General features: G+C 41.1%; 2 protein-coding genes across 3 annotated transcripts; one reads left to right on the top strand and one right to left on the bottom strand.

Annotated features, from left to right (window-relative positions):
- The first annotated feature begins 23,270 nt into the window (after positions 1-23,270).
- Positions 23,271-82,486, top strand: LOC137261133 (leucine-rich repeat-containing G-protein coupled receptor 5-like). The gene is made up of 20 exons (XM_067798827.1): positions 23,271-23,754; positions 61,070-61,141; positions 63,452-63,523; positions 64,758-64,829; positions 65,405-65,548; positions 65,684-65,755; positions 66,025-66,096; positions 66,259-66,327; positions 66,662-66,805; positions 67,460-67,600; positions 67,995-68,060; positions 69,523-69,666; positions 70,032-70,103; positions 71,399-71,576; positions 72,529-72,643; positions 73,485-73,664; positions 74,535-74,762; positions 76,084-76,263; positions 76,762-76,887; positions 79,483-82,486. The coding sequence occupies exons 1-20, from the start codon at positions 23,519-23,521 to the stop codon at positions 81,336-81,338; spliced, it is 4,239 nt and encodes a 1,412-aa protein (XP_067654928.1). The 5' UTR covers positions 23,271-23,518; the 3' UTR covers positions 81,339-82,486.
- Positions 82,487-94,730: 12,244 nt separating this feature from the next.
- On the bottom strand, positions 94,731-110,684 carry LOC137261319 (E3 ubiquitin-protein ligase TRIM33-like). Of its 2 annotated transcripts, none has more exons than XM_067799053.1 (10): positions 110,203-110,684; positions 106,269-107,771; positions 105,289-105,448; positions 104,767-104,869; positions 103,401-103,499; positions 101,737-102,062; positions 100,096-100,222; positions 99,119-99,193; positions 98,130-98,282; positions 94,731-97,743 (listed from the first exon to the last, which is right to left on the bottom strand). In XM_067799053.1, exons 1-10 carry the CDS (start codon positions 110,507-110,509, stop codon positions 97,546-97,548), a joined length of 3,051 nt encoding a protein of 1,016 aa, XP_067655154.1. In that variant the 5' UTR covers positions 110,510-110,684; the 3' UTR covers positions 94,731-97,545. The 2 variants fall into 2 exon arrangements, with proteins under 2 accessions (XP_067655154.1, XP_067655153.1); XM_067799052.1 differs by having other exon boundaries at positions 94,736-97,743; positions 103,359-103,499; positions 110,203-110,595.
- Positions 110,685-144,179: the final 33,495 nt, after the last annotated feature.

Raw genomic sequence — 144,179 nt, forward strand, 5'->3', positions numbered from 1 at the left:
GTTTGCGTACAACTGGGCTCTGTCTACATGGCTTAATATGAAACTCACACGTTTCATTAACGCTCTTTCCGGTCAGAACTAGGAATATGTCACGGTTGAACAAACGAATACACCCATCCTCTTCCCAAAGGTGGGTTACCCCCATGCTCTTCTTTCATGAGAGGTCCCGGGGTAGAATAGGCCTTCAGCAACCCATGCTTGCCATAAAAGGTGACTATGCTTGTCGTAAGAGGCGACTAACGGGATCGGGTGGTCAGACTAGCTGACTTGGTTGACACATGTCATCGGTTCCCAATTGCGCAGATCGATGCTCATGTTGTTGATCACTGGATTGTCTGGTCCAGACTCGATTATTTACAGACCGTCGCCATATAGCTGGGATATTGCTAAGTGCGACGTAAAACTAAACTCGCTCGCGCTCTTTCATGAGTGTGCAATGCACGTTCACCACTGCACCCCCTAGTGAATGATAACTATAATAGATCAAAGCCCCCTCACCGCTACAAAAGTTAGTGCCCATGTATAATGTGCCTGATATGGCTAGCATCACAGAGAAAATGATCGGAACTGATTTCAAAAACATTCGCTGTAATTTGCTCAAATGTCTGTCCGGGTTTACAGCGTCATAAAACAGTGTTATGGACCAGAAGACGAGAAGGCGTACAAAGAAGTCTCTAATTCTGCTGTGTAATGTTATATCGCTATAATAAACCCTCCATGGTATTTAATTAAACAACAGACAGTGACGCAACAGTCTCTTTGTTCCCTTACGTGTATTCGAAGATGTTTTTGAAACCTGAGCATCGTCGTTTCTTCAACGGAATGTGAAACCCGGCCTTTGTACATGTGTTGAGCTGCAATGTCAGCTTGAAGACGAATTTGACATGACGCTGTGGAGTCCTTAAAGGCTGCTGAGCACACCAAGCCAAAACGGCCAATGGGCGGCGAAAAGCAGTGCTCATCCTATTCTTTGTCGTGTAAAGAAATGTGTACACATAATCAACTATTGCGCTTCGGAATAAATAATTAGAATGGTGTTAACACACCGAGCAGACTATAAACAATGGAGTTACCATGTAGACATCAGGCTCCAGATTTTCGAAGCTCTCTTAGCGCTAAGATAGTCGTAAGTTAATGTTAATGCATGGCACTTACGACTATCTTAGCACTAAGAGAGCTTCGAAAATCTGGGCCCAGGGCTTAAATTTTCGAAGGTCTCATAGCGCTAGGATAGTCGTATGTGTCACACATTAACAGTAACTTACGACTATCTTAGTGCTAAGAGAGCTTCGAAATCTTGACGTAGGAGAGTCACTGGGTATAACACTCGTCTCAGGAGGTCACGGGCGTGGGGTTTGTCTCACCCACTATATTGATTCCGCCGTATTTTGTACCAACTGTCAGCGATAATAGTTCCTTCTGGGATTCGTCAGTTGGCTCTTGCTTCTGTACTTAATATGTATCGTGTTGAGGGAAGTTCGATGTATCAACATGGGATCCCATGCCGCGTACTAAATGACTTTCACAATGTCTGCCTTTTGTCTCAGTCATACAGCCGTCGTGACCAATTCAAGAGAACTCTACGTGACGTTACCCCAAACGCATATGGGCGGTAGTGAATCCTTGTGGTTAAAGCGTCCGCTCGTCACACCGAAGGCCCGGGTTCGATTCCCACATGGGTACAATAAGTGAAGCACATTTTTTTGCCCGCACCGTATTATGCGTTGAATGCCAGTGGAAAGCCGAACTCACACATTCCAAACACGCCTGACATGTGTCAGTTTCTTCAAAATCATACTTGCAATTTGTAGAAAGGCCAATACGGGATAGGACTGACAGAAAAGTGTATTTTCGCTCGGCGGTTTCGGATTATGGGTAGTTTAAGTGATATTTGGATAACGATTTCAAGGTCAGTCGATTTCTACACCAGTAGTGATATAAAACCTAACGGTAACCAATATCGATAGTTTGAGTATTTGAGCGTGTTAGAACGCCGGTGCAAAGAAGACGCAGTCTTGACTGTCATCCGAAACAAAATGTGTTTCCTGTTCCATGTACAGGGAAATGGAGCTGTGAAAATGATCACCAGCAGCATCCTCTATCCTCACAAAATCATCGAGTGAGTGAGTATAGTTTTACGCCGCTGTTAGCAGCATTCCAGCAAAACCACGGCAGGGGACACCAAATATAGGCGTCACGCATTTTACCCATGGGGGAACCGAACCAGGGTTTTCGGCGTCACGAGCACACGTGACGCCACACAGTACACAGTCTGTAAACAAACCAGGCAATGAAGTGGTCGATTTACCGAAAAAAGGGCACTGAGATCATTTTGAATTACGACTGCTGCTTATAAGTACAACATGCTTGTGGTCGCTTTTAACGTTATGAAAACCATAATTAACGACAAAAACTTGTTTGATTTCGTTTTCTTGAAAAATTATGGACAGAACCTGTCATAGTACGTTGAAAATATGTCAGTTCTAGCTTTATATAGGATTCCAAAGACCCACAAGAATCCGTTTAAGAGGAACATATAGCGGGGTAAAGCAAATGTACCACCTACTCCATGTCAAAACTTCCAATAATTTCTGCCAACAATCAAGAAAGGGCCATTGAGAATGTTTTCACAGAATATATAAGACAACACGGTTAATCACATGTGCATTCTGAAGAGCTGCAAAAGATTAACTGGAATTCATGAGACAAAATAGGACAAAATATTCAACTTTCCTACGTGGTATATGGAAAGATATACTAGTACATTGCATTTTCTAACAAAAAGGGCCCAAAGAAAGGATTTTCGGAACTAATGTTTCCAGACTTTAATGGATGTGGTCAATTTGTATAATCAAAAAGTAACTTTTTTTAAATATGTATCATTACCAGTGTGTCAAACTTGGACGCCTTATTAAGTCTCAATTACGTCTTGTGTCGAACCCGGGATAACTCGACATAATTCCGTTGATCTCTAAATCTTGGACACAGCAGTGTTTGTACATATTTGTCGAGAGGTAGGATTTGACAATTAGACAAGTATTGTTTTACGCCGCAGTAGTAATCCTATTATGTGACGACGGTTTGAAAATGACCTGTAAAGATCCGGGTCAGAATTGGCCTTCAGCAACCCATGTCTGTCGAAAGAGTTGACTAACGGGACCAGGTGGTCAAGGCCGCTGACTTGGTGGACACATGTCGTCGCATCCCAAATACGTACATGTCCATGCTGTTGATTACTGGATTGCGGCGTTAAACAACAACCCAAGAACCAACAGTTTAAACACATTCGAGACAGAATAAGGTCACACGGACATGATGAGCATCGATCTAAACAAGTGGGACATATGGACAAACAATCAACCAAGTTAGCGAGTCGAACCACCCGATCCTCTAACTCTCATCTCATTTTTTATATTTCCCAAACATCTCATGTACATGTATACACATCACCCAAAATTACGCATCATGCATCAGTTGCTTTACGCCGACATCAGAGTCCATGTGGAAACGTCGCCTAAACAGAATAAAGAAGTTCTATATCCATAAAAATAGTTCTCATTTGTCATCAATGATATGAGCTATTGCCCTGCCTTATCTGATATACGGGATCGAGTGGTGTGACTCGCTGATTTGGTTAGCACATGTCATCGTATCTGAACTGCGTATATCGATTGACACGTTGTCGATCACTGGATTGGCTGGTCGATCATTACAGACCGCCGCCATACAGCTGGAATATTGCCTGAGTACGGCGTAAAACTAAACTCACTCACTCACACATCCGATCGAATCGATTTCCGCGTTCAGTAATTTTAATCCCCACCCCCACCCCACCCCTGTTTTAAAGACAGGTATATATAGGTGACCCCGTGTCTCTCAGTCCTAAGTCAGAGACGCACCTGCACCACAAGGAAGAGCTGATATTCCAAAACTCCAAGACACCGCTGTGAAACCATATTCATTGTTCTACCTGCGTCTATGCACAGACATTCAAAATCCTGACAACCTCTTAAGAAAACTGTTTGACAAGAGGGATGATTTTCGATTTTCCTGTCGCGGCTTTCCTCCTCGTCTCGGCCAGTAGTATACCATCAACTGTAGGTTATGCCGTCTACATGTCCCAGACGCCTTGGTACTTACGTATATGTACATATTATGCAGATTTAACGGCACGACTGATTTCGTTTGATGCTAAACACGTCAGTCAAGCTTACGTGAACAAAGGTCTGGTCAGAACAAGGTAGAATAATTGTCAGTGGTGGAGGAACTGGTCTAACATGACGTCGTTTGTGCGCATATGCATCAGTGATTGGTGCCAGCCACTAGTAGGGTAGGCTCAGTGAATAATAAGCGTCTTGTCGTCACTGGTCATTGTTGGAATCGTTGACTTATTGTACTATTCCCCACGTTTTTTCCCCGAGAAATAGTGTGTGTGTGTGTGTGTGTGTGTGTGTGTGTATGTGTGTGTGTGTGTCTGTGTGTGTGTGTCTGTCTGTGTGTGTGTCTGTGTGTGTTTTGGAGGGGAAGGTGTCTTATTTACAAATTGTCTCATTTGCCTGTCCGTCCGTCCGTCCGTTCGTAGTCCTTTCGTTTCCGGACATCTCGACACTCCTTCAGCAGCAAAACTTGTTGAAATGTCAACAGATGACGAAGTGGTGCCTTTAGCTATTTAAAGATTTAGAGTATTTGTATTTTCTCGATATCCATGGAGGGGGGTTAGGGAGACGGGTCTTTTTTTTCCGGTACATAACTCAAAATCCACAAAAATTGGACACGTTTCAATCAAACAGTGACTGAAGCAGTGTTTATAGCCTTTTCAAAGTAAAAAGTTTGACTTTGACTCTGTTCATAGTCGTGTGGTTGTTTTTGGACCATAGCTCTGAAACTTACAGTCATTTCTTCATGAAACTCATGAAAAGACCAAATTGTCAAATGGTGCCTTGTGCAATTGTTAGTTTTTTAAAGAAAGAATTAATGTTATAACTTTTGTCCTTTTCCTTTGGCAACAGGTTTGATTTTGATTCTGTTCATACTGGTATGTTTGTCGGGACCATACCTCGAAAGTGTAGTACGTATTCTTTCATGAAACTGTGCACACTACTACTGACTTTTATATTTATGTCTACGGGAGTACAAAATTACGAATCCCAATTCCACAATATTGTTTTGATACCCCAGTGGCTTATCTTGCATACGGACGGACTGATTGGACAGAAACTCTCTCATCAAGTTAGACTTTAAGTAACTGCCAGATTATTTGCTCGTCAAATTTGTGAGGGCCGGGTGGATTAGTCATCCTAGGATGACCCTTGTCATACCCCGTTAATAACTGGTTCTTCCTGTAGTGGAGAGAATGGTCATTATTGGTGAGTAAGTTAACAGTGTGAATCCTTGCTCATAATATTAATAAGAGGATTGTCCAGTCCTCAGTCTTTCGTCTCCAGGCCTACTGGCTAAAGAACTGGCTCCTCACGACGAAGACTTATGTTCTATTCCCTACATTGGTGCAACGTGTTGCGAAAGCGGCGTAAAACTAAACTCACTCACTCTTTAAGCAGCCGTTATGTGTGAGGAGTATTTATGAGCCAAAACGTTCTAAAGTAAGATAACTTGGCAAGCAACGGTCCTTTCACGTAATGTAATAAGAACCGCAGTTGGTTTGTTTTTTAGTTTTTTTGTAATATGGCGCCTTCCAGGCCCTTACCGTAAATAAGGATTCCTTTTCTTTTGTCCATCATAGAAACAAGTTGTGACTCTGTTGTTATATTGTTAAGACAATCATCGAGCAGATATGATCTTAGCTGTCGGATGATCTCGCACTAATGTCTTAATTGTCCCCAAAGTGGCCAAACTGAAAACGAATTGCTAAAAATAGACGGTTATTAGAAATATTCAAGCGTGTCAAACTGTCGTTGTTTATATAAACATATTCCCTCTTTCCCCAAAGGAATCAAAATCAATATTTGAAAAAGGACAGCGAGGTTAAAGAGTTAGCCAAGACCCAGGTACGATTCTAAACGTGAGTATATTGCCCATTTTCGGCTTCCCTGTCTCGGATGCTGACGAAAGCAACGTTAAATTACAGTGAGTCAAGAAACATTCAGTCGAGCTTCAGCGCCAAGTCACTATGCCTACGCTTTCGTACACACCAAATAAAGTATTTGACAGGCTACGTATGTCTCCCGGGGCCACAAGGGTTCGTTACGGTTATTCTGTTTTCTTTCTGTTGTGACAGTCGCTTCCGTTTTGTTGGCACCAAGTTCTGAAAGCGTCGAAAACATATACGTCCCATAGTCATTGGCGTTTAACTTCACTTTAAAAAGTGTCTGATTTGGAAATATTAGACGTTGCATGTACGTTTTTAAACTAAAAGCTCATTTTCCTAAGGTAGAAAGTATTTGCCAGTGTATTTCAACAAGTTACCGCAGAGAAAGATCACAAACACTACGGAAGCTAAGCAAAGGAAATCGGTCATGTTTCTAATTCCTGCTGGCTCAAGGAAACGGCAAGCACTTTCAAAATGCAATGGCCCATCATCAATATCATGGTTCATCAATAATCTTTTTCAAATGGTCATTCATGTTGATGGAATAATAACCATGACCAAATTAACACAAATGGGATATTTCACTTCCTTAACTAAGAAACTGCTTAATGCGTTCACTTACGTTCAGAGCTCTGCTGATGACATCAAAGCCGACCTATCAAATCCTTTGTGAAGTCAGGATCATGCCCCGTAGTGCTTCGTTTGTTTCCAAAATTGATTTTTTAGAAATATCTATTTAGGTAATATGTTGATGCCATTGATATTTTCAAAGCCGATAGTTTGAAAGAAAGCATTTTCGATATGAATGTTTGAACAAATCCTAACCCACCTTCATCCTTTCCTTGAGGCTATGTCCCAAAATCTTACAACGTCACGGTTGCTAGGATATAGTTCCGCTTTGTTTGGTTCTCAGCTCTGTCCCCAATGGTTTTTCTGTGGAACAGACACAAAATGGTGCTTTGTTACGTCACAAAGAAGACGTTCGGAATTTGATAGGTTGCAGAGCCAGACAGTTGATGTATTGAAAGGTTGTTGCAGTGTACCATGAAGGCAAACGGCAGCTCCTACAGCAGGGGATTTCATGGTGTGGTTTTGTTCAAAGGATGTACACTCAAGTTGCAAGACGTCACGAACTGCATCTTCAAAATAACCCAATTATTGTTTCACGTTAATAGCGGCAGGCGATGTGTGCACGACTGTGTTAGTCTTCAAAGCAGACAAAATCCGTTTTTTTCATCATTGTTGTCGTTAGATTAGATATGTTTTTTCGGTTCAGCTCTGTTGTGTGATCGTTATTTGAAATCTTGTTTTCTGTTCTTCAGGGAACTGTAATACTTTTACCGGAAGGAAACATCAAATATTTCGGTGATCTGATAAAATTACGGAGGATGTGTAATTGAAATTATATAAAGGTCAGAAAGACCTGTGGGGAACATTTCCACATTTGACGCACCGGTGACCAAAACTATCCCTGGCGCTGTTACCTAATTCAATTTGTATGATATTTTCTCTTTGTTGGTTTGAAATAAAAACTTCTCTGAACATGAGTTTGCGACTTGTGACACTGATGGCGCATGGTGCTCGCACCACTGGCCGAACACCTGGAATTAAGAACTTAAAATATTGTTTTTAAAAAATATTACGACTGTGATACATAATGATGTCGTAAAATACTAATAACGCAGTAATTCTGCAAGTTTTAACGCAGTTGTCATTTTGATGAGCCTGCTGACAGAAAACGGAACCTGAAACAATGGCCCCGGCTTTGGTGTCTCGGTGATGTTTGTCTTGCCTTTGCACGTGTTATTGATGTCGCGTTACGACTGACTTCTTATTCGTAACCAGAATCTACAGCGTGCAAGAGTAATCAGTTCCAAAGGACAACGTTGTTAAATTAAAACAAACTGACGGGCAAAAGAAACTATACCAATAAACATTTGTCTATGGGAAAATATAACAAGAAGTAATGCCAAAAGTTATTTAATTCATTGTTCAACCACTCATTTGTCAATAGATATTCATAAAACTTACAGCATTTGGGATTGACTGTAGAAATGTACTGAAGTTTAAATGAAGGTGTGATCTGAAAATTTGCAGTTTGTTAAGAGACTTGTTGGAATTTGTTGAAATGATCATATCAGATCAGAGAAGTCATTATCAGACACAATTCAATGTCAGTAACGGGTATGTCCTCCATATGCATTTATGCATACTTGAACACGACGTCTATCAGAGTTAATCAATCGTCGAATAACGTAGTGTCCAATGGCCTGCCACTCCACTGTCAATGCATTTACCAAGTCTTGATGATTTGCAGGTGGTGGATTACATAAACGAATTTGTCTGTCTAGGTGATCCCACATGTATTCAATCAGCGAGAGGTCTGGGGATCGAACTGCCCATGGCAGAACATTCACGTTATTATGCTGGAGGAGATCCTATACAATCCTGGCAGTATGGGGCCTGGCGTTATCTTGCTGAGACATGACACGACGAGGTTGCTGTAAGAATGGCAACACAACAGGACACAAAACTTGATCAATGTAACGCTGGGCTTTTACATTTGCAACGAAAACTACCAGTTATGTCATCAAATCTCTCCATATGCCGCCCCAGACCCCAACACTCCCTCCACCAAAAGGAATCGACTCTTGAATGCAGCAGGGTGCTGTTCTCTCTCCTTTACGACGGCAGACTCGAACCCGACCATCTGCACGGAAGAACTGAAAACGACTTTCATCAGTAAACAGAATCCGTTGCCAGTTCCGCTTCTGCCAATGCTGCACAGTGCGGGCCCACCTCAGTCTGTCACGTCGATAAGCGCGAATAATGTCTCAGTCGTCTGGTACTTGTTTTTCGACTGACCGCGATTCAACGATGTTGCTGCTGATGACGTCACAGTGGTGAAGCGAGTACGAAGATGCAATAAACGCAGGTACCTGTCTTCATTGTCGGTAGTGACTCGAGGTCTGCCGCTTCTTGGCCTGTCAGTCAGTGCTACCTGTTTGCCTCTTTGTCTTGTCTGCAGCTTTGTTATTGTTGTTCGCTAACCCTAACCCTAACCCTAACCCTAACCCTAACCCTGCAACCAAAGTTCTTGTTATATGAGCATGCCTGGCCCCCCAGTTGGGGCATACCAATCGGCCTCTCGCGCTGTTCTGGAGTTGATCTCGTTATGTCAGTTGAAGTAATCTTCTTGTTTATGGTCTTGGAATACTGACCGCAGGTCAGTATACCCATAACCATTTCCATCATGCGATGCTCCTGTATTACATTTCTCATAATTAAAACTGATTTTCACAGGAACCAGTGCATTTTCATATAACTCGTACTCAAATTGTTGTGCTGTTGTGTTTTTGTGATATGTTTATGTAATCTGGAAACAACATTCAGTTAAAATATTGAAAATATTGGAATCCGAAATTTGGTATAGTTTCTTTTGCCTGTCAGTACATAAAATGCTTCCATAATCCATCAAGATGGAAAAAAGTAGGATTCCGACTATTTCCTTCCCACAGACATGAGATGGTGAATAACTATTACACATTTAAGTTATTGCGATTACGTGAATGTATAATATACTCTTGCCCGTGCACTTGTAACTGAAAGAATGGCAGACCAATTATTGATTTCAAGAAACAGAAACCAATTGCAAACGAAAGAGAAATTGCAGCATACATATTTTTTGTGACTGGTGCGTGAAATTTTAAATATCCACCTATGCTGTAGTGTTTTGCTGTGGAGTTGATTGCTGTAACTTTGATCAAACTTTTGAGCAACGGTAGTAAGAGTGAGTGAGTTTAATGCAGTTTTGAGCATTATTCCAGCAATATCACTGTGGGAGAATCAGAAATGGGCTTCAAACTGTACTCATGTGAGAATTCAAACCCTGATCTTCGGCGTGACAAGCGAACGCTTTAACCACTAGGCCACCCCACTGCCCCGAACAGTAGTGTGGTGAACAAAGGATCCAACTCATGACAAATCAGACTATCCAGTGGTTTAACTCATTTATCGGCAACAAATCTTAGGAGACATCGTGGACGGTGTCGCCTACTGTGCGCGATTCGACGATAGGGTCCCGTAGATCTACCATCTTCCTATGGTTGCGGGTTTGAATCTCGGATTACTGCTGATCATAGTCCTCGGTTTGTTGGCGCCATAGGTGTTCATGATTTCACCCATGCTGTCCGCGTACATAGGGCAAGATTCTACGTGATGAAAAACGGGGCTTGAATTTAAAGATCCTGAAAACCCAACTGTCTCTTTCACTGATACGTACTCTGGCAACAATGGTGACGATGACTGGTTGAAATGGTTTCTGTTCCATTTATTTAGGTTTTGGTAGTATGTGTATAATATTCTAGTCACGGCGTAACGAGCAAATTGTCGTTATTAACGTTAGCTGAGAACCTGCGTCCTGGTTGCGGCAGCGAAGCGAATGCTTTGACTATCCAGGCTCACATATGTCAACATGCTTGCGACTTTGATGCGACACACTCGCGTCCATGTCGCGATGGTGGAACATTTCTTGTGAACAACTGTGTATGGCAGTCAAACAGGTGGAATAATTATTTTAACATTCGAAGTGTCCATGAGCGCATTAGGACCTCCTTATCTGTGTCTAAAGAATCTTTATCATGCTGCAATTGCTAACCATTCCTGTAGGATCTTTACATCGACGAATAGCTCTGCTCTCTGTCTGTGAATTAGTCTATTAAAGGGTTAGCTTATCAGAAAATAATGACCTCTCAACGTGCGGCACTCGCCCATTTTGGGTGTTCAGGCGTGTATAGATACACAAAATGTCTGAGGGCAACAAAACAGATGAAATATTACCACTTCGGCCAGCTTCATCACATATCGAACTTTAAACACTGCCGAACTAATCGATCTGGTGGCCTGAGAGGCCGTCAGAAGAATCACCAAACGGATTTTTCAACGCTTACAGGAACGACCTACTGGGAGTACTCTGAGCAGTGTTTAATGCTACCGGCGTCAACGACAGTGACAACAAATCGTCCTGTAACGTCATGCGTATTTTATACGCCATTAGCTGCATCAGGAGATAATGACAGACGCGAACATCCCATGAAACAATTGGCCTTGACGGTAATGAGGACTAGGGGAACGTCACATCCTCGCTAACAAACTGTTGTTTGATGAAACGCTAATGTCACGTGGTTGTGAATAAAGGAGATGCACCGTTTCAATCGGATTGAGTATTTTTGATAACGCGTCTGGATAGAAAATAACTCGTCTAAATTTCTAGAAGGTCAAGGTTATACTCAAGGTCATACTCATTTGTTTACTTCAATGTAAAACTGTCCGTGCTTGTCCATCGTTCAAGACGCCTGGAATGTGTTGACACCACGACTGCTAGATATAGACAGTGTGTGGGTAGGTGATCATTATGAAGATCATTATCCAATTTCCCTCATTGGTACCATATGTGAAGCCACTGACTGGTGACTGGTGTCCACCGCCGTGGTATTGCTGAAATACTGCTAAAAGCGACCCGAAACCTCAAGTCTCTTATGCACTACATAAAAACATTAAAAATAAAAAAAACTAACCCCACCCCCCAAAAAAACCCCAACAAAAAACAAAAAGAAACAAAAAACAAAACAAAAAAAACATAAAACAAACAAACAAACAAAAAAGAAAGAAAACCAAACAAACAAAAAACAACAACAAACGCTTCCGAATCAGATCACCTATCACCACACTATGTACCTTTACTAATATTTTCCCTACACAGCAATGTGAAAATGTCCATGATGACATACCGATGGTACGAGTCCCTCGCTTTTGAATGAATGATCCCAGCTATAAACACTTTCAGGCAATGGTTTCTGATAATATTATAGATTATATACACGTATGGAGGAATTTGGAGGAAAAAGTAATGACCAACCACCATGGTTTGATAATGAGTGCAGCTTTCTGAAATCAGAGAAATATAAATATCTCACTAAACTTAGAAACTATCATTGCGAAAATAACGAAACAAATTATTTGCAAGCTAAAGAAAACTTTAAACGCTGCTGCAAGCTGAGGAAAGCCCAAATACGAGAAAATACTTGCAGATTTGATCTCAGATGCCGCCTCTCAAGGTAATTATAGACTTTTCAGGAGAACGGTGAAACGCTGATTGCTGTCAGATAAAGGAACAAGTAATATCGCACTAGATGTATGGTTTTCCTACTTTTCCGATCTACTGAACCAAAGATAAAAAACCCAAAAGCCAAAAACCCAAATCACCCTTTCGGTGATGAAGTATATAGTTTTGTTAATAACCACACTTATGAATTTGTGATAATCTCCTAACAGACCTTTCTAATGACATACTGACTGGTGTAATCACATAGAAAGAGTTACTTAACAGTATTCGGGATTTAAAACCAGGTAAAGCCTTTGGTGGTGATGGTATACCACCTGGATCTCTAAAGCTGAGTAATTTATTTTTCCTACCCTTTCTACTCTTATTGTACAATAAAGTCTTGAATAGTTGCGTATTTCCCAATAGCTAGGACACCGGCATGATAATCCCGTTATTTAAATCTGGGTCAAGAAATAACCCAAACAACTACAGAGGCACAACTCTCTTCAACGGCTGTGGTAAGATTTTACATCAATTATAGATGAACGTTTAAGAATCTAATTAGATATTAATAACCCAATTGCTGAATCTCAAGCTGGGTTTCGTCCAGAGTATTCAAATATGTACTTTACAGGCCTCATGTACAAAATTTATCAGTAGGCACAAAGGTAGATTTTACAGTGTACTTTTAAAAAGGCCTTTGATCTCGTTGACAGAAGGAAAATAGTTATATCTCCTTCGGAAAACTGGAAGCCATGGTAAACTCTATAATGTCTTAAGAAACAAGCATTCCTTCGTAAATGCAACTGTTAAAGTTGGCAATCATAAGGCAGGACCTTTCGGTACATCAGCTGGAGTTAAACAAGGTTGTATTTTAAGCGCTGTATTATGTATATTATTTATCAATGAACTTGTGCACGAAGTGTATAAAGCCTACAATTATGGTGTATATGTTAACCAGAGTATTGACTACTTAATGTTGTTATTATTTGCTGATGATGTTCTTTCATTTCCTTTGTCCACTGTTGGTCTACAAAGGCAATTACATGTCTTATTTGAGTATTGGTCGAAATGGGGACTAAGTGTAAACATAGATAAATCAAAAATAATTGTCTTCAGAAATGGAGGTATACGTTCCAAGCATAAAAAAAACGGACTTGAAACTTTGACTTATTACAAGTACCTGGGTATTGTGTTTTCCTCAAGATTGATATGGACAAAAACATGTGAAACTTTGGCTATGCGAGCACATAAAGCAGTAGAACCAGTGTTAATTTTGTTCAATAGCAATAGACATGTTGATTTTCAAACTGCCCATAAAATATTTCATTCCCAAATATCTCCTATTCTAACATATGGGTCAGAAATCTGGGGGTGAAATACCGCGAGATTCTAGAAAAAGTACAAATAAACTTCTTCAAAAGAGTTCTAGGGGTGTATAAATATGCAGGCAACAAAGCTATTCTTGGAGAAACCGGACGATACTATTTATTCATAACAAAGATAAAGTTATAAGATATTGGATGAAGTTATTAAGAATGAATGTTTCACGTTACCCTTTACATTGTTATGAAATGCTTAAATTACATGACGAACATGGTAAAATTACCTGGGTTTCTCACGTACGTGAGATACTATTCACAAGTGGCTTTAGCTGTACATGGATTATGCAAGATGTTGGTGAAACCACTATTCTATATCCATATTTAGAGGGCGTTTGATTGATGTGTACATGCTGTCCTGGCAGCAAAATACTGAATCATCCTCATCTTTGTCACATTATTCTAGTATTAAGAACCTATTCCAGTGTGAAACATTTATAGATCAACTTGAACATAGAAACTTAGTTAGATCGATGTGTATCTCTTTGTGATATCTGGGTTAACCAACAACGTTAAAAGAAAGTCAGTGATAAATCCGACATAGAATCAATTTGTTTGCACTGTGATATGAATGTTGTGGGACAGCGAATACCACGTTTTCTCTATCTGTGATAGATATGTTCTGCTCCATAATGAATACCTCTTGTCCAGCAAAAAAATATTGCAAAGCTAGATTAACATTGTAACAAATATTAAACACACCTGATGTAAATGTATTACGTCTAACATCTATATATCCGTTAAAATATTTAGCTTAAGATCTTCTTAATTCAATTTTGGTCATGTGACTATGGTTGTGTACCTTACAAAACAATTGAACAATGGGCCATGTTTCCTGAAATTCGGAATAATCTTGATGATGACTAGGACAAAATGAAGGTATAGGAAAGACTACCTATGTGGATAAAAGTGTTATTGATTATGTATTCGCATCCCCCATGTGTCTACCACTGCTTGTTGATTTAAGTGTTTTGGATTTTTCACTCCTCACCTCCTGACGTTCATTGCCCTATCCAGTTTGCACTGAGTTCAATTAAATGTAACCAAGTCTCAGATGGGCAAGATGAAACTTAACTTAACAGTAAACAACCTCGCGAATGACATCGCGCACGTGCTAGTCAGTGTCGCACGCGTAACATTCGGGGTGCGAACATACAGATCTCATACAACACGTTGTAAGACGCAAATACTTTAATAAGGCTACACGGCTTGTTAGAAAATGTAAACTAGAATTTAATATCTCAATCGGAAACGTATAAAAAGTGCATGAATATGTATATTAAAAGACATAAAAATAACTTGCACAAAACATTCCATGATCAGATCAAAAGAAAACCTAAGGAATTTTGGAATATTCTAAAAGATAACAACCTATAAATTGATAGCATGTGCCAAATATCGACACATTTTATGAACATTTTAATAAGCAAAACGACAATATTGATGATGATGATGATGATGATGATGATGATGATGATGATGATGATGATGAATTGTAAGAATACAGGCGATAAATTTGAGGCCAATAACAATATTAAGCCATATTGGTAATTGTTTTAAACCAATCCTAAATGCTAGACAACGTTTCTTGAAAGCAATGATATCTTGACTCAGTCCCAAGCCGGTTTCAGAGAGCATTTCACAACCTCAGATAATATTTTTGTTCTTCAAATGCTGACTAATATTTTAACTCTTAAGAAAAGAAAATTATATTGCGCCTTTGTAGATTTCACAAAAGCTTTTGACTCAGTTTGGAGAACTGGTTTGTGGATGAAATTACTGAAATCTGACATCTAAACAAAATATCCTATTACTTCTGTTGCAATACAGGTGTAAGACAGAGAGAACGTATCACTCCTTTTCTTTTCAATTTACTTAAATGACCTCGAAAATTATTTATTAGAAAATGGGTGCAAAGATATCAGTGTTGATTCCACAAATGATCAAGATGTATCAAATTACTTATACTAGTTTACGCTGATGATACTGTTCTGTTCGCCGAGACCCCACGTAAGTTACAGAAATCACTATACTACTAAGACTAAAGTGATGATATCTAGTGGAGGCCCAGTAAATAAAACTAAAGCGTTCTTTAATTGTTTGATAATAGTGGATACATATACTTATAAAACTTCATCGAAATAAAAGGATGGTTACATCATGTATTAAGTCAAATGTTGTAAAGCAACAAAGGCTATGTACAGCTTATTTAAAAGGTCGCGTAATATTAACTTACCATTTGACTGTCTCTTACCTGCTTTTGATACGATGATTCTAAAAATGTTAACGTATGGTTCAGAAATCTGGGGATACGAAAATGTGAACCTTGTGGAAAACCTACATTTAAATTTTCTTAAAATGGGGTCTAAACTTCGTAAGTCTACCCCACATTTTTTTATCTATGGTGAACTGGGTAGAACCCCACTTCGTATGAAGCTATTCAAGCGCATGTTATCATTTTCGCATAAATTTACCTACCCCCGTACTGAAAACTTAAAACTGTCTCAAATCGTGTATAACTGTATTTTGACCGAACATTAACAGTGATGAATGGTTTTCCCTGGTTTATCCCAACTATTCTAAATAATATCGGACTAAGTGAAATATTTGTCGATCCGTAGCTTTGTACTACTCCCTGGCTAGTCTCTAGCGTATTACAAATTCTGTCAGACCAGTTCTACCAAAATTGACGAGAAAACATTGCCCTAAAGGCATTCTCTATAAATGTTTTTAAAAGTCAATACAATGTGGACACTACTTACTATACCTAATTCTGTCTTTATCTCCATTCTAAGATTCCGCACTCCAAATCATAACTTACCCACTGAAACTGACCGGTGGCTGGCCACTGCGAGGGAAGATCGCCCATGTAAACTGTGTAACCAACATGTAACAGGGGACGAATTTCATTACATCTTGAGATGTGGAGCTCTTCTCCGAACAAGATTACTGTATATTCCAAAACTATATTATCAATACCCAAATGTATATAACCTTTGAAAAACATTGATGCCTAAATGCACAAAGGAATGCCTGTCTAGATTCATGAACATGCTACAAACATTGTATAGAAATAGTTCCCTAAGACGCATGCGTATCATTATCAGTACAGTAATATTACTGTTTTGTGTTTTACTCTTGTACCACTGTTGGTGGTTTTTGTGGGTGAATAAAGACTGATTGATACATTGACAGTGTCGATGGATAGCAGGCGTTTGATATATCAATTATCACTATTCATAGCACGTGCATGCATATATTAGTGTGTAAAGTACATGAGTACTTGTTTCCTTAACGATCAGCCAACAAAGCCGCACATCCAGATTCAACAAATTGAATTCATCACGGCTGTTTTTCGTAATTATACTGAGGGAGACAAATAAAGCAATACGGGAAAATCAAATGTTCCTTGTATATTTTCCACATAAAGTCTCTCGCTGTTTTAGTCACTAGCGTTATGAGAGGAAATCTAAGAATAAATTAATGAACACTGACATGAAGTGGTGTTCCCTTATTTGTTTTCCTCAGTATATATGTGACAATCCATACATCACTCAAATAATGGTGTAAATAGAGAGTAACATCAGCAGTAGACAACACTGTTTCGCCAACAGTGAACATTTGGCTCTCCTTAAATGGAATGGTGTCTCTTTCTGAGTGTAATGATCAAAGGCGATCGCTTGGTACATTGAAAGCTTCGATAAACGTCAATCAAGCTCCAGACACAGGTATCGCTCCGATGTGATGGATTCTCCCTGAGCACAAAACCTTAACTGGTATTGGCTGAATGGCTTCTAATCTACCACCATTTGCGAAAAACCCATATATTGACATTGTGGTTCAGATTTGTCAGGATTATGGTCCTTTGTTAGGCTCTCCTTACTTTTATTCGTGGGTTTCTAAGTGGCGATCGTCTGGGAGTAGTGTTACTTCCATTATTAGACGTCCGGGAATTATATGACTAGATATTTGCTGAAATGGGTTTAACAGTTAAACTCTGCCCTTAAACTCTTGAGTGCCACTGTTGAGGAGCTATTGTATCTGCATAATAGTGTCAACACGTGTGCGTAGTTGATGACGAGTAACCCGTGTAGATCCGGTTTAGAATTGATCTTCAGCTACCCATACCTGTCGCCTAACGGGTGGTCAGGCTAGCTGATTTGCTTTACACATGTTATCGTATCCCAGAACAATGCTCATATTGTTGATCACGGTATTGTCTGGCCCATACTCGATTATTTACAGGCCACAAAACGTGAGGATCCGGATTAGAACATTGGCCGTCAGGAGCCCATGCTTGTCCTAAGAGTAGACTAACAGGATCGGGTGGTCTTACTTGACTACCACATGCCATCGGTTCAAAATTGCGCAGATCGATGCTTATGCTGTTGATCACTGGACTATCTGGTTCAGACTCGATTTTTTACAGACCGCCGACATAAAACTGGAACTAAACTCACTCACTTCAGGCCACCGCCACATAGTGAGTGAGTGAGTTTAGTTTTGCGCCACTTTTAGTAATAGTCCAACAATATCAAGGTGATGGACACCAGAAGTGGGCTTCACACATTGTACCCATGTGGGGAATCGAACCCGAGCCGACGCTTTAAGCAAAGGACATTGTTAGGGACTATTGTAGAGCACGTTAACATGAAATGGGTATTGTTAAGTGCATTTTGAAAACGAAGTTATACAATAATGTGAGGGACATTGTTATGAACGTCTGTACGGAACGTTGTTATGTACCGCTGTAAACGAAGTTGATATAGACTGCCATAACGAACGTTGTTATGTACCGCTGTAAACGAAGTTGTTATGGACTGACATAAAGAACGTTGTTGTGTACCGCTGTAAACGACGTTGTTTTGGACTGCCATCAAGAACGTTGTTATATACCGCTGTAAACGACGTTGTTATGGACTGCCATAAAGAACGTTGTTATGTACCGCTGTAAACGACGTTGTTTTGGACTGCCATCAAGAACAGTGTTATGTACCGCTGTAAACGACGTTGTTATGGACTGCCATAAAGAACGTTGTTATGTACCGCTGTAAACGAAGTTGTTATGGACTGACATAAAGAACGTTGTTGTGTACCGCTGTAAACGACGTTGCTATGGACTGACATCAAGAACAGTGTTATGTACCGCTGTAAACGACGTTGTTATGGACTGACATAAAGAACGTTGTTATGTACCGCTGTAAACGACGTTGTTATGGACTGCCATAAAGAACGTTGTTGTGTACCGCTGTAAACGACGTTGTTTTGGACTGCCATCAAGAACAGTGTTATGTACCGCTGTAAACGAAGTTGTTATGGACTGACATAAAGAACGTTGTTATGTACCGCTGTAAACGACGTTGTTATGGACTGACATAAAGAACGTTGTTGTGTACCGCTGTAAACGACGTTGTTATGGACTGCCATAAAGAACGTTGTTATGTACCGCTGTAAACGACGTTGTTATGGACTGCCATAAAGAACGTATTTATGTACCGCTGTAAACGACGCTGTTATGAATCTTGCTTTGTAACCGTTGCTAAGGTGTCTCCAGTGACGTCATACAAGAGGATATCACGTATAGATACACAATATTGTGAGACGCATTGTTTGGCCAAACTTGTCTCTTTGGCAGATTAAACTGTGATCTTCGCGATATTAATGTAAAAGTGATACACTAGAAAGTCTTGAAGACGTGATTCATACATCAAAGCTGTAGACCGAACCAGCGGAAGACAGGATCGCATGTCAGGTGTGTATACAAGAACGAACTAGACGCATTCATCAAAACTGACATTCTGATGACAGCAGGTATGACCAGGATGTTGTGGTTTATTCGTTTCCATGACTTCATGTCAAAAAGTCCTTATGTAACCTTCTCCTTCAGCAAGGGCTCGTAAATCAAAATCATCTTGGACAAACTCTAATATGCAGGTTCCTTTGAGAACATTGTCAAGCAAACAAATGGAAAAAGGACCTGTCTTTGTGAGTGACTCAATGAGTGAGTGCAAGTTGATAGTGAATGGAATATTTGGGTAATTTATTCATCATCCATTTCTGACGTTTCACACTGTTTATATCCCCGAACACTGGCGATTACTCGCTTGTTCACTCGCTTGTACTCACTCACTACCCGTGAAGATCCGGGTTAGAATTGGTCTTCAATAACCCATGCTTGTCCTTAGAGGCGAGTAACGGGATTGGGTGGCCAGGCTCGCTGAATTGGTTGACGCATGTCATCATATCCCTGTTGCGTAGATGTATGATCATGCTGTTGTTCATTGGATTGTCTTGGCTAGACTCGATTTTTACAGACCACCGTCAATATAGCTGGAATACACGTTTGTCCGTAGATCTTTGAAAAAAAATCAAATCGGTTTCATCTTCCCTTGTCGTATACGGGTACCGACATTAATCCATGGAATGTGTAGGGATATAAAAATGCTATGCTTGATCGCTCATTTCCTTGCCATAGTGTCATTTGTGTCAGTTCTTAGCGATTTTTCTCAAATGGATGTGCACAATTTTCCTTGCAAAGCGTTTTGTTTTTCAACAGTTTCTTTGAAGAAATACACGGATCATTACGTTTTTCACAAGAATCTTGTCAATATTTCTGTTCATATTCCACCTATGTTGTTTACATAACACATACCTAGAGATCACAAAAATCAAGATTCAAGACCCTCAGCAATTCATATCCCAGTATTTCAGCATTGCCAATGCAATATCACTATGCGTGATGCTGTCCTTGATTGTGAACCACATCTTTTAGCCCACTTGAAGTCGCACATTCGCCAGATAGAGAAAGTGGACTGTTATAGTAATGAGTGTAATATCCAGTTTGTAAATGTGTCCTCCTTTGCTTCCCATTTGTCGAGAAAACAAAAACATTCAAGTTTGCAGGCGCGAATTACGGATGAGCCTGTTCGATGGGATACATGACATTAGTGAGGACAGTACATCAGATGAAATCTGAGACCGTCAACATTATGATAGCAACATTGATGATCATAGTAAAGCTTCTAACTAAACTGTCAGTGAAAGTCTTGGACATGATACTGAAAATCACAGTACTGACACTGCATCAAAATTCCAACGATCACTTGTAGTGTTTTACATGACACTGCAAGGAAAATATTTGTTACCACAGTATGTCATCGAAGATTTTATACCAGGGTTTCAGGATCTTCACAGTCTAGTCAGTGTGTATCAATGGGTAAATGAAGTATATATTAAAGACATACAATGATGACATGAAGGAAGAATTTTACAAATCGGACTTATTTTCTGCCTGTAACCAGGGACCACTCAGGAACAAATACATGAGAGAGGTCTTTTATAGACAAAACTGTGCTTATGTCCCACCTAGAGCTATGTACTTGGGACATGACATTAAAAGTATAAGACATTCGTTTCAATGCCACAACAGAGGAAACTTTAACAATAATGTACAATCATTATCCTTCATTCTTTAACTTTTCTCATGCACAATATCAGGACATCTCAAAGATATGTAGTGATGTTCATCAGGGATATGTCTATTAGTGTGACGTCAGAGACATTTCACAAACGTCAGCTGTGTATGAAACTTGTCAAAGTTTTAGTTCATTTTCTTAACCAGGGTATGTCATTTGAAGATTTTACACCTCTGATTTTTCCCTTTAATGTTTTAAAGGCAATGTTCCTGTTATTTGAATATTTCGAATGTCCCATTATTTTAGTTTTGTAGCTTGCTAACAGATTTCAAGCAAACCGGAAGGCATGTTATGTTGTGTCACAAATATCTATGTCATAAAACAAGAGTCAGTTAAGATGCACCTAGAAAATTATGTGACATTCCAGATAATGTGTTAGGGGCATGATCAGAGAGTTGAAACAATTAGTTTCATAAAAATGTAAATTATTGGATGTTCCAGGAGGACGTCTTGGAGAATATATCGTTAATGGTGAAGTTTAAATTTGGGCTTGTATCTTAAAGGCATTGATGAGAATATCTTAATCGTAATAAAACCTGCGTCCAAAATGTAATATCTGCATAATGTGATATCTGCATTATTGTTTGGGTTCAGTTATTTTTTTTAATATGTTGAAGTTGAAAGTATGTTATACCATATATTCGAAAACAACTTTTAATTTGACCTATGGAATATTTCAGGATTATAGCCTGTTAATGGTTACGTTTAGCCTTGAGATGATCTCTTCAAATCACTGATGAACATATTTCACGCTTGATAGAACACGGTACTTTCAGTGAAATACATGACATGGTGTTGCATGTACTCGTGTTTCAGGTCAGTGTATTAGCTGAAATCAATTCCAAGTGAATGGTTTCATGCTTTTCAGTTCAGTTTCTTGTTAAGATGAAGAATAATTATAACCATACACTAATGAGACAGTGTGATGTGTAGGACATTTATCAATAAAGGATAAAGACATTGACTTTATAATATAATTTGTTGTATGTGTTTTTATCACTGGTGATTTCTCGCATTAGTATTTGAACCCAAGAAGCCCAAGATCATCAGCACATGAATGACAAGAGCCAGTTTCTTACATATACTGGTATATTTTGTATATTGTCCACACCGCCATTTTAACGGTAAGCGGGTCGTGAACTGGATTACCAATCATTTGCCGTTATTTCAACAACTGCCTGTAATCGAAAGATTTTACAGATCTTTTCTGTACGTATAATTACGCTATAAAATCATCGGTAAATGTCTGACAACCCTGCTGCCAGTACTCTATCGTTGTTTCAACAGGGCTTTTTTGCACAGTGAAGGTCTACGGAAACCTTATGAAAAACGAACATTTAAAATACAAATTGGAAAGTCTTTTATTTCTGATATTAGAAAATATATTTGTCGGTTGATTAATATATCCACGCTCTTGGTGATATAATAAAAGCCAGTTATTTCGACTGAATGTCTAAGAAATGTCACCATGATGAGCAAGACCGTTAACATCGGACGTAGTATTTATCCCATTTTAAATGACTATGTGTGAGATTTGAGGATTTATTGTTCACCTCTACGTGAACGCGTTCTGAGAACGTGTGCTAGAGATCTAAAGGGGTATTGCTTATACGCATTCGAGATATGAGCATGTGTACGCGAGCTCTATCGAGGTCTTGTTTTCTTGTACACATTTCTTATATGCATGAATATGTCTTTGTAATGCATGTGAATCCGTCACTTTGTAACTATGTTCTTCTAACTCGCTAAATATCATCCTTATAAATCTTCACGTCACAACCGACTGTTTTCACCCACAAAACCAAAATACTAACCTATAATTGCACTTGGTGACAGCACGGGCATGTGTAAGACTGTTTAGGAACCACATCCTCCCGCAGTGTTTGTCAAGTAGTAAAGACAGGGCTGGTTTACAGTAAGCAAATGTCCGCAAAATTGACATAGACACCTATTTTATATTTCCAGTGTTGAATACGCTGCAAATATTAACATTCTGAAGCCGAGTTCATTCTGAGATTTTGTTAGCTCACTTAAGTGATTAGTTTTAGAAGTAATGCTATTGGCTAGTGACAAATCCCAGCAAACCCAGCCATTCCGTCCCTGATATCTCGGCGATAGCTCGACATCCGTGATGGGAAGCGTCCATTGTGATGGAGCGTTGTGTATTTTCCCATCCTTAATCTGTTCAGGCTCTAATATCAGTAACCTCTTGAATAATATCATCTTCTCATTCACAGGTTATCTTAGTCCCGCCCCCTGGTGGTAGATAAAGGAACCTGCGAAGCCGTCTCCGGCTACTTCAATCACAATGTATTGACCCATACCTGGCCGGGAACGAGATGTCTTCTTGTGCGTTCCCTAGGATTGATAGACGCAGGCCACTTCCCACACCCCTCAAGCAGACGACTCTGTACAAGCAGACGACATCCGGTCTCCTTTCTCGTGATAACACCCCTAACTCGGTTACTCCAGAAGTGTTACTCGTTCCTTCCCCAGCGATATTCTGATCACCATGTGCCTGGTGTGGAAAACTCTTCGTCTGTTGTTGCTATGGATACTTTACCATCCTCCTTCCATTCCATGGGGGTGCAAAGGTCAGATGCCACCCACAGTGGTCAACTCGACCGTTCCATGTCCAAAGAAATGTGTTTGCACGGAGTCGAACCCAGAGTCGAACCTCATGGTGGTGTGCATCGGCCAGAACCTGACTGCTGTGCCACCAAATCTCAGCCGACACACAACCCATTTGTAAGTAACTAGAAATTTCCTGAATTTACCTTTTCTTCACAATGAATCAAAGTGTGCAGACTGCATACTGAATATCATACCGGTTACTGTAATTTGCTTTCGCTTTAGCAACACAAAGAAGTAGTTAAGATCCAGAAAGACTTAAGACAGTTGTTTTATACATTGCCTACCTTCAACCCACAACATACAGAAACATTTTATCCAATATCCTACACTTCACAACAAAGCCAATCGGTTTAATGTAATATGAAGACCTCATTAGGTTTGAACACTCAATACATCGCCTTGAGCACAATATTTAATAGTGCAAGATACTGTTGCGATTTTAATAGTCCTAGTTTAGCAAATTACTTTAAATGTAATCTACACCTCATATTCACCAGCGTCATGACTAATATATCCCAGATGTCTTATCAATATAGAAAAGCGAGAATGTCAAAATCTTGAATGATATAAGAAACGAGTTTCGCTTGATAATGTCTTCCTGTTTGTTATTGGCGATACCTGCCACTCCTTTCGCCTGTTTGCGGAAAGAACATAATGATGCAACTGTGAGATGCGGGGATGGAAATCTGTTTCACCATCTCATGCTGTTTTCCTTCATTTGTCGGCATATCCTGTATGTTTTGTTGTATGTATTTATAGATACTCATTGACAGTCCCGGTCTCTAAATGTAGGAGTCGCGTAGAGGTGGTTCTGTCGCGGAATTATCGTCGGAGAGGTGACTGTGTTGGAAGGCTATTGTCGGTGTGATGATGTGTTTGGAGGCTATTGTCGGAGAGGTGACTGTGTTGGAAGGCTATTGTCGGTGTGATGATGTGTTTGGAGGCTATTGTCGGAGAGGTGATTATGTTGGGCGGCTATTGTCTGAGAAATGGTTGTGCGGGCGGCTATTGTCTGAGAAATGGTTGTGCGGGCGGCTATTGTCGGGAGGTGGTTGTGTTAGGCGGCTATTGTCAGAGTGGTTGATGTTTTGGGAGTCTATTGTCAGAGAGGCGCTTGTGTTGGGTCGCTATTGTCGGTGAGGTGCTTGTTTTGAGAGGCTATTGTCGAACAGGTGGTTGTGGCATGGCTATTAACGGAGAGGTACTTGTGTTGGGAGGCTATCGTCCAACAGATGGTTGTGTTGGGCGGCTACTGTCGTAGAGGTGGCTGTGTTGCGAAGCTTTTGTCAGGGGGTTTGTGTCGGAGAGCGTGTTGTTGCGGGGCTATTGTAGGAGAAGTAGTCCTTTCGCCCTTAATACAATCTAGTACTATTACTATTACTACTATTGCTGCTACTACTGCTGTCACAACGGATACTGTTATTGCTATTGCTAACACAACCACAGCGAATACTACTAGTGATGGCACGACCATAATCGCCCCCTCTACCATCTCACCAGGTCGTACTAAAACGAATGCGTATTTTCCGAGGATATGCTGACCTATTCTCTCTTCCCTTTGCTGCGATCAGTGAGCGTCGATCACTGTTAAAATCTATGTGTAGCTACAGAAGCTTTATTGATACACGGATATAAAACACCACACTGCAGAAAAATAACGGCATTGTTTATCAAATACTAGCTCAGACAGGGAAGGTGTCTGGAATCTGCTTAACTGTGACAGATGCTTCCTCCTCCCTCCAAGGGACGATGGGGTAGTGTAGTGGTTAAGCGTTCGCTAGTCCCGACGAAGGCCTGGGTTCGATTCCCCAAAGTGGGTACTTTGTGTGAAGCTCATTTCTGCCGTTTTATCGCTGGACTATTGATAAAAGCGGCGTAAAACTACACTAAACTCACTCCTTCCCCCGAATCTCATTTGGTTTTCTCTCGCCTCATCGAGCCAATACCTTACGGACAAGCTTACCCTTTTGACGAACACCTGGTGTTCATCACTGATTTGTAGAGATCCATCGAAGAAGACTGACCAGTTTTGCTTTACATGGCCTCTGGAACTTGTTTGGTTGGTAATCGAGAAAAAATGAACTCTGCCATTAACACTTAGCTCGCCTCAATACCTGCGTAGCTACAGGAAGAAAAGGTCAGACAATGTGTATATACTAGTATTGTACAAACCTGACAGTTATCTGTGTATATTATATGTTGAATGTAGGTAACACGGTCTGACTGACGAGGGGTGACACTGCTATAAAGAGGTGTACATCAGACCGTATTTCCCGAGAGTGAAGCATACTATGTGTTTAGCTTACCGCCATGTTAAGTGTACACAAACTATCATTTTATTTTGTTTTGAAAATCACTACCGACTATTTGACATATAAACAAAATGGCGTCTGCCTCTCGACTGGATTGTTTTAATCAGTGAAATATAATCTAATTAGTTTTGGGAATTGGTCGAAGTCTCACAACTGATGATTGTTTCATTACCAACGAAAGATCTTCGAAAGAAATTGGTTAGCGTCATTTTCCGGATTTTCCAGTTCAGTTTGTTATTGCAGATATGTATAACATTGGGCATTGTGCTACTTTAAATTGACGATTAACAATAATAATAATAATAATAATCTATCATGTACGTAAACCTGGAGTCTTCAAGAAATATTCAGTGATGACTATTCAGTTACTGAAGTGAGTTTTCTAAGAATTAAACGAGTTTTCAGTCCCTTACAACTTCCTAAATATGTTCCATTGTCAGGTGTTTCAAACATTAAACCAGTAGTTATAAAATCGTTTGTGTTCGATTAGAGAAAACGTGATCGATTGCTTGGTTGTCTAGTGACTGCGACGAATCTTCGATTGTGTCAGTTAATCGGAACACCACTAATTCTGACAAGCTTAGAACTGCTATAAAAATAGTTAATTATGTTTAAGTTGAGCGTGCAAACGATTCAGTGTATAAAATAGCTGAAATAAAGCAGTTGAAGTCTGTGAAATAAAATTCTACATAATGAACTCAAAACAGCTAATCGAGCGGTTTTCGATCTTCGGAACTGCATGCGTCATGTTATGACGTCATGCGATTGTCAGCGACACAGCTTCTCGTATGTGAGTTTGGTGGTTACCCTGGCAGCGGGGGGTGGGGGTGGGGTGTGGGGTGTGGGGAGGGTGACATGGACTTGTTAAAGTGTCATTGAAGATTGAAATAAAGGTATATACATTGTGATTTACACAAAGGTAAGATAGAGTATCGTGTATTTCTGTTTCTTTTGCCAGCTATTTTATGAAACGATTTGAATTATGCTAAATGTATAATATTATTACAGGAATACCTTATTGAATCATACCTGAGAGTGTGTCCATACTCGCCCGTTACCTGTGAGCCTGTTCTTGCATTTGAGGTCACATCTTACTATTTCAGCGTTCTATTTCATTAAGGGAAGGGGTGCGTGATTATTATTTACATATCAACACACAGACGGCGGTTCTTTATTATTTACATTGATTTAAAGTCAGCTTTCGATTCAGTTGACAGGGATATCGTTTTGTATACGACATGTCAAATCGAATACCTTAAATGTTAAATATGCATTACGATGAAAATGTTAGGTTCTGTTTCAATGAAGTGTGGATAGACACTAATTGTTATTGTTCATTTGGGGTACGTCAAGGGAGTGCCTATTGATAGTCTGATATTTTGCCAACATCAAGTGTTACAGTTTTTTATATGCATAGAACCTTTAAAGATCTGTTGTTTGCAGAAGACCTGTCTTTGACTCTCCAGTTCTCGGGGCGCGGTGGGCGAGCTAAGGCGCCAGGCTAGTAATCCCTGCCTGGAGGTGCCAGGATCGAACCCATATGTGACCTGGTGGAAAAAAAACTGGGAGTCAGCTTTGTGTGCATACTCTTTCGGTGTTGTTACGACCCCCAGTGTGCAGTGCACAACCCTGTGCACTTAAAAGAACCCACAAATGCGTTGGTGCGCCTAGTAGGCTGCAAGATTTGTATGATCCCAGGGAGTTCAGACTGAAAATACGATGTGCCGTTGTGATAGATATCCAGTGATCGGAGGGAAAACAAAACGCCCTTGAGCAGTTGAACTGGCGAACTGGATATGAGAGCTATACAAATGTCTATTATGATATATAACAACTTTATAAGGGTGGACAAATTGGTTAAATATTGTAATACATAAATGGAAATAAAGTAAAGTAACTGTTTTAGAAAAGCTGGTAAACTAAAACAAACATGAAAGTTTGTTTTGAATGGCGAAAGCTTAGAAATTGTTTCATTGAATTAATATTTGAACGTTCACTGTTCATAGTGCACATCGTGATGCATAACAACAAACATTAGGTGGGCGTTCTGAAAAGGTATATGCGATCCTGACATCGCATGTATATTTCATATAGTGCGTAAATGAGTTAAAATGTAAAGTTGCATCGCCAGTATTTTAGCATTCTTGTGACTTATAAAAGCCAACTGAGACGCAATAAATAGCTGTCAATGTTAACATTCTTATTGATAGTTAGCTTCATTTACTTGATAATATGACACTTTGTATTCTCACAGATGTGAAATTTGAGGAATTAACTGTCACTTAATAAACGTGTTCACGATAACTTTAGTAAATCTTCATCGTCTTAGAAGGTGCGAATATTGCAACTAGACGGCTGCCGTTCAACGTTCATCAGTTGTGTAAACCGATTAAATATATGTATTGGATCTGAGTGATATCACAAGTTGAAAATATTATCCTCAAAAATAACCACACACACACGCGCACGCGCGCGCGCGCAGATAGATAGATAGATTGTATGTATATGTATATGTATGTGTGTGTGTGTGTGTATACGTATATACACACGCACACACACACACCAATCTATCTATCTGCTTGTGTATACAGAGAGAGAGAGAGAGGTAGAGAGAGAGAGAGGTAGAGAGAGAGAGGTAGAGAGAGAGAGAGAGGTAGAGAGAGAGAGAGGTAGAGAGAGAGAGAGAGAGGTAGAGAGAGAGAGAGAGAGGTTGAGGATTAGTCATATTAGTCATGGACTTCTGGACTTGACCGATATTATTAATTAGACTGTTTTGGACTTGCTTTCATTGTTCCGTCGATTTTATCGAAAAGGTAAGAGATAATTTTCCAGTTTGCCTGCAAAAAACACAAATCATAATAGGAAATAGATACATTGCCTTGAGCAAACTGCGGTCTCACTAAACCGTTCGTATTTCAGTAACGTGAAATACATCATGAGCCTGTGGCATCTTTAAGGAGTAAAACTTTATCTGTGTAATCTAAATATCCAACCATTCGATTCCCTTCGTATCAAAGAAATAAGAGAAAGAAAAATATTTTAATTTGTGTTGAGAGCAATATCTAACGAACATATATTAAATGCACACAGGCCAAGCTTCAGAACGGAAGCTTTAGTTGTTGTTTTTTTTAACTGTAAGCGAGTCAATCGCATCAGGGCGGTGGGGTAGCCGAGTGGTTAAAGCGTTCGCTCGTCACGTCGAAGACCCGGGTTCGATTCACCACATGGGTGCAATGTGTGAAGCCCATTTTCTGGTGGCCCCTGCCGTGATATTGCTGGAATATTACTAAAAGCGGCATAAAACTAAACTCACTCACTCACTCACTCACTCACTCAATCGCATCAATTTCCCAAATCCTTCGTGTGATACGCCACCATTTCTGAAGACTCATTGGTTTATATTTTGTGATCTCTTTACACGAGTGTCCATTTCGATCCAACACTGTTTAAGAGATATTTTATTTGATTATAGATTAGTCATCTACATAAAATATTAACGGCATCTAGTTTTCAAATTCGTGTATAACTGAGGAAGTTCTATTAACGTAGCACTCAGGGAGACATGGTGTAAAACAAAACATAAATTGTGGCGCTATAAATGCTATTTATGTCATTAAATGTTCTGTGGGTAAGTATATCGGGAAAAGAGAACAAAAAATTAGAAAGAAGAATCAGCCTACATCGATCCCACATAAACAAACCCCGAAATCACGCTGTTCCTCTCAGTGAACGGATAAATGTGGCATTGGCTTCTTCATTACAAGGTTTTTTCATTATTAGTTTTTAAACCGATATTTGCACTTAATTATAGCAATGACAATGTTTTACTCGTGAAAGAATTTATATTTTATTTATAAAAATAAGCTCCAAAATTGAATGGCAAAACATGTTTTGTGTACGTGATAGTATGCTATTGTTGCTATGTGCAATATGACGTCATAGGATCCTGCGTGACGCTATGTTATGTGTCAATTACTACATAAGCGGGACCCATGGGGTTCCGGGTAGAACTGATCTTCAGTAACTCATGCTTGTCGTAAGGGGCGAGTAACGGGATCGCATGGTCACTGTTGCTGACTTGGTTGACACATGTCATCACATCCCAGATGGGTAGATTGATGCTCATGCTGTTGGTTACTGGACTGTCTGCTCAAGACTCGATTATTTACAGACGAACGGCACCATGTAAATCTGGAGTACTGCTTAGTGCCCCGTAAAACTAAACTCATTCAGTTTTAAACGGACTGAATATGCAAGACAGAATGTGCCTGCAGGGAAAACGTTTGCCAAACTTAGATCAATCTCACATTTATTCTTCACTGCTATGTCGCTGCGTTGTTTTGTGCTTTATGTCAATATTGATAAACACGGTATTGGAGTAGGTAGTGATAACATGGATGATGCATATGGGTGTGACGAAAACAGTACTGACGTGGGCAATGGTCGTGACGTACGGCGTATATAGGTCAACACGGCACTCGATTGACAACAAAAGGTTTCGTCTGATGGTCTACACTCTCAGAGAAAGTTTACGGCAGTGCCTCATGTCCGTCGTCTACAAGCTTACTTGGGTTCAGTCTGTTTGTCCAAGGCTTATTACAGGCATCATCCAGTAGCGTCCTAAAGCTCTCACATCTCACGTTATCACGTGGAGTCCTTGCTCATGTCAACTTCTTACTATTTATCTCTTTGATCTTGGCCGTAATGAATAACTACTTCCGGTCCTGATTGGTGGGGCGACTGATGACTTCCGGGATATGACGTGTGTCGCGGTGTGACTGACAGCGCTTATTCTGATTGGTTGGGATAATGATGATCAATAGTCGGAACTATGATCTAGTGAGTCTTTTCTTCAAATGGTTAAATGTGTTCAAATGATCAAATACTCCAAACACCACACTGCTCAGTAATTTTCATTTTATCTCAGCTTCTTCAAGGGCGACCAAGTTGTCTGAGGCCCAGTAACACGCTGTGTTGAGTTGCGTCCCATAGTAACAGGGACAAGTTTTGATCGCTTGTTCGAACCATGTGTTTAATCCTAAATGACATATCTGTCTTTCCACCTCATGAGGCAGAGACCCTGTGATTGTTCTGAATCCATGCTTTCAGATTCCTACATTATTGTCACAAGCCCGTTTCTCTGTAGATAATCGATCAGTCTCAAGGAATAGTTATAAGATCTCAGAAAAGAATGTCTGATTTTGTTTGGACATGTCACCTTTGACCATAAAATTGTTTCTACTTCATAATGGTTGTAGTTTCGGTTCATATGAATTACGTTCTCGTTGTTATTCTTGACTGATTTACCACCCTGTAGAAATTCTGGACTACATTCCTATCCGAGAGCACCATTCATTAAAACAGCCATGACGTGAACACCATTGTAAACGTACTTCCTTTGTAAAGCAACAGTTTCCTTTCTGGAACGGGAACACCTAAAGGTATGGAAGCGCAACCGTCAAGCAGTTGTTTGTGGCAAAATTCAAAATTTATTTCGGGGCGCCGTTGAGTGTATGGGTATGGGTATGTGTGAGAGCTTAGCGTTGTTTTGAAGAGTGTTTGAGTAACATACACAACGTGACAACCAGATAAGTTGGGAAACCTCGCAGCGATGTTAGTACAAAGGAACGCGTGCATGTTGCTAATAAATCCAGGCTTTTAGTCAGGTCGAATCTGGATTATGGACATGTGATACCAGATCTATGTACGGCTTAAGGGACACTTTCGTCATTGTTTCCCTGGTAACTGTTGTAAAATATAGACAGTTTCTTCCCCTATTGACAACTGTTTTACGCACACAGATGGCTAATCCCGCTATTGGCAACTGTTGTACAATACAGATAATGTCTGCCACTATTGGCAACTGTTGTACAATGCAGATATATTCTTCCCTTTGTTGACAAATGTTTTACAATACAGATAATTTCTGCCACTATTGGTAACTGTTGTACAATACAGATGATTTCTGCCACTATTGGTAACTGTTGTACAGTACAGATGATTTCTTCCATTATTGACATCTGCTTTACACCATAATAACTTCCCTTGCCACTGACTACTATTGAACAATACAGATACAATCTTCAACTATTGACACATGCGTTACATGATAATGACATATCTCGACATGGACAACTCTTTACAACATAGATAGTTGCACAGCAAAACAATGTCCGTAACTGCTCTCTGTTTTACGGCATGGATAGTGTCCTCCTCTCTAAATTACATAAAAAGCCATCACCAAAGCATAACCATACTCAGTTTCAGAAAGAAACAATTTCGACTGAGCGTAAAAGGAAAATACAAGCGAAAAACATATGAATGGATCTCTGTCACTGGTGAATGCAGGTTTTCGTGTAAACAGTAAGCATGTTGTATCAGTACCATCCTTCACCAACAGAATTTACATCCAAACGGATGTCTTTTTACTTGAACTGACACCAGTAGTCCTGTCATGCGACGCCAGGTCGTAAACACCCCGGACAATCAACTACTTGCCCAGGAATCCAGTCATACGTTGGCATTTTTACCGATGTTATTGAAACTGAAAACAACACTGTATTTCGAATAACCACTGTGCAAGTGCAGAGTTCCTGTTACTCATAAATATACAGTCAAATATAAACACGCAGTTTCGTAGTTTACTCAGCGTAACTGATAAGTGCTAGTAAGGTTATGGTGGAACGTCAATCCAGTAGGAGTAGCCTAGTGGTTAGCGCGTTCGCTTCTCCTGCCGAAGACCCGGGTTTGATTGCCATCGTGAGTTCAGTGTGTGAAGCCCATTTCTGGTGTCTCTCGCCGTGATGCTGCTGGAATATTGACAAAAGTGGAGTTACATTAAACTCACTCATCCACTCATGTGTCTCCAAAGGACCACAGCAGCAAAAGCGGTACAGAAGCGGTATGTTAATGAAATGCATAAAGGGATATTTATCTCATTCGAGTTTAAATTCAGCTAAGGGCAGGAGATACAGACTGATATTGTACGGTTCGGTTTACCGATATATATTATTCAATATCTTTACTTGTCAGCCAGGAGAGCAGATCTTTAATATGTTTCGCATATGGTACAAGAGAGCTACTATTTTCTTGCAGTCTAAAATGAATCGATCGCATCCATTTAAACACATACAGGCCGGCATAAATTGATAAACAGTTTTGAAATATTTGGCTGTGATAAATTTGCTATAATTCACAAATAACACTTTCACATTTCGGAAGACCCTGTGCCCAGATTTTCGAAGCTCTCTTAGCGCTAAGATTGTCGTAAGGTAATGTCACGGTATGGCACTTACGACTGTCTTAGCGCTAAGAGAGCTTCGAATATCTGGGCTCTGACATATTTACAATGTAACTGGTATCAGCTGAATGCCTCGGTTGGAGAAAGGTGTATGATAGAGACTAAGTGAACCAAATGCATTTAAGAAAATTAGAGTTCGTGCTTAGATTTAGTATTTACAGAACAAATTACATATTGATCCCAGCACTCTTCCTTTTTGGACTGATAATGTCGGTTTGAATGGATGGTAAAACAGGTTAAATGTAGAAAACATGGACTAATCAAGTCCTGAAACGAAATTTGATTTCTAATTTCTCTCGATCAGTGAAACTACAAATTACCTACTGTGTAATTTCATTTATTGTGGCAAATGAGACTTGGGTAAATTGCTCAAGGGTATTAAACGTCTAACGTCGAACAAGATGGGTTGGATTTATGCCTTATGAGGACACGCACAAGCCATAAGTAGCAGCACTGAAGATGAACGATAGCTGAAGATATAATATACATACACGAAGACCGCAGTTTGGCTCGAAGTAATGCTACTTACTTTCATTCGTACGTTGAGTAAATCGATGTTTTTGATTTATACTTACGCTCCCTAACGATACTAATGTTGAATTACCTCTTTATTTGGGTAGACAAGAACGACGGGGAACCTTGATGAGATGGATGGTTCACTGTGAGCATTAGTTCCCCCACTTCCTCGGTATAGTGTGACGTAGCGTTATTCGGGTGATTAGATTTATGGGTATTGACTATGAAAAAAGTCACTTCTGGAACAGGTATGGTTCATTTAGATCAGTTCAAGGACTACGCATAAGACTCGTTGTGTTACTGTCATCGAGTACAGACAGCTGTGCAGCACAAATCAGCCGCCGAATGTTTTTAACGAAGCATCTGAACTTAAAGTGGGCTATTAGTTTAAATTGAGGGGAGTGGGGAAAATACATTCTCTCTGGTTATAAGTGGTAGGTCGTGCACTGTAAAATAAATATATTTTTGTATTTCCTTCGCTCTTGACCTTCTGTGGGACACCTGTTCTCTGTGTGTCTTATCTTGACCTTCACAAGGCCACTGAAGGACAACAGTGTGTGCCCTGTGTGCCCTGTGTGCCCTGTGTGCGAAATAATCACCCGCCCGGTAGCCCGTGGCAAATAAAAATGAAGCCGGAACTGTAAATCTTCACAGTCACTGGCCCGATTGGCTAGAGAAGTTCCATGGGCTCTATGACTTGCTATGTTATAATGCACTTTGAAATAATGCAGGATTATGGCCTGATAGAAATCTTGATCATATTTGCAGCTTAATGACGAAACACATCTCATGCCGGCACTCTCTTATTCTCATCCATGTTTATAAATCGTTTGCTTAGTTCTTACATTCAAATTTCGGGCTAGAAAATAGTTTTTGTGAGCATGTAACTATCAGGTACATCTAAATATTTAAGTTTTAAACTTTTTCGCACATCATTGCCTCTGTCTGACCTTGCCCTTCTCTTTCACCTTTATTTGTCTCTGCCTGCTCAAGGCCCTCTCGAGGAGTCCTTAGTATCTTTCTATCTGATCTTCCCTTTTCTGGCGCAATTTATTTGTCCATTTTGCACCTATGCAAAACGCTAGTCATCTCTGTCTTGTCAGTCGGCTCTAGGACATCCTTTTTATCTCTGTCTCCTCTTGGCCTTTTTGTGCCGCTTTCCATATCTCTGTCTTTTCACGGGATTATCTGTGCCTCACCATGAAACATCCTCATCTCTCTTTTTGTCTCATCTTCACTTCTTCTGTTGTTCTCTGTGACTGTGACCATCTCCACTGGCCCTTGGGATTCTCTGAGTCTCTCCACCACCTCTCTCAGTCTGTGCTTCCATCTCCCAGTCCTTTCCAGGACACTTGAATTCAGTTCCTGGCTTTTACTTGGTCGCTCAAGGACACCTTTATAGTGTCATGCTCTCCTCTCATTCGAGGATATCCAAATGTATCTACGTTTGATATTATTTCAAATCCTGTCTCTGTGACCCATACAGTTCCCTGTCTGATCTGCTGTTTTGTCGGTCATGCTGTCAACCAATAGTTCGGGTAACCAAGGTTCTGGTATTTACAGACCACCATAAGACTATTTATAGATATACAACAGGGTGGGAATGACAGAACCTTTGTGAATACAAATGATATTTCGACAATCAGAAAACATCTCAGATAAAAGCAGGCACCTTTTAACGATTTCTACTGCATTTTAAATCTGTGTTATTGAATTACTATCGATCAGTGAACTGATGATACCCGTAAATAAATGGACTCTATAATCTACTGACTCTCATGAGTATGTTTTTAGCACTATTCCAGCAAAGCACGGCTGGGACACCAGAAATGGGTTTAACACATTGTGGGGAACGTGTAACCATATGGGGAATCAACGTGGTAAGCGAACGCTTTAACCACTCGGCTACCCTACCATTAAGACCGGAACAGGTCTTGTGTGAGGGATGAATTTCCACGTGTGTATGGTTATAACATAATGTCCTTGTATTTTAATTGAATTCGTCGCACAATTGGCATTAAATATTAAATCTGAAACCTCATTCCTCAAACAACGTTTCAGAATGACGTCATGTTCATCGCTATTGTTCCTGATGAATCTTTTCTGCATCGCGTATTTTATAAAATCAGCAAATCTTAAAGTACCTATATTTGTTTATATCTACTATCTACCAGAGTCGTAAGTTATTTCCGTCACAGTTAACTGTCTTGACATGCCCACAGAATCCTCGGATGTCAAACGTGACTCCGCGTCATTTGTCTCCTTTGGTAGCGTACAATCACTAAGACATGCGCAGACATTCTCTTATGTTCTTGCAACCAGAATTACCTCAGCTAAATGACCCACAGAAGACTTACATCGCCAGTTAACGTAACTGTCGTCTGCCAAACACAATTATCGTTTGCGTCTGTCATTTACTCCTCTGCTTCACTATCGTCTCCTTCTTGATGTCTATCAGATGAATGGCATTTGAGGCGCTTCAGCTCCACGTTCCATCAGCTAATATAAGATATCAACATCGGTTTCATTTCATATATGTTAACGTTACACCACGAACAATTGGCTATTAAATGGGTGAGTGAGTGAATTTAGTTGTACGCCACATTTAGCAATATTCCAGCAACATCACGGCGAGGGACACCAGAAATGGGCTTCACGTATTCTTCCCTAGTCTGCCTCACATTGTGCTCATGTGGGGAAGCGAACTCGGATCTTCTGCGTGATGAGCTAAAAACTTAAGCACCAGACTACCCCACCTACACGGTATTTGGGTATAGGGTTTACCACTGAAATGTGACATTATTTAAATTGTCGAATTAGGATTAATTCCATTCCCACCATCCCTCCGACTAGATCTATTTGCAGTAGTACGCATCAACACTGCATCTTTCGCCCAAGTGAGCAAAGCGACACACGGGCACCAGTAAGCGGATCCTTGTTTTAGATGACGTCAAGGTCCTGATTCTAACTTTCAAAAGACATTAAGGGGATGTAAGTAAGAATGATTGGCTCGGAGTTGACACTGGAAAAAAGTGTTAATGTTGTAAATGTCTCCTCGGAAAGACTAGGTTTTACAAAAGAATACAACTTTTGAAATGTCTGCAAGGGGAGGTAACTTGTGACTGCTGGTAAATGATTTATTCCTTTGTACGTCCCAAGAACTCATCACTTGTTATCTGGTGAGTGAGTCAAGTCAGGGAATATTGTGTCCAAACCACCCTTTTCCGTTTATGCCGGGTGCATCCTCCTATCCTTCTTAGGGCGGAGACACTGTCAACTACACCACAGAAGCGATCCATCCTTGAAGTATTCACTTTCAACAGAAAATGCATAGGTCTACTTTCATGAATAAGATAGCAAAACGTACTCATGAATTTTCACCATGAAGCCACGAGACCAAGCTGTCTCGTTGAAAATGATGGTGATGAAGATGACGATTTTGTCTCATTGTCTAGTCTGGTAGCACAAAAAAACAGCTTACCATTGAATCACAAAAATGATGGTGATGATGATGACGATTTTGCCTCTTTGTCGTGTCTGGTAGCAGAAAGAAACATCTTTCCAATAAATCACAAAAGAAATCTTTGTTAGCGTCAATGTCCACGTTGTCGGTTACACTGACAGATTCAAACTGATGGCGCTTTTTACAAAGGGTCTTCGTAAAGACGTGGCGCCAAAGCTAATTCCTCAGGGCCAAACTGGACACTGGGATAGATTGAAATTAAGAATCTCTCATTCATGGGGACCGCTATTTTCAAATTATACCATTTCGCCTCAACAGTGAACCGAACCTTCTGATTAACGCTCAGGAAAGTTTTCTAGCTTAGGTACTTTGACAGATCGATGGAGTTAAAGGACAAATTCCAAAGCTGAGTGAGATAAGAAATGTGATTGCTATTGTAACTCCACAGTTAATAGGTGGCGTAAACGGCGCCATAAACATGAACTATCGCCTTCCTAACTAAATTATCAAGCGAATGGCAAATCCTGCGGCGTATTTGTGTCTGAGCTTGGATGTATAAGTTGTGCCTGGCACGGTGTCTTCATAAATCACGTTTCGTTTTAGAAGGTTTACTGGATCCTCGTCTAAGTACTTCCTGTGACATCACGGGTCATCTTTAACTTCATGCATGAGTTTCCTGGCTTTTGATGTAAGACATGATAGTTATGGAATGATAAGGACTAGCATTTCGTGCAAATCTCTAAATCATGGAAATGAAATTGTTCTCCTGTCGGTTCCCCTTAGTTATCTCCCTTGTCGTCTGTGCGCGTCTGATCAGCGCACAGGATTATGGTATTGATGGCATCGACTAGGATGGAAGTCGTTTCTCCCGTGCCACCATTACATTGTTTTATGTCCTCCAGGATTCTCCTTTTTCTTGGTTGTCCTTCAAATATATCATCTACTTGCCCTTGAACAACCATAGCAGGAGGTGTTAGTTGGGGATTTGAAACATCAGTGAACACACATGTTGGGTTCATTACTTGTAAATGGTTGGGCCTACGATCTAATGTGTGTAGCTTAAAAGCACTTCAGTTTCTGTAATGTATGGTCATACTGCGACAGCTAACAGATTAGAAAGGTTTGATGTTTGGGTTACTTTGATTGGTACCGCGTGTTTCTTAGTATTAACATGTAACGATGACAAAAACCTTGATTTATTGTATTCAGAGAATACATCTGCTAACTAGTCGATTCAAGGCTCTATCATTTGCTGATTGGTCTGTTGTCTATCGCTGGCTCGGGAGTATTCAAACTACACGGACTCGGTGTGTAAATAAGAGTCTGCACCAGACAATCCAGTGATCAAACATTAAAAGCATCGATATACGAAACTGAGGTACGATGATATGTGTCAATCAAGTCAGCGAGTCTGACCCGTCGACCACGTTTGTCGTCTCTTACTTGCATGGCTTGCTGAAGACCCATTCAAATCCGAATGTTCACATGTGTAAAAGATGCCTTCATGAATCAGTATCGGTTCGTGTTATTCACCAAGAGGTTAGCCTTTTTTCGGCGTACCAGTGACACCTTACACAAACTCATGCGGAGGCAAGTCAATTGTTCATCTCAAAGATCCGTATCAGGGAATCAAATCTGACATTATTTTGGTCCCCCACATGGGGACAATGTGTAAGCCTATTTCTAGTGTCCCCCGCCGTAATGTTGCTGGAATATTGCTAAAAGCTGAGTAAAAACATACTCAGTCAGTCAGTCAGTCATTTTCGTGACCGATGTGTCAGTTGAGGAAATGTCTGCCCAAAACGTTTTTTAAGTGATCAAACAAAGTATGAGAGTGAGTGGACAGAGTAATGCAAGATTGTTCCGGGCCTAGAAGTAACGAACTGTGATAACCTAAATCAGAGATAATACTCTCCAAAGGAAAGGTGGCTTTTTGAAAAAAAAAGCCTTTTCTTTTGTCATATAGTCTTGTGGCGGTATTTTTGAAACTTAAGATACAGATAAGAAACAGACGGGATGGTCTCAGTGATCTCTTTTACTTTCAGCTCAGGTGGAAATGAGTGGAAGGGAACTGCATTTTCACACTCTTCGAAATGTGCACTAGAGATTTCTGCTTGTCATAAAATGGACTTGCTCCTCCTGGATTGTAGTAGGCTAGTAGGCTCTTTGTGATGGATAGTTTTAGCTTTCATGATAAAGTCCTTTTAGGTTGTGATTCGTGGTTCCTCGTAAGGCTATTCAAATAAGTTAAACTTTGTTGCATCGTGTCTCCTCATAAAGGTCTTTGTTGAGATGTTTGGTACTGTGAGTTTCGTCATCCTGCTGTTTGAGATCTTTTTCCTCAATTGGCTACGTTAAAATTTCGTTCTCAGCATTCTTCGAGACTTAGCATGAGTGTCTTTGAGATGTTTTCTATTGTGGGCCTCATCATACTGCTCGCGTGGTGCCATCACTGGCTTTCTGTGATCCATTTGTGTCAGTTTGGTGGACCTTTAACATTCATCGTGAGTGAGTTACGTTTTGCGCCACCTTTAGCAATTTTCAAGCAATATCACGGTGGGGGACACCAGAAATGGGCTTCATACCCTTGTACCCATGTGAGGAATCGAACCCGGGTCTTCGGCGTGACGTGCGAACACCTTAATCACTAGGCTACCCCACCACCCCTTAATGCCCAACGGAATCTGATGATTCAACACATAAACGATACCGATTATTCTCTCTCGACCTTTTACCAGCTTTTTGTACGTTTTACGTAAAATATAGAATTTTGAGACATTTAGTGGCTTTAAAAAACGTTTCGGCCACGATTAAGGTTTATACCTTGTTATTTCATCTCCAACTTTGATTTACATTTAATAGCTTTCCTGTAAATTTTGAGAGGGCTATCTAAGTTGTAATAGCCTTTCATTAGAACATTACATGTTTAAGTAGAACGAATGTACTCGTTGTCCTGCAGAACGATCCTTCAACAAGATGAGATCGTCAAACTTCCATGCCCCTTTCTCCTTCGGCGCTCGTTTAAAAAATCGTATGTGTGCATGAGGGATCCCTTTTTAGTCGGTCTGTTCATTGTGGAAATAGTTTGCTTTCAGCTCCATCTTGAAGAAAAGATTATAAATTGGATTCAATATTTAAACAGTCGTTACAAAGTAGTCTCAGCGTCCGTAAGTGCCTCCGAAAGTTCAGAGTTTTCAGACTCAGTCATCTCGCAGAGGTAGGATAAATATTTATAGGCTGTATTAGTGACATGTCAAATGCCCAAGGAGAAATCGCATTTCAGATTAACACCGTATTCCCCGAAAACTAGTGTCTTATTGACACTATTTTCCATGCAACTACTCCTGCCTTCCGTTGTCCCACTGGGACTCCTAACGCAAGACTCGCCATAATGTTCAACAGAGTTAATCTGTGCTATCGGTTTGACACATCGTGCAAGTCATAAAACTCCTGGCCCTGGAATGTCGCAATTACCCTGATGTTGTCGCAATGGACAACGTCCGGCAGATTTCAGACTCATTTACGGCATCAAAACGCCATAGCGTCGAAAACGTGTCCTCGTTAATGTTACCCGAAATGAGGCCCATCACCCAGGCTGGGATATTAGGGAGACTATGTCTGATACGAGTTTGTTATCAACTTGCTGGACTGTAATGTTGAAATCGATAAAACAAGGAACTCGGCGTGCACATTTATATCACTTTTGAGAGATCCGTCTGGTTCAACTCATTTACTTGTTGCTTTCTGGCTTGAATATGATCGAATCTATGATATATGCGTGGTTTTAGTGCACAACTTACCTCTTCTACGAGGGGTGTTCCAAAAGTGGTCGGCCTCACTATATTCTCGATGTCCAATGTTAGAAGAGCTCCCATTTTATTTTGAAGGAATCATTAGCCGAGGCATATCCAGAATTTCACATATGTGGTTAATGTGGTTAACGATATATTTGTCATCACAACACATTGGGGTGTAATATTTCTTTTAACACTGCAGAAAGTGAAAAACAAGCTCTCTTTGTGTACCTCTTGGATGATGGCAGGCGCTCAGATTATATGATCTAAAATATATTCAGTATCGTCTGGATGACTTCACGTCATAATCAACAGACAAAGATTTGGATTGCTTGATTTATATTTTGACGAGGCTTTTATAATATGTTGGGAGCTGACACGTGTTTGACCATTCTGTATTTAGTTTGAACCATTGGCATCATGCATGAATAGCCAAATCATTAGAATCGGTTATGTCTATATGATTACGTCATTTGGAAGGGGGTGGGGTGGGGGATAGTGTCTCCCAAACAAGGTCTTTCAATAAACGTGAAGAGGGGAGAGTCACAAGTGGTTTCAAATGGCTTTGTGATGCACTCTAATATCTAAGTTTGGTTCCAGTGGACTGCTACTTCTCTCAAACACATAAAATTGTTCTTGCGTATTTTGTTTTCTGAAAGTTATGATGCATTTATTGCAGCTTTTTCGTGTTTTGTGTGTACCAAGATAAAAAGTCAAACAAACCGGGTATCGTGAGGCTGGAACATGGCAAAAACAATTTGCTTGAGCTTGACAGATAATATGTAGAAAAATAAAACATAAAAACAGTTGCATTTTCATAATAACTGTCCAGATGAGTCTAACCACTTTTCGGACACCCCTCATAAGCTATTGACAAAGCTAGCAGCTTGGAATTTGGTGTGCTTTGTGTGAACCCTATTGTAGAGACTGATGTCTCTCTCTCTCTCTCTCTCTCTCTCTCTCTCTCTCTCTCTCTCTCTCTCTCTCTCTCTCTCTCTCTCTCTCTCTCTCTCTCTCTCTCTCTCTCTCTCTCTCTCTCTCTCTCTCTCTGTAGTATTATTTAGAGGAACATCGAATATTTAATTGTGTTGGTGTTTGCTTTTCGCTTTACAGTAGTTTGACAAGCAAAGAAACAATGCCTTATGTACTTGAACTTGCTACTATATATATCGTGACATCCCCCCCGACTAAGTTATAAAACAGTTATTGCGTTCATAACTTTATCGTTATATTTTTTTATATGCTAGTTACAGTGAAGAATTTTCATTTCCTGTCCCATGTTGTTGTCAAATACCAAGGGGGAAAATACCGAAATTGTAATTGACCAGAACTGCTCACATGTGATGCCTCGCTCTTGGCGATAGCTGTTCTCCAGCAAGTAGCTTTTCCCTTGAACCCCTGATGCTGTAGTAAGGATTGCATCCGAGTGCACATTATGTATCGATTACATTACATTTAACAGAACCACGTACATTTTTATTGCTATCGGAAAGTTCGTTTCGTTTTTAAGAAAGGATTAAATCAAATAAAGTGTCACAACATAACAAATGGTTTAGTCTTTTATGTAGTTTCACTTTCATAAAAAAATAACCTTAAGTATTTCATAAAAAATAACCCTAAGTAGAATATAGAGAGGAACATCAACATACTGAGTGTCAGTTTATCAAACAACTGAAAAAGAATATAGTTAGAGAGGTTTGTTATCAAAACATTAAAGACGAATGGCCTGCAGGCAGGTTATCATTCACTTTGAAGAGACAAAAAGGAAGTTTGTTTGGAGAGCCCAAGACGTGCTCGAGCGAGTGTATCTGGTATTTATGTTTCCAAGTGATATTCAGGTCACTGTTTGTTGCAGATGTCTTTTTTTAAATCTGTGACAAAACCTAAAGTTCCCTGCTCTGGAAATAGGCTTTAATGTCTTATTGTATGCTTGGACATACAATAACAACTCTCGGGGCAGCACATATTGTTCAATACCCAGAGTGGCCACCCCTGGCAGTGATGCAGGCCCGAAACCCGGCGTCGAACTGAGTAGGTGAGTCTGCTGACGTTGTGATTAGGGATCCGACGCCATTCCTTCTGCAGGGCAGCTGCTAAAGCGTCCCTCGTCAATGGCTGATTTTGGCGGTTCCGAATATGACGCCTCAGTTATTCCCCAATGTGCTCGATTGGGGACAGATCTTGAAGACCTGGAACATGCGTTCGTCAACAAAGTTAACTCTTGGCCACTTTAGCTGCTGCCAGTGTCGCGCAGTCTTGGTTCATCTCAATCTGGCACGTCGGCGTTGGCGTTGGCGTTGGCGTTGGCGTTGGCGTTGAAAGGTCGATTGATGACGTAAAAGTGACGTATCGGTTCATCGAGTGAAACAGACCTGAATACCTGTCGTCTTTTTGCATAGTGACGTTTAGTATACCTCTCTTTGGCCTGTCTACAGTACTGCCAGTCTCTCGTAGACGTGTTACAAATCTTCCGACGGTGGATTTGCAGTATCCCATGGTCCTAGCCACTTGGTCTTGTGTGTGTTCCATCTGTAACTTACCGATTCCTCTCTCCCTCTGCTCTGGTGATAAACGAGGCGTCTTCCTTATTGTCATTCGATTAAAATGAGAATAGCCTTCATGCCCTAATTTCATACAGGTAACTGTGCACAGTTTCCGGGGTTTTTTTTCGTGTAAATTTGGGGGTATTTTTTAACAAAATACGAAATACAATGCAAGTGCACGTGTTCTCTCGATATGTTCTGTTGAGATATGTGTTTTTCGCTATTTTCAGAGCGACGATTATTTTGACAATTTACAGTCGTTTTTATTTTGGAGGTGTTCCTTTTGGCCGCAATTTTCTTTATCCATTTTTATCCATTTCAAATTATTTATCTACGGTTAAGGAAAGTTGTGAATTTTATAAGTAGTATACGGTCAACAGCCTAGAATATCCAGTTTCGATTAATCCATCATCTTTAAAAGGCAAAATAGCTGTGGATGGATCTTTGAAAATAGGTAAATACATTTTAAGCATAAATATAAAAACATTTGATATAACCTGAATTTTTTATTTTACTGACAGTAAAATAGTATACGGCAGGATCTTTATCAGTATGTAGGCATTGATCACCAAGTGTTTGCGAATGACGCGTTCCCCGCTTTAACGGTAATACCCTTCGATCGCAAAACATTCTGAAAAATGAAGTGTTTGTAGCCTGGCGCCGCCGCCTTCGCCACATGTCGGTCGCGAACAAATCAGACAATCACGTGATAGACCAGATAATCCACTGTCAGAAAATAGCGTTTCCTGGTATTTATTAAACAAAAATGTCAAGTTTGAGGTACCCCATATGTGTGTAAGTGCAGAAATTGTGAGGCTTATAATTTTAAAAAGTGTTCAAAAATATATATTCGTTTTCGGACCGTCTTCATGTCTCCACCTCGACCTTAACAGCTGTCTTAGCCTTAAAGCGTGACAGAGAAGTACTCTTGGGCGTATGATGAAAATGGGGGTGTTTCAGTTTCAAGTTAAATTCAAAACGTCATCGCCAAAATTTGTCATGCGTTATATAGAATTTGTTATGTGTTGAACTTATATGCAACATTAAGGTGGAACAAGATGATATCAATGAAGGCAGTGCTGTAAATTTGTGTGTCAGTAAAACATATTGATTCGGGTTATGTAACATATTTTTATATTCAGGCATAGTTTTAGTTTTTTGGAATTTAGTTAGAAAGGGTTGGGTTGGGCATGCAAAACAGGCACAGCGATACATTGACAACATTACCCACCAATGTATGGAACACCAGTGCACCACATAACAGTGTAGGGAGATCCATAACAGTGTGGGTGAGTGAGTGAGTTTAGTTTTATGTCGCTTTTTAGTAACATATCAGTTTCACGGCGAGGGACACGGGAAGTGGACTTGACACATCGTATCCTCCTAGTGAACCCGCGTGACGAGCAAGCGCTTTAACCACTGGGCTACCCCACCGCCTATATCGATAAAAGCATGGGGTGTGCATACAAACTGTGCACAAACAGCGCTAATTGGTTCAAACGTTGTATACAAAACTTCAGAGCGTGCTGTTGTTGGAAGTATGTTGTCGATATCCCCCAAGGACATTGGTAATGTTTAGCGGAATTCAAATAAATTCTGCGATTTCAAAGCCGCCTCATTCTCCGTTAAACAACACAACAAACACATCTCTGTTTGGAGAATCAAATTCAGCAATGTTCGACAATGGATTTCAAAAATGTAGGTCTTGATATCATCTTCTTGGACGAAAGTGTACTGGCAAAGTTAATGCTATCATGACAGTACACACATACATGGGTTTTAGTCAAACAAGTTAATGTATAGGCACTGTCAAACAGCGTATGATATTCATTTGAAGAATAACATGCCTTACCTCCTGGATAGTGGTCAGATTAAATACCAAAACATACAGTATATACATGTTGACATTTGCATAGCGCCGATATCCAGTTCCGCTGCTCAAAGGCGCAGTGTTTCCCTCAATCACTGGATGTGAGAGAACGTGAGTTTAGTTTTACGCCGCTCTCAAAAACATTCCAGCTGTAAGACGGGCGATCAGCAACATCCGATCCGATGAGGTGTCAACCAAGCCTGACTACCCGATCCCGTCAGTTGCATCTTACGACAAGCACGGGTTACTGAAGATCAGTTCTAACTCCCATCTTGAGGTGGAAATTCTATTTCAGAAAGGTGCATTGAGATGCTGACGTCAGCTCCGAAGCTTATCGACTTTATCCAATAAATATTTTTCGAAATTGAATGTAAATGCACTTAAGGCAAGCCTTGATGATCAAGAGTGTTCACCACAAACTATCCGACTGTAGAGCAGTTTCTGTACGTTTATCGGTGTGAAACGTTTATTCGTTTAGATCCTGAAACGCCCCACTCATGTGCTTTGTTATCACTTGACGTGGATCGTTAATATTTCACGATATACACTTATACATTCAAACTGTGGGGCCGTTGGCTCGTCACGACGAGGACCCGGGTATAATGTGTTGAGCCCATTTCGGGTGTTATTGCTGGAGTATTTTTGCGAAAATGTCATATCTATGCCTCTGTCCCTCCTTCGACCCTCCCTCTTAGAGGGAGGTGGATTAGCCTAGTGGTTAAAGCGTTCGCTCGTCACGCCGAAGACCCGGTTCGATTCCCCACATGGCTACAATTGTTAAGCCCAGCTCTGGCGTTCCCCGTGGTGTTTTTGCTGGAATATTTCTGAACGCGGCGTAAAAAAAACCTCACTCACTCCTTCATTTTAGCAATACTGACCCCGGTAAGCAGTCACATATCGCTATGAAGAGTAACAGAGTATTAAAGGTTATCGACTAGTGACCACTGTCACAGTATGCGTTTTATTCAAACAATGAACCTGCACATTAGCTCCCATACGAACAAAACTGCAGCCTAGCAGTCAATCGATACAGCAACATGTCGGATCCGCTCTTGATTAACCTCGTTATTTTCATAGCCTCGCATTACCGCAACATGCTGTGCGTGATCCCTCACTGTTAATTGTTCGAACTCCATTGAAATATACGGCAAACATCCATTAGGTTAATAACTTCATCTTCGGCAAGGAAAAATGTTTCCGGACGAAGATGGTACGACGCATTAGACTGTTACACTGAAAGCAAAAGTGATTGTAAATCTGCATTTGTTTTGCTGTCTTTTGCTCAAAAACGACTCTGAAAAGTCATTTTTACAATCTGAAGATTCAAGGTGAACAGGTGTATACTTGGTTTTGTGTGTGCTGCATGGGGTTTCTATTTGTGTTCCACAGATTTGTTTTTGAAAGTGGATATACAAGTAAGATTCTGCCAAGGAACAGTTTGTTTAATTATCCTGAGTTTGCATGACAGGTTTTAGGAGAACACAACATGGAAGAATGACCAAACCGTATCGAAGTACATAGTCTCAATTGATGACAGAGGTATACTTCGTTAACGTGTTATATTCACCGAGTACCTTGTCCATGACCTTGTAGGTAGTTAGTCATTTAAAGTCATTCGTTTTCACGGGATAATTACAAGGTTTAAGGGCTTGCTATTGTTCGAGAACAGCCAAAACTTCCTTTGGATAATGTTACCACTTTGCATTTTGTGCGATATCCCACTTTCCAGGTCTCGCCAGATGGCGTTCGCTTTTTTAAATTCCCAGAAATTGATGAACGAGGGTGACTGCATTCTCTTCACACAGTGGTTTCTTGTCATATCTTCCTGCGAACCTCTGTTCTAATACGGCCATACTTCCCGGTTCTCAAAAAATGTCCTAGCGGCCCCAAATCGCAACACTAATTATCTCCCTTCCGTCTATCCAATCAGAACATGTGCCACATCGACTTGGATCCTAGAAGGTCATCCAAGGTCTGGAATATTTTAGATTGGCACCACAAAGGAAACTGGGTCATGATAATGTATATGAAATGTAGTGAGTGATCGAAACTCGACATGTATGCATTGTAGAAAGAAAGTCAAAAGGCTGAAAATGGAAAACATTCCTGAGGAATGACTGTGAGTGAGTTTAGTTTTACGCCGCCTTTAGCCATCAATATCCCATCAATATCAAGGGTGGGGATTTAATTTCTATGTTCAATCGAGACCGGTTCTTCGGCGTGACGTGAAAACGCGTTAACCACAAGGCTACCCAACCGCCCTTCTTAGAAATCAAGAGAACTAGATAAGGCAAGCTCCAGGGCTCCAAACTCTTGATCAGAAACTCTCCACGTTCATCACGTTCAGATTGTTTGTTGTTTAACGTCACACTCAGCTATATTCCGGTTAAATGGCGGCGGCCTGAAACTAGCCAAGTCTGAACCACACGATCCAGTGATCGACAGCATGAACATAGATCTATTCAACTGGGATACGAAGACATGTGTCACCCAAAATCAGTGAGTCTGACCACTTAGTTCCTTCGCCTCTTATGACAACCTAATTATTGACTGACTCACTAAAGGCTAGAATATTACTGTGAAGTCGCTAAGGGTGTGAGAGTGATGTGCATCCATAGCAAGGCATGACTGTGGCTTCGAACCCGATACACATCCTGGGTTAGTCATCAGATTCCGCACGGTCAGACCTTTTACCTACTCCCACTTGAAAATATATAACGTACAATGTTCCTCGTTTGGGTGACTGATTTATTGGTGAACGCCACAGTATTCCAGCAAATATGGCGACGGTCTGTAAATAATCGACTCACGACCAGACAAACCAGTGATCGACAGCACTAATCCGAATGTTCACGAGTAACCATACATATTCTATTGTGAGGATCGATATTATTTTACTGTTACATCTTGTGGTTTTCTCCCAAGTAGGCATCTCTCAGCTATGCACTGTGGTTTAGACTGTCCATTTATATATCTGTACTATGGGCCTGTGGCCTCCAGTTCTGAATCAGGATTGATAGAGAGACTTTCCATCTGATAAACGTATCTGTTCCCTTGGTGAGGGAAGGACGCCCTCATAGTTGCGGGTCCTAGACGTTCAGCTCTCAGGTGGATCGACCGAGTTGTGATACAGTTAAACCTACGAATATATCAATAAAATATATCAATAACTGACAGGATCTGAACCCATCAACATAGTTTTCTGGTATGCCTGTGGGATGCCACCACGACAGTGCTAACGCCAAATTCGTCCGCTATCTTCTGGCTGTAAGGCTTATCACCATTAGTTCACAAGACGCTTCTCCATAAGGCATAGCCTGTGCGTTAGCTGAAGAACGATTCCCCGTGATAGTTATTATCCTCTCGCAGTTCTTCACAACATAGTCTGAAATTGGATTTGTTTGCCCAGCCCCCACCCACCCCATGTTTGGGCTATTAGCATCACATGCGGTGATTTATCCTGATTACTGTTTAGGTCCGGATGAACCAAACTGCACTGAGCTACACTCACTCACTATAAAATAACAATCACGTCTACCACTCAAAGATACACCATTCCCTGTCTGAACAAAGCTCTATTTAACTCACTAAAATATATTCCTTGATGTGAGTACGTTAACTTAAGTTTCCTTAAAGTTACTGTGTAACCTCCATCTTTCTCATGATTCAGTTACACTCTTCACAATAAACCCGAAGATCAATTTTACGTTATTATTTTGGAATTTCTCACCTATATAATTGTATTTGTATGCTCTGCGGAAACCCTATTAGGATGGCGGTAGTATTACCAAGAGCTCAACTCACCGCCGACTTGCCGAACTTCTTTTTGTATGATCACTGCGCGGGTAAAGTCGAAAAATCGTCACGCACATAATCAAAAACGGACATGGATTTTAAGTACATCAACTGCTTTGAAGTACTCAAGTAGCGATAACATGCGCACATTACAGAAATAGTTTTATCTGATTGTTATAAACCAGATTAAGCCACAAAGCCGTGATATATCGTCACGTCGCCACGCCGATATAACACAATAACGATGAACGAAACTCATCCGTGTGTGAGGCACTATCTATTAATGTCTGCTTACACCTTCCATCGATTTCATTTCTGGCTTAGAAGAGCTGAGCCTAATTAAATTTGCCGACTTAAGTTAACGAGTGCCATTCTTGCGTGTTGGGGTTTACGGCTGAAGGGGTCACATGTTTTACGTCATTTCCGGCAGAGCGCTCTGTGGGTTTGTAAAAAAGCTGATCAACTGAGAGATGTTTCCGAATACGGATAATTTTTTTTTTTATGAAATGAGTTTCAGTCTAATTGGGACAAAATCCTATTTGCTATATAACGTGCAATCTGGGCGTTTTGGTATAAAGTTAATAATAGCTTTGTGAAGAACGCAGATCCTTCCCCTTTTAAGAAAAGTGTTTGGAACAGTTGACATAAAATCTATTTACAACGTTTCGTTGAGCTCTTTCCGTGATTTATATCAGTGTTTCTTATCAAAACAAACCCTCTTATTAGATTTGATCACTGTTCTGCGGTAGATTTGCAGAAAATATTGATTGAGGTTGGTCAAGACAGGTTCGGTAACATTGGACGTGTCACATCGCTATGAAGAGTTGCGTCTGTATTTGGAATTGGCGGGAGTTCCGGATCCTCGGTTCGAATCTCAGATTCCACCCGAGAGTGATCTTTGATCTTTCAGCGCCATATCCAGAGCTATTTGTTCCAGCTCTGCCACGTGAGTGTCTCAGTACCTTTATTTTTTTACCCGGCATCGGTCGATAATTGATCGCAATGCCCATTGGAGTTTTTACTCTTCAACCCATACCAACCTCCTGTCACGGGAGCGTAGTTTCACGAAAGGTGTGAAAGTTCCATCACACTCACTTGTTCACATATGACTATGCTAAATCTAACAATTACACAATATCACTTCAGAGCTCCAGACACTTGCGTTTTGTTACGCAGTATCATTTGCGTATTTTACTCAATAAAAATAACACTTACACCCCAATAGGTCTATAATACCTTGCGTAATTTACCCAGTTAATTAAATTGGCATGCGTATGATACTTAGTGGGCGTCTTAGAAGTTGGTGAGTCAAAAGTGAGACATACAGCTTTATGGATTGCAACTTCTTGTTTATTACGTTGAGCGACGTTTCGGTGTACATTCTGACACTGTTATCAAGCTAAATGTGAATACAGCCAAGCTGGTTTGAAGCTTTTTATACATGGTATGCTGTGACAAACAGCGGATTAACAATAACAACAGCATGTAATAAAATAAGCAAGTTGGACATAACTGGAAGAGCCCAGTAGGGATCTAAAACAACAAATTGCACTAATGATGAAGCCAATGACGAGGGAGATTAAGTAGGAACAACAAATAGGCACAATGCTTAGATGGTCTATGGTTTGATTAGATCTCCATAGGCTGTAGTATGTATGATGTAGTATCCTTGGTCTCGATTGATCAAAGGTTTGTGGCGGCGGATTTCGATGGCTTCCAAGAGTTTCTTTTTTGTGAAGTCCTGGTTTTTGAATTCGTCGAACTTGATTCCATGAGTGGAAATTTTTGTTGATGGTCTGAGAGGCCTGATTTTACAGTCTGCTTTGGCTGTAGAAGTTTTGTCTTCTTTCATGCGGGTGTCAACGGGGCGGGAATTTTCACCTATATATGAATCACCACATTCACACTTGACCTTGTAAATCACTCCTTTTGGGGGGTTGCATGCCTGAGGGTCCGTTACGGCCATTGGCTGGGGGGATAGTCCTGAGGGTTGGAGAGACAGAGAAGACGGTGTCGATGCTTGCTTGGTGCTGATTTGATGGGAGGTCTTGAGAATATAAGGAAGAATAATCCTAATGGGGTGGCTTATTGCTTGGTCAGTTTGGGTTTGTCCAGGAGCGTGGTGGAGATGGTCCTCTTGACTAGGTTAGACGGATACTGGTTGAAGTTGGTGAAGACGTGTTGTAAGTGGCTGAGTTCCTGTTCTAGGTCATCGCTGCTGGAACAAATATTATTGGCGCGTCTTTTCAGAGCTGAGATGCATCCAGACTTGGTTTTAGGAGGGGTGGTTCGAGTTGAAGTGGATGTACTGGTCAGAGTGGTTCGGTTTCCTGTAGACTGCAGTTTTGATCTTGCTGTTGCAGGGGTCTCTAAATACAGGGACATCTAGGAAGGGGGCTTTGTTGTCTTTTTTCTCTTTTTTTGTCCCCTGACAAAAAAACCTGATTCGGGATGTTTAGGTGCTGAAGTAATGAATTTGGATCTTGGTCTTTCCCGAGGATAACAATGGTATCACCCACCTTCCTATCACCAGCAGACAGGATGGATGGGAGAGTAGACCAGGGTGGTTTCTTCAAAATAGATCATGTAGGTTTCACTTAGAATTGGGGAAAGAGGCCATGGAGACTTGGGGAGACCATGGATCTGTTCGAAAATGTTGTCTCCCCCAGGCGAAGTAGGGGAGTTTGTAGAGAGGTTGGTATCAAGGGGTTGATCCAGCTTGGAGATAGGCTGACGGAGGATTTGTGTATGATAATTCGTCGTGTCGCCCTAACTCTACAACAGCATTAGCAAATGTTAAGCGATGCCTATATATACATATATTATTATAGCCACAGCCGCTGCCTGGAGTCTACCGAAGTAGTCACGTGACTTCCTTGTTGCGTATTTAAAACTGACTGCCAACTATTTGACAAAATAAGAATGGCTAAAATATTAGGTCTATTAAAAAGCATTAATTATATTTTTTATATTTAGAAGTGTTAATTACCAATAAGGATAAGAAACTATGTAACACTACACAATTCTTTAAACTAGTCAGAGTATATAAAATGCTAGTTGCTCCTCAAATAATTACTAATACATAAACAGACATGGGAGTAAATACCCAATTGCTTGAAAAAATATCCAGAGCTCTGATCACTCTCATATCTACAGAATATCACTCTGCTTGCCACTCATAACTCCCGTTGTAACAAATCGTCACCGCCTCATTCTTACACAATGCTAACATCTCTTCCTCGAACACTGTCGGTCATTCCCACAAAAGGCCTGTCTCCTTTTCGCACGGCTTTACTCTCTAATCTCCTGCTCTTACACAAGGCTACTCGCTCATTCTCTCCATGGCCAGTCTCACATTCTGACCAAGACAAGCCCTGATTCTGACAACACTAGCTTCTTGTCAATTGGGGCAGTGGGTAGCCTTGTGGTTCTAGCGTTCGCTCATTTCGCCGCAGACCCGAGTTCGTTTCCCCACGTGGGTACAATACCCGAGTCTGTTTCTGGTGTGCCGTGCTGTGATATTGCTGGAATATTGCTAAAAGCGGGGTAAAACCATACTCACTCACTCTTGTGAAGCGCGTGCTTACAGCTGAGAGTATGCCTACTGGGCCCGTGACGAACCTCTATCACGTGTTCATTTGATTAGATCGTTTATAGTTTTACAGCGGGGCGCATCCTGGGCAGCTGTCTCAATTAGTCCATATCAATTCCTAATGACAGTGTGCTCCTTCTGAGTGTAATGGCCGTGGAGATGATTGAAAAGCAGCTCAGGAGCGTTGTAAATGGATACTTATAAAAAGGAGCAATTAACAGAGCATCATAAAGACGGAGTGGATGTGCAGTGTTTCGAACCATGGTTTCAGACCATGGCGAATCTCTGAGGTCACACGTGCTTGACCCTTCTGATGACCCCCGGTTCAGTACACATGCATTACTGTCATCCCGTCTCTGAAGTCATTTTCAACTCTGCGATACCGATACCTCCGCTCGTGAGTTCCATTGGGTAACTGAAAACCAGTTCCAAACGGGATCTTCAGGGGTAGTGAGTGAATACAAGTGAACAAGGGAGTTCATTGTTCGAGGATATAAATAGTGCGAAACACCAGGAATGATTGATGATACTTTGCCGAAATATTCCATTCAATATCAAACTGCACTCACTCATTCACTCACAAAGACAGGTCCTGTCTCCAGTTGTTTGCCCGATATACACATCAGTCCATTTAAAGCACCGTTCTCAAAGGAACCTGCAGATTAGAACTTATGCAAGGTGATTTTGATTTACGAGCCCCCGCTGAAGGAGAAGGTTACATAAAGACTTTTTGACCTGAAGTCACGGAAACGAATAAACCAGAACATCCTGGCCATACCTGCTGTCATCAGAATGTCAGTTTTGATGAATGCGTCTAGTTCGTTCTTGTATACACACCTGACATGCGATCCTGACTTCCGCTGGCGCCGTCTACATCTTTGATATATGGACCATGTCTTCAATACATTCTAGTGTATCACCTTTAATTGAGTCATATCAAGATATTCAGTACACATGCATTACTGTCACACCGTCCCTGAAGACACGCGCCACTCTGTGATACTTCCTCTCGACAAACTGAGACCCAGGCTGACCAACAGACAGCATGATTATCCTATATTTTACTTCAGTACCTATAAGCCACACCACGTTATCGCGTTTGATTGGATGAGTGACTGAGTTTCGTTTTACGCCGCACTCAGATATATGGAATTCTATCTGTATTTCATCGTGTTTTCACCAGACAATAAAATTATTAACAGCACTAGCTTCGATATACAAAACTGAGATACGATGACAGTTCAACCAAGTCAGCGAGCCTTTTGACCCGATCCCGTTGGTCGCCAACGACAAGCACGGGTTATTGAAGATCAAGGGCTCCTTTCACAAAGCAACCTTAACTCCCATTCTTTAACACTGCACTAAGGTTACCTAAGTCTAAGGTATTTTAGTGCAATGTTAAAGAATGGGGGTTAAGGTTAACCTTAGTAAAGGTAGCCTTGTGAAAGGAGCCCCTGGTCTAACACGATTCTCCACGGGCCCGCTCCATTTGTAAATACCAACATGAACAATGGGAAATATAACATATGTGTTTGTTCGACTTCATTGATTATAATGCATCCTCCTTTATGTTTCTTCATCACCTGTTCAATAAGGAGCTAATGGTTATGGATTGTAGAGGTCGCACGTGCTTGACCATTCTAAAGATCCCTTGGTCAGTACACTCGCACTGGTGTGGAACAGTAAACATGCACTAGCGTCATCAATCACTAATCCCAGGATGCAAAATGGAACCGTGTTAATCCGAACTCCAAGTGAACTACAGACAGGACCCCTTAGCTAAAAAACATTTTATCTTTTCCTAATCGATTATCTCAAAGTACATTTACTTTATTTTCTGGAGAGTGATCTCTGATTACATTTTCATGATCGAGAATGAAAACTTTCTCTCAAGAATCTTTACTCAAAGTTAACATTCGATGTAGTTTCAGGAACGTGTTGAAAGAAGGATGGTTCAAAGCAGATAGAGGGATAGGACGTTGATCACAGAAACGATATATCGCTTTCATTCCAGTTTCGTTCATATGTCAGGAGCTCTGTAGTACGAAAGCAGTACTCAATGTGTTGGTTTGTCGTGAAGAGACCCAGGTTCGATTTCCGGCACACTGCACAGAGTCTCTTTCTCGTGGTACCCTCTAAGGCATTGCTGATATATTGCAATCTGCGACTTAAAATCTAGATTTCTTATGGCTGACAAGTTTATTTTCAAATGTGATACACAACGCTCCCAAGTGTTCTTCCACTTCTGTTTTCTGTTTGACTCAGTCTATGGATGACCTTTAATTAAAATCTCATATGCAGAACAGCCTTCTCGAGCGCTATCTGTTGTGTAAATATTCATCGACATCACCTCACAACTAAATCTGATGTCTGCAAAGAGGTGAGACGGGAAAGTCACAAGTCAGCCCCAGTGATGATTAACGTGTATCGTTCTCGAATAAACTGTTTTGAAATGAAGGTGAAAATACTCTGAGTATATAGCGGTGTCCATATGTTTACGGAAGTGACGTCACAAACCACGCTCACTCATACATGGGTAGGCAGAAAGCCGCAATGGCTGATGATAACGATGGCAACCGGTGTAGCGTGAAAGGCAAAGAATGGTCGGATTATATACTTATGATTTTATTTCTATCTGATAGACACCCCAGGTCAGCTCACCCTCGAATCTATGAAAGCCTTCAAGTCACTGAAAGCATATGAATATGTGGAAAGTGGACACCTTTTTCCGATACAGTACCACAATGTCGATGGTAAATCACCTCTGTGTTTGCTGGATGTCTGCTAAGAGAAAATTATGTTTGTGAGATGACTGTTCAAGTTACATACTGGATTGTTAGGAATAAAGAATATATTGCTGATGTCTACCACAAGTGTGTCTGGAAAGTTTTAAAACCACCCTGTTGATGAGATTAGCATAGATCAAGGCTGCTTTTGTATGTGTTATTTGTAAGTAGGAATTAATGTGATGACATGATAACTCAATGCCATTTAAAGACTTAGCTTAGATCAAAGCTACTTCTTTATCTGTTTTCGTAAGAAGGCAAAGCTGTGATGAAATGGTCACTCAATGCCATTTAAAGACTTTTGAACTGTAGATGCATGTGTTGTTATAGTTGACAAGGAAGGTTTGGAGTGGTGTTAATGTAACATGTATGACTGGCAGGTGCGGCAGATTAGTCACCTTTCCTGATTATATCATTGACTCTGTGACAACACGTAAGCAAGGAAACAGGATGTGAGGGATTGTTTGTTTAAAATTTGCATTGTTTGCGAGACAAGCACTTGGGAGTTTTTGCATCACATTTTTGCTTAAAAAACGAAGACTTGCAGTATTGGGCCAGAGTACTGAAGTATGAAATCTGGATATTGTGAATATGATACTTTGCACAAATGTTTTAGAAAGATAAAGGTTGTGTAGTTGTCTAATTACACAACACACCAAAAGAAAAAGAAATACAGACCGGGAAGAGTTGTTACGTATGAAAAGTCAACGATCAAATGTATGCAGTTTGTGTGGTTCTCTCGTGTTTATGTTTAACTTCTGCCTACCGGAAGTACTCGGGCGCACCACGTGATCAAAACACTGACGTCACCGTGGTCTGTCCTATAGGAAGCAGGCCCAGCATAACCTAACTTAAGCCGGAAGTGGCGTTTCAGAGTGGCCTCCCTTAGAAGTACCAGAAACCAACAACATGAAACTCAGATTCGTCCTAATGATTTTCGTCCATTTGTAAGCACCATGCACGTTTTAGTTTTCACTTTAGTGAGTGTGGTTTTACGCTTCTAGCAATATGCCAGCAATATCAAGGCAGGTCGCAACAGCCAAGTTAGCAACATGCTAGCAATATGATGGGGCGACAGCAGAAAGTTTCTTCACGTATTGTATCTACGGGGTGAATCGAACCCGGGCTTTCATCCTTGACGGGTGGACGCGTTAACCACTTGGCTACCCCGCCATTGCCTTCTCTTGTGTTGTAAACATTTATCACAAAGGACTTTCCTGCAAACCCCAAATGGACACTGAATGGACAAAGTCAGAATAATAAAGCTTTCGGGGATAGATATCGTAAGAGATTTTGATGTAATGCCTTGAGCCATGGACTTGAGAAACTGTCTACATATCATTATGCGTACCGTATTGACCCTTTCCCGCTATGATGAAAATAGTCTTTGTTTGTTTGTCATCGATAGTTTAGTCGATAAATCGATAAGAACATCACCGTCGTTATGACGTCATTTGTGTATTTATACCAGTTTGCTGGCGTTCACACAAAGATAGATCGGATAGGAGCACTAAAAGGGTAATATGAGTGCGTACTAGTAAGTAAGGGATTCAGTGGTTTCAGTGTTAGACATGCAACCCGAATACGGTGCAACTGAGACAGCAGGTGAGAGGAATATCGAGGGCTTCGTCAGTAAGTGAGAGAAATGGACAGAGGGAGATGGATGGCAAATGTGAGAGAGGACGTGATTGGTGGATCAGAGTAAGAGACGGGGGGGGGGGGGGGGGGGGTGGAGAGGGAGAGAAAAACAAACAAGGCGACACCAAGACAAGAATCGTGTGGAGAAAGAAGAAAGTGCACAGCAGATGTAAAAGACGATGTGGTGGATGGCTGAGAGGGAGGGAGGGAGAGAGAGAGAGAGAAACAGACAAGGAGACACCAAGACAAGAATCGTGTGCAGAAAGAAGAAAGTGCACAGCAAATGTAAAAGACGGTGTGGCGGATGGCAGAGAGAGAGAGAGAGAGAGAGAGAGAGTGTGTGTGTGACTCACAGAGAGACAGATAAAGACAGACAGAGAGAGTGTGTGAGACAGTGGTGGGGGGTGGGGGAACGACAGAAGAGCGAGGAAAGATAATTCACATTGCTGAGGTTCTGAGGGTCATGTCTGTGATCCCATGGGTGTTTGATCTGACCCGTGCATTCTCAACACTCGTCATCACCTGTAAATAATCGGTGCTACTTTATCTAAACCCATCTCCTCTGACTGCCCAGTCGACTCTGCAGATGCATATTGACAAGGTGGCAATCGGGATAATTGATCCAGGTCTCCTTTGATCTTCCAAATGAGAGAAACAGTGCACACTGTATGGTGATGAGATTTCCACTGATAACACGTTCTTATCGCGTCAGACCTCATGAACTTTTAATCTTTCTGACTTCTTTCTTCCTGTCCACTGCTTTCTAGGGTTAACCCAGTGCTCTGCCCGTGGGGTTGGAGGGACGCAGATCTGGCTTCGAGACCCAAAAGGAATGTATACTGTATATACTCCACTGTATATATATATATACAGTGGAGGCTGTCAAAACCGTCATTTGTCCAATCCAGCAAGTTGCCAAGACCGGCATAAAATTTCAGTTCCATATGTGGCATGTACATTTATCATCAGGTCTACAATCCAGCACATTGTCGAAACCGGACCATTTGTTCAGTCCCAGTGGGTGCCGGTTTAAACAGCTTCCACTGTATATATATATGGAGCATTGCAACTACTAACACTACTACTATCACCACCACCACTGCTGCTGCTGCTACTACTACTACTACTACTACTACTACTACTACTACTACTACTACTACTACTAAAGGGTAAAATAGGCACAAAAAGGTTCCTCGTCCAGTAAATAGATCAACCAGTAACTGATCGCCTGTCAAAGGGCACTTCCTCCCTAGCGAAGACAAGTTGTGTTGATTTATTGGACGACTGTAGAGTCTGACAACATCATGTACAGAGACATAATAAAGTCCAACAAACGTAATTGTTTTCTGCTCAACAAGATGCATCTCTGTACAAACGCCTTGCGATAGAACGAGTCGCGAGTCAACGTGATTAGCGGACACAGCTCCAGTGCCGTCCTAACAGAAATGTATTGATGTTTTGAAATTGGTTAATACTTCCTTGGCTTCCGTCGCGACTGTGAAGGCCAGAATGGTGAAGGACTGCCCGATCACCTTTGTTTAACAGTGATTTGGTGACCTGCTCTTTAGTCTTCTATTAGATGATTGCTCAAGGAGTTACCAGGCTTCAGTTGAGTGCCCAGACAATATCCGTACCAGGCAGAAAGTCGGTTTTCCGTGAAAGGAAGTTTTAAGTAACTTCATTGTTGACCGATTTCAGGTTCTAATAAAGGTAGCCATTGAACGCTCGTTCCAATCGCTGCTTTTTAGCAGCTTTTTTTTACAATTTTGCTAAGACCTTAGCATTCTTAGTCGTAAGTGGTGGTCGTTATAACGAGGGTATGTGTGGCGGAAAGGAAATTCTTGAGTGAGGTATTCAGGTCATGTGTTTCCTTAGTTCTTGCAGTCCTTGTTTACCGTTCGATGTCATCCTTCAAAGATTCTTACAGCCGGTGGAATGTCTTTGTCGTTGTTACATTTTGGTAAAGTAGTGTCGATCTTACCATTTTACGGTCTGATTAATCCGATACTTTAGGAGTTTTATAAAATTTAGTGAAGATTGAATTATGAACTGTCAACTGCTGTATTTAAATTAACAGTTTTATTTTTACATATGATATATGCATTCTATTTCTTTATGTTCTTTGTTTCTATCCCTTAGAGATTTGAGTGAATCAATACGGTTTTACGCAGGTTTCAGGTTCCCATGCTATGACCACGATCTACATACTGTAAACCCACGACGTCGCGATATCAGCCTCGGCGTTCTTTCTACACTCATGATAACACATCGCCGACATTCACTCACGACACAAGGCTGAGTTACAACATCCACGACGTTCACCCAAATACACGTGACAGCACTACAACACTTGCGACATTCATTCAACACATTACTACAATCCCGACGATCACCTAAACGCAAGTGACAGCACCACGTCACCAACATTCATTCAACACATTACAACATCAGCGATATTCACCCAAACACACGTGACAGCTATGACAAATCCTGGCACAACTTTCCCTCTCAGCGTAAAGGTAAACAAGGCATGCCCTTCAAAATATTTCCACCTCACCATCACATCGTCCAATTCCTTCATGGTCTGGCTTCAAGCAAGTCTCACTGTGTTCGCCCTCGGGAATATTCGATACAAACAAGATAGTCCCCTCAACATATTTTGGTCAATTCGTATCGTCGGCACGGTGTGTACTGGTTCTCCAGCACAATGATCTGTCTACAACACACGAGATTCGCCAGGCCTCTTCACAAAAGTGGAAACGTTCAATGAAGTAGTGGGCGCGCTGTGGGAGATGTCGTGCCCCTGAAGACGCCGCGAGGTGAGGTCCCTACAGGACCCTTTAGTTGACTGTAACCTGCGTTATTGATGCTGTCAACAGCAGAAATGCACTGTTTAGACCAGTTTTCCGCAGTCGTAACCACAAGTACCATTTCGTCCGAGGTCAGGCTAGCGTTAGACTTGATGGAGTCAGTTCATACCGGTTGAGATAAGTGAGCGTAGTTATACGCCGCATTTAGCAATGTTCCATCAATGTCACGGCGTAGGACACCAGAAATGGGCTTCACGCATTGTACCCATGTGGGGAATAGAACCCGGTCTTCGGTGTGACGAGCAAACGCTTTAACCGCTACGCTACCAAACCGCACCGTCGGTGCTATGGATACAGAGACAGTGCCAGAGACAATGCTGTGAAGTGTAATCCCAAATGTAACATATGTGCTTACTCAGCAGAAGCAACAATGTTGAATGTGTGATTTTTTTGGATTGAATGGGTATAGAATGTCGACTTTGAATCAACATCAGATATCAATAGATCAGTAGTTACAGGTCAACATACTTTCAAATGTGGAAACGCCAACGTAAGCGTATTTCCTATATCAAACAACCAGAGGTAACACAGTGATTATGGAATGGGATTTTTTAATGTGGCATCCCCGGATCTGTCACATTCCAACAATGGACCAATGTGTTAAATCAGTCAGTTGTCTGCAGATTATATTAGCATGTTTCTAAATGCAGGAACGTTGAAACTCGCTTCATAGTATGTCATAGTACCATCTTGGGAATATCGACACTTAATCTCATATCATTCTGAATTCATACAAATAATCAAATGCTTTCGGAAGTTTACAGTTTCTTGATAATTGTTCCCCCCCTAAAGGACGCAACTCTGCATTACGGACTGGCCACATTTTCCCTCCAACAACCAAACACCTTATGTTCAAGTGGGCCAGAGCCCGGATGTGTATTTTGTCACGTGTTCACTTCAAATTAAATGTGCAGAATGAATGTTTCCAGCAACATTGCTTTATATTTCAGAGACCTGGGGATGAATAACATCAGTGATCTGCCGGAGGCCGTCTTTCGGAAGCTGGAATTCTTGAAAGAGCTGTAAGTTGCATTTTTATATTATGCAAAAATCCGAGACCCGTGAAGATCCGGGGTAGAAAACGTCTTCACCAACTCATGCTTGCCGCAAGGCGACTATGCTCCTCGTAAGACTCGACTAACGGGATCGGGTGGTCAGGATCGCTGCCTTGGTTGACATACGTCATCGTATCCCAGTTTGCGTAGATCGATGTTCATGCTATCGACCGCTGGATTGTCTGATCCACCCCCATATAGCTGGAATATTGCTAAGTGCGGCTTAAAACTAAACTCACTCACTCAATCATAAATCAACAATCCTTACTTCGTTAATCCTTATCGATCGCTGGATTGTCTCATCCACCGCCATATAGCTGGAATATTGCTAATTGCGGCTTAAAACTAAACTCACTCACTCAATCATAAATCAACAATCCTTACTTCGTTAATCCTTATCGATCGCTGGATTGTCTCATCCACCGCCATATAGCTGGAATATTGCTAATTGCGGCTTAAAACTAAACTCACCCACTCAATCATAAATCAACAATCCTTACTTCGTTAATCCTTATCGATCGCTGGATTGTCTCATCCACCGCCATATAGCTGGAATATTGCTAATTGCGGCTTAAAACTAAACTCACCCACTCAATCATAAATCAACAATCCTTACTTCGTTAATCCTTATCGATCGCTGGATTGTCTCATCCACCGCCATATAGCTGGAATATTGCTAATTGCGGCTTAAAACTAAACTCACCCACTCAATCATAAATCAACAATCCTTACTTCGTTAATCCTTATCGATCGCTGGATTGTCTCATCCACCGCCATATATCTGGAATATTGCTAATTGCGGCTTAAAACTAAACTCACTCACTCAATCATAAATCAACAATCCTTACTTCGTTGGTAGTATGAGTTTTTCTTGCCATGTTTTCTTTCAGTTTTTTTTTCGTCGGCAGGCGTCTGAAATACCTACTGAAAGCCTTTGTGCGTGTGTATGTGTGCGTGTGCTTGTTTTATAGTGCCAGTCCACTCAGCACACATAATAATGACTCAAAGCCAACCATTCTTTTTTATCGTCTTATTATCGGACAATTTACACCCTCTACAGTTGCTATGTGGGACAGTTGCCACCCAGGACAGTTGCCACCCCAAATTAAAGAGATAGGTAGCAATTGTCTGGTGGCAATTGACTGGACCCTCCATCCACTGCTGGGTGAACAGATACTTATCATGATCAAAGCCATGTGATACATCGGCTTCATTGTGGAACATAACTGAAGTCCTAGAAACTCTCAGGAGTCAAGCTGCCTAACACGACCACTCATCCAAGCGCTATCCGCGACCAACAAATGCTCAACTTCAAACGTTATGTACCCCCACTGTTCACATAGTGTTCCACAGCACCTCCAGGACCTCCAGGATGCATCCTATATGCAGTTACCAGATGCAAAACGATGTTACCAATGACATTCAATGACTGGTCGATGTAAAACAAACTCTCCACGGTAGTTACCAGTTGTGGTCAGTGGTTCGTGTCCAGTGTCATCACCGATTATGATCCTTGGTGTATAAGCGCCATACTCCTATACAGTGGCACATAGTCTGTCCACCCTGAGTGAGTGAGTTTAGTTATTCGCCGCTTTTACCAATAATCTAACCTCATCACGGCGGGGGACACCAGACGAGCTTTACACATAGTACCCATGTGAGGAATTGAACCCTGGTCTTCGGCGTGACGAGCGAACGCTTTAAATACCAGACTACACCTATCCACCTTACGGGACCATGATTTTCGATGAGTCATAAGGTGTTCCAGATTTTAACACTTTTCTCCTGTGATATATCTGTAATGCAGCTGTAATTCTCGCTGAGCACGATGCAAACTTCAGTTTTTAGTCAGATCAGTCTGCCATTTCTCATCTATCCTTCAGACAGATCACTAAGCACCGAGCTATATTATGGCATCGTTTGACTCTCAGGAAGAAACGTTTCGGTCAGTTTTGAAATATTGAGATGAATATTGTGATGACGGATAACTAGCCTCCTTTGCTTTTTTACAATTATCGGTTTTTGACCTACGCCCAACAAGCATAGCTAGAATATGTAAATATGAAGAGTTTACAGATAAACCACTTTAGCAAGATTCGTTGTTGGTGTAGCATTGGCAACCTTGTTTATCTTGACTTTTAAATATCGATTTATTGCATTGATAAACAGGAATATGAACAAGAACCCATATGTTTTACCAAGAAAAATGGTGTTAGACTTTAAGAGTATTTGCTGAGAGATTCCGCTTTTCATCACACATTTTATGTTTTTGTCCAGGCGTCTTGCAAGTAATCACCTCAAGAAGCTCCCTCGGCGCCTCTTTCGCAACGCCCGCCATCTCCAGACGCTGTGAGTCACTTTCTACAGCTGCTACGCTGATTACGTTTTCATAATTAAGGTGTCAGGCATATACCGTATTTCTTCTAAAAAGCGGGGTGTCTAATAAGCGTCGTGTCTGGACTTCCGTTGAAAAACATAAGCGCCCGGTCGCTTATTACATGAAATACGGTAAGTTAGAGTCGTTGTATGTCGTGGTCCGACGTCTGGCATCCGATGTCTGGCGTAATAATTATTTATTACACATATACGTATTTACTTTGTGTCAGCTCATAAACTAGAATAATGATATTAGTTTGATCAAAATGTCCAAATCTAAATTAAGATGAAAGCATTTAGGAATATCCTGTCTGAGCTATATTTTAAAAAGATGTAGTTTTATTTATTGTATTAGGCTATACTACAAATAAAAACAACTCAACATTAGCTCTTTGGCGATTTTTTCTGTTGATAACGACTTTTAGACGTGTCTGTTGAAAATGAATTCTTAAGCTGCACAGGGACTTTGTCAAGAAGTCTAGGTTGACGTTTTGGGCAGGATAAATGGGTAAAAATATTCCAAATCCGACAATTGTTTCCCAAATTAGAAATCACAGTTTTTGCTATTCACCTTTTTCAACACATTCCAATTATATTTTTTACGTGGTTTATTGGAATTAATCAGGCGAAAGGCAATTACAAGAAAAAATGTACTCTTGGGAAATCATGAAAATATGGTGAATGAGTGAACTGGAGCACTGAATCTGGAAAAGACGATCAGATATCTACAGTGAAACCATACAAGTCTAATGCAAGGAGTCTTGATCTGCATAATAACAATGGATTGACCAGACGAGTGCTATGGATATAACGTCGGGTATAAATCCACCTCGGTTATAATACCCTCTTCTTAGACAAACAATTGGCGTTAAAATCTGTCAGACTGTTCTTTAAAACATAAATCCGATTTGTACCAAGCGTTGTTTGTGTGACATAAACCCTGATTTCTTATTGTAATGTATTTACATCTATATGATTTCAAATAATGTATAAAACATACTGTAATAATGCTTTTGATAGTAAATCTTGGCATCTCACTTGTAATCTCTTTGGTCACGCGCCCCGGATAATCTTGTATGTGTCGCACTTTACATGGTTGGAACATATCACAAGTAATCATGTCACTTTCTTTTACCATTTTTACCATAGTCTCTGTGAGTGTCACATTTCATATGTAACCATATTTGGTGTCATGGTCTTGTTTCAGATGGCTTCAAGGTAACCAGTTTAAGGTTGTGCCTCGCAGAGCGATTCAGAGTCTGGACCGTCTCACCGAACTGTGAGTACCAGGTTCTATGTACCAGTGCGTGCGTGCGTGCGTGCGTGCGTGCGTGCGTGCATGTGTTGGGATGGTTGGTGTAGGATGGGAACAGCTGTCTCGCTGCAATTCACTGTGTAGCGATTCATCCAGCAGGTATACCTGAAACCATCCGCTAGATCGTCAGTAAACCATGCTTGTCGTATTTGGTTTGTTTGTTGTTGAACGCCGCGCTCAGTAATATTCCAGCTGTATGGCGGCGGTAAAAAAAATATCGAGTCTCGACCAGACAATGCAGTGAGTATCGATCTACGCAATCGGGATACAATGTGATCGAGTCTGATCACCAGGCAGATGTCGTTAGTCGCCTCTTACGACAAGCACGGTTTGTTGAAGACAAATGGGTTGTCGAATAAATGGTGTAAATCGATACTTCCTTTAACGAACGATGTATACCAGACAAAAGTAGTTAGGGATATATGTACATTTTGAAATTCTGAATAATGATCTATTTGTTCATTGACACACTGATAAAATATCAATCCTAAAAATACAAATATCCCTTACTTATTTTGTCCAGTATATTTCTTTTGCAGGAAGTTGGAGACGAATCAGATCGAGGTTGTGCCCCCTGATTCCTTCCGGAACATGCGCAGTTTAACCAAACTGTGGCTTGATACCAACAAACTGAAGACTGTTCCAGTTGCTGCCCTCAGCCATCTTCCCTCCCTCGCAGCCATGTAAGTTGTTTGTTTGTTTGTTTGTTTGTTTTTGTTTTGATTTGTTTGTCGTTTGTCGAAATACGGAAGCGTGTCGGTGTAAGTGATCTTTAATGATGATTGTTCGTCGCTATGACTCTTTACTCTTTGTTTCAGAAATCTTAACGAGAATGAAATAAGGAAGCTGCCGTCCCGTGCGTTCGCTAACAACACCAAGCTGAGTATTCTGTGAGTTCCTCCAGGTGTTTCCTTGTTCTCTGACTGTGTGTGGGGTGTTGGGAAAGCATTACTGGTCAGCCATGAGTCTTCATCCATCGGGACTGTGGGCTAGTCTAGTGGATAAAGCGTTCGCTCGTCATGTCGAAGACCCGGGTTCGGTTCCCCACATGGGTACAATATAGGAAGCCCATTTCCATATCGGCGTGTTATTGGTTGAATATTGCTAAAAGCGGTGTAAAACCATACTCACTCACTAATATTACTTTTGTTATTTACAGACTACTGGCAGACAACCTGATTGAGGAAGTCAGTGATGACGCGTTCGTGGGTCTCTCCGATTTGACGATCTTGTGAGTTTTGCATTCATGTGTTGATGAGTAGATTAATTATATTAGAAAGTATTTTTAAGAAATTGTGATAATCTGATAACTGGCAACTGTAAAATACAGATCTTGAGTTAAAGGAATATTCCATATTGTACTTAATATTTCACTCACTCACTCACTCTTCAGAGACTTCCAGGGAAACAGAATGAAGCACGTCCCAGTTGCCTTTAAGTCACTGACTGCTCTGGAAGAACTGTAAGTATTGTTCCAAAATTTAACTCGAAGTAATTGGGGATGCTCGAGTTTTGTATGTTTCAAGGTCTGTGGAGATAAAGTGTCGGTGGGGTAGCCTAGAGGTTAAGGCGTTGGCTCGTCACGCCGAAAACCCGGGTTCAATATCCCACATAGGCAGAATGTGTGAAGCCTATTTCTGGCGTTCCCCGCCGTGAATATTGCTGATTCGGCTGTTACCACCTGCTTCGATATTGCTGGAATATTGCTAAATGCGGCGTGTACCTAACCTCACTCACTCTAACGGTTAACGTGATCGAGGCTGCATATGGTTTATGTTGTGTTATTGTTTCCATAGCAACATCGACGACAACCGGTTAGAGTATCTACCCGACTATTGCTTCAGCCACAACAGGGAGATGAAGATGCTTCAGCTGAAGGGAAACCCCATCACCGACGTAGGCGTCCACGCCTTCAGCAATCTTCCTCGACTCGGAAAAATGTGAGTCTCTGTTTTAAATCCGCCCTTGGCTGAGACAGTGATACACCTTGTGGATAAATCGTGCGATATTGCATGTATACTGCTAAAAACAGGGTTAAGACGCGGTTATTCTCTCTCTCTCTATCTCTTTCTTGCGAACGGTAAAAAAATCAGCGTCGTCGCATGATCGCGCTTGATTGTACACTGTGGCTAATAATAGATCTTGACAATGCAACAAGTGATAATGTCCCTCCTATGATTACATAGCTTGAGATTATCGTAAAACACAAGTGTAGGATAGAAGGAGGAAACTTTTACGCGTGAGAGAGTGATAAACAAATCGGTGGGAATGTTCAAGGTTTAAAGTAAACGGATGTCAGCAACATATACCCAAAGACTGGTGTAACGTAACTCTTGACCTAAATACTTCTGAAGATAATTGTTCACAATGGTCAGGTTGATACATCAGCACCGAAAACGAGTGCTGTGGACAAACTTCTTGGCCAACATTTCGGTCTCACCTGACTCACAATCCAGGATTTTACGAGCGCTTCTTAGTTCAGACTTTTATTTCCACCAATCCTTCTCTGCCTTTAATACCCACATATGCATCGATAGGCCCCCAGTGAGTGACACTCTATTCGATCGACGTTGATTTAATCGCCTTTGTTGCAGTACATTGTCTGAGGCACGTGACATGACGGAATTTCCCGAACTGACGAACACCCAAAATCTGGGATATCTTCGGTTTGACCGTGCCAGTATCAAGGTCATCCCAAACAACCTTTGTCCCAGATTGAGAATACTGAAGACTCTGTAAGTAAATACGGGGTCAGCATTATGACACCAGGTGTTTAAAACGTTACAACTGCCATTATTCTTACACCAACTGTTTACCGTATCACAACTGCACCAGTGCACCCGGTTTTGCTCCAATTACCCTCAATAACACCATTCTGATACCAGTTTTATGCAATATTATCACCAAAACACCATTTTGAAAGCACTTGAACACCACAAAAGCACTATTGTGTCACCCAGTGAACATCATAACACCACAGTGACTCCAAGTATGTCACGTTCGGACACATCTCACAGTGTCACACACACCGCGCCTTTCATGTATCTGTCCTTAACCGATTTAACCATCGGGATAGCCCCTCTTTACATAACCATCGCTTAATAACACGCCAAATATTTTCTCTTTCAGGGATGTACATTCAAATCGTGTTTCTGAGATTCCAAACCTCTTCAACTGCTCTCATTTGCTCAGTCTGTAAGTACAGCCATGTATACAGACGCATATGTAGGTGAAGTTATGGAGGCAAAAATTGTGTTACGGTTCTGTCCCTTTACTGCAAGATTGGTTCGTCGGTTGGGTGTTTAAGGCCGCACTCAGCAATGTTTCAGATTTGTATAACGCCGGTCCGTTAATAATCGAGTTTGGACCAGACAATCCAGTGATCAACAGCATACGCATCGAGCTACACAATTTGCGTGCGATGTGTCAACCACCCGATCCCGTTAGTCGCCTCTCACGACAAGATGCTTTTTTAAGGCTCGTTCTAACCCAAATTTTCACTGGTATCTTTGCTGTAAGAACTGTGGTTATACTAGATAACTAGGTAATAGGTACTGATAAATCGGTTTTAAAAGTCTATACAAAACTCTTTGATGCCATTACCCAAGGACAGACTGATTTTCTCATATACCGACCTCACCGTCCTCACCCAAGCATACCTTGTCTGGAGACGCTTACTTTGTTTACGCCAGCTATCTATATTCTTCCGTCATGTAGCTGAACTCGTTCATCACAAGAACCGCAAATGCCAATAGCCCCAGTGCTGGCAGCACGTGCTCGTCTCATCACTGTGACCTGGTGCTCAAGCCCTGATGATGCTGAAGAGATGACCGTTGGCATCCGGTTGCGCAGATTAAGAATGCGCAGATGGTAATCATCGCCAGGAGTGGTCATTCTCGGCCGTACAGTTATGGGAATGTTAGTCAGGCTAGTGGAAGCGCCTCATCAATCAATGTTTGAAACGTTTGCTTGTCAAGCCGAAGACTTGGGACTCGTTTCCACATGAGTAACAATGTGTGAAGCTCATTTCTGGTGTCTCAGTCATGGTGTTGCTGGAATATTGCTGGATAAAAGTAAAACTAAACTAAAACCCTGGCAACATGACTGTTCGAAACTCCTGTCTGCGACATTTTAATGGCTCGTTCCCTCTCTAGTGCTCATAATCTTGACATTTTGGTTTTTTCCTTCAGCAAATGTAACAGACCCGTGAAGGACCGGGGCAGAATAGGCGTTCACCGACCCATGCTTGCTATAAAAGGCGACCGTGCTTTTAAGAGGCGACTAACAGGATCAGGTGGTCAGGCTCGCTGACTTGGTTGACACATGTCATCGGTTCCCAATTGTGCAGATCGATGGTTATGCTGTTGATCACTGGACTGTCTGGTCCAGACTCGATTATTTACAGACAGCTAGAATATTGCTGAGAGCGGCGTAAAACTATACTCACTAACTTAACAGGTGTAACAAATCTCAATCACAAACATTCTCAACCTATAGTCTGTATACTTAAGTCATCATTACATTGTCTCTTTCGAATTTGTTTAACCAATGTCGTTAATTGGACTAAAAATCACTCCAACATTATTTGTATGTAAATTTTGTAATAACAAGAACAGATATATTTTCTGCAATACTTTTCCTTTGTGACATATTTCAGTAACCTTGGCAACAATGAGATCACCAGTCTCCAAGGCAAACCTTTCCGTGGCCTCCGTCGGCTGACAGACCTTGTGCTAGTACACAACTACATTACCTACATACCTGCAGATGCGTTCACTGGCCTTCAGCGATTGATGTACCTGTAAGTCGGCTTTTATCATATCTGTACCAGGTTTTTCGCTACGTTTAGGCGATTCGTAAACATCTTTCGTCATTTGTTCCCGGAAAGGGTGGTTCTGAATGTGTGTTCGATATGTTTTTTTTCACTTAATGTTTATTTTTGTGCATATATTTTGCAGTATATAGTTTCTTTTAAGCACTAGTGTATACCTATCGAATTTAACCAATCGTATGGCATGAAATCACTAATACAATAGTGATATATAGAGTTTTCCAGACATGGTGGTGAAAGTTTATCATTGAGGTTATTCTGCTGTGATCATGCTGATTTGTCATGCATTTGTGGTGCATTGATATAAAGATGACAGTGTTTGTTCCGTGTTCCAGTGATCTGGCGTTCAACAGAATCACAGAGATCCACATGGAGGCCTTCGTCCCCCTCAACTCCCTGGAAGACCTGTAAGTAGCGCGTCAACCCCATGTGACCCCAACCCCATAACCGCAAACACCACCCCAAAACCCCAACTCCAAACCATCACCACGCATCTTAGCTTCTCATACACTGAGGACACTGGTGGCCTTCATCCTTCTGTATGTAGCAGCCGTACCAAACGTGACCCTCACCCCTAACCTAATCCCACCACCAGGCCCCAACCCCTAATCAACTCCACACATCATAGTCTCACACAAACCATGACACACTCATGGATAGAAGGGAGAGGGAGGTCAGAAAAAAATAAAGGTGGTCAGAAGGGAAAGAAGGGTCGGGAAGGACAGGTGGTCAGAAGGGAGAGTGAGGTCAGAAAGAAGGAAAGGTGGTCAGAAAGGAGAGAAGGGTCGGGAAGGACAGGTGGTCAGAAGGGAGAAAAGGGTCAGAATGAACAGAGGTGGTCAGAAGGGAGAGGAGTACCAGAGAGAAGGACAGGTGGTCAGAAGGGAGAGAAGTACCAGAAAGAAGGGCGGATGGTCAGAAGGGAGAGAAGGGTCAGAAAGGATAGGTGATCAGGGAGAAAGGGGTGGGTGAGTGGGGAGAATTGTATGAAAAGAGAGACGATAAGAAGAGAGTGAAGGACTAGAAAGAAGTAGAGTGGTCAGAAGGGAGAGAAGAAGGAGAGGTGGTTGGAAGGGAGAGACGGGTCAGAAAGATGGAGAGGTGATCAGAAGAGAGATTAGAGTTGGGGAGGCGAGGTGGTTAGAGGGGGGAGGAGGGTCAGAAAATAGGAGGGGTTTTCCGAAGGGAAAGAAGGGTCAGAGAAAGAAGGAGAGGTGTTCAGAAGGGAGAGGAGGGATTGGAAAGAAGGACAGGTGATCAGAAGGGAGAGAAGGGTCAGAAAGAAGGAGAGTTGGTGAGACGGGAGAGGAGGTTAAAAAAAAAGGTGAGGTGATCTAAGGGCGAGAGGGGTCGGACAAAAGGAGAGTTGGGTAAGAAAGAAGAACAGGTAGTCAGAAGGGAGACGAGGAAGGACGAGGAGAATGGTAGGATGGTGAGGGAAAGAAGATTCAAGCCTAGGGGACGATAGTACGATCACGACAGTGAGGGTAAAGGAGAGGGGAGGATGAGGAGGTTCGAGAGGGACATAGAAATATGGATGGATCAGACGGGTTGAAGAATCGAAAGATCGTGAAGCAGAGGGATACAAGGGGAGCAAATGAAGGATCGTTAATGTACAGAAGGGCCGGGAGATCGAGAAGAGAGAGAGAGAGTGTTTCAGAGACAGGCGCGCAATTTTCACGGTATCATCTGCTTCTTTCAGGAACGTGGGGGAGAATCACATCCCCGTGTTGCCGACGGATGGCCTGAGAAACCTAACGAAACTGAAGACCTACCACAACACTGAGCTCAGAGAGTTCCCGCCCAAAGAGACATTCCCCAAGATCGAGCTCCTCATCTTGTCATACGCCTATCACTGCTGTGACTTTCTTGAAACTGAGGTGAAGAATCTTTGTAACACAGAATTCACTGGTCGTGGTAATTAGTGCATACAGTGTTAGGGATACACCATTTTTCTCGTCTTGGGGTGAGTGAGTGAGTGAGTTTAGTTTTACGTCGCACTTAGCAATATTCCAGCTATATGGCGACGGTCTGTAAATAATCGAGTCTGGACCAGACAATCCAGTGATCAACAACATGAGCATCGATCTGCGCAATGGGGAACCGATGACATGTGTCAACCAAGTCAGCTAGTCTGACCACCCGATCCCGTTAGTCGCCTCTTACGACAAGCATAGTCACCTTTTATGGCAAGCATGGGTTGCTGAAGGTCTATTCTACCCCGGGACCTTCACGGGTCTTCTCGTCTTGGGACCTACGTCTGATGGATACACACTTTTAGATTACATAGGTACACAGTCCAGGATAAGTGTAGCCTAATAATGCATATAGTGACCCATCCATATGCAGCTTAGAACTTGTCTTCGGCAACCGATGCTTGTAATAATACAGAGTCTTTGACTTGGTTCATGCTGGTAGGTCTTTGATTATACCCGCACTGGTAGGTCTTTACACATGTAGATCGATGCTGTTGGTACAATAGATTGTCTTGTCCAGACTCGTTTACTTACAGACGGCCCCCATTTAGCTGCGGCGTTAAACAACAAAGCAACCATGTCAATGTGTTTTCAGTCATAGAACGTTCTGTGAGGTTTCATCATACCCTTCCCCTTGGTTTTATCTCTATCCTTTTTCTATGATTCATGGTGCGATGGATTGGCCAAATGGTTAAAGTGTTCCCGTTGTGATATTGCAGTAATATTGCTATAGACGACATAAAACTCAACTGCCCTGTGGATAACTATTGATCTATTCCAACATCAAGCTGATACACCATCATATAGTGATATACTCTTCAGAGCTGTGCTAAACTCAACTCAATCTGTGTTTCAGACCGACCACAACAAGGTGGAACTACAGGAGGACATTGTGTGGCTGAAGAATGGGAATATCAACATGGGAGCGTGGGACCCGACTGACGGCAACAGAACATTCTGGAACAGCTTGCGTAGGTTCCTTTTCCTGCTGTCAGTAACTCATTCATGCATACCGTCCCTATTTTTGGACCGGTATCGTAGTAAATCAAGGCCCTTCACTTCCTCCAGGTGTCTGTATGAATGCACTTACCTAACACTGTAAAATAATCCTTTACCCATGGTTTTCATATGTGAGGAACTGCAGAGGACTTAATGATACATTTATCAACTCTGATGTTTAGGTCATCAGAAAACATTATATGGGGTCGAGAATGCTCATGGAATGATCAGGTTTCAATTTGTTAATGTACATTTATTCATATAAAAGCTAGTTTTATTCCATTAGAGGTTTTAAATTAAAAGAGTCAGTTTAAGATTTAAGAGGTTGATCTACCGCCAACCAAGACTAGTAAATTACATAATTTAAGTTAACTCATCTGTATCTAGTCCCATTTTGGGAGGTACTTTTGCAATGTAAAAATGTATGGGAAATTTATTTACTGACAAATGACACCTCATTCCTTTCATCACTTGCCAAAAGAAACCAGCTAACAAAACATCTATGACCTTATGCATAAATGGGTTAAGATGCCAATGCAGTCGTGCCTCTTGATTCGTCAAGTTTCGCTTATAACTTATTTTAACTTTAAGACTCTTGGTTCTCCCTATAGCATGTAAGAGCTGGCCAAATTTTCACCGACCTACATGCTCTACTTGACTTGATTCTGTGTAATATTGCTTTGAGATTATGGGATGTTGTTCATAACATCATCCCCTTGTTTGGCTGGTCCGGACTCGATCACCTACAGACCGCCTTGATGAAACGAGAATGTTGCTGAGTGCTGTTAATGACTTCCCATGTTCACTTCGTAGACAACACCAACGTCTATGTCGGCACCGGCGAAACCTTCGACGCACAGTACGGTGATTACGATCTGTGGCCGTATAATGCTTCAGTCAACATGGACACGTACTTGACGAACTACAAAACTGAAGAATTCGACCTGGACCTTGACTTACCGAAACCACCCATTACATGCAAGCCTAAACCAGGTAAAAAAATGTCAGAAGAGAACAGAGCTCAAAATATGTAGCCAAACGAAGGGCTGTGTTGTGTTTGGCCTTCAGTAACCCATGCTTGTCGTAAGAGGCGACTGGTTGGATCAGGTGGTCAGACTCGCGGACTGGGTTGACTTGCATAGGTCGACGCTCATGCTGTTGATCACTGGATTCCAGACTTGATCAATTACAGACCGCCACCATATAGCTGAAATATTGCTGAGTGCAATGTTAAACAACAAGTAAACCAAATCATTGTAGGTGACTGGCGGGATCTGGTGGTCAGACTGGCTGATTTGGTTGAAGCATCAGTAATCAATCTGAGGACTATTGCTCGGAAGTGTGTATAGGAATCCCACTAGTCAACCTCGTCGTTTAAAAGACACCATATAATATGACCACATGACTGCTGGGACTGTCTGAGTTGATTGCGTGTGTCATCCTGGCACGTCTTCAAAGATCGTTGCTCACAATATCGATCACTGGATGATTGCTCTGTACAGATTGTTTACTCATGAAGATCTGGGTTGGAATTGGTCTTCAGCAACCCATGCGTGCCATAGAAAGCGACTATGCTTGTCGTAAATGGCGACTAAAGGAGATCGGGTTGTCAGACTCCTTGACCTGGTTGCCACATGTCATTGGTTCCCTATTGCGTAGGTCGATGCTCATGCTCTTCATCACTGAATCGTCTGCACCGGACTCGATATTTTTACAGAACGCCGCCATATAGCTGGAATATTGCTGAGTGCGGCGTTAAACAACATGTCCTGATTATATGTTTGGAATATTGCTGAGTGCGGCGTTAAACGAAAACAATTCTCAACGGAAAGAAACACAACTCACTTCCGTTTCATGTTTCAGGTCCGTTCATGCCATGTGATGACCTCTTTGGATGGTGGTCACTGAGATGTGGCGTGTGGTTTGTGTTCATGTTGGCCGTGCTGGGCAACGGCGTGGTCCTGTTTGTATCTGTCACCAGCAGATCCAAGATGGATGTCCCACGTTTCCTCATCTGTAATTTGGCATGTGCTGATTTTTTCATGGGGATCTACCTAGGGTTCCTGGCAATAGTGGACGCTTCAACTCTGGGTCAGTTTCATATTGTGGGGCGGTGGGGTAGCCTAGTGGTTATGGTGTCTCTATATAGGTACATCGTACGTTGCTCATTTGTGAAGTCGTTATGTTGTTACAATATTGCTAAAAGCGACGTAAGACCATTGTGAATTTGTCAAACTCCTTTTTGTATCCTGAATTGTATTTAGAGCCATTGACTAATATATTTTATACCTAAATACCATTGCTATGAAAGGCGACTATGCTTGTCGTCAGAGGCAACCAACGGGATCCGGTGGTCAGGCTCACTGACTTGGTTGACACATGTCATCGGTTCCCAATTGCGCAGATCGATGCTCATGTTGTTGATCACTGGATTGTCTGGTCCAGGCTCGATTATTTACAGACCGCCGCCATATAGCTGGAATATTGCTGAGTGTGGCGTAAAACTAAATTCACTCACTCACCTAAATACCAACTTGTTACCTCATAATACAGCCATTGTATAGATAACTGGTCTGATAAAGTGAAGCCCCGTCTCTTTCAATGAATTTCCCAATAACTATTAATAACTTTAATGTCCGTGCAAGTTCAGCTGGGTCAGATACGCATGTATTTCGTGACGAAGCCGTTTCAGTTTTCTATACATTACCCTTGATATAAAGTGTCTAGCTGAAAGATAAATTGAAATAAGAGATATTAAAGCAGTATAAATCGAATATTTATAAGTTGCGAATGAATTGACCTATTTTTCACTTCTACCATGGATACCCTTTTTATTTTTGTGTATATCCTATTCTCCTTCTATTAGTTTGTCATAGATACTTGTGGTGAGGCATACTTTGCTCAGGTTTTCGCAAACATCTGTTATAATGGTTATTTCGCAGCAAGATTACACATAGTCGTTGAAAACATTTCATCACTCTCCTCATCGCAACGTACGTTGCATCACAGATACCCTGCAAAAGGCATTACGTTGAATTAAAACATATTTTACGTTTTCTCTGTATTTTTCGACGCCCCTACTTTTAAGGAGTGTTAGACTGACTGTTGTTTGTGTTTACTCAAGACATACATACATCCCCAGGATAACAGACCGGTTCTTGGCGCCATGTTTGATTCATTAACAATGTTGAATTCATTAAATGTATGACCGTCTCTGCAGTGTCAGTTTTGTTAGATATATATCGTTTCATTGCATCAACCACTAGTTTGACTTTCCAGAAACCGTTATTAACAGACAGGTTAAAGCCGCATTAAAGTTAAATACGGCGGAAAACACAACTGTTACCTTAGCAGGGTCTGAATTCCAACAACTTATGGTTATCACAGAAATGTATTTTTTGTCAATCTGCAGGTGAATTTAAGAAGCACGCCATCTGGTGGCAACTGAGTCCCGGCTGTGTTATAGCGGGGTTCCTTGGGGTTCTGTCAAGCGAGCTGAGCGTCTTCACTTTGACGGTAATCACCATGGAGAGGTTCTACGCCATCACACACGCTATGCAGCTCAACAAGCGACTCTCTCTGCGACATGCAAGTGAGTACTGGAGAAGTCCTCACGCATTAGTCATATAACGAGGGTATCAAATAACGCTCACAAACTAGGGGTTATTTGAGAAAAGCCCCTCGGATATATTTTACAGAATCATGGGCATCGATTAGGCAACTGGGATGACAGTGTCAACCAAGTTGTCGAGTCAGTATCAGTGTCAACCACCCGAGTCTGTTAGTCGCCTCTTACGTGAAGATCCGATCCAGGTTAAAATTGGTCTTCAGCAACCAGTGCATGTGGTGTTGGGATAAAGGGATCAGGTGATCAGACTGATGACGTGGCTGACACATGTCATCGGTTCCCATCCCGCAGATCGATGCTCATGTTGTTGATCACGGATCTGGTCCAGGCTCGATTACAGACCGCCGCCACATAGCTGGAACATTGCTGAGTGTGGTGTAAAACTAAAGTCACTCACTCACAGGTGGCCCAAATGCAGCAGTGATGTTCGTTACTATGGTGATCTCTTCATGTTATTCCCAGGTTACATCATGCTTGTTGGGTGGTGTTTCTCCATCCTGATCGCGAGCTTACCCATCTTCGGCATCAGCGATTTCAGGAAGTTCGCAGTGTGTCTGCCCTTTGAGATCAGCGGAGTCGTGTCTAAGGGTTTGTATATACTGGTATATCTTCTTTAAAACATCTCTTTAAGGACTCGTTCAAAACAGGTTACACTTACCATTGGTGGAATTCCGAGGCATCTACACAGGATCCCTTTGTCAGTGTATTTTAGTCCTTCAGAGAGACAGACGGGTCCCTCGTCTCAGTGCGATTTAGTATTTTAATTTGATTTCACGAAGCTATTCTCGTGATAGAACGTTTGTAAGGTGACACATTTTCAAGGATTCTTTGGTTACTTTCCATGTGGTTTTAAATACAACGTAGAAACATTGGTTTATCTTAGTACCTTGAATGTTAAAAAATGAAACCGAATTCGTCTTGATTATGGAAAATATTTTCATTTATACATTAATTATTGAATATCAACTCTTCACACTTTCGCGGTAGTCTTGTGGTTATAGTGTTTGCTCGTGAGAGCGAACACCCGGGTTCGATTCCCCACATGAGTGCAATGAGTGAAGCATATTCCCGATGTCCCCTCGCCGTGATATTGCTAAGAAAAGCAGCGTAAAACCATACTCACTCACTCACTCACCCACCCACCCACCCACCCACCCACTCATTCACTAGGACAGCAGCGATGCATCGAACTGTCTTAAGGGTATTGCAGTTGTTGAGTCTCTGGCAGCTATTGATCGGTGGTAGAAAGGAAAAAACTATCGATGCATTGGCTAGCAGTTGACTTTATATTTTAGCATTTTTTAGATATTTTTGCCTTCTGTTTTTTATTGTTTGGATGCAGACAGACAGCTTCATTGAGTTTCTTTCTGTTTCAACTGTTTACTCGATCTGGGTTTCAAGTTTTTTGTCAATTATTAATAGAGAGTGAAACTACTTTAACTTGTTTTTATTTCTTGTAAACTACACATTCATTTGGGAATTGACTTCAAATGAGACAATTCAAGGAGAGAAAAAAAACTATCGCAAATAGTATTGGCCACAATGGACTATCACTAGCGCAGTAGTATGTTGCGATAGACTGTCGCAATACTTGTTTCTCCCTCAATAGTCGCCCCTACCCACCCACTCCCCGGTAACGACTCTATGTTCGGATCATGACCCTGCAAACGTTCCAGATAAGATATAAACATGGGCTAAATTGTTTTTAGACTGAGGTAATTTGATCATAGATGAAATATCTTTATGTCCTTTCTGAACAAATACATCCATGTAATGTTTCTTTAGGACGTTGTAAAATGTCCTAGCGTTAAGCTGACAGATCACTCCGTACATAACAAGCCCAATTTACGCAGCAATGTTTGGAAGTATCACATGAAAACTGCAGTAAACCTTTCAGGAAACATGTTAGTAGGAATAACGTATCACCGTGATATATCTAGCAGCAAACGAACACCGAATATCCAGATAATTACCACAAAATGCAGCACTGCGTGGGTTTTGAGACAATGGAAACGTATTTACAGAATTATCACTGTTGACGTTTAATACCGACTATCATTAAGGCGAAAGTTTTATATGTTTAACAAGAATATTCATGACGCGTATATTTTGTTCAGAACGGATTGTTGCAGAAACATTCTCCAGTGTTTGCTTAACTGTTTGGAACACACAAAAATGTGGTATTGGATTTCTGTCCAAGGAACTGAGGAACTTGGAACAGCAACTGTTTAATGGTGTCTCTCAGTAAACGTCTTTTAGATTTCCATTGTATTGGAACATTCTTCCCTTCAGCCCATTCTCTCGGAAACTCACGAAGTACTATATGCTTGATGCCGGTGTTGGTAGCTACGGCTAAACGTCATTCATATTAGTAATAAAGTAGTTGTATATCCATGTATTGTCCTTGCACGTCACTTAGAGATTTCTTCGTAAAGTTGTAAAGTTTCTATTAAAGATCCAAATTAAAATAATTTTATTTTCTGATCTGCAGTCGTCGTTACACCAATCAGTTTTTGGAATGATTTTTTTTTTGTTTTTATGCAGGCAAACTCGTGATATTTTCTTTTCTTAATCGCATCAGTACTTCTGGCCCGTCAGATCAAGTCAGCTTCCAACTTGTGATCGTTTGTTTCGTTTGTTTGGTCCCGGTGGGATAGACGAGTGGTTAAAACGTCCGCTCGTCATGCTGAAGACCCGCGTTCTATTCCCCTTATGGGTACAGAAGCCAGTTTCTGGTGTCCCCCGCTGGAAAATTGCTAAAAGCAGCCTAAAACCACACTCGCTCCCTCATTCCCTCACTCACTCACTCGTTTGTTTCCCCACAGAAGTCTGAGTCAGGCATAATTGCGGGCATTTCGCATTAAGCTGACACACTGTGTCGTTAAAAATTTTTTTTTTGCATATCGTATTTTACCGATTCTGTCACGCCTCACTTTCTCCTGTATGCTCCTGGTACTGACACTGTGAGGTCGCACAGAAAAAATGAACAGTAGGGCTGATTACATCGACTTATTATTATATCAAACTCACATTTTAGTAACTGGTATATCATTCTGATTTGGGTTGTCAAATTTCTATTTCCACACCCACTGATCACTTATGTTATGGTTTAACGTTGTTAAACTCTGTGTTGAAAAACGCACAGAGGTCAAGGCTAATGTTATGTCGTCTTTTTCTGTTCAGGGTATGTCTGCTTCATCATGATATTCAACGGCATCTCCTTCTTTATCATCCTGAGCTGCTACTTTATCATGTACCTCTCCATCCGGGACTCCCAAGCCTGGAACTCCAACGACATGCGAGTAGCCAAGAGGATGGCCCTCCTCGTCTTTACCGACTTCGTCTGCTGGGCCCCCATCGCCTTCCTCTCCTTAGCAGCAGCCTTCGGGAAAAACCTCATCCACTTAAACGAAGCAAAGGTCCTCACCATCTTTATCCTTCCTCTCAACAGCTGTGCAAATCCCTTCCTGTACGCAATCTTCACGAAACAGTTCAAGAAGGACTGTGTCCTCCTGTGTCGACGTCTGGAAGATTCGTCCATAGCGCGCCACTTCTCCAGAGTGAGCAACAGACACGGAAGCTCTTGGGTGCCCTCGAGACGTCCTTCGGGGCTGAATAGTCTAGTTCCAGGAGAAAAGCGGGGCAGCAACAGCAACTCAATGAGCATCGGGAGCCAGTATGGTGGCTTAATCAACTACCACTCCGAGTCCAACAATGTCAAGAGCGACTCAGAGAGGAGTGAGTGTGACAACAAACAGAGCACTAAACCATTTTCAGCTAAGGATTGCCCCCATTGCAAATGCCGAAGCGTTAAGGGTCACAAGACCAAGAGAAACAATAAGAAAAATGTTGAACACAGAAAGCATGGTTCTGGCAGAACCGATGCGGACTCTCACATCATCCTACACCAGGAGTTTTGTTCCAAGGACAAGATGGATGATCTGAATTGCACCACTGAGTCGTATTTAACGTATGACGAAGAGGATAATCACCACCGGGCGGTTTGGATCAAGCAATCCGGGACTGTATGTGTTGATGCTTCGTGTTCATGTTATGCTCAAAAGACCGTTCCTCCGCTCAAAGGGCAGATAACTCTTCCAGTTGTCGCTTTTCAAGGTCATCAAGAAAAAGTAAGTTTTCATTCTCACCGATCCAAAAGTCAGAAAAAGACACTCTGGACGCAAAACATCCCTTGTTGTAGCACTGAGTCGAGTCCTATAGATACAGACAAGCACTGTGACTACGATGCGGTCCTGATGCCAGAAAACTCGAATAGCTCATCAGACAGGTGTGTGCAGTGTTGTAGCGGAGTGTCCACAAATTCCCGATCCAAATCCGCAGGAGTATTTGTTGAAAAGTTGACCCAGTCTCAATTTGACATCCAGCTCGTGATAGAGGACGGGTCGCACATGCGCAGTTCGTCTAAAAAGAGACGGAAATCGGATGAAGAAAAACAAGGCGAAGCCACCGAATCAAGTTTTGTTGAACGCAAAGCCAAACTGTCTTGTCCTGTCATGGAACAACAAGAACAATCTGGTGATACTTTATGTGTTAGAAAACGTAAAAAAGAAAAGATAGACAAGAATGTGCATCTAAGGTTTTTCACACAATCTCTTGCAGAACACGATTTTATTCAGTCATCAGTTGGGCGGTCCAACAGTCTTGTTGAACTGACTCAACCACAACTCACAGACTTGTACCGACCCCCTTGCAAGAGACTAAGCCTAACCCCGGGGCAGGAAGGGTATATGCTGCTTAATAACTCTAACAGAGACTCTGCATTCGTGGACGACGACGACGAATATTATGCTGACAGTAACTTTTTTGACCGGAAGTCCCGGAAATATGATTCCGGTTTGGTGAAGCGCCGACAAACGGCGGAAGACGCTACTGAAGAAGAGGAAACAGCGCAGTTATTGTTTAGTTCGACTGATAAAGTCCTGGGCAGCAATGAGAGTGAAGCGCTTAAAAGCTCTGTACAAAATGTGTCAAGTTTAAAGAGCTGTGATAAAGAAAGCGGTTTTGTGTCGGAGATGTAAACAGAATTTTAGTTTCTTCACTGGGTTTCAAACAATGCTAATAGAATGATATGTATATTGATACAAGTACACCCTTGAACAAAAATGAGCACCAGTGAGTGTTCCTAGATATTTCTATGTATAAAAAAAAACACTGCATGTTTTTCTTCTGGTATGTATTTGTTTCTGTTTACAGAATACAGAACCTGTTTTCCTATTTTGTGACATACCGATACAATATGTATTTGACCAGCCTTTTTTGCCTTGTGTCATATCACGACTTCGTATGTGATAGATTTATTGTCCGTACGTTTCGTTGAGTAATATACGAAAGTTAAAGAGTTCTCCCAACTTCTAAATGCCCTTCAAAGACCTTAAGGAAGAAGAGCTCAACTTTTGTCAAGGTGTATATATCTTTGGATTGGTCCCAGTGGTTCGAATCCCAGATTCGACGCATGTATTATTTGGCTTGTCGGCAAAGACTTTTGTGGAGTATTCATCTCCTTGGATTTCAATGGTAAAATCTGAACTGAGATATCTGTACAAAACCTAGTTTGTATCTTCGTGTTTGAACGAGATGTATACTGCAATGCTGTGCCATACATTGTCACTTTGCCATATTGCTCTTAAGTCGATTCAAGACGTGGAAGTCTTCTCGTAATGGAGAAGGATAATTATTTAGCGGGGACTTTTATGATATACTTTGGGAGAAATTTTAAGGATACACGTTTGGCTACCATAGGAAGTGGAAATATGAGAAACCTTGAAACAAAAGTACAATCGAATATCCGTTCAATATTTAAAGCAGTTTCTACAATAAAATCAGTATTATTCAACTGGGGAGTCAAAAACATTTCAAATCTCAAATATCCAGAGACAGTATTTGATGTTTTTAACTGTCCGAAATTCACGTGTGACTGATATACGCTATTCAACAGAAGTTCAAGAACATGTTTGCAATTACAATATATAGTCTGTCGTGATAAACTGTACATAGTAATATTGAGGAATCGGAGTTTCACGCTGATTATTAGCACCATACCAATGCATGTGGATTTAATTTCGACTGAGTCACAGTGGTTGTCGGCACCATAATGAATGTTCTGGTGTTCTTTTACTTCCTTTGAATAGTGTATTTTATCTTGCAAAGAATATAGAACTCGAGAACATATCGTTATAATCCATCCAAGTACTAAGATTTTGATACTGAAGAAATATATTTTAGCACTTTGTTATAGCATGCCTTAAGAAAGTTGTTACTTATCTGATGATTAGCTACCGGACGTGACCCGTTAGGCCCTATGCTGCTGTTCAGTATTATCACTGTATGTCCTTCTGAATATCGTTAGTTTTAATGTGGATCATGAACAGGCTTGGGCTGTAGTGCAGTGGCTTGGGGTGAAACCTTGACGGAGTAAAACATGTAACTTTAAACAGTGCGGGGAAAAGTCAAATAGTGTTACAATTGGAAATCCTTGATTTTACGCGGCCATCGTGGACGCCATCTTTGATCTGGGGTAAAATTGGGCCAATAGATAGAGTACGCCCCAAAATATGTCCAGAAGGGGAAAGTCAAATAGTGTTAGAATTGGAAATCTTTTATGGCAACCATCTTGGACGCCATCTGGAATTTTTCGTAAAGTGGTCCCCAAAATCAGGCACCACCCAAAATTATGTTTTATCATGATGTTTCCCAGCACTTTGCAAAGTGTCATGCTTCAGTCCGGTTTGTAACGATCAACCTCAAAATCAGACCCAAGCCAATGGACTATACACGACAAGTATAATCTCATTGAATTATGCGTTCTTTTAAAAATATTTACAGACGTTATATGGTATTGAATGTTTATGTAAGGCCGTCAGTTTTTACAAAATGAATGATGCATGGTGACAAGGGTCTTGAACAAAAGAATGCTACGACTATGTGCAGGTATGGTATCTTTGTACAACAGCACCATGACGTCTTTTCCGTTTGACCATATTTGGTCTTGCTTTCAAAGAGCGCGCGAAGGAAGAGACCCGAGGACGCTGGAACGATGATGAGTAATTCGTTTACCTGACGGAAGTACATTGATATAGCGGTCCTTAGTGGTCCTTAGCTTGTCAAGTGAGCTGCTTACAATATGGCGGTCAAATAGTAAAGAAAGATTACTCTTACAGAACAGTAAACTAAGTGATGCGAAATTTCAGGTTTGGCTGGATTCGGAGCCGGGATGAACACTGAGCAACTCGATTTGAAACACCATCCCGATGTAAGAGTGTCCATTAGCCTATGTAGACGCATGTCTTCATCCATGCTGTTTCGGTTTTACTTGCGTGAAGCCACCCCATGTACATCACGGATTGTCTCCCTTGGAATGAAAACGCGATATCAAATCTATGTTTTGGTTCGAATGGTATTTTTAACAATTATAGCCGAGGACTTTGTCGATGAGATAACGATAATATTTAAATTCATGTCTCTCAAGAGGATATATACTTATAATTTAGCTCTTATAATAAGAGCCATTCATCCACACAGCGTCATATAACACCCGATGTATAGCGGTCGCTAGATTTTGCAGACTACCATGAAAACAGATTATGGGCTCTTTTGCCGCGGAAAGATTAACAATGGATAACAGCCGCACGAATGTTCTCTTTGGCCGTGCAGAATGTTCCTTTTAATGAAATATGAACCCTTTGGAACATATCCAGAAGCAATATTATAGCTAAGGTGATACCTAGACATAGCTTCCATAGATCAGGGTCTTATTTGGTCTTCAGTAACCCATGCTTGTCGCAAGAGGGAACTAACAGGATTGGATCACGGGTTCGTTGACTTGGTTGACACATGTCATCGTATCTCAATTGCTGATCACTGCCTGTCCAGGCTTTATGATTAGCAGAACGACGAGATGTAGCTGGAATATTGCTGTGTGCGGTGTAAAACGAATCACTTTCACTCAGTCACTACTAAACATGGCGCTACCACTATCGAAAGCCTTAGACTGGTGGAGGCGAGGTCAGCTTTTGTACCTCCTAGCCTGTTCTGTCATTTGTTCACAATCCAATGTGACTATATACTGCTTCTCAGCTCATGGTCGCGATTGTGTAGAAACGATAAAAAATGATTCACACTTTCACAATGTTCCGGTCAAGCTATCCCTGAGTACAAAGTTACTCGTTATTTCGAACGTGGAATACTATTGTGCTTTCCTCCAGTAGGTATTTTTACGTCGCTATCTCCAAATAACAAGCCCGACCTTATCCACTGAACTGGACTTTCGTTTTTAATACCCATAAAAATATATTCTCTGAAGACAAAATGCATATATATATATATATATATATACATATATATATATATATAATGTAGATAGCTTGATCTTTAATTTGCACACCGATGGTGCTTGTTAATACTAATGCCAGTTTTTTTGAAACGTTGAAAAGTCGTTGATTGTTGCTTCTACCATGCTATACTGGGGGAAACAAATATATAAATGCATGAAAGTAAAGGTGTTCCTATATTCTTCCCATGCTTTGTGTCGCACTTTGAGTAAATAAGACAAAAGAACACTGCGATGTGGTTGGTGTTCTCGTATTTTTTCCTTCGACATAAATGCTCACCCAAGATACCACTGTAGGAAAAGTATCCAGCCATAACAGGAGTTCTAGTAATATAAACGAATCGGAAAATCCCAATGCCTTTTTCATTAGTATATTAGTTGCGAGTGAATATACAGATTTAACAAAGCTAACAGATTTCAGATGTTCCGCTAAACACTGCGTATTGCATGCAACGCAGTGACTTTGTGAAATGTCCATACAGGCAGCTAAATGTGATCAAGTGACGATGTGTCACAAGACAGTTAAGCCTTTTGACTGTGGTGAAAAGTGTCGGTGACAGTCACGCTTGGTTTTCCGTGCTACAGATGTTGTTCTGTGTCAAACAAGGCGTGGGGGTAGGTACTGATTCTTAAGCGCTATAACGGTATGCTTTATTCTGCAATTTCATACATCTACGTGCGATACATCGCTGGAAATCCTGAAAATGATCACTTGCATATGACGCTTATAACACAACCAAGAAATTGCAGAATTTGCCCATTTAACTGTAACTCTTTAACCAGCTACCCTTGAAGATCCGGGCTGGAGGTGATCTTCAGTGACTCATGCTTGTCTTAAGAGGCGACCAGCGGGATCGGGTGGACAGGCTCGTTGACTTAGTTAACGATTATCACCGTATCCCAGTTGCGTAGATCGATGCTCATGCTGTTGATCAGTGGATTGAATGAACCAAACCAAGCTGAACCTGTGACCGGGTTATCTACAATTTGTCCCTGTTTTTCTGCCATGGTCAAACTTCGCGGAGAAGGAAATATCCTAGTGGTAATTACAGCGCATATATGGGTTCCCACACAACGCAGACTACATAAAGATTCGTACCAAAGGAAACGTAGCCATAAGCATTTGCATTTAATTATCCAGGGATTCGCAAACCTCTAATATTCCCGAATGTGGAATAAACAAGAGGCGTTTTCTCTCCTCGATGTGTTAAGTAGATATATACAGTAGGTGGGGTTTTTGTGTGTGGTGCCGTAATCTGTATTTTCTTTATCCAATGGAAACACTATTTTCATAAATCTACTATTATGATTTTTTAACCTTAAAGGTAATTTAAACAGACCTTTAAAAAACTGTTAAAGATAGCGTAATACAAAATATAGGATGTTCTCAGATTGCTCGTCATGCCGTAGGTCCAGGTTTGATTCCACATGTGGCTGTTCTTGTCGTGATATTGCTGGAATATTGCTAAAGGTGGCGTTAAACCACACTCACTCAATAATGAAACGTTTTCCGTGGCAGTAGGTTATATCTCCAACAAGAGGAACTTGTTTACGTCGCTCAGATGTCGTGAAAAGGTGACTTTTTGAGTATCCTGATCATATCATGAGAATCTGTTTCACCCACCCACAAGGTTGTGGGAAGGTTGTTGATTGACACAACACTGTCGCAACGTTAATATTGCGTCATTTTATAACCTTATGTCACAATATAATAACAACCCTGCAAATTTACGTTGAAGAGACGTTGTGCTTTGGGCTCCTCGTTATAACGACGTTTTCCTTTAAATTTTGGCGCACTATTTTTTACCTAGGAAATTTTCACTTTGAGATTATTTCCTCACTATTCAGCTACAGCTTCAGAAAACACGACCAACACAAGATGCAAATTGACGAATAAACATTGACGTGATTTTCTGCTTTGTTTCTTACGTACTGATCACTACTGAAACTATTCAACTATTAACGTTAACTGGAATGTTAAGTCAACGAAAATGCATTAGCATAAAACTGACGTATCACAACGTCCGACCATAGCGTTATGACAACGTAAATGGGAGTCCACAGTATAACGTTGTAACAACGTCAATGGGAGGCCACAGAATAACGTTGTGGCAACGTCAGTGGGAGTCCACAGAATAACGTTGTGACAACGTCAGTGGGAGTCCACAGAATAACGTTGCAGCAACGTCAATGGGAGTCCACAGAATAACGGAGGCCACAGAATTACGTTGTAACAACGTCAGTGGGAGTCCACAGAATTACGTTACAACAACGAAACCATAACGTTGTGACGACGTGAAATTGTTAACTGGTCAGTTATTGCTTTGGTTATGTAACTTCGAGTGTTGCTCAGGCTTTCAGTCACTAGTTTGAGTACCCCAGGTTCCGTTATTTACATATTGTCTTGATATCTCTGGAAGACAGCTGTCTTCGGCGTATAACAACCTTCCTTTAACTGTGGATATGAGAGACAGACCTGCCTTAGCCGATCGGGGATTCACGGACATGGCGGCCGTTAGTCCGTTCACGTAAATGGTCATGAAGATTGTCTTTTAGTTTTGAAATGTTTACGAGTTGCCTGATTAATGCATCAATTCTATTGCAAACAAATAAAAATTTAATAGTAAAATGTTGCTTTTATTTTGTTCTTTGAATCGTCAAATAGTCGATTCAGATTTTATGTTATTGTTTAAGGAAACAGGTGACGATGGGTACGGACAAACGTTATGGATGAACAACTTCTTTATTGAGGTAATGCAGATTCTAGTGTCGTCGACAAGCAGGTATGAGTATATGGTGAAACATAGAGACCAGTTAATACCAGAGAATACAAGGCCTCTACAAACAAATCTGACAGCAAATCAGCTATCACAAAACTGATTCAGACTGACCCAATTCATCAAATCAACAGGTCAGAGTTCACAGTGCGATCAACCAACCAACCTGATTTCACCAAACGAAAACTAACCGACGCCATCCACATCAAACGACACCGACCCCTCATCAGTAGAGAGCAAGGTTACATCACCCCCTCGGCATACGATGAACTCATCAGTCAAAATCACCTGATTGTGTAAACATGTTCTACTTCTGCTGTATACATGAAGCTGGCTTCTAGACGTTATCCTTTGTCATTACGCCGCTGGGTTTTTTTCAATTATCATCTTGTTTTTTTCCCCTTGATTATATAGTATTTTTATAGAACCCTGTTTTCTACTTGTGTCATACCTGCTTGACAACAGTAGTATATTACGGATGAGTGCACCACCGGAAGTACGTCATAGGACATCCGGTTCATGTGACCTATTACGTACTACTGCTTCCTGTCACCTTGACCTTGACCTTCATATGGCAAAAGTGTGTGTGTGTGTGTGTGTGTGTGTGTGTGTGTGTGTGTGTGTGTGTGTGTGTGTGTGTGTGTGTGTGTGTGTGTGTGTGTGTGTGTGTGTGTGTGTGTGTGTGGCCTATGAAGGAAAACACGAAAACCAAATAAAAAAAGAAATATAAACAACAACTGTTTTGAAAAGAAACACCTGTGTCAACATGGGTGTGTTCTGATTCTTCTGATTGGAATGAATGCAGACGCTGTATGGCACTCACCTGTTTACTCAACAGACAGTTCTTATGACTGGAAACAATGGTGTCAACATGGGTGTATTCCCCACCGGTGCAATCCGATTGAATGACTATTGTGCAGAATGTACATGTATACTCCCGTGGCTTCCTTAGCAAACAAACTGAAACACTTGTGTAAACATTCAAACTTGTCCAAGTTTACTGCACGTTGCTGTACTACGTGCTTCCACGTATTCATGTGGCCACCATCTGGTCATATAACAGGTGGCCTCGATTCCGGCACCCCAAACTCGCTGGTTCACTAGCCTGTTGTTTTGGGCAGATTGCCTACCACTTTTATACCTTCTATTCAAACTGAAAGTTGACGTTATTTTAATTTTGGCTAACATTTCTTAAAAAGAATTAGTATTACTTATTATAAAATAGTATTATGTATCGATAATAATTGATGACTATAAATTTCAAATACTGAGGCATTGGTTGGTATTGTTATGATAATGTTTTAAATAAATCTGGAACTATGTAATTCATGACAAGATTGATAATTAAAATGGAAATACATATACACCAATGACTTTCACATCAGAACGGAATAGTACGTCCTCTTGTTGGTGATCAGTTAGATTCACATATTTAGGTAAAGGTAAAGTTCTGACCATATGTGAATCAGGGAGTACTCATATGGACTCTCCTTTTAGTCCTCCATATTATCGTTTCCTACTTCCTATCAATTCTGAGCTCTCATGACTCGACTTGTATGTATCTTAAGATGGCACTCAATGAAAGAGCCCTGGTTAATCCATGTAAAATGTAATAAGTCGTGTTGAAATATGACCATGTTAATACAGTTGTCACATAGCTGTATGTTTCTTTGATATCTGCATGCACCCATAGGCAAGATAAGTGATTTATATACTTACTGCTTGGCAGGTGTAAGATGAGCCACGAGCAAACAAATGACCCCAATTTGCATATATGGGAACGCCCTTCAGAACATTCCATTTGAAACAAGGAGGAAACAGGTTGTCGACTAAATATTGAAAAGTTCAATTTCATCTTGCGAATCGTGTCGTGATGGTGTCTTGCTTAACTAAATCACTCTACGGGTCACGTGTCAAACAGTAACGGTATTGATTTCACGCCACGGTCAGCGTGTATTTTGCAATCTACCTGTAGCGACCAAGTGTATTCGTCGTGATTGCTTGTCCCGCCTGCTTGTCACAAACGCATTCACTGTGCTGGCTCATCTAATACTTGTCAAGCAGTAGTGCATGCTTGATGTCACAGGTCGGAGAAATAAAATAAAAGCAAAGACATACATTCTACATTTTTATCTATTGAAATAAGACTGAGGTATGTGTGACAGAGAAAGTCTTTTGTCTTGCCATTTTCATCGTATGGATGAAAGATATTTCTGATCTGGAGGCCCCACTTCGTCTGATCTCCGAGTGGTACAGACACTCCTATTTACTTATCAAACATATCTTTTGAAAGGAAACACCTGTGTCAACATGGGTGTGTGCGAGACCAGTGCAATCAGACTGAATGCACGCACTGTGTTAGCAAACGCGCCAAGAACAAACAGGGTGCTGCCAGGGTGTTGGGAAAGTAAGTGACCTTACTTCTATATCGAGGAGCGTAGGTTACTTCCTTCAAGACTCAGTCATGCACATGTTTATTGTTGTTTGTGTTGTTGTGTTTTTTTTTCTTTTAAAGGTTGACACACGTCATAGACGTGGGTTCTAAAAGAGAGTTCACGGAAATAGGGAACGCATGTGTCAACACTGCTGTGTCCCTGGCCGTTGGATGGGCTTGAATATATATGTATGTTACAGTGACATTGTGAAATCAGTTATTTCGTAAAATGACCAAAAATTTCAGTCATTTCATCTGTATCTGGTGGACGGGTTTGTGAGGCGTGGCTGCTCAAGACACAGCAGCTCTCAAACAAACAAATGTAAATGCTTCGAAGTCAAGCTGAAGTGCAGCACTCGCTGTCACAATAGGTTTAACTTATTGCGAAAATAAGATATTGTGATATGCTTTTGTAGGTTAAGTTATATAGTGACATTTCAAGTATATTGATTGTTCTTACACAAAAAGACGCGAAATGGCTGACCCTCTTAGTCATTTCACGAAATGACTGATTTCACAATCTGAATTAAACATTCATACTCTTAAAAGGAATTAAGGAACTTCATTTTTAATTCATGATTGATAAATGGGAGATGTATCGAAGGCAACCACTGTTGATGTACTAATGAATGTTTTGAGCGTGCATGGCCACTTTCGCTGCCGTATGGCTATAGTTATTTGCACTGTAATCACTGTAATCACTATTGAAAGATGATTGGTGAATGACGTAGGTTGTGAAGACAGGCAAATTTTGTATTTGAGCCTCACCTTATAATTGCATTGGATAAAAATGATACACAGTATAAAATGATGAGGTTCCCCTGCAATGCTTATGAGGGACTATATACAGGGTTTAATTGATTTAATTGACTGGCAAGATTAAGAAAAGTATGCTAAATGTGCGGAACTCGCATTTGAAACGACTGCCTTTAAAGTACACTATTGTCAGACTAGCCATTGCTATCGGCGCTCTGCGTTTGGTACAGATCAAGAGTGTGCCTGGTTTAACAGATCAAGAGAGTGCCTGGGTTCTGCAGCGGCGGCACAACCCTTCTGACCCCCTGGGTAATGCCGAAGGCTGCAGTGTTGGGGAGTCTTGGTGAGTTCGACTAGGCAGCGTTTCGTGGAAGACGTCACATTCGCTGTCTGGGCTGCGTGTAGAGGGGGCGAGGGACCTGACCTGATGATGAACCTTTCCAGCTTGACTGTGCCAGAACCATCCGAACCCTCTCTGCTGCATTTGCATCTCAAGCTATAAAGCACAATGTGTTTTTGCAGTAACCCCCCCCCCCCCCCCCCCCCCCCTCCACCCTCCCCCATACAGGTTGCTCAGTGGCACTGAGGAGATGTAAGATATCCGAATCCTGAAATTCACGGGCAGTCAGTGGAGGGGCTCGAGGATAGGTCTATGTGTGCTCCGTTTGTGGCATGCGCATTAAACCCTTGCTGCTGCATTCTGGATTCGCTGCAACCATGTAAGCGGGGATGAAGGAAGATGTAAGAAAAGGGAGTCACAATAATCCGTCGTGATGTGATGAGAGTCTGCAAGAGAAGATGGCGGATTTTACTGGTGTTGTGAATGTGGTTTTGCTCAAGTTCTTGACATGTGACATGTGTTGTCAAGGGACATGCTGCCTTGAAATGTGCTTCCAAGACTTCTTGCAGATGAGATGGTTCCAACATTGCTGTTGTCAATGTTATGTGACAGACCAGCGGACACTTTCAAAGCTGCTGTTTAGAAGTAACAGAAATTCTGAAATTCTGTTTCAATGTCATGTAATTTGAGAAAATTCAAAGTTATCCAAGATCTAACCTCGCTCACAAGGCTTTGATCTGACTGATTCCAGTAGCCATTTCAGATTGCTTTATGGGCATGTAGATTTTATTATCATCAGCAAAGGGACAAAACATCAAACCGTGTTTCATTCTCCTGTCTGTCCATGGGCGAATTGAAAATTGTCACATAGTGGGCGTTCACGAGCAACGTCATGGGATTCCTTGCCTTTCGGTAACACTTTTTGTAACACTTTTGTAACACTTTTGTAACACCTTTTGTAACACTTTTTGTAAATGTCATACTTCGCTTCAGACAAAAAATCGTCCAACACCACCATGTTTGGGTGAAAGGCATCAAAGTAGTTATAATCCTCGAGATTGTAAGGTATACATGTTACACACCGTACTTGGGTTTGATGAGTCCATATCGTAATAGGCTGTAGAGACAGAGACTTCCCACTACCACTGGGTAATTACAATGATGGCACTGGACGGTATGAAAACCTTGAAACGTTCTAAAAGAAAGCCTTGAGGAAGAGTAATGTCCTGAGGAGGAGGAGGAGGAGGAGGAGGAGGAGCTATAGCTATATCACTGCATTGGCTATAATTACTTCTTCTGCACACACAGCCTCTTTCCTGGACTTTTTTTTATGATCACTTGTTTGGCTTCTTTACGGCTCTCCTGAAAAGTTCACATTCACCACGATCTTGAAACCATTCGATTACATAATGACAGGTTCATGTGAGAGTGTGTGATGTCCGCATCAATTGCCTCTAGGAGTAGGAGGTCACATTCTGTCGGCTCCAATGTTCAGTGAAACAACAAAGGTTCAGTGGTGATCACACGAGTATACGTTTCTGATCTATTTAGAGTGCGTCCAACACCCCATCGTTTATCATGATGACTTGCTTCAGCCAATACTTTGGGCTAGGCTTGCAACAAGACATCTTGTTAGAGGAGGTAGACTGAGTAAACTTAGGTCTCCGTTTTTACAAAGGAGTAAGTGACAGTTTTCCACCTTTGTTGGTTACAATTTAGATTTCACACATTTTCCCTACCACTTTCTACATCGCACTGTGTAATCAGTTCAGATATGGACTAACCCTGTACTTGTGGGGCGATTTCACGAATGAACGCTTGCAATACCATCGCATTCCCCTGGACTAGCATACTCTAGTCTGTTTCGGTTTTGTTTTAAGTAACCTTGTCTTTTCCCTGTATAGCGAGGAGGCTAACTGAAGTTTTTCCCTAGACGAATGTTTGAACGTGGTGTTCACACGATCGGGTGACGGAATGTTGTCACCATCTTAAGAATGTCGCCCATTCCAGCTAGGTGTGTACTCTGGAATGTGAAGGTTGGAATGTGAGGGTTGGAATGTAAGCTTATTGTTCATTGTTCAGGAACAGGTGTTCTCAAGGGTGACTCACGGGCTCTGGAATGTCACTGTAGTCTATAAATAACAGTGGAGAGGGCGGAGTTGAGGCGGTGGATAGGAGAGTACGAGAAGGAATGTATTGAATCCTTTGGATACATAGCAACGTATGGTATGAATTTAAAACTTCTTTATTATTTACAACACGATTTACCTGATGAACGGGCAAGAGGTGCCCCAGAAACTTCGTGTTCAAATAATAAAGAAGTTGAACCCCATATCACACGTTTTGCTGTTAACTTACAACATCTAAATGCCCATCAGACATCGAATCCTTTGTTCTTCTGAAGAATCATTGTATTTTTTTTTTGCCTGTGTGGCCGAATGTAATTAACTCCACTTGTAAATGAATCAGGCATGTGCATCAGGGAAAGATGAAAATATCTACACGAAAAGAGTAGTGGATACACATGAACGTTAACCGCAAAATACACAATGAAGCTGACTCATATACATTAATATTGATTGTTAATCACGTGTAAGGGTCATTGTTCCCGACCAGCTGTTACCTATATTAGCATTGCATTTACATGTGTCCGAAAGATAATATTCCCCGACACTGTGGTTCAAGCGGTGACAGGAGGGTTTCAAAAGAGATTGCAATCAGTTGTCGGAAGCGTTGTAATGAGTGTGTTACGTTTTACGCCGCATTTAGTAATATTGCAGCAATGTCACGGCGGGGGACATCAGAAATTGGCTTCACACATTGTACCCATGTGGGGGAATCGATCACGTGTTTTCAGCGTGACGAGCGGTCGCTTTAATCACTAGGCTACCCCACCTACCTCTGAAGCGATTACTTGATCAAAGCGATCGGTAGATCGCGCCGAGTGAACTTAGTTTTACGCCGCTTTTAGCAATATTCCAGCAACATCACGGCGTGGGACACCGGATTGGGCTTCACACACTGTAACAATGTGGAGAAACAAACCCGGGTCTTAGCTACCTCACCCCTCCTCGCACCGAGTGTTACTAACGTTTGACCCGGAACGAACCTTAGCTGACAGAGAATGGATACCCTGTCATGTACGTCAAACTTCGACTCGATAAATGTGATATTTTCTGTAGTTTAGCGATTACTAATACATCTGAATCTACTGTCAGGACGATCGAAATGGCTTCATTTGTCACTGTTCAAACTGCATATCCGCTTACACTGCACAAATGGTTATTTTCATTTAATAATAACATGGTATCCCCTCATACAATGTCACTTTCAGTAACTGTTTATTCCGATTGTGGCATTCAAATTCATGAATTTGTATTGTAACAGAATCTCACTTGTTTCCGAAGAAATACATACGTTAATGTTCATCTCTGTGTGTCATACCCGTGAAGATCCAGGTTAGAATTGATCTTCAGTAACCCATGATCGTTGTAAGAGGCGACTATAGGGACCGGGTGCTCAGGGTCGCCAAATTGGTCGACACATGACGTCGTATATGTCGATGTCCTTCAGTACATTTGCCGCTTTTAGCAATAATAGAGCAATATCAGGGAGGGAAAACCAGAAGTGGGCGTCACACATCGTACCTGTGTGGAGAATCGAACCCAGGCCTTTATCGTTCCCAGTGAAAGCTTTAACCACTTGACTATTAGACTGCTCATCAAATGAAGACAATGCTAACTGGGACTTTCACAGATCTGAGTGACAAAAATAACAGTACATCACATCAATGGTTTATTGATAGAGAAATATGGTATGAAAGTATGAAAAAAGTGCATTGATGTAAGTACAGGCAATGGTAGGTAATGTAAACAAACTGTGACTAGTTTCACTTCTGTGAACCAAATGAAAGTTTTGACTGGTGGGTTCCCTTCTAACAATTGGGAAATAATCACAATTATTTGAGCAAATACAACGCGATTTCAAACAAAGAAATGATCCTTGTTAGCTCCAGAAAAGGAAGTCAGTGTATGGCTGGCCAAAGACTAGTAACTGGTTTGATCACATCTGCATGTATAGTAAATCAGTCCATCTCCCGAGAAGTAATTTCGAAAATCAGTAAATTATCTCTCCACAATTCAGAATCATCTTATAAAATAAAAAAAATAATAAATACACCTCGGAAACCTCAAACTGGGTGTCATATAACCTGTGGATTCTTACCTCCTAATTATCATAATTAGATGCCTTTTTAGAAAATTCCCATATTGTAGCTTCACAGACTGCATACCGATTTTCCTCCTTAGGGGAAGGTTACAACCAAACAGCCCCTACTCCACTGATCTGTGCATGTGAGGGTAGAAGCTTCATGAAATATCTGAAGTGGGAAGGAAATGCTTTGTCCAGGCTCTCGGTTTGCACTTAATGTAAAATGTATCAGAAAATGACTATTTCTTTGCTAAAATAAATGTTAAATGTGACGAGATAATTTACTGAAATAACTTAAGTTTGACCATGATAAATGGACTGATTACTTTTCAAACTTATCATAACACTGTTATTTAGGTGGTTTGTTAGACGTCATTACAATAGCATAAAGCTTTTCACACTGGCCAACTGATGAGAAAAATATTGAATATTGTTTTACGCCACATCAGCAATCTTCCAGCTATTTGTGGCATGTGTTTACTCAAGGCAATCAAACTGATCACACTAAACACATCTGATTCATCGACAAATTTGACAGATAAACGCAAAACAATTTCCTTGGCTCCTCTTGGTTTTTTTCCAACAAATTAATTTGGTATATTAACTGTATGTACATGTATAAAAATATATACAAATATAGCACTATACAGAAATAAGTTAAAATAACTTTATGGCAATGTGTGTCACAAACTGGAAAGTCTCATACAATACAATGTAAGTTTTAAAAAATTACAAAATCATACCCATAACCCCCTACTACTTAACCTAACAGGATTTTGGTATGAATTTCACCCGCACTTCAAAATTTTGTTCTGATGTAAAGAAATGAAAAGTTTAAAGGTCCATCTGGCTCCATGCTAACAGCTGCAAAATGGCCAGTAATATGTGATTCAGCAAGCAAAGATGTTTTTAAGAGAACCTTTGATAGGGTATTTGAATCTGTGAAGCTTTCTACTGAACAAGGAAGCATACCATTCCCTAAGCTAATATACAAAGGCAGTAGCATGAAACAATTGTCCTTTGAGGGTAACATTTTGTACAATAAATGGGCCATTGGCCACACACACAATTTTATCCAGTCATTTGGGCATCAACAAACTTGCATGATGGTAGAGTATCATTAACCACAGTAATACATGGGGCAAAATGACTTTCAATTTACAGAATGGCCTTGAAATTTGTAGACTTACATTACAAATATTGAAAGGTTTATGCTTACTTTACGCAATCCTAAGAGGCTCAGGTATACATGTGTTTAACACACTACAGTCTGAACACCCCTTTGCAGATTTACACGTTTTGGCAAGATGTCTGTACCATAGTTGAGCATATTCAACTTTTCAATCACAAAATTATAGTTCCTTTTGGGACGCGAGTCCATTCTCCGTCTGTATCAGAGTATCATGTCCACTAAGTAGTTTTGGAGTATTGTACGAAGAGTCCATTACAAGAAGTATGTAGATACAAAGATGGTATGATCATTCACACTAGAGGTGTCTCCTTTGTGAAAGGCTTCAATCCTTTAAATGGTTGGTTTACTAAATGTGTCTTTGGTGAGTTCATATTCAATGATGGAAATAATTCTTTCACCCCAATCCTAAGTTTTCATGTACAACATCCCAGCCTTACTGTAAAGGTTCCTTCTGTTTGAGACAATTTACATGGCTAAAGCCACTGCCCTTACATTTCTTAAAATACTATTGAAACAATACAGTCCAAACAGATCTTTCTTGTTCATATACAAGCTCACTTCAAACATCAGTTATCAAGCATCAGGACTTCACAAGTCTACTGACAATACACATTCAAATCGTCACTTAACACAATCCATTTGGGTGACCCAAAGTCACATGCATCACAATACTTTGGAACAATATTTATGGTATGTGGCAGTGAATCTTAAACACAAGTCTTGTACACAGCTGAAACAGTCATCATGCACTCATTCTAAGGGCTGTTCATTCACAATAATAGGCTTACAATACCCTGACATTCTCAGTATCACTATTTGTTCTGACTGTAACCATCACTGTTTCAGTGGCACTCCGTGTTCTCACTTTTAGTGGCTGTGCTTTTCCACATGAATCTCCTTGAGAGTACTTTTGACCCTGGCGTCATGCCCAGAACAGAAGCCCACTGTGGTTTAGCTAGATGATGTCTTAGTACGATAGCTTCCATGAAGTATATGGAGTCGTAATATCATCAATGTCCAGCGTTGGTCTACACAGATCTTCTGAGGTAATTCCAGCAAGTTATTAGTTTAATTCAGTGGTTTCCTACAATTAGCATTACTGACTTTGTAGGAATCCCAGTCTGCCAAGTGAGTAAGTATTCTCATTACTAGAGGATTTGTCAACCGTTGCACCTACGGGACACACTGATATCATGAAATATGAAGCAATTCCTCCGTTTTCTGTCTCTTGGGGTCGGAGACGCCATCTCCGTTGGTGATCTCTGATACAGGGAGGGGCTTGGGTGGGTATTTCTTGGCAAATGTGCTGTAGTGGGGAAGATACTTCAACACAAGTTCCTCGAAGAAACCTCTCACGGTCTTGCCAGCTTTACCAACTTCAGAATTTTCCTGGAAAAACAATGTCAGATGTGAAAATCTGCATTACTATTTACTTTTATTTTAATGCCAGTTGTGTGCTCGAAAGTCAAGGGTGGATGAATCAAAATACTAGCCAGACACTATATAGTTTTCTCCCTTTAAACCATATTCAGAACTGGGAACAGTTCGTAACTTTTTTTCACTTCAAACTATGGTTTCTCAGTGTTCAGGAGACAGATCAGCAATCCAGAGCTACTTAGGATCTTTCATGTTGAAATGAAATGGCTAATACCTCATTAAGACCATGGACATGACAAACCTAAAGTAAGGATTTATGGATGTCAACTTCATTTTTCTGGGCACACATTTCAGATTAAAACTATAAGACAAACCCAAACTTATTAACAGCATATTACCTGATTGTAGGTTGAACAGTTCAGGAAGACCAGTTTCACATCAGCTAGGAAATCTTCTATACAGTTGTAATGATTGAAGTGTTGCCGTGACAACTTGCACTTGATTGTAGTGAAATCCATGGGCACCTGGATGATCTTGTAATAGTTTGGAACCTACAACAGAAGATGTTACTTGTTACCGCTTCTGGATGATAGGAACAGGTGACAAGTGTGGGTTCCATAAATCCTAGTTCAGGTAGACATAATGGTCTGGTTGAGAACAATGCTGGTGTACTCATTAACAACGCATGACAATTTCCATGTCATATTCACTTCTTTGACAGTGAGGGTAGGCAATACACTACTTGAATGAAACAATTACCTTTTTCTTCAGTTGTGTTCAGTTCGAACTGTTTGCAGGAAAAACATACCAATGAATTTCACTTTAAACAAAAAGGGAAAGCAAATATTAAGATTGTGAATCCCCTAAATTTTCCCATGCCATTTGAATATTGAAATCTCAGAATTTTATTCAACTTATGACAAAAGTTGTTTAACCAACAATGATAGAATAAAATCCTTTTTATTGGTGTGTATTACAAGGGGGTAAGCACAGTAGTTAGAGCAGTGAAACAAATGCATGTGCGGTACATGATGAGGATTTAATTAATATGAACAAAAAAAAGCAATCTGAAACTGTGACTGTCTCCTAAACAGTTTCCATCCCAAGTTGAATAAAATTCTGAATTCAAAATGTACAATTGGCAAAGTAAAATTATGAGGATTCACAGTATTAATTTCACTTTATTTGATTTCTTTTGTTTTTGAATTGAAATTCTCACTGCAAACAGACTATAGTGACAAAACTGAAATCTTGAAAACTGGTTCAGCATTATCAATCTCACATGCAGACTACCATCACTGGCGTTTTACTTGTTCATGGCAAAAATTAGATGTCTCAGACTAGTGGACAAGCATAAAGTCTGTGCTCCTCTGAAATCTCAGCTTACCTGTTTGCTCACCGGTTCATGGAAAGCAACACTGCTGGGATGACAGAACAACTCAAGCATCATCCTCTCACACACCTGGGACAGAGGAACATACAGTCAACATTAGCGATAACAGTTAGTCGAAATCTCACAGCTGATGATAGTTCATTACAAACGAGCGATCACTGAAAAGAACTGGTAAGCAACATCAAATGTACTTATTCAAGTTGCCTCTACAGATAAGTATAAAATGATGCAACTTTCTACTTTAAAGGGATGACTAATATATAATGAACACAAACTTCCTGGAATCCTCAAGAAATAAACATATGTTCAGGCCCTGACAATTTGAAGGTATGTTCCATCGTCAAGACTTCCTCAAATCTTCAAGAAATGTTCAGACCTTTCAGTAAGTGATGCGATTTTTAAAAAAAAATTAAACACATTTTCAAGCCCTGACAACTTCAAAGATTTGTCAAGCATGTCAACAATAAAAGAGTAGATCCCAAATCTGTTGTATTTCATTATGAGAAAATGTGATGATTGCTTGGTCATTTGGTCACAGTGAACAATTTTTGATTGTGTCAATCACAACACCACTAGTGAACACGCTATCATGTGGATAGCGCATTACACTGTCGACAGACCACTGAATCATAAGAAGGTCTCAAGTCCAAGTGTTAGTGTTCCATGATTAAATTTTTGTGGCTTCACAAACAAACATCAAGATTGAAAGCATATTGTTTGATACTCCATATGACATTCCATCTTCAAACCTGAATTTTACATTTAAAGATTCTAAGTAATAGATCTAAGGGTCACTATATTGAATTAATACAAAAGCAAGCATCAAACAAGCGTCTTAATTTCAAAAGAAACCATGTATGGCAACATAGCGTTTTAACAATATTAAAATATTTGTGACACATAACTACACTCTCTAGACATGACAAAAGCCAATTGATCGAGATGAAATTTTATGTCAATTCTCTTTTTACCTTAATCTCCATTTCTCCTAAGCCTCCAGGTGCTTTCCGTTTTGTGCCGTTGCTGAGCTCATCTGGTGTGGGACTGTTGATACGGATATTGTCTCCGGTCACACACAGCGTACACACAAACACACCACTGAAATAATTGGATGAGCCCATTAGTCATCAGTTGATGACAGAATTGATCATTCAAGACTTAATGTGAGCATTAAATATGTCACCATGGAATATACTGAGGGATGACACTTGGTTTAAAAAATGAAAGGGATATTCCTAATATTTCGTTCACTAAATAATAAGAAGCCTTAACAAATGTTATTATGAGGGATGCAGAGAAGACTTAGCAGTTGTTACTATGAGGGATGTAGATAAGACTAAGTAGATGTTACGATCAGATGATGAGAAGCCTCAACAGATGTTACTATCAGGGATAAGAAGCCTCAACAGATGTTGCTATGAGGGATACAGAGAAGTCTCAGCAGATGTTACTGTCAGATGATGAGAAGCCTCAACAGATGTTACTATCAGGGATCATGAGAAGTCCCGGCAGATGTTACTATCAAGGATGTAGAGAAGTCTCAACAGATGTTACTACCAGGGATAAGAAGCCTCAACAGATGTTACTATCAGGGATGTAGAGAAGTCTCAACAGATGTTACTGTCACATGATGAGAAGCCTAAACAGATGTTACTATCAGGGATCATGAGAAGTCCCGGCAGATGTTACTATCAAGGATGTAGAGAAGTCTCAACAGATGTTACTACCAGGGATCACGAGAAGTCCCAGCAGGTGTTACTATCAAGGATGTAGAGAAGACTTAGCAGATGTTACTATCAAATGATGAGAAGCATCAACAAATGTTAATATCAGGGATCATGAGCAGTCTCAGCAGATGTTACTGTCAGGGATCATGAGAATCCTCAGCAGATGTTACTATCAGGGATGTAGAGGAGCCTCAACAGATGTTTATCAGGGATGATGAGACTGATGAGAAGCCTTAAGACATGTCACTATCAGGAGCCCGGGGGTCATATAACCATAAATAGGCTTAACCTATTGTTTTGTTTGCAGTTAATTTGACTACCAGTTCTATCAACCGAACAGTCAATCATTGCAAAACATCTGAACACATAGCTGAGTAACATTGCTCGGGAAAACGTTTCAAAGCAGTGCTGTAAAGATATGGCAGTCAAGCCTCAAGATACATCACATAAATGCTCTTTTACTGTATTGCAATACATACAGTTGAACTTATCTTATACTGACATAAATACATGTGAACAGACAGTAACTGTTAAGTAACAAGCTAATGCAGATTCCCTAGTATTTCCTAATATGTTTCTCCCATACAATATCCTCTATTCACTATCCAAAATATGAAAACAAACCCACATCTGTCAATATCAGCAATGGCAACAGTAAAATCTATTTTCAGCTGAAAACTTAATATTGTGGCAAGGCGTGAGTGGTTGGGTTTAGTATGTGATCAATTTGAAATCAAATCAGCTGATCAGCGGAAATTTGCCATCCCTATATTCAATCAATATATAGAAGTTCTGCTTTGGTATACAAATTGTGTTGCACCTATAAAATTAGCTATGTAACACGGCTGAACTCCATTTTATGCCTGAATATAACTTAATGCTTACTTTGGTACAGCATTGAGAGGAGGAATGTGACACTGTAGATGGAACACACGGGGACATGTGTCACAGCACAGAACCTCTCCTCCATTGTGGCAGCAGGCACAGTAATCCTCGTTGGGGTCACTGAAGCTCATGTCTGGGAACATTGTGGTGGCACCGTTCTTCCCTGGTGACTCTACCGTTTTCTTGGACAGCTGCGTTGCGCTGACCAACTGTTTGTTGAGGTTGTTGGCAGTGAGAAGAGAAGCATCAATTTCTTCAAAAGTCTCCCCCAGTTCAAGCTCCATGGGTAGTTTGTCCAATACATCATCTAGATTCTTCTCGGTATCCTGAAGCATGAGAGAGCAGAGGTATATACCTGACTCAAATATATATAGTGAGTTATAGTGAGTTCAATTTTACCCCAAACTATTCCAGCAAGAATGACCACCCAATCTCATCTCTTATGACAACCATGGGTTACTAAATATCTAAATATCAACCAACTGACACTCTGTTCCATTAAGACAATCACAAATATCCAGCTTAGGTGGCTAGTGTTAATTCTAACCTACCTCTTTAATCAGACAATCTTCAATATCATAAACAAATACAACTTTCAGCAAATCACTGTCAATAGAAAATGACCTAATCACAAACCCTAAAAGATGTCCTGGCAAGAGCTATATATACCACTTAAATATCACGCACTAAAATGTGTCAGCATCAACACCATGCTTGTCTGCTGCTAAAGAAGATAGCTGCTATGAGATGAAAACTAAAATGCCCTAAAAATATGCTATCATGCTCTATCCACTCTGAACACTGACCTGACCTTATGATCAGAGTTACCTCCCTTAGTTCACAAGGAATTCTAAAGTCACCTCCTATGCCAAGATATGGTAGGCACATCCAACTATGTCACTCAAGTTTGAATGCCTCAATATTTTTTTGCAATAAGAATATCAACAGTTTACAAAAATAACTTTCAAAATTCCCTTGAAAGTAAATTTACATGTAAATAATTTCCAGAATAACACGTTGAAAGACATAGTTTGTGCTACATGTTTTCCCCTTGTATTAATCTCTCATATCAAGGTTCAATCGAATGACTGAGTATTCATGACCAGTACATCAAATCAACACATCCAATCACACTAGCTGTTTTCTGCTAGAATGACATACCCTTGAGCCCCTGGTTCAATAAAGATGACGTCGCACAAGAATACCTCAAATTATTATCTAAATGAGACTTTCAAAATGTATGTCTTTTCAGACCTTTAACTATGAAAATCATCAGGAGTAATACCTTCCGCTATCCAAATAACCTGGTGCTCAGACCTTTGACAATAAGGATCATCTAAAATTAAGACCTACAATTGAATCATCTAAAACAGAGACAGACTATTAAACCATCTGGTATTTAGACCTCTCAGCATTCATTACAAGCACTAGTCAACTGAACAATTACTGAAATGCAAAGAGCCATGCTACACATAGCCATGCTTTGTGATATCAGCTGAGCAAAGCCCTAAGAAAAGACATACAACTCCACTATTATGTATTTGTTTTGCGGACAGAATTTAAAACTGAAATCCAGGCCAATAATAACGGTCATGCCATGCCGAAATGTGAACACTCTTTACTTCATCATCCATAATATCCATGAGATCAGTGGGGGAACTCACTGGTGGGGGTACGGTGGAGGGGGCGGAGGCAGCTGGGGGATTATTTGGTTGGGCAGGTGGTGCTCCAGGGCTAGTCGAGGGCGCTGGCTTGGGGGTGGACTGAAATAGATGGAAAAAGTCAGATATAAGACAATGTGCATAAAAAGTCATGACAAGTTCATTTGTAACTATAGTACCCATAACATTATAAAGGTATGTTTGAGCCAAGATTACTCTTTTCTAAATGTACCAGAAATTTTCATCATTAAGGGATCGTTCATAATTTATGGCTTTGGGGAGTGATGATGACTTTTATAGAGAAGCATGTACAATGTGAATGACCCCCCTAAAACAAAGTGACACCCACCCACCCTTCCACACCATCATGAATAAAACCATCTCCTTCCCACAATTTTTGAACATGTGTTCAATATTTATATGTAAAAGATTGATGACTCCCACCCCAAAATACATGTGAACAAAACTGATGACCCCCTACCTCCCTAGAACAAAATGGGTGACCCCACCTAAAGGTCATCGTCAACCCCGCTAGCAATAAATAATGAACACTCCTTAAACCTTTCACCTGAACTGTTATTCAAGTTAATTTCAATTCAGCTGACAGCATAATTCAATGCAGAACGGGCGATGAGGTAGCCTACATAATATTAAATGCATGCACATTTTCATATAAAAATGCCAGAATGCCAATTATACTGGAATTCAAATTTCTTCAACGTTCATGTTCTTTGGTGTGAAAAGATCACTTATGTTAATTTAAAAACAATGAATGATTTCATTCTACATGAACAATTTTCCAGCTATTGGTGGCTGCACAAAAGAAAGAGAAAACAGATACCACTACTGAAATATTGGGATCGTATGCCAACACTACTTCATGCACAAAACTTATCAAACAAAAAGAAAACTGGGGTACTTTCCTACACTTATTTCAAAGTTTCAAACAGTAATGAAATATTTTTTGACATGTAACCACAAACTCAATAAAATACACACCACTCAAATGACAAAAAACTTTTTAAAAGTAATCTGTCCTGGGACATGTTAGCACTTCCAGGATTATAGCAAATCCAGACTTGTTGAATTACATATCACCATTGTTTAGTCATAACGGTTTAAGGGTTTGCAATGGGGGCACCTAGTGAATAAAATCTCTTAGACAAGATAACAAAATTGTCCACAAAACTCTACCAAAGATGAGCTACTAAATCTACACACAGAGCTAACAAAATTATTTGTGCAGTCAATACACTGCTGCTATGAATGCGAATGTGCTCCAGTCGCGCAACGATACCAACTTAATACATTTAACGACAGATTGCGAAATGTAGGTGTACCCCAAATATTCTTGAGTATTGATGCTCACCCCTGAGCAAGATGAAGACGTCTTTTCTCCCTTGACTTCAGCGCTGGTAATGACACAGTCCGTCTCAAAGCTTGATCGCCTCTCCTGTTTGATGCGCACACCACTGAATAGCAAGTGAGAATCTTGTCAAGATCACGTTCACTATCAGTAACAGTTACTATAAACAGCATTTAATCGTGTTTATGCTGACATTTTTAGTGTTGGACATTATGACTATATATATTAGACGGTATCACAATGAGCCAATTGGACACTGCCACTTTTTTAAGCCTGGGGTTTTGCTATTTCACTACACCTTAATGTCACTGTGGAAATGTAATCTTTTTGGAGGATAAATAAAACTGACAGAGGTGAATAGAAAATTGATTTTAAAATTTCCCTGGCACTATGACCAACAGCCCCTGAAATCACCACACATTTTATCTTTGTACCAGTCAAAGTCTGGTATATACCTGATTGTGGAAACACTGTTCAATCACACCGGATCAAGACTTTTGATAACCTTGTGCAGGTTGTACCTACCCTGGAAGAGTGCTGTTCTCATTACTGGAAGGTCTCTGGGCAGATGCAGATCCCGAGGAACTAGCTGACGATGGACGGCTGCCGCTGTTACTGTTGCCGCTGCTACTGTTGTTCGGTGGAGTGCTGCTCTGATTTGGACTCCGGATCAGTGGTGGAGGTCCTGGTCAAATTTAACATGGATTATGTATGATGTGCTGGATGAAAAGTTACACGGGGATCACCAAGTCAGATCCAAGTAAATATACAAGTCTGGGTCCCCATTCAAAACAGAGATCAACACTTCAGCTGCTATGCCTCTGTGTTACAGAATAGCAGTTTAACTGTCATAGTGTTTGGAAAATAATCCATGCTGATAAAAAATAGTGGCCATGATCTTGTTTCTTAATAATATTATCACTGTGGCATTTATTCATGCTACAAAACACACTAAATATTTCGCTTGTATCACGGCAGCCTATAATCAACCACTTGTGCAACCCAAAGACTGATATGGGTATAATGTCCCATAGTGGCTGCAACAATCTACATTTCCTTCAGTGACTCAGTATAATGTTTTCAAAACAGTGATGATGGGATTTTATACTGGAGGAACACAAAAGACCTGCATTGACAGACAGATTCCACTGTCTACAGCCAGCCAGCAAGCTCTAGGCAATCTACATACACTAGTTCTTTAATAGTTTCTTCTATCGTTCATGTTACTAAATTAGTGTAGCTTGTAAAGCGTGATATATATCTCTGGAGATGCAATCTTGTGTACTGTAACTTCAGTCTGCAATAGAGTATTATTGTATCACACCAAGACTAGTGGCTGATATTGCACTTGAGTACTGCATGAAATTCATCTTCAAGCCTCACTACCTGATCCACTACATTGACTTCGGAAAGAAAGGCAAGATATGATCACTTCAAAATCCTATTTACAAAACCATGTCAAAACATAGTCCCACATATTTCTTGAAATGTTTCAGTGAACTTACCCCTGCTTGCTTGAGTGTGTAGCTGTTGGTGCAGTTGTAGCTGTTGTTGTTGCTGTTGCTGCTGCTGCTGAAGCTGAATCTTAAACTGACTGTTGACAGTCTGGGTAGGTTGCTGAGCATGCTGTGAGTTTGCATAAACACTTTGCTGTGTGGCGGGACGATGTTGCAGCCTCATTGGTTGAAATGGTTGCTGCTGCTGCTGCTGTTGTTGGTATGCACGCTGCATGTTTAGAGTTTGAAGGTTTTGATTTGTCACTTGTTGTTGCCTTGGCCAGCCATTATTCTGTGCAGTGCTCATTCTCATTTGTGACACAAGGTTGGAGACACTGGTAGGTACTCCTGATTGTTGCTGTTGAGCATGATTTTGTTGCTTCTGCTGCAAAAGAGACTGCATGTGGGGATTGTTGCTGATATGGTTAGCGGCCTGTTGGAGAGCTAGTAACATCTTCTGGCGTTTGACCTTATCATGTTCAGCAAGAATCTGATTGGTACTGTATGGAGGTGGGTTGGGGTAGGAATTTTGACTCGGTGCAGATTGATTAGAGTTGTTTTTGTCTTGGGGATGGTAACGTGAATTGTTCACAAAGATCGCACCAAATCGGTGGAGATTAGCGAAAAGAAACTGATTGTCATGTTTGTACTGTACAACAAACTGACTCTTTACTGTCTGGGCTTCTATGGGTGTGGTATAAATCCTACCACATTCTTTCAAGACCAATGCCTCTGAAGATAACAATGCCATGTTGCTTCCTTCTTTCATAATCTCTTGTAAAAAGCTGGAGCAATATTCATACTTCCCGAGAATCTTATTAAGTTCTGTTGATTCCTTTGACAATTTTTTTGCCATGGCTTCACATGCTGTCTTCACATTCTGAAGCAACTGCCTTGCACTCTGAATGATCTGCTTGATCAGCAAATCTGCCTGAGCTTGTACTGCTCGTACAATCTGTGAATGTTGATCTTTCACCTGTTGAATCTTGGACTCAATGACCTGATGAACCTGACCTAGCTTCTTTGCTCGCTCTGACATGTGAAACATGTGATCTTGTAGCAACTTCTTGTAATTTGTGGCAGCAACATCCAGGAACTGATACTTGTGGTCCTTATGCTCTACAAGCTGACAATCTCGACATGTCAGAGTATCACATGATTCACAGAAGAACATAAGTTTCTCATGTTTGTGCTGTTTACAGTACAGTGAAGATTCCGTCTGCTTGCTAGTGTCAGAAACAGGGGCCTCATCTTTTGGGACAATCTTGTGGTCTTTAGTCACACGAACCCGTCTGTGTGCTGTAACACATTGCTCACATAACCACTCCATGCACTCCAGACAGAAGGAGGTCCCCATCTCCTTCTCTTCGCATGCTGTGCATTCATGGACGGTTGTTTCTCCATCAACACTTTCTTCGGGTTTGGCATCTTTCTGAAGCTGCTCATGGACAAAGAGATTGTCGCAGAGGTTGGTGGGATCATACGGGTTCTCACAGCAAGGGCACCTCTGGACTGGAAAACAAATATGAGACAGTGAAACCTGTGAAATATTGTTGGGAATTGGTCACAATCTCATAATTGACGAATGTTTCACGACAACCAATCAATCATCGAAAATAATTGGTTAGCATTGTTTATCAATTTTTTCTGGTTAAATCTGTGAATGCACAAAAAATAAAGAAAATAACCCACATAGTTATATCGAGTTTTTTCAAAATTGCACAAATAGCATTCGCAAATTTTGATGGATGACCAGTATCTTAGGAACCTGAAGTCCTGAAGTCGATGGGATAAATTCATTCCTGACTTGGAACAAGCTGGAAGATCTTATGAAATTTAAAACCAACCTTGTGAAAAACATCGTGAAAGCAATTAAGTGTTCCCAAATTGTTTGTGTTCAATTATGAGAAAACATGAACGACTGTGTGGTCATTTAGCCATTTCGACCATCTTCGATTATTTCATGCATCAACACTAAAACATGGACAATTCTTCTCCAGGAAAGGTCACACTGCTCTACCGTATGTCAAAAATTCTTCTTGCCAAAAACATACTATTTTAAATTTTGGGGGGTTCCCCCAAACGGAGCATTATGATACCAAACTATACAGCAAATGAATATCTTTGTTGTTTAACTCTATTCAGTGGATCTTTATATTTGAGTTCATGAAATAATGTGGGCCACACATGTAAATGCAATGATTCAGACAAACATCCATCTAGATAACTGGTATGTGATGACATGCATTATCACCATAACCAAGTCTGAGCTACTTCAACTGAATGACTGAAGATCAATCATAACCAAGATCTTCACTCCTTGAGACAAACAATTTAACCAAAAGGCTAAATCACCACCCTGCTGACAGTATGAATGCTGATATAGGCTGTCAGAATACAAGAACTGTGATGTTTTGACTTCATGAACTATTCAAATTTTTAAATGTCTTACTTGACTCACAAACAGGAATCATAATAACCATGGTGGTCTGGCAGATAGATTTCCACCTGTAATTAACAGTTCTATGCCTAAGAAAACATGGTTTTCATATTTCATGTTATTCAAAACTTAATGTAGTTAATTCATCAGTTCACTGTTGAGATTACCTTCTCTTTAATTTTTATTTTCACAACATCAACTTAAATCTTGACATTTCGAGCAGCAGGAGTTATGGGTGAAACTCTTACCAGACTGAGAACTGTCATGCGACATACAGAATGAAATATAATGAATAGTGTGGTCAATGACAGATCACGATCTCGTCAGTTCATTTAGTAACAAAGAAAACTGCATATCCCATGCCAAGTTCACTTGCCCTCCCCTGAAGGAGAAAGACTTCCGCCCTTCCCCTTAAATTTCATTCTAGTCAAATAATATCACCCAAATATATATTCCTCATATGATGAGGACGAGTTTTTAAATGTTTCTTTAACTGTATCTGAACATTCTGAAATACATGTCCAACTTATAAAAATGCCACTTTAAGAAATATGTCCTTGTCATTAAAATGAAGGTGGGGGTGGGGGTGGTGGAATTCAGGCAGAAGTCTTACCAAGAAATAAATTGAATGTTACTAACAATTGGTAACTGGATAATAGGATTCACTTGGAACTGGATTCATGTTGCACAAAAATCACCAAAATAATTACATAAAAACACTGTCACTGAGGAAAACAAATGAACACAATACCTATCTGTATGTAAGCATAGAAATTATTTGTAGATATATATATTGTTGTCATACTTAGAGCAGCCTGACTAAAAACCCATGTTGAATTAAACAGCAAAATCCAAGTTCAACAATGAAATCAACATTAAATCATAACATATTAATCTAATGCAGTGTTCAAAATCATAATCAGAAATATGACACATAACACTATAAACAAATAATTAATGCAGTCATATCAAATACAGGTCTGGCTGAGTAGATGCTGAGTTTATTATTCCTGTATCATATTCTCATAAAAGAAATTTCAGTTGTTACACGTGTTCATTCCAAAGTTAGAAATAGTTTAAAACACGGTAGATGAACTAACACGAAAAATCAATGTTGTAAGGAGCCGTGAGTATGACACTTCACCATCGCATAGCGACGCCCTCCCACAAACAGTGTGAGGAGCCCGGCGTCCCCGGTAGGCAAGTGCGCGAAATCGACCAACAACATGAACGATCGTCTTATAAACATGCAGCTTATGTTCTCTTCAATGGTTTGATTTCTTACGCATGAAACCTGAAGTAAGCACATGTTCACTTCATAGTCTGATTACACATTTATAATCGATTTGAAACAATATCCGCCGTAATTGTGCAAAGTAAGAGCATTCCGACCAAATCATGCTCACCGGTGTCTTCGCGGTATAGCGAGGACCATATGCAATGTCGATAAAATGAACAAATTTGAGTGAACATGTGATGGTGAATTATCTGTACTGCAAGTACCTGCATCAACTGTGATGGGTCCATTGGTTTCTTGGTCATCTTTCTTTGGCAAAACACAATCAGGGCACAGAGAATGGAGGCACGGCAAAAGTTTTGGAAGACATTTCGTCTCGGAGAAAAGCTTGCTGCAGCGGGCGCATGCTTGAAGAAAATCCACCGGAGACTTTTCTTGAACATCACTGTCGTCTGATGGCACTGTTATAACTTCATCTTCGGCTGTTGCTATCTTTTCCTCGCATTTCTCTGGCCCAGTATATTCACCCGGACTATCACCAGGTTGGTCCATTGAGGAAGCGGGCTCCGCCATTATGATGACTGAGAGCGCGAAAGTGAGAAATTATCTCCCCTTTGCTATAAGCTTTGTTGACTGGATGACCTATTTCGAGCTGGATTGACGTCTGCACAGGGCTGAACCGTCGCCTAGCAGAGCTCCTATCAGAATGCCCTTCCTACGTTCGTCACTCGGGTTCCCACTACGGCATAACCAGACCTATCCGGTTTGTTTGGTTTGAACCGGTTCTAGCCGGTTTAATCCACATTACTCTGGATGGTAAATCAAAATAGTTTGTCATCCTCCATGAGTCATATTTATTCACATGACGAGTGATTAATGGATAAACAGATCCGGGTTGGGCCGGTTTTTGAAATATTTTGGGCATGTACAGAACGGAAAATTTTGAGACCTCCAAATGTATATGTGTTTGTCACTTACATTCATATATTGTCCCAAATGATGAACTTCATGTTAGCAATCCAGAAATAACCCTGAGTCAAATGCCGTCATGGAGTCATCGTAAGGCAACTTACGCAACAATCAGGCAACATATTTCGTCTTAGCTCAATGCTTGGTTTTTCAGTTTCATTTAGGCCCTTTTACAGCCAAATATTCATTTACGAGTGTATATTGCCTGGGTAATTTTTCAAACGTTTCTCATTGAGTTATGTTAGGGTTCTGTAGGTGTCAGAAGAACAATTAAACCAAGAAGACAGATTAAACCAACACGAATCACTTCCCTCGTCCATTCCCCGTGAACAGAATGCACGTATTGTCGACAGGGTAGGGGTTGGTTACCAGTTACATTTTGGCGGTTTTCATGAACAGTTCTAAAAACCAAAACAGATTTACCTAAAAGGATATAAAAAAAGTCCTGTCAACTATGGGAATGTTTCAGGGTGCTTTTGGCAATTTGAAAGGTTTAACGATAAAATCTTTAAATATGTGATTATTAAATACAGTCATTTTCATATAACATATTCTTCTTGACTGGCGTGGCCATCATCGCATTTCCAAATCAAATGCCTAACTATATAGCCTGTTTACTGAGTAAGGCTAAACAGGCCTAGGCCTGTTCTGTGTCTCTGAAAGACAGCGCGTTGGACGTCTGACCCCTGGGAACGAACAAAGCAGGAAAACTGAATCAACATTGACAGCTGCGCGACAAGCCGTCTGCTCTATCCTTTGGCAGGCTGCCAACTCACACAATGCACGAGTCACAAGCCGCCGTGCCACGTGACCCTCTATAGCGTGGGATTGGTTTCAGCTGTCATGCGGACGGATTTTCTAAAGTTCGCTGTCCGTGCGTACTGCCGTTTGTCCATCTGTACATATCGCGTTATGCCGCAGGGATAACAGCGCATAATGGGTTGTGATAAGACTCGTCTTTCAATTCAGCAGTACAACTGCATGCTGTAATAGGGATTAATGTACAAATAACAATATATTGAACAATGTTAATCCCACCTCCCTTGGCGCTGAACATAAAAGCTGTAATTCACGCGTTGTGTTCTCAGGGCTGTTCACCGTAGGTGTCTACAAGTGTTACGCAATGCTGGATAATAACTGCTAATTTGGCTGTGACACAAGGTGGCGTAATGGTTGGGCGTCGGCAAGTAATGCAATGCTTGTGACGCAGTACGTCAGATTAAAATGTGACACATTTTGCTTGTTGTTCTTACGGATTATGAGTATGTGGGTGGCATTGTTGGAGCTCGGCACTTGCTGTGCAGGACATGGCTAGTGTTTTGTAGTATACTTTTTGGAGATTCCGAAATATTCGCCCATAAAATCAAGTATTTAAATAACTTTAATATGGTTATGTTTGCATGCACATGGTCTGTTTTCGAATACAATTCGTCTTATCTTGACGGCGTAGATTGCTTATTATATCAATCACTGAAATTTCTGGCGCAGTCTCGATTATGGACAGACCACTCTCAAATAGTTTGAATTCTGCTTTTAAACATTTGGCAGTCATGAGACTGAAACTGTCCCGAGACTATACAAAATGGTTATGACTAAAGTATGCCAAAAAGAATCTACTGTAATTCATATGACAAATGCATTTTATTACACGTAAACATTTCATGTGTAACACGTAAACATTTTATGTGTAACACGTAACTATAATACCCACTCTGTAAGTAGTGCCTTGCTATATATTCGTGCAACCTGCTGTTGGCCATATTGTACTGTGAACGCCTTACTGACTTGTTATTGTGCCGACCCGTGAAGGTCTGGGGTAGGACTGGGCTTCAGCAACCCATGCTTGCCATAAAAGGCGACTGTGCTTGTCGTGAGAGGCGACTAACGGGATCGGGTGGTCAGGCTCGCTGACTTGGTTGACACGCCATCGGTTCCGAGTTGCGCAGATCGATGTTCATGTAGTTGATCAATGGATTGTTCCAGACTAGATTATTCACAGACGGCCGCCTTATAGCTGGAATATTGCGAAAACTAATCTCACCCACTGTTATTGTGCCAATAGATCCTGATTCTGGCGTAGTAAATGGCTATGTTTGTCTGCCTAATTGTGAGAACGTCTTACTGTTCGTCTGCCTAACTGTGTGACCATCTTACTGACTTGTGTCCATGCATCCTGTTTCTGCCTTATTGTGTTGCTGCGTTCGTTTGCCTAACTGTGCGTCCACCTTAATGATTTGTTATTGTGTCCATGCATCCTCTTTCTGCCTTATTGTATGACCGTCTGCCTAACTGTGTGACCATCTTGTGTCCATGCATCCTGTTTCTGCCTTCTTGTACGACCGTCTGACCAACTGTGCGACCATTTTGCGTATTTGTTATTATGTCCATGCATCCTGTTTCTGTCTTATTGTATGGCCGTGTTCGTCTGCCTAACTGTGCGTCCACCTTACTGATTCGTTATTGTGTCCATGCATCCTCTTTCTGCCTTATTGTATGACCGTCTGCCTAACTGTGCGACCATCTTGCTGATGTGTTATGTTCATGCATTCCGTTTCTGCCACATTGAATGGCCATGTTCGTCTGCCTAACTGTGTGACCATTTTGCTGATTTGTTATTATGTCCATGCATCGTGTTTCTGCTACATTGAATGGCCGTGTTCGTCTGCCTAACTTAGCGACCACCTTAATGATTTGCTATTATGTCCATGCATCCAGTTTCTGCCATACTGTATGGCCGCGTTCGTCTGCCTAACTGTGCGACCATCTTGTGGATTTGTTAATATGTCCATGCATCTTGTTTCTGCCATATTCAATGGCTGTCTGCCTAACTGTGCGACCATTTTGCTGATGTGCTATTGTGTCCACGCATCCTGTTTCTGCCTTTGCTGTATGACCGTCTGCCTAACTGTGCGACCATTTTGCTGATGTGTTATTATGTCCATGCATTCTGTTTCTGCTTTATTGTAAGGCCGTGTTCGTCTGTCTAATGATTGATTATGAACTATGGGGTGGTTTGGTTGGTATTTGTTTGGGTTGGATTTTTGTTTCCCTTTGTACAGGAAACCGGAGCTAACTGGGAAACAGAAATGGCTCGTGCCGGCCTCAGTGGATCATTACGAACGAGCCATGTGCTTGCAAGAAACAACTGGCACTTTTGTAAAGAAAGTCGCATTAGTTGAAGTGTGTTGTACTAGAATAGCAAGTCTTTGCTATAAAGCGTTCTTGCATTCACATTGTTTTCGCTAATACGGGGCGGTGGGTTAGCCTTCTGGTTGAAGCGTCCGCTCTTCACGCCCAAGACCTGGGTTCGAATCCCCACATGAAACGTAACATGAAAGTGGCCACAAATAAACGCTTCAAAACAAATCTTGGGACCCGAGTCGGTCTCCGCCATGTAAAAATCTGTTTTGGGGAACGTTGGTATATATCCATTGCCTGCTGGCTGAAAATTTTAACGCAAACATATGTCACGCTGAAAAACAATTAATTTTGTCAGTTACACCAAGATCTGGGTAATCGTAGTCACCTCCATGACAAACAGTTTGTTTAATAAACATGTAGGCCCGTCTGGTCCCGTGGCACGCGACACGCAGCGATCTGCCAATGGCGCTTGTATCAACCTGATACTTGCCAAGCACCGTACGACGTATAGCCTTGTTGTAGTATGACTTGGAAACGAAGCAGGTGCACGTTTCACCGTCACAGAGCAGAACGGAAACTGCAGATGTCGGGGAGATGGGAAGAAGTGTTTGTTTGCTATTTAGGCGGGACGCAAGCCCGACTTAAAATAACCGACGGAAAACATGTCGTGACTTGCTTCCAAGTGGGCTTTGTGCATTGTGTATTTTAGATGTTTAGTTCTGTTCCTGTATATCAAACCTGTATATGAATGAATGAGTGAGTTTATTTTTCCACCGCTTTTGCTAATATTTCAGCAATATCACGGCGGTGAACACCAGAAATGGGCTTAACACACTGTGCCCATGTGGGGAATCGAACCTGGGTTTTCGGCGTGGCAGACCAACGCTTTAAGTACAAGGCTACCCCACCGCTTCCTTAACATAGGTACAAGTCGGGTTTAGGCTACGGTCAACTCGAGTTACATATGATTTCGATTTATCAAGTGTCAACAAAATCAATATGCATTTGTTCTTATGGAAGTGTTGGAAGTTTGAAATAACGTCTGTTCGAAATAAACAATATCTAGAGATATACGGTGTCAGACGAAGACAGAAAACCTTGTCTTTGAACCCAAGAAATAGCTCCAGCTAACAGTTCGACAGACTGCATTCGAGATAGACAATTAAGTTGTGTATTTGAATGAAAGGTTATGATGAAGTTGAATCACTGTTAACTCGAGGTATGCATTGTTTCGAGATATCCAACGGAGCCTGGACTCGAAGTGACGAAGTCTTCGTGATATCCAGTGTTCGAAAAATTTTAATGTAACCGTTATAACTTATCCAGAAAGTCATCTTAAGTTTCTTAAGGTCAAGGTCGCAAGCGATATAAATGAGTTCTTTCACATGACCCCAAGACGTTTTATCATTTCATAATAGATGTAATTAGACCTTTTGAGAATGTCACAAGAAGATACTGGTAATAAACTAAGACTTTCTTCACATACATCACAAGGAACATCGGTCCCAGATGACGGAACATATCGTCAGATCTATTTACAGAAAATAAAGCCTTATCCTATTAATGTATTGATCTGTTTAACCGGAAATAGAACCAGCTTGAGAACTCCTTATGTGAGACTTTTAATCTCACACACATGGAATCCGTTAGGTCTCACATGTCAGCCACGTGATATATCTCACGTATCCAAAGGCAACAGAACACGCATGATATAACTACAAAGTCCATTAAATGTCTTGGCAGCTTGCCCAAGCCGTAATTTAAGTACCATCGATCTTTCCTTCACACGCCCTAAGGCTCCGAGATAAAACAGGTTTGGCAGCCTGCCAACCGCTCTTGTTATCGGATTTCATCAGCCTGGGGCAAAAACAGAGACCTTTATTGACCGCGAGTCGCTAATTCAGTAAGCAGACGACGACTGAAGATTCTTGGCAGCGACCCAAAATCTCACGCTGGAGTTAAGATGGCCTGGAAGAACCGCTACCAAGAACAGTCTGTTAATCTCCTTGATCAAGAACGCTTTTAGTTTTTGCTTCACGTCTAGATTCGGGAGTAACAGGTTACTTACAAACAGAGACCAAACTAACCCTATTAAATGTAATGAGCACAAATATTGCATCTATTCATTTTCGGTCTGAAGGTTCTCATTTGCTCAGAATCCATTTCTGCTTAATTTTGTCATTGTCGAAAAAAGGTCAAGGTCATCCAGTATTTCAGATTAATTGGGTTAATAGCCACTACTGAAGTCACGTCTGTTATCAGAGATAACAGCCTCCGGGGACGATTGTTATCGTAATCAAATTACGACATGTTTTAACGGTATGACGTTAATTGGCGTCATCGGCGTTGTATGAAGAAACGGGACAGATCTAAGCCAATCCTGGGTCGAGACTGACCCTCACAAAAGAACGCCTCGGCTGGAGCGTCAAAAACGAGGGTTTTGTTTCGATGGGCGTACAAAGACGCTTTTATCAGAGCTGCAAATAGGGCGGCTATATTTGTCTCGCTGACTCATGATCGGTGTCAGCGCGGCTTGGCATTTGAGTTATTTTCCGGCAGACGTGCTTGGCAGCTTGCCAACGAGGAGTGCCGCGTGGTTGGAGAGACGTAATTACATGTGTTTGCGCCTCAAACCGGATGAGAAAAAAACGTCAGATCAACAGCGCAAAAAGAAGCAAAACATTGCAAGAGTATCCGTGTTCTGTTTCTTGAAGGTTTTTGCAGGCATGTCGTCTGCAACACTCAAAATCATAAGCAGTTCATTAGCGTAATTTGTAGGCAAATTGAGACCGTTGTGGAGCCTATGGCTTCACCTGTATCCTGTCACAGCTAATGGAGCCTCAAGCACCTGCTGTGCTTTGTTAGTATTTGCTCGGCTTAGAGGAATTCCATGTTGGATGGGTTCTTTCTACTGGGATGATGACCGATCTGGTTTCGTTGACGATTTTGTCGGTACGGCTGCCGAATAAGTTGTGTGCGTGTACGCATGACTTACGATGGTCGTAAAGCAGCGGCTATCGTTTAAATAATGTGTTATGATGATCGTACCGCAAGGACTTAGTTTAACCAGTGTGTGTTAGCATATGAGTTAAGATGATCGTACCTCAGCGACTTCGTTTAAGTCGTGTGCGTTAACGAATGAGTTACGATGCTCGTAGTGCAGCAACTGCCGTATAAGTAGTGTGTGTTAACGTATGAGTTACGATCCTCGCAGGCCAGCGACTGTGTCATACGTAGTGTGCGTTAACGAATGATTTACGATGCTCGTAGCGCAGCAACTGTCGTATAACTACTGTGTGTTAACGTATGAGTTACGATCCTCACAGCCCAGCGACTGTGGCATACGTAGTGTGCGTTAACGAATGAGTTGCGATGCTCGTAGCGCAGCGACTGTCGGTTATGTAGTGTGCTTTAACGTGTGAGTTACGTTGATCATAGCCAGCGACTGTACCATAAGCATTGTGCTTTAACGTATGAAATATGATGATCGTAGCGCGGCGACTGTCGTCAAAGAATATGTTAATATGTGAGTGACGATGATCGTAGCTATGCGAATGTACTACACGTAGTTACCACATGGGAAACTACTATCATGTCTTTAAATATCGTTCAAATGTATGCTAATTTATGACTTACTTGTTTCGTAACGCAAGGTATATACTGTTATGTGATTTACGACAATCACATGTGACGGCGACAGTCGTGCAATGTATGTTACCGTATCTGACTTACTATAACCATAGTTCTGCGATTGCCTTTCAAGTGTATGTTGTATTGAAGCTACGATTATCGTAGACTGCCATGTAGGTATGTAGTAACGTTTTCGTATATCTACGAATGTCTTAGAAGTAAATACGTACGTGTGTGTAAGGATGCTTTCGACAGTAATTTAAGTGTAGGTTTATTCTATCGGAAGTATTACCTCATTGTGGTGTTTGCAACCAGGACTCCCTTTCAGAAAGCTAGCGTAGTTCTACGACCGTCGTAAGTCAATGTTATATAAAAGGAGGTACAGCAGAGTAAAGTCATTCTTTAAGATAGTGAATGTTATTTAGATCAAAGGTCAGTCGCTTATACAAAGGAACCAGTCTAAATCGACACTCATCGGGACTGAAGGAATAGTCCAGTTTAGACAACGTTCCAGATTGGAGAGCTGACGATAAATGTACAAGTTACAAATGGGACTGAGGTTTTATGCCGGTGTTGACAACTTACCAGAAAGGACAGATGCCGGTTTTGACAGCTTCCATTCTACATGCAAAAATAATTTAGCATATACACATGTGTACAACGTTTCTCACTCACCCCGCCCAACTCCCCCCCCCCCTCCCATGGTGGCAGACCCGTAAGATGCATAAAGATTCAAACAAGTTCAACTGTTGCTTTCTTCAGTATATATAGAATACAGTTCAAGAAATTTAGCCATACTTGGATATTTCTAAACATATATCTTTTTCTGTAGAGTTCATTAGGACAAACCATCACATCATGGCATTCAGTTTCAATATCCTTACAGCAAAATGGACTAATGTTTCATAATCTTTTCATAATCTCTTCATAAGCGAAAGCGAGCCAATAGCTCAGACCATTGAGTTCCGAAAGTCCACCGGCCTTATTTCTCGTGCAACCAGGACAAAGAAACGCCCCACACATTGGCTACTGAATATCTGCATCAAATATGAAAACCTTGAAGTGCAGAAATCAAACTCTCTTAAAAGTCAGATCTCATTGCTTGCTTTTCAGAGACAAAACTAGGACCAGTTTCTAATACGCTGAATTCTTGAAGATTCGGGCTAGAATTGGTCATCAGCAATTACCCATGCATGTCGTAAGAGACCACAGACATGATAGGGTGGTCAGACTCCCTGGCTTGGCTGAAACTTGTCCTCATATCCCGATTTCGTAGACTGATGCTCATGCTGTTGATCACTGCATTGCCTCGTCCAGTAATCATTACAAACACACCGTCACTATATAGCTGGAATGTTGCTGAGTGTGGTGATAAAAAGCAAACAAACAAATCTAGTTTGCGTGCTTAGATCTATCTACTGACACACTTTTTAATAGCATATACAATACAGGCTTATAAGAACGTCAGTATGTCCCAGATCTGATTCTCACTGAGAACGCTTTAAAGGGAGTTTTATATAACTGAAACTCACAAAAGCTACCTGCATGATTTTTGTTCCTGAATGAACCGTGCAGCTTGTCAGATACAAGTTACCGTACTCTTTGAATTGTCGATGCTATCTTTCACAAGTTTTGTTAGTCTGTTTCATAGTCCCCGAACCACATTATTTTCCCTATACCCTAGCCCTTCCTGTAGTGCCTAAGCTCTTAATAAAGCAAGTCCAGATTTCCCCAGGTTCTGAATCTCTTGCCGGCATTGGGTTCCTTTTCAATTTCAGTAGGTTTGTCACAATCAAAATCATACATTCAGAGACTAAGCATTAGTCTTAAGTTTTTCCTGAAATAACGGCTAGATTTTTGCATGACCACTGTAGTGTGGTCATCAATCTTGTGAAATTAACCACAAAACCGAGATGGTGGGAATATATCTTGGCGTCCCAAATCGTCCCGTTAGCAACAGCTCTGGTTTGGACTATTAGTAATACGATGCGATATACATGTGGTCCCAGCTACTTTTTGTTGGCCGAATGCCAAACCTTCTTGCGTTGCATAACAGATGCAGCAGCTCAGCACGTGGATGCCATGATTGGCAGCTCTGGTACGAGGAGGGTAGTATGAAATGTCGTCAAGCATCATTCGCTTTTAAAATATATTCTCTGCAGATTTTTGACTGGATTCAAAGACATATTTAATGGTGTACAGGATGTCTGAAGTAAGTAGTATGCAGGCTGTCTGGTGGGAAGGAGTTGACAGATTATGTTATGATGGTTGGCTGCTTGCTTAACGCCGCACTCTGCAGTATTCCAACAAACCTCGCCACACCCGCCACGTCTCACGTCATTTTCACTAACGTCGTACACATCACAAGCGCGACGTCATTACTGCCACCGCATCACATGTCGGACAGTCAAACCAGTCATCAAATGTTATCCTCACGTCACACGTCATAAACGCCACGTCAAACACGTCACATCACCATGGTAACTGCATGTAACTAGTATACCCACTCACAAGCCCACTCTGAAGCATCGTGTACGGCAGATTATCCAACCACAGCGAAGTGAATGTCTTAGTGTAAGATACGTTCGCAAATACAATGCCAGATTTGCGTGTTCTAATATTCTAGAGTACTGTAATTACTAAATTTACTCATTACACCTTGTATACTATCTATCAGACCAAACTATCAACACTCATCCACACCCAACACCCACCCCGCTCCCATACGCCACGCCACACCACGCCACGACACTTCAGGTTACGGTATGCCAATTCTTTATTCGACATCACCTTCGTTGCCGCTCAGATCCATAGCGCCAGCTCTGGGTCCCAAATAGCAACCATAGTCCCACGAATGTCGCAGAAAGTGCAACACCGAAAGTAACAGTCTTCATGAGTGTTCTACTTCATCTATGTTCAATGAAGAACCGACGCACACGATGCTTTCCCTAACAACTATAATACAGGGAGCACTTGCGTCCTCCCAAGATACTATACAACAGCAACAGCCAGAGAACAATCTCAAATATTGTCCTTCTTTGTCAAACATTATCTCGTAGGATGGTAAACAAACATTCTCCTTCGTTCCACAACAACAGACACGAATAGCTGACTTCCCGTCCTGTTTCTTCCGTCCAGTTACACCCCCACCCCCACCCCCACCCCCACCCCCACCCCACCCCCACACTTGACTATTCATCCAAATGTCACGGTTCGTCAAGCAGCTGCCCTTAATCAACCCGGATCTTGTCGAGTTAAGCCACATACACCGGTAAACGAGTGTTACAACCTCACGGGCCTTGGGTTTTTCTTAAACGTTTCACACAATATTAGACTAACATCCAGTCTGATCGTTACCACCTCACAAGAAGAAGAAGAAACACAGTTCTTAAATGAATGTAATAATAATTTAATATAAAGGACCTAAAACAATTTCTTCGTTTTCAGTCCGATGTCTCTTGATTTCGTTGTTGCTTTTTTGAACGGCCACTTCACGTATACTTTATAGACTAGTGCGTAGTCTCTGTATATATATAATTTTGATCGTACCAAACTAACCCATATAAACTGAATAGGAGCCCCAGGGAGATGTAACATTCAGAACATGAACCCGGGGAAATCTAGACTTGCTTCATCTAATGCTTTAGCATTGGTAGTAGGGAAAATAATGTGGTTCAGGGACTGTGAGACAGACTGTATATTTTATTCGTTATAACGAACTCCGGTTATAGCGAACTAAATTTAGTACTAGTACTCCTTTTGAGGTCGCTATAACCCTTAGTTTGGTGCATTGTATACTTGCATGGGCTTTCTTGGATGTACTTGATCAGGATTTGTTATGACAGAATAACACATCGACTGCTTTCTTTTTCGGATTTGCTTCATCCCAAATACGCAGACGCTTGTGACGCATGCAATTGCGTACATTCAAACAGTTGAAATCTCCCAAGGATACACTAGAATATCGACTTATGTCGACACCGCCATAACTGCATGCATCCTGACAACGCAGACTTTTCGTATGTGTATTGTCTTTCGAGGGAATGAGAATTCAAAACAGCCATTTTATAAACGCTATACAAATAATCAATACTACAACCAGGTTGACCTTGTGACCTTGACTTGACCCTATCAACTGTGCACCCTGTCCACAAAGCGCTCTTTGCGCAACGACCTTCGTATCATCCATTGATAAAACAGAATTACGACTGATGCAATGTTAAGCTCGTTCACAGGATCGGAGCTCAGGTATGACAAGTCAATGGTATGACATTTCCTTAGTCAACGCAGACACATCCTCGGGGTTGAATTATGCCGAGGTTCCTTTTGTGCCCTTTCGATAACAGTTTCCTGGATTAAACTGACTCACTTCCTACTGTTTGGATTCGCAGTCCATCTAATAAGAAGTTTACCGGTAAGGAATGCGTTTTGGCGTCATCACTCCCATAATGGTGAAACGTTTCCTTATGTAGGTATGACAAAAATCATTTTCACTGCATCCACATTCTTATGACAAAGTTGACATACTTAATGAGCGAGTCCCGAATATTTTAGATCAAGAAGGCGGATCCCATTACGGCAGGGGATGCAACTCTGATCATGACTTATTTTCCACAATGCCTGATTTTTTTTCATTTGAAAAAAGAAACAAAAACATTTCTGTCTTAAACAATAACATACTTTTCAAACAATAATCAAAATAAATTACACGATTCACAAATGTACAGTTTTTTCAATGTCATGGGGCTCTAAATACAATTTATCATATAATTCCATATATGTTTCCATACTGCTATGAAAGATACCTTTTATACTTTTTATCCACAGTAAAACAACAGGTCCAAAAACAACATTCATATTTTATATTGAGTGCATATTCAGTAAATGTTATTATACTTTGGCAATGACACTATTATCGTTGAGACGTACGATACTTTATTCACCTTCCTGATGATCATCTGAACACAGTAGAATACGTGGTACAAGTCAATAGAGGAAATTGTGTCGAAATATTTAGCAGGGTCCCACACACGTTCGATATTAAATGTTTGAAAGCTTTAACTAGTTGTGTGTGCTGCAGTCGATGTCAACAACTTTTGTACTCACAAATTTGGATATTAATAGAAAGGGCATTTCCAATTTAAAAATCAGTGAATCATAGATTCCAAAGAATAGTGCCGATTATGATTATGTCTCACGGTGACAGATATGCGGCGATCTGTCTCACGGTGATCATGCATCACGCTGACAGATGTACAGTCATTATTTCTCACACTGTCATTTATACAGTGATTGTTTCATGCTGACACATAAACAGTCATCATGTCTCACGGTGACAGATATATAAAGTCACTATGTCCCACAGTGGCAGATATACAGTCATTATGCCTCACATTGCCATATATACGGTCATTATGTCTCACACTGACAGATATACGGTGATTATGTTTCATGGTGACATATATACAGTCATCATGTCTCACACTGACAGATATATACAGTCACTATGTCCCACAGTGGCAGATATACAGTCATTATGCCTCACATTGACATATATACGGTCATCATGTCTCACACTGACAGATATATACAGTCACTATGTCCCACAGTGGCAGATATACAGTCATTATGCCTCACACTTACAGATATACGGTCATTATGTCTCACACTGACAGATATACAGTCATTATGTCTCACGCTGACAGATGTACAGCCGGTAATGACTCACAGTAACAGATGCACTGTCAGTGACCCGTCATATAAATGCAAGAGCCCATACCATTCGTGACACGGTCGCGCTATTCAGAGACAAGCCCAATAGCGTCCCGCGGTCAGTTTTTATGACTGGGCGAGAACGAGAACGCATACACTTCAAAGAATTATCAACTTGTGTGACATCTTGGGACGTATCAAAGGATATTGTAGACGCTGTTTCAAACACTTTAGACTTCAAATGACATACTGGATGACTGAACTTGATTATCATGGATATAATTTCACACAATAGACATACGTATGAGGATTCTTTGATCAAAGTACCAAGAGTCACACGCACAATCCAATCGGTTTATTGACATAAAATCCTATGGATATGGGGACGAGTGTTCTTGCAGGTTATGGCAAGGGACGAGCGGAACAAATAGGCAGCTTGTTCTCTCGGAAGTACAGTGAGATCTGCCAGAAGATGGCGAAGAAGAAGCTTTTTATATGTCACACCAAATCTTCTTGAGTACATTTTCGTCATTTATCAAACTGCATAATTCACAATACTAATGGATTTAAAAACGCAAGTTATATCGTGTCGTCTGTCCTCTCACACATTCCTTGAGTGAGTAAGAGTTGTTTTCTTTATCACGAGAAACACATGGTTTCGCTACTCCTTAGTCGAGTGTATGTGTATATGTGTAAATGAAAGAAGAAATAACAGTATTCGGTGACAAAGGTGGACAATTTGTGAGGAGTAAGTGCTGGTGGAAATGGGCAAAACATTGATGATAATGGACAAATGGAACGGAAGAGGGCAATTGGATATAACTGTTAATATGACTCGTAAGTAGGTCACAGCCCTTACAGAATACTTAGTACTTCCGGTGACAAACAACGATTCATACCTTTTCGATTGGTCAGTTGTCAGTTGACACCAAGGAACCAATAATCCTTGCAGGAATAACAAATCTCGGGTGAGTTTCCTTCTCTGTTTAGTGGTATTGCCTAGTGGTTACAGTTTTCGCTCGTCACGCCTAAGACCGGGGTTCGATACCAAACATAGGTACAATGTGTGAAGTCAGTTTCTGGTGTTCCCTGCTGTGCTATGGCTGGAATATTGCAAAAATGTAATACGAAACCCACAGTATATTTGATTTCCCGTGCCTGGCACCGTCAAACTATATCGAGGCGTTTGGCTTCGATTACGACAGTCCGTGAGTGAATACGTGGCGTACAATTACGTAAATATTCCAGTAATATCACGGCGCGGGCACCACACCTGGGCTGCATCGTACCAATGTGTAGAACAGAAAACGGATCTTCGTCGTGAAGAGCAAGCACTTTAACCGCAAGGCTACTCACCCTCCCCGTTGCACAGAAAGTTGTTTTATCAATCTGTCAGCTATCTGTTGGCGATAAAAAGACAAGGTGGCGATTTATGGACAATAAATTCCTGTTAATTGCATACAGTGATATTTCGATGTAAATCATATCGCAGTTATCACGTTTAAGTGACTGCGCGTGAAGATAGGTAGATACACTGTGATAAAAAGATCATAAACAGATTAGCTAGATAACACGCAGAAGAAATGCCGATTTGCACTTGCCAGAGGGGTACACAAAGTACGTGGTTTAGGTTATCAGATGTCAGACTTCCATGTATGGTAACTTGTGAAAGCCAAGATGGATACGGTATTAAATTGTCTTTGTCTGCTAGAGATTACATGCCTGACTTTGACACTGTGGTTCACGAGTAGGACTCACCCCCTTAAAAGTGCCAGATCCGGGGGCCCGTTTCACAAAGTGATTGTAGCGTTACGATAGTCGTAAGTCTATGTTAGCGTATGCGAGTTACGATCACGTTACTATGATCACTCAGTAAAAATGGGACCCTGTACATTACTTAGAGAGTGCAATCCCAGATAAAACCTATGTTAACAGATACCATGTCGAACATAGATAATTGGTTGAAGTCATTTGTATACGAAGACTAACAAACCCACCAACGCTGAAGGGTTCGTCGTCGACAAGGGTATTACAGATGTGTGCCCCAAGGAAATGTGCCCTAGCCAAAATCAGACTACAGAAGCGTACCCTAGGATGAGTCCATTCCGCACTGTACCGTTTTCTTGATCGGAGCTGTCATAGAGTTGTGTTAGATACATTTGATTGCGTCATATAAAAGGGAGCATACACTGTCGGAAATATTTGGCAATGCACAATACTACTCGCAATCAGTTGGAAGGGAAAATGTGCATAGCGTTTCGGTTTTTGGTTGAGGAATATAGACTCGTTGCCAGTTTGGAGTTCTTTGTATGGTTCTGAAGTTCAGGTTACATTTCTGTGTACATGTCTGTGGTACCGGTGCCGGCAACGACCCCCTCATCTCCACTCTCGCTCACCGAAGGATTAATTGGGACTGTCATGAAACATTCCATCCAGTAGATTTCAGCGTCCATGAACGTTACACCCCAACAACCAAATGCGATGCAAATTAACCATCTAAGACTTCCATTAAATATGCCGAAGCCATCTGATTCAGTTGTCAAAGTCCCAGCCTTCTCTACCAAACATCAGGACTGGACTAAAAGAACGCTTTCAAGATGCTTTCAGAAGTCCGCCATCACAAACCTTTCATCAGGAGAGATCAAGGGTATTGCAACTCGCCTGCCAATGAATATTTAATCAAGCAATATACTTTATTTAGATTATTCCAATCTGCTTGTCACAACGTTTTTATCCTTCAAATGTCATCCTTAATGAGCACTTGGTTTCATTAGCAGTGTGTTCTATTAGCAATCATCTACTATCTATTATCCTGACTTGCTTCATCCACTTAAGGGGGCGGTGGGGTAGCCTAATGGTTAAAGTCTCTGCTCGTCACACTGAAGACCCGGTTCGATTCCCTACATGTGTACAAAGTGTACAGCCCATTTCTGGTGTTTCCCCGCCGTGATGTTACTGGAATATTGCCGAAACGGCATAAAAGCATACTCACTCACTCATTTATTCAGTCACTCACTCCTCTGGCAAACGCTCCATCCGATGATACACGGCCAAAGCAGTCTCCTCACCGTACCCACCAATCAAAAAGGCAATTCCTTCAATGTCGAATCTGTAGTTGTCTTCGGCACGGAAGGAGAGATCTTGAACCGAGAAGTGAGAAATTCCATTATGCAGAGAGACAGCATCAGCAACTAGCTGACACAGTAATTATGTTCACGAACGACCATGTGTGAGCATTCCTAATCAAGCTGTCCAAACTAAGACTTATCTTCATACTGATACTGATACTAAGCCATTGTTGGGGAGCCATACATTTTATAGGAGGCACAGTGCTCCGACCTATCCCGATTACGTCGCGGATAGCTTAAACTGCCTTGTCAGCATAATTTTGTACAATCCCCTTTCCCCTCCTCGACTGTCAGTAACTGGGGATGGGATGAAGTGGGGAGGGGGAGTTGGTTGGATGGTGGTTAAGCTGTGGAGTTCGAGATCCCACTTTGAAAACTTCAAATGAAGACCAATATCAGTATCTGAGATATGCGTGGAAAAAATGCAAAAAGCATGGATAACGTTAGCCTTGTAACTTACAGGGTGGGGATGGGAGGGTGTGTGGGGGGGTGGGGGTGGGTGTGCAGATCATTGTCATTTGCTGTTTAATATAGTTCCATAAGCTTGGTAGACACCATGTAGTTGTACGTTTCAGAACGCCTACGAAAACGATTGAGTGGGACATTGCTTTCCACGTGAAATCCCAGTTACTCAGATATTGCGACAGGCACGGAAAAAGAGGTGTGTTGGGTATTACGTCAGGTAAAACCCAGTTTATTCGGATGTTTCGTCAGGCACGGGATAGGCGAGGTATGCGGGTATTGTAAGGCACGGGATAGGCGAGGTATGCGGGTATACTGTCAGGCACGGGATAGGCAAGGTATGCGGGTATTGTCAGGCACGGGATAGGCGAGGTATGCGGGTATTGTCAGGCACGGGAGAGGCGAAGTATGCGGGTATTGTCAGGCACGGGATAGGCGAGGTATGCGGGTTTTGCGTCAGAAACGGTACTGGCGAGGTATGCGGGTATTGCGTCAGACACGAGATTTGTCTGATCGAAAACATGAAAGGCAAACTAGTTGGATATTACGTCAGACATGGAAAACCCCTCTTAGCCAGATAATGCCTCGGGCTTAATCATCCAGGTTGCACTTGACATTTAGATGATGTCATAAACAGTTTTCTGATTTTGATATTTATTTTTATGCATTGTTTTACCAATCTCAAATACTAACGAGCTTGCTCTCCGTAATTCACCGCTGGCCTAAAAGACAAACATTCTGCGTGCTTAACCACAGTGAGTAACTATGGTTTTACCCCGCTCTCAGCAATACCCAAGCAATATCGTGGCGGGAACTGGATTTCTCACATTCGAACCCAGGTGTAACGAGCAGACGCTTTAACCACTAGGCTACCCAACGTCAAGTTAATCATAGGAACCGGCGCAGTCATGATACTTGTAATGTTTTTGTCCAAAATAGGGTCGACTCTGGCTCCCGACCGTAAAAAAGCACCTCACAGTATCGGTATACACCATCTCAGAAGACATATGCAGAAGCTTAAGTCTGCCTCATAGTCCCTGAACCACATTAATTTCTCTTTCGCTCAGAACCACCTGTATTTAAAATACCTAATGAAGCATGTAAACATTTTCTTAGGTTGTCATCCCATCTCACCCCTCCTCCTTAACAAACCAAATCTATGTTTCTATCAATATTATATATTTTCAGACCTGGCGTTATTGTTCAGAGTCATCACCCGTGGGGTCAGTATGGTTTCGTGACAGTCACTTCTTGATTTTCACCACAAGTGGATCAATCGACAACCGATGTTTTGCCAAAGCCGATCCAGTACCTTAAAACACGTTCCCGTCGGCATCAAGAGTGCTCAAGACACCAACGAATACGACCCACCTCATTGTTGTCTAACCAAACTCTGAGCACCTCTGTAGTATATTAATTTAAATTATGTTAATAAATGCATTGGTAAACATGGTAACATAGCACAAGGAGACCAGAGAACTGATTGCTCTTGGTCCCTTACGCACTTCCTGCACGTGTGCCTGTTGTCTGGTTAGCCTGCACGAAGCAAGCTAATGTTTTCTTGTAAGCCCCGTAGGTTGCCAAGCTGTATATTTAGATAGTATTGGGAGATTGCCCACCCTTTTTTAGCACCAATGATGTGTAAGTCTGAACAATTTTTTTAAACAATGGTAGCAACGCCCCTAGTTTGAGATCGTAGAGATCCTCTTGGCCGGGGCTTTAATGGGAGACTGAAGTCAGGGAAACATGGCAGTACTTGCAATAAACTTGCTGAAAAGGCCACTACTTAATTTAATGTTAATGGTCCACACGTTTTAGAACGTGCACGTGGTCATTTTCATCATTTACGTCATACTACTCAATTCACGTGTTTCTAAATGTGAACTCTCGCGGTGCGAGACTATATGTAGCATATGGAACACAGTTGTTAGTCTGCCGTACAGACCCTGAATTAAATATATCCATGAAAGCCCGCACAAGTCTAGAAAATGTAGCTAGTCTATATTTCCTTAGCTTCAGACAGGGCTTCATTTCATTATATTATTTTTTTTCACTACGAACGTTTTTTGAAATGAAGAAAGTCTCGGGGCTCCATTTCATTACATTATTTTTTTTCACTACGAAGTTTTTTAAGTAAAATATGTTCATTTCAGAGACTAGTTGTTGGCCTACACAGTTGTTTGAACACACTAATAGTAATGGTTTTAAGTACAAATATTAATAAGGCATGACGTGTACTAATCACTGCTATGAGTTGCAGGCTCTCGACCAATCATATCGCTTAGATCTGTGTCCACCTCAGCTTGACGTCACTTTGTGTTGACATGAGGTCGAAGCTACGACTGACGAAACCTCATCGAACTAGCGCGGAAACTGTTACACCTCAGAATTCATCTGCGTACAAACATTGAATTTAGCTATCTTTTCTTTTATCTGAGTCACAATGATGTACACACATTGACGCCTGAGTCTGTTCTCCACTTGACAAATGCATATTGATCAGTCATGCGTGAAAATCTCGCAACGTACGAGTTGAAAAAAAACTACACTAGTAAACAGACCTGCAGCACAGGTGTCACTCATGTGTATTCTGTATGTAGGCTTATGTCGCGCATATATTCCTACTGCACCTCATTAACAAGACATATGCACGGATATGGCCACTCCTAAACATAACCTGCGTCGCTTTCAAACACACACGTGTTCAACTACTGTGCCTTGACATACGAGGGTTGGCTGAAAAGTTCTCAGCCTGAGTGGTTTTTCCCCACCAGGTAGAGACAGGTGTTTGCCACCAATGAGGACAATCATTTAGTGAATCATAGACACAAGAACTACAAATGTACTAATAGTTTTATCTCAACTACACCTCTTTTGGTAAACCTACCCTCTGAAATCATCAGAAATGGACAAAACTGAATACAGGGCAGTTATCAAGTACTTGCAAAAGAAAGGGATGTCCCCAACACAGATACATGCTGACATGGTCTCCACTCTAGGGGATGATGCTCCTTCATTTTCCACAGTAAAGAAGTGGGCTGCAGAATTTAAGCGTGGCAGACAAAGCCTTGATGATGACCCACGCTCAGGAAGGCCTTCAACAGCAGACCACTCCAGAAAACATCACGCGAGTGCTCGATATGTTGATGGATGATCGACGATTGACTACTCGACATATTGCTCGTGTAGTGGGCATCTCTCATGAGAGGGTTGAGCATATTATCACCAACGAATTAGGAATGACTAAAGTTTCTGCAAGATGGGTGCCAAAGCTCATGACAGCAGAACAGAAACGTGTCAGGTTCTAGACGTCCCTTGACAATTTGCGTCGTTTTGAAGCAGATCCCGATGATTTTGTGGCACGATTTGTAACCATGGATGAGACCTGGATACATCACTTTCAACCAGAAACAAAACTACAGTCAAAACAGTGAAAGCATCCTGATTCACCAGCTCCGAAGAAAGTCAAGTCTGTTCCTTCAGCTGGAAAGGTGATGGCATCAGTCTTTTGGGATTCCAAGGGTATTCTGCTCATTGTTTATCTTGAAAAAGGTCAAACTATCAACGGCAGACACTATGCTGATCTGCTGAACCAGTTGCGAGAAGCAATCAAAGCCAAACGACGAGGGATGATCGCTAAAGGTGTCCTCTTCCACCAAGAGAATGCGCCTGTTCACAAATCGGTGGTGGCCATGTCAACAATCCGCGATTGTGGCTTTGAACTCATTGACCATCCTCCTTATTCACCTGATTTGGCTCCTTCTGACTTCCACCTGTTCCCCAAAATGAAAAAGGAACTCGCCGGTCGCCATTTTGCAAGTAATGGTGACGTCATTTCCGCTGTGACTGATTTTTTTAGGGTAGCTGAAGAAGATTTCTTCCTGACCGGGATTCGGGCCTTGCAGCATCGCTGGCAAAAGTGTGTGAACTTGGAAGGGGACTATGTAGAAAAATAAATTACAAACGTGGACTTTGTAACTTTTTTTCACAGTGAGGCTTATAACTTTTCAGCCAACCCACGTACAAGCCCCAACTACCCACCACACACGGCCATAAGTAACTATACTGTGTCTTCACACACAAGCCCCAACTATTTACCACACACGGCAAAACGTAGCTACTATGCCTTGACAGACAAGCCCCAACTATTTGCCACTCACTGCAATACGTAGCTGCTATGCCTTGACAGACAAGCCCCAACTATTTACCACACACGGTAATACGTAACTACTGTGCCTTGACACACAAGCCCCAAATATTTACCACACACGGCAATACGTAACTACTGTGCCTTGACACACAAGCCCCAAATATTTACCACACACGGCAATACGTAACTACTGTGCCATAACATACAAGCCCCAACTATTTACCACACACGGCAATACTACGGTAACTACTGTGCCATAACACACAAGCCCCAACTATTTACCACACACGGCAATACTACGGTAACTACTGTGCCATAACATACAAGCCCCAAATATTTACCACACACGGCAATACGTAACTACTGTGCCATAACATACAAGCCCCAAATATTTACCACACATGCCAATACGCAGCTACTGTGCCTTAACATACCAGCCCCAACTATTTACCACAAATGGCGATACCTAACTACTGCTCCTTAACACGCAAGCCCCAACTATTTACAACACATGCCAATACCTAACTACTGCGTCTTAACACACAAGCCCCAACTATTCATCACGCACGACTTACCAAACAACTGTATGGGCAGTCCACCCCTTGCACACTGCTGAATAAGGCAACTATTCAATATTGCCGTGTCACATTTTTCAATAGCTTATGAGACGTGACAAAATGTACTCAAGTGCAAGTCTTTAAAATACACCCAGGTCATGTAGTTAAAATGGCAAGTGGGGGTATTGTCGTTAAATTCACTTATGTCTTAGGGTGGAGTGAGGGGTGGGACAAGGGGTAGGGGATTAATTGATGTGGGCAACGAGAGGATGGGCTATTGGGCTAGGAGGGAAAGTTTTGAGTGGCATAGTTAGAAGTTAGTGGGAAAAAGAAGGGCAAACATTGTTGATGAACATCTTCTATAGTCAGGTAATGCAACGATGCAGATTCTTGTACTGTTGTATAGCAAGTAAGACATACGAATCTGTATCGAAACGTCGCCTCACCCGAATACAGACGTCGTTCATCCATAAAGTTTGTCCTTATCTAGAAAGAAAATGTTGTAAGAGGAAGAAGAGACTGGTTGGCGTGAATCAGTGAGTTTAGTTTTACGCCGCACTCGGCAATATTCCAGCTATAAGGGGACGGTCGGTAAATAATCGAGCCTGGACCAGACAATCCACTGATCAGCATGTGTCAGACAGCCTGACCACCCGATCCCGTTAGCCGACTCTTACGGCAAGCATAGTCGCCTTTTATGACAAGCCTTTTATGGCAAGCCTTTTATCGCAAGCATGGGTTGCTGAAAACCTATTCTACCCCGGATCTTCACGGGTAATTATTACGGGTGGTATAAAGGGTAGGGAGTATTTGATAACGGGTAAGGTAGGCAAGAGGAGAAGGGAATATGGGTAGGAAGGACAGTTAATTAGTTTTGGAGAAAGAGCGGGACAGGATAGTTTGAAGGGTCGGAGTGGGGGTTGGGGGGGGGGGGGGAGGTATAGGTACAAGCTGTGGGGAAAGAAGGAGTGGGGACTACTGAAGACCCTGAGAGAAAGAATATAGGAAACTGAAGGAAAGGCTATGGGGATAAGTAAGCTGTACAGTGGGTTCAAAAAAGGGTAACACTTGGGCGGAAGAGAAGTGACCACGTGTTCCATTCTGTCGCCTCTTTTTACAACATCATATTATGTACTAGTACTCATGGCTACGGAATGCTTTCTAACCTTTAGGTCATCTCAGTCAAACATTGCTAAAAAATATGTCTTAAATGTTGTTTTAAGGCGCAGTCATCCATTACTCCAAAAGCAACATTTCGGCCTGCAAATTAGCAGTCCCGAAACCACAGTAACTACCCAAACGGCCAAACCTTTCTCTCACGCAGAAGCCCAAGTTGAAACAAGGCTATATTTTCTTCGTGTTCAACTGGAGGTTCTTAATATCCCATCTCAGTTGGTCTCCTTTCCAATTCAAATTGTATTGTTTGGGGATGTTTTTTATCCGAATTAAATATTCTCTAGAGTTCATCTCTAGTCTACCTGCAAACAGGAAGCCCTACAAAGACGGACCAATAATTAAAATCTCAGAATGGGACATGACGAGGATGACCAAGAAGTGATCTCGAAAAAGAGGACCGTGAGCCCGATGGGAAAATGGATGCAAATTAATAATCAGTTTAATTATTTTCTCAATTTATTTTTTAAAGCAGAATCAGCAGGGAACTTGAGAAAGACTGCCGTGGTTGGAAACGTCCACCGTGTAATTAAAAACATCCTCACTGCAAGATAGGAAAAGGCAAGAGAACATAATTGGGGATGTCATTAGAAATGTAGAAAACTTTGATAAACAGATCCATTGTACATCGTCGTAGGCAGGAATATTCCTCCACCTTATTCAAGAGGCATTTTTAGAAGTTGGCGGGAAGTAATGTTTGACATTATACCCAAATAACAACTTAGTTTATTGTGGCAGGGACGGTTCGGTATAGATCTCCATGCAGCTGTCAAGCAGGAGGAAGGGATCTATACGAAACGTCACTGTAATCGTATATAAAAGAGGTTCCCATCTATAAAATTTGTCTACATTGCTGCACAGACGCCATCCTGAACGTCCATGTGATAGAATGATGTATGTGTAGCATTTGGTACCCCTGGGCGCTGTAGTCTGTCGTTATAGCATGTTAGTATTTAGAGTCGGCATGCTGGAAGGCACTGTGGCCTACTTCACGTTGATAATGTATAAGTTGTAGGTGTAGTCGGTCTGTGCAAAATCGTACAGATGAAATGGCAAATAAATACATTGGAAAGCATTTAATTGCTGCAGAAAAGACAGTGGTGGGTTGGCAAAACATGTCGGGTGCGAATGGTGAGTTGTTCTACGCACAATGCATACCCCTTACAACAGTTAGCAAAACACAAACATTTACTGGATCGTTTGTTCAACAACCTTTCCTCTTTATGTCAGTGTCTGAAGCTATCGAGACGGTTTTGTACGATCAAATGATTAATTTTCATGAAATTTACCATTAACTGCTTTTCCATGTCCATGTATATTTATTTGTCATTTCATCTGTAACATTGTGCAACACAGGGTCCATAGTTAAACCAGAGATAACGAGTCGTTCTAGATATTACAGCGACATACATGTTAGCGCTATGCGTGTGTATCTTCGTGTATGTGAGTGCGCGCGTGTGCGTATGTGTGCATATTAAATCAAACTATACACTTGTACTAACTGAAACCGGTTGATGGCATTCTATTCCAAAAGACGAACGATTATCTAACCTAATAACACCAACAATGTTGGAGATGAATTTCACTGGATCTTTAGATGTGATAACCTTATATGATCTCCAAAAGCGTTCAGTGTTAAACAAAACCGTGTAATAAAACCACAATGCATCCTAAGAACTAAAGTCATTTTTGAATGTTTTGTTTAAATTACTTAAATAATGTTCAAATGTATATTTTTATTGTGCATCCGTTGGCTGGTCGCGAAATAAACTGGTCTGTCTGTCTGTCTGTCTGTTTAGCGCTGGTGGTGTCCTGCAATAAATTGCTGTTCAACAGCGCTTGAGTCATGGGCGCTGATTAGTCCTTGTAGGCTTTCCTGAACAAATGCACTTTCATCAACGATTTAGAAGTGCTTAGTTTTCGATCGGAGTGCTGATGATCAATTAGGTGCCCCTGATGTCTCAAAAGCTGTTTCCCCGTATGGCTTTGTAGAGGATTTGGGTGTTTGAAGAATATTATGATCATCTGATCGTAATGCCGGTGAAGGTTGATAGGCCTGTGCAAGATCAGCCAGATAAGCCATATATGCTACAGTGAGGACCTTGACCATCGGGTCCGTCTTGGTGATCTTAACGGGACGCTTGTGGGTTTCATCACACTGGTAACTGCATGTATCTAACATCTGCACCCTCACTATGCATTTGATCGTCGTGGTTGGTTGGTTGGCTTGCTGTTTAACGCCGCACTTCAGTTATATGGGGTCTGTGAATAATCGAGTCTGGACCAAACAATCCAGTGATCTACCGCGTGAGCATAAATCTACGCATTTAGCATATAATGACATGTGTCAAGCACGTCAGCGAGCCTGACCACCCAAACCCGTATGCTTCTTACGACAAGCATGGGTTACTGAAGACCAATTCTAACCCGGGTCTTCACGGGCGACTCGCGTCTTACAACACGCATGGGTTACTGAAGACCAATTATGACTCGGGTCTTCACGTGTGAGTCGCCACGGTTTTGATCGTTGTGAAGTTGTTTCATTGCTGGCCATCATCTTCAACATTAACTGCTTGTGTATGTGAAGTTGGAGTGAACCTTTAACGCTGCTTGGTACCTGCTGATGCTGATTAGTTTCAAGATAGAACTGTATCTCTGAATTAATTGGTTATGTCTCAAAAACGCTTAATATCAATGACTTCGTATCTTCAATAGTGATCAAATATCAAATATCACTTCCACCGATGAAATTTATAAAGTTCAAACGACCAGTGGAGTCATCTGTTTCACATCTGCATTTGTACAAAAGGGTTAGTGGCAAAAATATCTTTGTGGCTGTGAGAAGAGGGAGGACTGTAGTGTTGTAAAAGTCGACTTTCCTTGAATGTAGAGCCTACTTTCAGCAGCTCCTGTCCTTGAAGTCGACATTTCACAACCATTAAAGGACCATATAATATTTCAAAGAACTGTATAATGCCCTTGATAAAAATGCATGATTGGGGCTCCAGCATTCAGGGCCTCAATAAATCCGCAGAAAGCTGTATTGTAGGAGTTTGGAGAATATATTCTGAAACGTCAGTGGCAGTAATGACGTCTGGTGCAGTCCTCTGTTATGACTCGTGTTCAGTGTTTGTTCAAATCACAGCTCATGAACAGGAAGCACTCGTCAGATTCTTTGAACGCGGCAGAAATACTTGTGAATTTTGGTTTAGTAGTTTTCAGAGACAGCAAATATGTGTTTAATCAAAATTTCCAATTTTTTAACGAACCGCAATACAAGGTGATCGATGTTTATGGAGTGTCTGGCTTTAGGTACAGGCGTGTAGAATTAAAATATTACCTTTCTCACACTCGTGATATAAGAATCGGTTTGATCACATCTAAACATTAACACTGGGTCTGTAAGAAAACCTAATCAGAAAGATTTTCCCTGGTCGTTTGAAGTCCATACTAGCGTTTGACAATATATTTTTTCGGATAATTATTGTGTTGGTCCATTGTTTAAACCAATGGCTGATAATCGATATTTGTTGGCAACCATGTTCCCGGAAGTAATTCCTTTTTAAAAAAATCATTACGCTAGGTATCGCCGAAACTTGACCAAATTTGTCATGGTGGAAAGTACTCTAGACCGACCAAAGATTGAATTTTATGCTAGGTTCACTTCAGGAGCATTCTCTTCCCACAGAGGTTACTCCTGTCATATCCTCTTAAGTAGGGAGCATTCTCTTCCCACAGACGTTACTCCTGTCATATCCTCTTAAGTAGGGGTATTCTCTTCCCACAGAGGTTACTCCTGTCATATCCTCTTAAGTAGGGAGCATTCTCTTCCCACTGACTTGAAATACTCTCAGGATATATCTCCTAGAACTAATAAGGATTGTCATGGAGGAATTCTTTTGCTTGAAGCTAGGATGTCAGTTCAGGAATCTGTCGTGCTTAGTCCCTACTTTGCTCACATGATTAGGAATTTCAAAAAGCAGCATCTTACTGGCGATCAAGATGATTTGGTTGTGTTAACTACCTCTTGAGGCGAAGTTTACTGAGTATAGGAAATTCGAACCTTAGAGAGAGAGAGAGAGAGAGAGAGAGAGAGAGAGAGAGAGAATGAACGAGTTTAGTTTTACGCCGCTTTTAGCAATATTCCAGCAATATCACAACGGGCCTCACACACTGTAGCCTTCTGGGGAATCAAACATGGGTCTAGATTACCCCATCGCCCTTCTAAACGTTAGATAGCAGAAAAGGGTATTGGAAAAAACAAATCATTTCCAGTTTGATCTCTATGTTTCAACACTCCGCAACAATATCACCAGACTTTAAAGCGAGTACTTGTGGTTCATCTCTGTAACGTTGGACATAAATAGATCGAACGAGGTTTGGTCGGCACGGGATCAACACAATGAATCTGGTCAGTGTATCAATATTAAAATATTTGGTATGATCTCTCAGTGGAAAACTACTATGGAACATCAGAACGATCGACAAATATTGACACATTTTGAATTACACACGATAGATTCTTATAAAAATCTAAAATTATCGTCCAAACACATTTAAGAACAATGACGATGTTTTCATAACTGACACAGCAAAACGCTGAGTGTTTAAAAATATTTATCATTGGCAAATGTGTTTTCGTAGTCATGGGAATGAGATACATGTTCCACCTTACGATGGGAATTTCATATTCGTGTCATTCTGTGGTGACCCGTGAAGGTCCCGAGGTAGAACAGGCCTTCAGCAACCCATGCTTGTCGTGAACGGCGACTTCACACGTTCTACTCATGTGGGGGATAGAACCCGTGTCTTCGACGCGACGAGATAATGCTTTAACCACTATCACCACTCTCTTGGTGGTTTTAGGGGAAGAAACGTGATCGCTCCCAAATGCGCAGATAAATGTTCATGCTGTTCATCACTGGACTGTCTGGTTCAGACTCGATTACTTACAGACCGCCGCCATATAGCTGGGATATTGCTGAATGCAGGAAAATACTCACTCACCCACTCCCGTGATGACTTGTTCTGTGTTTTAGTCGAAATGCGTGTAACGAACTACGAGTACATATTAGCGGTCACTTCAGTTCGATATAACCGCGGTGTACTGTATATGCAACAAAATATTCCCTCGTTTGTTTTGCTTTGACCAGACACCAGACTTTTGTGGAAGGCCTCGAGCATCATGAGCATCGACCTCAGTACGATGACGTGTCAACCAAGTCAGTGAGTCTCACCATCCGCTACCGTTAGTCGCCTCTTACAACGACCATGATTGCTGTAAATCAATTTTATCCAGGATCTTCATGGTTTTGTAAAGAGGTGCTAATTTGGCCTGACAAATTTACACTTGTTTATGGTATTGTGCAAAATCAAATGAAATTAGACATTTGTATAGCGCTATGTATACTCCGGGGCGCTTAGTCGAATGCTCGTTTGAAGAGGATGGTTTTGAGTCAAGATTGGGGACTGTTGATATTTTCCCATTTTCTGATATTTTTCAGGTATTCTATTCGAGAGTACAGAACCGGCTCTGCCCAATGTTCTGTCCCTGTATGCTGTGGTTCGGACAGATGGAACATCTAAGCTTTGTGGACTAACTGATCTGAGTGACCTTCCAGGCTTGTGAAGGTTGACTTGTTCCTGGAGAATGAGCAAGCTCATTAGTAAACGTGTAAACCAACACAAGAAGTTTAAATACAACAGTGTCTCTTACAGGGAGCCAGTGTAATTCCTTTAGGACCGGGGCTATGTGCACATTCATATGTGTGCGTGTTTATGAGTCTGACTTTGTTTTGAATATGCTGTAACATAGATCCAATGGATCCTATTGCTTACGTACCTCCGCATTAAAATTGTCAATGATTCTATAACTAACAGTCGCTATCCGCCTACACTCACTATAACTAACAAAGATTGTACACATGACGAGCATGATAATGGATCTATGTGCGTTTTACATTATGAATCCTTTCAGGTTTAAACAGGGGCCGAACGTGATGAAGATATAAGCAGTGTTATGTTTGAATTACTGGACAAGAGCACTGTCCAAGACTGTTTACAATGTAAAGATATTTAGACTGAGTGAGTTTAATTTTACACCGCACTCAGCAATATTCCAGCGGTCTGTAAATATTTCAGGTTGTACCATACAATACAGTGATCAACAGCAAGAGCATCGATCTACGCATTTGGGATACGATGACATCTGCCAACCACGTCAGCGAGCCTGACCACCCTTACGACAACCGTGGGTTACTGAAGATCAGTTCTAACCAGGAGCTTCACGTGTCAAAGATATTTAGAACCAAGCATCGGACTGTCAGATCTTCTTTGATTATTGCTGCTAATGCCTGTTGAGCATATATCTGTTGTGAGATCACGGGAAGCCCAGGAATCTAAGGCGTAGCAGTACGCTGTGCAGAGTTGTGTCCCTTTGAAGTGAGATCGTGGGTTCGAATCCACGTGTGTCTATGTTTACCAGCAACATACCCGCGCTCGAGGGTTGCACCAGTATAGCAACGATATGACAATTGTATGACATGAATAGCGACAATTCCTCTTCGCTTACCCGTCACGCAAAAGACCCGGGTTCGATTCCCTACATGGGTACAAAGTGCGATGCCCATTTCAGGTCTCCCCCGACGTGCTATTGCTGGAATATTGCTAATAGTGGCATAAAACCATACTCGCTCGCTCTCATCACATATCCTGGGGTTATCAGGCCTAATGTCAATTACGTAATTGGAGCCGCGCGTCTCTTGTTCACGAATCTAATGACAAGCCGCATGCTTTGACACGTGACATCTTGACTATATGTCCTTGCTCAAACAAAAATCGTTTACTGAGTGTTCCGTAAACATCATCACCAGTGGGGGTAAATATTTACGCTTTAGCATTTAAAATTTACAAGATACAAATGCTGGAAAACACAAATACATATAGTTAAACACAAGCGAATCATGGCCCGATCTATCATTAGCCTTATATCGGTACAAGGAGAGTTTATCGCCACTGGAGATTGATGATCGTGTATGTTTTAATGGCGAGGTTACCAGTAGTTCAGAAGCGTGTTGGGGGTCATATACAGGTCATGTGTATTATCGATGAGACCAAATGTCCACACATGTCCTTCGCTTACGTTATGCTAAACATCACATGGCGCAATCGGAAGGGCATTTGGAGGTCATTCAAATAGAGGTCAAGGTCAAGTTACTCTGAAATCATTAAACTTCAGACTAAGAGGACTGCATTTTGACTTAAAGGGAAGTAACTGTGCTCATCAAAACATATGTATGTGCGATTTTGGAAAACATGTAGACATGTAGTGTTAAACATCGATGGTTAATTCAGACCAATCAAATCGCTTCTGTTAATAGGTCGTAGAATTGTTTGATTCTTCAAAACGCATGTTTGGTAACGATTGCCTCAAGCAGAGACAAAACTAAAATGCCAGTGCCAAATAATCTGGAGAAGCATGAAAATGTTAAGTCCGACGGGAAACAGCACCCGCCACTTGAATAATGTTTGTTTTTAACAGAATCAAACGCCAAATATATTTTTATAAAAACTGAACAAAAAAGAAAAAGAGGCAATAAACATTTGGTGGTGGGAATGTTTTGTAGTGAACTCTGAGTACAGAGTTAAAAGAAAATTCCCCATTCTGTTAAAGAAACTCTATAGCAACAACAGCAACAACAACAACAACAACAACAACCAAACGGCGTTATTGGGGAAGCCTTCAGTATTGGATATTATTCTTCAACATATAAAACTTTTTTGTGTGAAAAACAGATAATCAGCTGTCTGAAATTCACCGCAACTTTGTGATTACATTTATCATTTAACTACTTTTAACTACAAGCTGTTTGGCGTCAAACAAAGGTGAGCCAGGATACTACCAACAGAACGTCTGCTACAGTGGATGCGTCAATTTACTTAACTTCCGAAATGGCTGAATATTCAGTTTTTGTGGGTTGTATACTTATTCAACACAATGGTTGAATGACTACTTTAAACATTCAAGATAGATTATTTAGCAACTATGGTCGCAGTTACGTTGTTGATTCACTACATACACTGGCCCGCTAACCCGTGGCTAGTAAAAATCCAGACGGGCCTGTGGCCGACTATTCAAGTTTCATGGGATCATTTCGTAAATTTGTCACATTCTCACTTTTAAATCATTTAAGACTATAGCCTGATAAAAATGTCCATCGTATTAGCAGCTTAACGATGAAACCAGTGCCTACATTAAATTTCGGACCAGTGAATTATTTTGTGGGCTAGTAACTTTCAGGCATAGCTAGCCCGACTATCTAGTTTGGAAACTATTTCGCAAACTGCAGGAACGTACAAACATCCATAGGTCCTCAAGGTCAGTGAAGCCTGTGAAAAAGAAGGCAAACAAAGACGTGTCGATCGGGCGTCCTTGACCAGACATCATTCCCAGCAGGGCGACCTCTTGAACATAGCTATATTTATGCAATGATAGTTGGCATCATGCTCTGCGCTTCAGAGATGATATCTTCTCCTGCATAGCAATATTGATGTCACGTGTTACGCATGATTTGCTTGTTGAATGGTTGATTATTTAACGTCACACTCAGGAACATTCCAACTATATGTGGGTTTAATTTGGCGTTATGGCGTTATGTGCATAACCTTTTAGTGAAACGTGGCCTGTCTATGGAGTGACTGTCCAGAAAGGTGTCCAGTATTGACCAAACAAGTCCCAGAAACCTAAAATTCTTCCCTCAAATGGAGATACGTTTATTCTTGTAAACACATTCCCTCGACAAAGGAATGTCTTCTTTATTTAACAGACCGTCATTCATAAAAGTATACTGTCAAGGAGTATGGGAGGGCTATATTTATATACACTGCTCTTCTATATGCAAAAGTACTGTCAAGACGAAAAACTTTTAATTTGTAACTAAACTGTGTATGTTTACAGACTTGGTCGCCGCTATATGACTGACTGCGACCTAAACGCTCAACTAACTCACTCCAAGGCCATGGAATGTCTCAGTCATACTACGAGAATTCTTTTTAGATTATCGACTCGAGTTCATACATTTATATCCGCAACTAATGTGACACCTTGCCTCGTCCCTGAGTATCTACAGTTTTAATGGCAACTAATATTTCCTTTCAAGCTGAAAAAAGGTGTCTGGTGTGATTGGGGATTCAGAACCAGAAGAAACATGGACTTGCTTCATTTAACTTTAGCATTTCAGAAAGGACTGACAGAAGGGGAAATGATATAGCTTTAGATTCATGTACAACAATGATATCATGTCTTTTAAAACTAGTCTAATAGCAAATTGCAAACCAAAAGTCACTGTGTTCTGTAATCTGATTGGTTGAAAAACATGATCAAATGGTATTAGATTCCCGGAAACTGCAAGACTATTCACTGCGTATTGACACGTAAAGAATTGTTTTGTTGTGTCATCAACAGTGGTGACGTCATTCAAATCATATTGTGACGTAAAGTTAGAATGACGTCACAAATGAGCAACTCCAGATGCTACCATGGGAACCAGCTGAAACGGCCAGCTGATAACACTTTACTGCTGTACTCATACTCGATGTAAACGAGTGCAGACAGTAAAACCCATTTGGTTTACTTTTTTGTTTACAATGTCGATAAACATCATCTGTTGGCCAATTTCCGGGTGTTATTCAGTATTTGAAGCACGGGAATGCATTTGGAACATCCGGAAATTGGCCAACACATGCTGTTTATCACCTAAACGACCTTCAGCCGATTAACAATACTGCAGCGGAGAAAAAAAAGAAGAGACCTGTGGAAGCAATCTTCTGTTTCACACGAAGTCTTTTAAAATGACACCACAAACCAACAGCTATGGCTTCAATTGTCCATTTGTTTACATGGCTAAATTCCCAATAATAGTCCAAACAGTCCAATTGTTTGTTGTCTACATTACACAGGGGCAGTGGTGTAGCCTAGTGGTTAAAGCGTTCGCTCTTCACACCAAGACCCGGGTTCGATACCCCACTTGGGTACAATGTGTGACGCCCATTTCTGGCGTCAGCCGCTGTGATACTCCTGGAATATTACTAATAGCGGCGTAAAGTTATCACTCACTCACTCACTCACTCAGTACAATCCACAGCTGTTGAGAGTACTGTAAATCAAACGTCACAGGGCACTCACAAGTTGTTTAACCACGTTTATAGCATTCAGAACCTAAGTAAATTTTGATGTTGTTGACAAAATGGACGTATCAGGGACCAGCAAAAACAAAATTTTATGCAACGACTTGCACCAAGCGTTCCCGCTTGGATTCAGGTAAGCACTTGCCCTGGCGTTTCACCTAGTCAGAATCGTACCGCAGATATTGATTCTATGTATTGTACCATGTACAGTGAACGTCTTGTTTTTCGTCTATCGGGATGAGGCCCGTGAAGATCCAAGATAGAACCTTTCTTCACTAACCCATGTTCATCTTAAGAGGCGAGTAACGGGATCGGGTGGTGGTCAGGTTCGCTGATTTGGTTGACACATGTCATCATATCCCAACTGCGTAAATTGCGTGATCGATGCTCATGCTATATTGATGACTGGACTGTCTTGTCTAGACCCGATTATTTACAGACCGCCCGCCCAAAAGCTGGAATATTTCTTAGTGCGGCATAAAACACCAAACCAGCCTTAAACCTACCATCGGGATGAAGTCTCACATGTCCAGCGACTCAGTAATCTGAGCCTCAAGGCTGTGCACATGTTCTGCAGTGTCTCCACAGGATAGCATCATGTGTTTTGCGTCTCGGTATTTTGCTTTTGTACATGTTCTTTGTAGTACACACAGGGATATGTCACGTGTTCTATGTTCTATATTCACGTACATCAATATCCTCTCCACTATGGCAGACAGATACAAACAGATGAATATATTTCACGTTCAAGCATGAGTATACCACCTTAAAACATGAACACGACAAAGCATACACATTGTTTCATGTGTTGGACTGTCCACTAACGGACATAGGTCGTAGCTGTGTTTCCTTGCCGTATTTAGGTTTCATCGATGTGGTAATTCAATATGCAAACTCGACAAATAGCGACACATTTCTGTTTCCTGCAATGGTTAACCTATTCATGAAATGATATGTCACTTTAAATATCGCATTCAGCTGTTCACATTACCCTTGAGGAACAAACGGAATTAATCAGAGGATTTGTTTTTATCGGATAATCGAAGAAAGTTTAATTGAGACAGGTTCTCCTTTCACGAGGACGTCTTGCATCACTATTTGTAACTTTTCCTTGAAATCTGGATACTGGTCAAGCA

The sequence above is a fragment of the Haliotis asinina genome, chromosome 14, assembly GCF_037392515.1.
Source record: "Haliotis asinina isolate JCU_RB_2024 chromosome 14, JCU_Hal_asi_v2, whole genome shotgun sequence".
Lineage (NCBI taxonomy): Eukaryota > Metazoa > Mollusca > Gastropoda > Lepetellida > Haliotidae > Haliotis > Haliotis asinina.

Coding starts and splice junctions, on each gene's coding strand:
- LOC137261319 (XM_067799052.1), bottom strand. CDS start 110,509: ATGGCGGAGCCCGCTTCCTCAATGGACCAACCTGGTGATAGTCCGGGT. Junction 107,772..110,202: donor ACCCATCACAGTTGATGCAG/GTACTTGCAGTA, acceptor TTTGTTTTCCAG/TCCAGAGGTGCCCTTGCTGT. Junction 98,283..99,118: donor ATGAACCGGTGAGCAAACAG/GTAAGCTGAGAT, acceptor CTTCTGTTGTAG/GTTCCAAACTATTACAAGAT.
- LOC137261133 (XM_067798827.1), top strand. CDS start 23,519: ATGTGCCTGGTGTGGAAAACTCTTCGTCTGTTGTTGCTATGGATACTT. Junction 23,755..61,069: donor AGCCGACACACAACCCATTT/GTAAGTAACTAG, acceptor TTTATATTTCAG/AGACCTGGGGATGAATAACA. Junction 74,763..76,083: donor AGTGGACGCTTCAACTCTGG/GTCAGTTTCATA, acceptor GTCAATCTGCAG/GTGAATTTAAGAAGCACGCC.